At 39.7% G+C, this 144,179-nt stretch overlaps 1 protein-coding gene across 2 annotated transcripts; it reads left to right on the top strand.

Moving 5' to 3' along the window:
- The first annotated feature begins 40,078 nt into the window (after positions 1-40,078).
- Positions 40,079-121,127, top strand: SRSF12 (serine and arginine rich splicing factor 12). 2 transcript variants are annotated; one of them, XM_053710534.1, is made up of 5 exons: positions 40,079-40,280; positions 47,828-47,932; positions 61,670-61,773; positions 86,118-86,241; positions 119,951-121,127. In XM_053710534.1, the coding sequence occupies exons 1-5, from the start codon at positions 40,216-40,218 to the stop codon at positions 120,300-120,302; spliced, it is 750 nt and encodes a 249-aa protein (XP_053566509.1). In that variant the 5' UTR covers positions 40,079-40,215; the 3' UTR covers positions 120,303-121,127. The 2 variants fall into 2 exon arrangements, with proteins under 2 accessions (XP_053566509.1, XP_053566508.1); XM_053710533.1 differs by having other exon boundaries at positions 86,118-86,259; positions 119,951-120,529.
- Positions 121,128-144,179: the final 23,052 nt, after the last annotated feature.

The following is a 144,179-nucleotide window of genomic DNA, read 5'->3' as shown; positions in this document are numbered from 1 at the left end:
TGTAGGCTCTTGGAGCAGGATCTGTATTTACAATGTAGTGTGGTAATGAGATGTCTTGCTCAAAGAGTTTACAAATTTGTTAATCTCAGAAAATCTTACCTTAGATATTTACAGTTTAGTAATATAAAAATCCTTGAAGGAAATCTGCCATCAGCGCGTATACTGCTGGCCAGATGTGCATCAGTCTGATCTGAATTTATTTCAGATTCCCAGTTGCCTTTTCTTCATATGCATCAAGCAGAACAAACAGCTGCATCAGATGCTGCACCTTACAGTACAGTGTTTAATGAGGTTCCCAGCACCAGTGAGTTTGCAGCGTGAGGACATCTGCCATCAGTGCGTATACTGCTGGCCAGATGCGCATCAGTCTGATCTGATTTTATTTCGGATCACCAGTTACCTTTTCTTCATCTGGGTCAAGCAGGACAAACAGCTGCATCAGATTCTGCACCTTACAGTACAGTGTTTAATGAGAGTCCCAGCACCAGTTGGTTTGCAGCGTGAGGACATCTGCCATCAGCTCGAATACTGCTGGCCAGATGCGCATGAGTCTGATTTCAATTTTTTTCAGATCCCCAGTTGCCTTTTCTTCATCCGGGTCAAGCAGAAATAAACAGCTGCATCAGATGCAGCACCTTACAGTACAGTGTTTAATGAGGGTCCCAGTACGAGTAAGTGTGCAGCGTATAAATTGCAGACCCATACCGTGGGGTTTATATTCTAGGCCTTTACTAGAAGTCCTTGCTTTAGAGCATTTGCAGACTAATGATGCAGTAATTCTTACCATCCTTAAAGCTGGTTTAAAGCCTTTACTGCCAGCTGCAAGTCTTAGAAAGATATTTAGAGAAAGCACAGAAAGGCATTGGTGTGTCCTACAGTTTTGGCTATAATACTTATAATGTTATAATATGTTTTAAAAAATATATATAATTATATTTATTTTTAAATAAAGGTGTAAAGATAATATTGATTATTATTATGCAAGGTTTGTATGCTATGTTTTGTCTCAGAGTACTGGTGCCCATAGGAAGCTACAAAGTTTAAGCTATTACTTCTGTAATTTATCTGTATTATTTTACAGTGTATAAAAAGATGACTTAGCATTATTCAGTTACTGAGTTGGGGTGATCATGGTAACACTACCTGTAGTAATTGGTGTTCATACCTGCAGCTCCCACCGGATGCCATTTGTATTGTGTTGGAGGTAGTCACTGTTCTTCTCACCAGCACATATACAGAGCTGTAGTTGTAAAGCCAAGCTGTAATGTAATGTGCTAGCTGTGAAATAAAGATATTAGATAACTAATATTTACATGTCAGTGATTACTGAAGCTCAGCAGGATCAGTCTGGCAACTCTAGTAAAGTTAGCATCAGTTATGAGGGTGGTGGCTATGTGATGTCAGTTGGTTTTGTGACATAACTGCTGCATCATATAAGCCACTCCCCTAAGACTGTCACCATGACAACCAGGCATCATATTATACCACGACTGTCAGTTTAGCCTGGTATTAGTGTAGTTTTAACATAAAATGTTTAATTATGCATAATAAAACAACTTTGGAATATACTCATTCTTTATGTTGCCCCTTTTCATGTAATTAGCTCTGAAAATTGTACATTGATTTGGAACTGTATATGGTATTCTGTAGGATGGTAACAAATGTCTTGTAATTACAAGGTGTTTACTGTCCCTTTAATTTCTAACAAAACGCCCATTATAAATCCTGAGTTTCCAGTGCTTATATGATGGGAATAGATTATTAAAATATATGAACTGCTTTGGTCTGGTAATATCTACAGAGCTATGGCTGAGCCTCAGGATCATGTCATGTGATTACCTCTGGGGTTACCAGCCATACTAATTAGCATATGTAATTGTGCAGTGTAGCTAAGAAACTACAGGTGCTAGGTCTGCCATTACTTAATAGTAGATTCCCCACATTTACAAGTCTTTATGTCTGTATCAATTTTATATTAATTATAGTTGACCTGAACCATACAAATAGGGTGTCCAGTGTTTTAGCAGGCTGTTCAGTATAATATGTACAAAAATACTGGACACTTAAAGACCCCTGTCAGCTAAATGTAAAGGGCCTTCTAGGAATTTATGCATTGGAAATATGGCTCAAAAAGAAGTTACACTGTGCATTTTCTATTATGTGTTTTAGGCAAACATGGGGTTTGTTCAATCATTGCTGGGTGTTTACTTCTGGTAGCCAAAGGGGTCACATCACTACTATGTACATGTGTTACTGGCAACTAGGGGGATAAAATTACTGCTTAGTTGTGAAAAATATATGTGGTCGGGCCTAAGGTTGAGCATTTGTGGGGACAATGTGAGAGCCCAGCTACAACCCGTGTCCAGTCACCTATAGGTTGTCCGGTATTTTTATAGCACACATCTGGCAACCCTATACACTATGGAACTAAGGAGGGAGAGAGGAGAGGGGAAATTGGATCTAAGCGATCTGGGAGGAGGTGGGGGGTAGGTCTTTGAGGGGGAGCAGCTACACTACAGAATGTTTTTTTTCATTAGAATGCATAAAAAAAAATAATTATATGCAAAATGGGTACTGGCAGGCAGCTGCCAGTACCCAAGATGGCAGACAATAAGGTAGAGGGGGGAGGGTTAGAGAGCTGTTTGGGGGGGGGGTCAGGGAGGTTGGGGCCTAAGGGGGATCCTACACAGCAGAAAATATATTAAAAAAAAAAAAAAACTTTAATTTTAGTACTGTCAGACTATTTCTGAACAAAGGGGATCCCAGAAAAGCATTTACAGCCACTTGTGCCATAATTGCACAAGCTGTTAGTAAATAATTTCAGTGAGAAACCTAAAGTTTGTGAAGTTATTAAAAAATGCAACGATTTTTTTTATTTGATCCCATTTGGCGGTGAAATGGTGGCATGAAATATACCAAAATGGGCCTAGATCAATAATTTGGGTTGTCTACTAAAATAAAATATATACATGGCAAGGAATATTCAGGGATTCCTGACAGATATCAGGGTTCCAATGTAACTATCACTAATTTTAAAAAAATATATATTTGGAAATAGAAAAGTGCTACTTATATTTATGGCCCTATAACTTGCAAAAAAAGCAAAGAACATGTAAACATTGGGTATTTCTAAACTCAGGACAAAATTTTGAAACTATTTAGCATGGTTGTTTTTTGGTGGTTTTAGATGTGTAACAGATTTTGGGGGTCAAAGTTAGAAAAAGTGTGTTTTTTTCCATTTTTTCATATTTTATAAAAACAAATTATAGTAAATTATAAGATATGATGAAAATAATGGTATCTTTAGAAAGTCCATTTAATGGCGAGAAAAATGGTATATAATATGTGTGGGTACAGTAAATGAGTAAGAGGAAAATTACAGCTAAACACAAACACTGCAGAAATGTAAAAATAGCCTTGGTCCCAAACGGTCAGAAAATGGAAAATGGAAAAGTGCTGTGGTCCTTAAGGGGTTAACAGAGAATATCATGAGAGTAAATTGTAAACTTTTTTAATAATTGCCTGCTCTATCTGAATAAAAAAAAGAACATTTTTGGGTTTCATATCCTTTTAAACTGTCAGATACATCAAAATATACATATATGCATTTGTGATTGGCTGATGACTGTCACATTATATAGTGGGAGTGGAAACAAATATAACTTTAAAATTTGTCAGAAAAAAAAATCTACTACTCATGTGAAGTTCAAACTAAGTGCTTTTGCAATGTCTTTTTATCATACATTTGTTGATTATGCAAATCTACTGTATTTACTTACATTATTGTACTATACAATGTTAAATGCTTGAAATGAAGATTTTATATGTAAACACAGACAGCCCAACTCTCCCTGAAGTTCAGGGTGTCTCCCTGATTGTAATAGCGGCTCCCTGATGCCAGCGAATGGAATGCAATCTCCCTGAACTCCAAGTACCATGATCCAATGTGGCCCAAATCCGGAAAAGTGTTTCTTTAAGGAATGCCTTTAGTTTCTGGGACGTTATAGAACCATCAAAGCATGCATCAGTAACCAAAAAGCCCCCACTGATGTTAATAAAATAAAACACAAATACTACCTTATTTACTGCACGTAATTAAACTTTGTATTCTAAAATATTTAAGCATTCAACAAGCGTACAATCACTGGAAAATAGGTTTTTTGTATGTGGTTTAGCAATAAAGCTACTTTTTTTAATGTGACTTTAGTGGGAAGCTACTTTAATGATAAGTCTCTCTCTTATTTAGGGTTTCAAGGTGTCCAATATATAACTGGGAGGGAGGGGGGCGGCGCAGTAGCGGGTGAACCCACCTCCCTGAAATGAGTTTTTGCAGGTTGGGATGTCTATAAACATAGGGCAGGAAAATGTTCGAAGAGCAAATGAATAAGAGAGCCTGGGAGACTGTAAAAAAGTTTGGTAAAATAAGGGAGATCCCTGGAAATAAAGAAGGGTTGGCAACCCTGTGATAACAGGTAGCGTTCCAATCCTGTATCAAGGTCTTATATTGCAACTGGGAGTCAAAAAATATTCACAGCACTACATTTCACAATGTGGAAATATTTATAAAATATGTTGCATTATAACCATATAAATTTCAGATTGCTAAAATAAAATTTTACTTAAAGGAACAGTCTACACCAGAATTTTTATTGTTTTAAAAGATAGATAATCCCTTTATTACCCATTTCCCAGTTTTGCATAACCAACACAGTTATAATAATATACTTTTAACCTTTGTGATTATCTTGTATCTAAGCCTCTGCAAACTGCCCCTTTTTTCAGTTCTTTTGACAGACTTGCAGTCTAGCCAATCAGTGCTTGCTCCCAGATAACTTCTTGTGCACGAGCACAGTGTTATCTATATGAAATACGTGAACTAACACCCTCTAGTGGTGAAAAACTGTTAAAATGCAATCTGAAAGAGGTGAGCTTCAAGATCTAAGAAATTAGCATATGAACCTCCTAGTTTAAGCTTTCAACTAAGAATACCAAGAGCATACTTGCCAACTGTCCCGTTTTTGCCGGGACAGTCCCGGAATTTGGGACCGTGTCACGGCCATTTAAATGTCCCGGACTGTGCCGGCAAGAGTAGCAGGCTGCAGCGCTTTTTGAGTTAGCTAGCGCAATCGTGCCACTCTGAGGCCCTCCTCCTTTGAATTTTTAATTTTCCAATATCGAGCGGTCAGCAGCAGCGACAAGCAGAGGTGACGTCACCAGGCATCTCATGTGACCACCCTGCGTTGCCGCTCACTAGACTCAGTGTAAGTTCTCAACATGCGGCAGCAGGCAGGAGGGACACAGTACTGTCTGACAGAGCAGGTGAGATTGTAACTACTGTCGCACACACGCCCGGGGGCCTAATCCTCTGACTTGAGCCGATCTGGACCAGAGAGGTGAGACTCAGCCCTGCATAAATGAACCGGCTCAGCTCAGGCTGCAATAAAAAGTTTTAGCCAGCTCAGCTGCTGCTAATACCGACTGTAACACCAAAAATATTTAAAAAAAAATATTAATAACATTTTTTGTGACTTAGTTTTATTTGTCAGACTGAAACACCAATTAATTATTTAAAACAATATTAATAACATTTTTTGTGACTTAAGTTTTATTTGTCAGACTTAGTCTGTTATGCTAGGAAAAAAGGGTAATAAAATGACAAATTATAAACTAACTGTAACAACCAGCAGGTAGATAATTCGCAAATCTGAGGGGTAATTAAAAAAGAGGAAAGCTTCTTAATTTTTGAATTACCCTGACTGATATTAGCAAATGATCTGCCACTGTTATAATATACAGAGTTTATTTGTTATTATCTGTTGGTTCTGTAAGTACAGATGTAGTAAAGCTTCTGAAGCTTTACTACAATATATCTGTACTTACAGAACCAACAGATAATAACAAATAAACTCTGTATATTATAACAGTGGCAGATCATTTGCTAATAATATAGCCAGGGTAATTCAAAAATGAAGAAGCTTTACTGAAAAATATCTCTACCAGCAGATATAACAAATAAAATAACAGCTGAGTGGTAGATTATTTGCTAACAGTATTGAGATAGGCATTCCATGTCCCCCCCTACATAATATATAGCCCCCATGTGTCACCCAGCATATAATATATAGCCCCCATCCCCCCTTCATAATATTTTGCCCCTTAGTGCTAACCCTGCATAAATATCTGCCCCCCATGTGCCCCCTCTACATAATATCTGCCCCCCATGTGCCCCCTGCATGCTATCTGTTCCCCGTGTGCCCCATTGCACAATGCCTGGCCCCCATATGCCCCCCTGCATAATATCTGGTCCCTAATGTGCCCCTTGCAAAATGTTTGTCCCCTATGTACCCCCTGCATAATTGCTGGTCCCCATGATGTGCCACCTTCCTAATATCTGGTCCCCATGTGACGTGGCCCCTGCATATTATCTGGTCCCCATGTGTGTCCCCTGCACAATGTCTGGACCCAATGTTCCTCCTGCATAATATCTTATATCTTGTCCCCATATGCCCACCTCCACAGTGTCTGGCCCCTATGTGTCCCCCTGCATAACATATGGCCCACTTGAGCCTCGTATCACACAACTAAAAATCCCACACTCTGCAAAATGTCGGCACTTCCTGCAGCAGAGGGCAGGAAAATGTGTATAGCCAGAATGCCAGCTGTTTGTACAGGGTGTATATAACCAGTCTGCTGGTGATATAACTCCTTATTAGCTGATCTAGATTTCTCCCTGTAGTATGAATGTATATAGAAACAAATGCTACATATAATCAGTTGTCTCTTTATAACACACCGTGCTATAAATATTCATGTTATAGCTTTGCTTATTATGACCACCTCTTCTCTCAGGGCATTTTGACTGTGTTTCACCACTAGAGGGTGTTAGTTCATGTGTGTCATATAGATAACACTGTGCTCACGCACGTGGAGTTCCAGGGAGCCAGCTCTGATTGGCTAAAATTGATGTCTGTCAAAAGAACTGAAATAAGGGGGCAGTTTGCTGAAGCTTAGATACCAGGTATTTACAGAAGTAAAACGTGTATTTCTTTCATGTAATTAACAAGAGTCCATGAGCTAGTGACGTATGGGATATACATTCCTACCAGGAGGGGCAAAGTTTCCCAAACCTTAAAATGCCTATAAATACACCCCTCACCACACCCACAAATCAGTTTTACAAACTTTGCCTCCAAGGGAGGTGGTGAAGTAAGTTTGTGCTAGATTCTACGTTGATATGCGCTCCGCAGCAAGTTGGAGCCCGGTTTTCCTCTCAGCGTGCAGTGAATGTCAGAGGGATGTGAAGAGAGTATTGCCTATTGAATGCAGTGATCTCCTTCTACGGGGTCTATTTCATAAGGTTCTCTGTTATCGGTCGTAGAGATTCATCTCTTACCTCCCTTTTCAGATCGACGATATACTCTTATATTTACCATTTCCTCTACTGATTCTCGTTTCAGTACTGGTTTGGCTTTCTACAAACATGTAGATGAGTGTCCTGGGGTAAGTAAGTCTTATTTTCTGTGACACTCTAAGCTATGGTTGGGCACTTTATTTATAAAGTTCTAAATATATGTATTCAAACATTTATTTGCCTTGACTCAGAATGTTCAACTTTCCTTATTTTCAGACAGTCAGTTTCATATTTGGGATTATGCATTGAATTATCATATTTTTCTTACCTCAAAAATTTGACTTTTTTCCCTGTGGGCTGTTAGGCTCGCGGGGGCTAAAAATGCTTCATTTTATTGCGTCATTCTTGGCGCGGACTTTTTTGGCGCAAAAATTCTTTTCCGTTTCCGGCGTCATACGTGTCGCCGGAAGTTGCGTCATTTTTTGACGTTATTTTGCGCCAAAAATGTCGGCGTTCCGGATGTGGCGTCATTTTTGGCGCCAAAAGCATTTAGGCGCCAAATAATGTGGGCGTCTTATTTGGCGCTAAAAAATATGGGCGTCGCTTTTGTCTCCACATTATTTCAGTCTCATTTTTCATTTGCTTCTGGTTGCTAGAAGCTTGATATTTGGCATTCTTTCCCATTCCTGAAACTGTCTTATAAGGAATTTGATCTATTTTGCTTTATATGTTGTTTTTTCTCTTACATATTGCAAGATATCTCACGTTGCATCTGAGCCAGAAGATACTACAGGAAAATCACTGCCTGCTGGATCTACCAAAGCTAAGTGTATCTGCTGTAAACTTTTGGTAGCTATTCCTCCAGCTGTTGTTTGTAATAATTGTCATGACAAACTTGTTAAAGCAGATAATATTTCCTTTAGTAATGTACCATTGCCTGTTGCAGTTCCCTCAACATCTAAGGTGCAGAATGTTCCTGATAACATAAGAGATTTTGTTTCTGAATCCATAAAGAAGGCTTTGTCTGTTATTTCTCCTTCTAGTAAACGTAAAAAGTCTTTTAAATCTTCTCTCTCTACAGATGAATTTTTAAATGAACACCATCATTCTGATTCTTTGGACTCTTCTGGTTCAGAGGATTCTATCTCAGAGATTGATGCTGATAAATCTTCATATTTATTTAAGATGGAATTTATTCGCTCTTTACTTAAAGAAGTACTAATTGCTTTAGAAATAGAGGATTCTAGTCCTCTTGATACTAATTCTATACGTTTGGATAAGGTTTTTAAAGCTCCTGCGGTTATTCCAGAAGTTTTTCCTGTTCCTAATGCTATTTCTGCAGTAATTTCCAAAGAATGGGATAAATTGGGTAATTCATTTACTCCTTCTAAACGTTTTAAGCAATTATATCCTGTTCCGCCTGACAGGTTAGAATTTTGGGACAAAATCCCTAAAGTTGATGGGGCTATTTCTACCCTTGCTAAACGTACTACCATTCCTACGTCAGATGGTACCTCGTTTAAGGATCCTTTAGATAGAAAAATTGAATCTTTTCTAAGAAAAGCTTATCTGTGTTCAGGTAATCTTCTTAGACCTGCTATATCATTGGCTGATGTTGCTGCAGCTTCAACTTTTTGGTTGGAAACTCTAGCGCAACAAGTAACAAATCGTGATTCTCATGATATTATTATTCTTCTCCAGCATGCTAATAATTTTATCTGTGATGCCATTTTTGATATTATTAGAGTTGATGTTAGGTTTATGTCTCTGGCTATCTTAGCCAGAAGAGCTTTATGGCTTAAGACTTGGAATGCTGATATGGCTTCTAAATCAACTCTACTTTCCATTTCTTTCCAGGGAAACAAATTATTTGGTTCTCAGTTGGATTCTATTATTTCAACTGTTACTGGTGGGAAAGGAACTTTTTTACCACAGGATAAAAAATCTAAAGGTAAAAACAGGGCTAACAATCGTTTTCGTTCCTTTCGTTTCAACAAAGAACAAAAGCCTGATCCTTCGTCCTCAGGAGCAGTTTCAGTTTGGAAACCATCTCCAGTCTGGAATAAATCCAAGCCTGCTAGAAAGGCAAAGCCTGCTTCTAAGTTCACATGAAGGTACGGCCCTCATTCCAGTTCAGCTGGTAGGGGGCAGGTTACGTTTTTTCAAAGAAATTTGGATCAATTCTGTTCACAATCTTTGGATTCAGAACATTGTTTCAGAAGGGTACAGAATTGGTTTCAAGATGAGACCTCCTGCAAAGAGATTTTTTCTTTCCCGTGTCCCAGTAAATCCAGTGAAAGCTCAAGCATTTCTGAATTGTGTTTCAGATCTAGAGTTGGCTGGAGTAATTATGCCAGTTCCAGTTCCGGAACAGGGGATGGGGTTTTATTCAAATCTCTTCATTGTACCAAAGAAGGAGAATTCCTTCAGACCAGTTCTGGATCTAAAATTATTGAATCGTTATGTAAGGATACCAACGTTCAAGATGGTAACTGTAAGGACTATATTGCCTTTTGTTCAGCAAGGGAATTATATGTCCACAATAGATTTACAGGATGCATATCTGCATATTCCGATTCATCCAGATCATTATCAGTTCCTGAGATTCTCTTTTCTAGACAAGCATTACCAATTTGTGGCTCTACCGTTTGGCCTTGCTACAGCTCCAAGAATTTTCACAAAGATTCTCGGTGCCCTTCTGTCTGTAATCAGAGAACAGGGTATTGTGGTATTTCCTTATTTGGACGATATCTTGGTACTTGCTCAGTCTTTACATTTAGCAGAGTCTCATACGAATCGACTTGTGTTGTTTCTTCAAGATCATGGTTGGAGGATCAATTTACCAAAAAGTTCTTTGATTCCTCAAACAAGGGTAACCTTTCTGGGTTTCCAGATAGATTCAGTGTCCATGACTCTGTCTTTAACAGACAAGAGACGTCTAAAATTGATTACAGCTTGTCGAAACCTTCAGTCTCAATCATTCCCTTCGGTAGCCTTATGCATGGAAATTCTAGGTCTTATGACTGCTGCATCGGACGCGATCCCCTTTGCTCGTTTTCTCATGCGACCTCTTCAGCTCTGTATGCTGAACCAATGGTGCAGGGATTACACGAAGATATATCAATTAATATCTTTAAAACCGATTGTTCGACACTCTCTAACGTGGTGGACAGATCACCATCGTTTAATTCAGGGGGCTTCTTTTGTTCTTCCGACCTGGACTGTAATTTCAACAGATGCAAGTCTCACAGGTTGGGGAGCTGTGTGGGGATCTCTGACGGCACAAGGAGTTTGGGAATCTCAGGAGGTGAGATTATCGATCAATATTTTGGAACTCCGTGCAATTTTCAGAGCTCTTCAGTTTTGGCCTCTTCTGAAGAGAGAATCGTTCATTTGTTTTCAGACAGACAATGTCACAACTGTGGCATACATCAATCATCAAGGAGGGACTCACAGTCCTCTGGCTATGAAAGAAGTATCTCGAATTTTGGTTTGGGCGGAATCCAGCTCCTGTCTAATCTCTGCGGTTCATATCCCAGGTGTAGACAATTGGGAAGCGGATTATCTCAGTCGCCAAACGTTGCATCCGGGCGAATGGTCTCTTCACCCAGAGGTATTTCTTCAGATTGTTCAAATGTGGGGGCTCCCAGAGATAGATCTGATGGCCTCTCATCTAAACAAGAAACTTCCCAGGTATCTGTCCAGATCCCGGGATCCTCAGGCGGAGGCAGTGGATGCATTATCACTTCCTTGGAAGTATCATCCTGCCTATATCTTTCCGCCTCTAGTTCTTCTTCCAAGAGTAATCTCCAAGATTCTGAGGGAATGCTCGTTTGTTCTGCTAATAGCTCCGGCATGGCCTCACAGGTTTTGGTATGCGGATCTTGTCCGGATGGCATCTTGCCAACCATGGACTCTTCCGTTAAGACCAGACCTTCTGTCGCAAGGTCCTTTTTTCCATCCGGATCTGAAATCCTTAAATTTAAAGGTATGGAGATTGAACGCTTGATTCTTGGTCAAAGAGGTTTCTCTGACTCCGTGATTAATACTATGTTACAGGCTCGTAAATCTGTATCTCGAGAGATATATTATAGAGTCTGGAAGACTTATATTTCTTGGTGTCTTTCTCATCATTTTTCTTGGCATTCTTTTAGAATACCGAGAATTTTACAGTTTCTTCAGGATGGTTTAGATAAGGGTTTGTCCGCAAGTTCTTTGAAAGGACAAATCTCCGCTCTTTCTGTTCTTTTTCACAGAAAGATTGCTATTCTTCCTGATATTCATTGTTTTGTACAAGCTTTGGTTCGTATAAAACCTGTAATTAAGTCAATTTCTCCTCCTTGGAGTTTGAATTTGGTTCTGGGAGCTCTTCAAGCTCCTCCGTTTGAACCTATGCATTCATTGGACATTAAATTACTTTCTTGGAAAGTTTTGTTCCTTTTGGCCATCTCTTCTGCTAGAAGAGTTTCTGAATTATCTGCTCTTTCTTGTGAGTCTCCTTTTCTGATTTTTCATCAGGATAAGGCGGTGTTGCGAACTTCTTTTGAATTTTTACCTAAAGTTGTGAATTCCAACAACATTAGTAGAGAAATTGTGGTTCCTTCATTATGTCCTAATCCTAAGAATTCTAAGGAGAAATCGTTGCATTCTTTGGATGTTGTTAGAGCTTTGAAATATTATGTTGAAGCTACGAAATCTTTCCGTAAGACTTCTAGTCTATTTGTTATCTTTTCCGGTTCTAGGAAAGGCCAGAAAGCTTCTGCCATTTCTTTGGCATCTTGGTTGAAATCTTTAATTCATCTTGCCTATGTTGAGTCGGGTAAAATTCCGCCTCAGAGAATTACAGCTCATTCTACTAGGTCAGTATCTACTTCCTGGGCGTTTAGGAATGAAGCTTCGGTTGACCAGATCTGCAAAGCAGCAACTTGGTCCTCTTTGCATACTTTTACTAAATTCTACCATTTTGATGTATTTTCTTCTTCTGAAGCAGTTTTTGGTAGAAAAGTTCTTCAGGCAGCGGTTTCAGTTTGAATCTTCTGCTTATGTTTTTCGTTAAACTTTATTTTGGGTGTGGATTATTTTCAGCAGGAATTGGCTGTCTTTATTTTATCCCTCCCTCTCTAGTGACTCTTGTGTGGAAAGATCCACATCTTGGGTAGTCATTATCCCATACGTCACTAGCTCATGGACTCTTGTTAATTACATGAAAGAAAACATAATTTATGTAAGAACTTACCTGATAAATTCATTTCTTTCATATTAACAAGAGTCCATGAGGCCCACCCTTTTTTGTGGTGGTTATGATTTTTTTGTATAAAGCACAATTATTCCAATTCCTTATTTTATATGCTTCGCACTTTTTTTCTTATCACCCCACTTCTTGGCTATTCGTTAAACTGATTTGTGGGTGTGGTGAGGGGTGTATTTATAGGCATTTTAAGGTTTGGGAAACTTTGCCCCTCCTGGTAGGAATGTATATCCCATACGTCACTAGCTCATGGACTCTTGTTAATATGAAAGAAATGAATTTATCAGGTAAGTTCTTACATAAATTATGTTTTTTATAACTGTGTTGGTTATGCAAAACTAGGGAATTGGTAATAAAGGGATTATCTATCTTTTAAAACAATACAAGTTCTGGTGTACACAGAATTGGAATGTTTTCAACACAATGAGATAGCAGTAGAATATGATGCATGGGCCATTTATTTAATTAATTCCATTCTGTACATTCTACTTCTATTTTCATATTTTAATTTTATATATATATATATATATATATATATATATATTCTGCACCATAGAAAAATAGGTGGAGCTAAATTATGCTAATTATGTGGGTTTGGCAAAGTGGGTGGGGCTTTATGGCAGGGGGTGTGGTTAAACATTTCATGCAGGTAATTGATAGCTGCAAAGTGTCCCTGGAAATTTTTTTCAAATGTTGGCAACTATGCAAGAGAACAAAGCAAAATTGGTGATAAAAGTAAATTGGAAAATTGTTTAAAATTACATGCTCTATCTGAATCATGAAAGTTTATTTTGGCCTAGACTGTCCCTTTAAGGTACACATAAAAAAAAAAAACTTAAAGGCTATAATAGTTAAGAATGTGACAAGCTCTGATTCTAATATGTTAAAGCAACCCACAAAGGGATTAAATACACAGTAGAAGTACTGGTCCTGAGCAGAAACTGCCACTGATCCAATCAGCAGCGCTAGTCACGTGACTATGCAACTGGTGCTGTTAATTGGATCAGCAGCAATTTCCTTTGTGGGGGTTAAACACACAGTAGTGCAGGGTTGATAGTCTTAAAATAACAACTGTTATGGCCCTTTAAAGGGATTTTAAAAACACATTTTTTATAATTGCATCCTGTAGTGAAATATATTAAATAAATAGTCAAATACCTTGAGCTTTGGTTTCTCAGCTGTTTCACTGCTATTTTACTTAAAAAAATTCTCCTTTCCAAACCAACTAACCTGGGACTGGGTTGTCTCACTGATGCAAGCTCCTTTGAGCCCTCATGTACCCATGCATGCGCATTGAATTCCTAGTGTCTTACGCATGCATATTATCAGAAGCTTATCATCTCAGAAGCTCTTCCCTACGTCAGCATTCTTGATGCCACGTGTTTGGTGATTGCACACAGCAGGTGTAGCAATAAGCCGATCCCAACATCGTTCCAATATGCATAAGGTTGCCAGCTATCCTCTACAAAAATACTGGAAAATCTGTCAGTGACAGGGCACAAAAGTAGGTGAATGGTCACACAATGCCCCCCCCCCCACACACACACACAAAAGCTCTACCTTAGCCCCCACTCTTGATCCCATGATGTATATTTTTACAAATGAGCAGTAATTTTGCCCTTTGGCTGCCAGTAACATACAAATCACTAATTTTATCTCTTTGGCTGCCAGTAACATACATGATTTGACACCCTTGACGGAACTTAAACTTCTTTCTGCTCCTTATTTGAAATGCATTTATGCTTATGATGCTTTTTATACTTAGCTAACACTGAGGGACTTGGAAAACTGGACATTTAAGTGTCCGGTATTTTTGTTTAGATTTTATTGGACAGTTTGCTAAAATACTGGACTGTCCGGTTAAATAGTGGACACCTGGTTACGCATGCACTACTTCCTTGTGAAGACCTGCCAAATGTCTTCACTGTTGGCGGTGCGCATGCGTGAAACAGATTAAACTGCGTTGGGAGCGCACACCTCATATCCAAATAAGAAGGCATTCAGAGGAGTGTTTAAAAGGACAGTCTACACCAGGATTTGTATTGTTTAAAATATAGATAATCCCTTTATTACCCATTCCCTAGTTTTGCATAACCAACACAACACCGTTATATTAATATACTTATTGCCAATGTGATTACCTTGTATCTAAGCCTCTGCAGACTGCCCCTTATCTCAGTGCTTTTGACAGACATGCAGTTTAGCCAATCAGCGCAGACTCCTAAATAACTCCAAGGGATTGAGCACAATGTTATTTATATGCCACACATGAACTAGTACTGTCTAACTGTGAAAAACTTTCAAAATGCTCTGAGCTAAGTGGCGGTTTTAAATGGTTTAGAAATCAGTTTGTGCCTACCTAGGTTTAGCTTTTCAAAAATACCACCAAGGGAACAAGGCAAATTTAATTTGGAAAGTTGTTTAAAATTGCATGTCCTACCTGAATCATAAAAGTTTAATTTTGACTTTACTGTCCCTTTAACAGTGCTTTGAATAGCCCATATTATGACCTGACGTTTGATATGTCACTTTTGGGTGAGAAAAATATTTATATTTTAAATATCTTCGAAGCTTAATTTCAACAATAAAATAAGTGGAAACTATTTATAGGGATGTACTAAAAGGAATGACAAGGGTGAATGACAAAATGGAATGCCCATAGACTTTAATGGGATGTAAAATTAAAAGTGTTGAAGCAACAAAACTATGATACATATCAACTAGATATTTACCACATGTGTGCCCCAGGTACAGTAGCATATTCTGAAAGTGAGATTACTTCAGATTATAGCTGCTTTCTATGGAATGACAAGGGTGAATGACAAAATGGAATGCCCATAGACTATAATGGGATTACATTTAAAAGTGCTATAGAAACTAAACTATGATACATATCAAATAGATATTTACCAGATATGTTCCCCAGGTACAGTAGCATATTCTGAAAGTGAGATTACATCAGATTATAGCTGCTTTCTATGGAATGACAAGGGTGAATGACATAATGGAATGCCCATAGACTATAATGGGATTACATTTAAAAGTGCTATAGAAACTAAATAATGATACATATCAACTAGATATTTACCAGAAATGTTCCCCATGTACAGTAGCATATTCTGAAAGTGAGATTACATCAGATTATAGCTGCTTTCTATGGAATGACAAGGGTGAATCACAAAATGGAATGCCCATAGACTATAATGGGATTACATTTAAAAGTGCTATAGAAACTAAACTATGATACATATCAACTAGATATTTACCAGATATGTTCCCCAGGTACAGTAGCATATTCTGAAAGTGAGATTACATCAGATTATAGCTGCTTTCTATGGAATGACAAGGGTGAATGACAAAATGGAATGCCCATAGACTATAATGGGATTACATTTAAAAGTGCTATAGAAACTAAATAATGATACATATCAAATAGATATTTACCAGATATGTTCCCCAAGTACAGTAGCATATTCTGAAAGTGAGATTACTTCAGATTATAGCTGCTTTCTATGGAATGACAAGGGTGAATGACAAAATGGAATGCCCATAAACTATAATGGGATTACAATTAAAAGTGCTATAGAAACTAAATAATGATACATATCAAATAGATATTTACCAGATATGTTCCCCAGGTACAGTAGCATATTCTGAAAATGAAATTACATGAGATTATAGCTGCTTTCTATGGAATGACAAGGGTGAATGACAAAATGGAATGCCCATAGACTTTAATGGGATGTAAAATTAAAAGTGTTGAAGCAACAAAACTATGATACATATCAACTAGATATTTACCAGATATGTTCCCAAGGTACAGTAGCATATTCTGAAAGTGAGATTACTTCAGATTATAACTGCTTTCTATGGAATGACAAGGGTGAATGACATAATGGAATGCCCATAGACTATAATGGGATTAAATTTAAAAGTGCTATAGAAACTAAACTATGATACATATCAACTAGATATTTACCAGATATGTTCCCCATGTACAGTAGCATATTCTGAAAGTGAGATTACATCAGATTATAGCTGCTTTCTATGGAATGACAAGGGTGAATCACAAAATGGAATGCCCATAGACTATAATGGGATTACATTTAAAAGTGTTATAGAAACTAAACTATGATACATATCAACTAGATATTTACCAGATATGTTCCCCAGGTACAGTAGCATATTCTGAAAGTGAGATTACTTCAGATTATAGCTGCTTTCTATGGAATGACAAGGGTGAATGACAAAATGGAATGCCCATAGACTTTAATGGGATGTAAAATTAAAAGTGTTGAAGCAACAAAACTATGATACATATCAACTAGATATTTACCACATGTGTGCCCCAGGTACAGTAGCATATTCTGAAAGTGAGATTACTTCAGATTATAGCTGCTTTCTATGGAATGACAAGGGTGAATGACAAAATGGAATGCCCATAGACTATAATGGGATTACATTTAAAAGTGCTATAGAAACTAAACTATGATACATATCAAATAGATATTTACCAGATATGTTCCCCAGGTACAGTAGCATATTCTGAAAGTGAGATTACTTCAGATTATAGCTGCTTTCTATGGAATGACAAGGGTGAATGACATAATGGAATGCCCATAGACTATAATGGGATTAAATTTAAAAGTGCTATAGAAACTAAACTATGATACATATCAACTAGATATTTACCAGAAATGTTCCCCATGTACAGTAGCATATTCTGAAAGTGAGATTACATCAGATTATAGCTGCTTTCTATGGAATGACAAGGGTGAATCACAAAATGGAATGCCCATAGACTATAATAGGATTACATTTAAAAGTGCTATAGAAACTAAACTATGATACATATCAACTAGATATTTACCAGATATGTTCCCCAGGTACAGTAGCATATTCTGAAAGTGAGATTACATCAGATTATAGCTGCTTTCTATGGAATGACAAGGGTGAATGACAAAATGGAATGCCCATAGACTATAATGGGATTACATTTAAAAGTGCTATAGAAACTAAATAATGATACATATCAACTAGATATTTACCAGAAATGTTCCCCATGTACAGTAGCATATTCTGAAAGTGAGATTACATCAGATTATAGCTGCTTTCTATGGAATGACAAGGGTGAATCACAAAATGGAATGCCCATAGACTATAATGGGATTACATTTAAAAGTGCTATAGAAACTAAACTATGATACATATCAACTAGATATTTACCAGATATGTTCCCCAGGTACAGTAGCATATTCTGAAAGTGAGATTACATCAGATTATAGCTGCTTTCTATGGAATGACAAGGGTGAATGACAAAATGGAATGCCCATAGACTATAATGGGATTACATTTAAAAGTGCTATAGAAACTAAATAATGATACATATCAAATAGATATTTACCAGATATGTTCCCCAAGTACAGTAGCATATTCTGAAAGTGAGATTACTTCAGATTATAGCTGCTTTCTATGGAATGACAAGGGTGAATGACAAAATGGAATGCCCATAAACTATAATGGGATTACAATTAAAAGTGCTATAGAAACTAAATAATGATACATATCAAATAGATATTTACCAGATATGTTCCCCAGGTACAGTAGCATATTCTGAAAATGAAATTACATGAGATTATAGCTGCTTTCTATGGAATGACAAGGGTGAATGACAAAATGGAATGCCCATAGACTTTAATGGGATGTAAAATTAAAAGTGTTGAAGCAACAAAACTATGATACATATCAACTAGATATTTACCAGATATGTTCCCAAGGTACAGTAGCATATTCTGAAAGTGAGATTACTTCAGATTATAACTGCTTTCTATGGAATGACAAGGGTGAATGACATAATGGAATGCCCATAGACTATAATGGGATTAAATTTAAAAGTGCTATAGAAACTAAACTATGATACATATCAACTAGATATTTACCAGATATGTTCCCCATGTACAGTAGCATATTCTGAAAGTGAGATTACATCAGATTATAGCTGCTTTCTATGGAATGACAAGGGTGAATCACAAAATGGAATGCCCATAGACTATAATGGGATTACATTTAAAAGTGTTATAGAAACTAAACTATGATACATATCAACTAGATATTTACCAGATATGTTCCCCAGGTACAGTAGCATATTCTGAAAGTGAGATTACTTCAGATTATAGCTGCTTTCTATGGAATGACAAGGGTGAATGACAAAATGGAATGCCCATAGACTTTAATGGGATGTAAAATTAAAAGTGTTGAAGCAACAAAACTATGATACATATCAACTAGATATTTACCAGATATGTTCCCCATGTACAGTAGCATATTCTGAAAGTGAGATTACATCAGATTATAGCTGCTTTCTATGGAATGACAAGGGTGAATCACAAAATGGAATGCCCATAGACTATAATGGGATTACATTTAAAAGTGCTATAGAAACTAAACTATGATACATATCAACTAGATATTTACCAGATATGTTCCCCAGGTACAGTAGCATATTCTGAAAGTGAGATTACTTCAGATTATAGCTGCTTTCTATGGAATGACAAGGGTGAATGACAAAATGGAATGCCCATAGACTTTAATGGGATGTAAAATTAAAAGCGTTGAAGCAACAAAACTATGATACATATCAACTAGATATTTACCAGATATGTTCCCCATGTACAGTAGCATATTCTGAAAGTGAGATTACATCAGATTATAGCTGCTTTCTATGGAATGACAAGGGTGAATCACAAAATGGAATGCCCATAGACTATAATGGGATTACATTTAAAAGTGCTATAGAAACTAAACTATGATACATATCAACTAGATATTTACCAGATATGTTCCCCATGTACAGTAGCATATTCTGAAAGTGAGATTACTTCAGATTATAGCTGCTTTCTATGGAATGAGAAGGGTAAATGACAAAATGGAATGCCCATAGACTTTAATGGGATGTAAAATTAAAAGTGTTGAAGCAACAAAACTATGATACATATCAACTAGATATTTACCAGATATGTTCCCCAATGTACAGTAGCATATTCTGAAAGTGAGATTACATCAGATTATAGCTGCTTTCTATGGAATGACAAGGGTGAATGACATAATGGAATGCCCATAGACTATAATGGGATTACATTTAAAAGTGCTATAGAAACTAAACTATGATACATATCAACTAAATATTTACCAGATATGTTCCCCATGTACAGTAGCATATTCTGAAAGTGAGATGACATCAGATTATAGCTGCTTTCTATGGAATGACAAGGGTGAATGACATAATGGAATGCCCATAGACTATAATGGGATTAAATTTAAAAGTGCTATAGAAACTAAACTATGATACATATCAAATAGATATTTACCAGATATGTTCCCCAGGTACAGTAGCATATTCTGAAAGTGAGATTACTTCAGATTATAGCTGCTTTCTATGGAATGACAAGGGTGAATGACATAAAAAATGACCATAGACTATAATGGGATTAAATTTAAAAGTGCTATAGAAACTAAACTATGATACATATCAACTAGATATTTACCAGATATGTTCCCCATGTACAGTAGCATATTCTGAAAGTGAGATTACATCAGATTATAGCTGCTTTCTATGGAATGACAAGGGTGAATGACAAAATGGAATGCCCATAGACTATAATGGGATTACATTTAAAAGTGCTATAGAAACTAAACAATGATACATATCAAATAGATATTTACCAGATATGTTCCCCAGGTACAGTAGCATATTCTGAAAGTGAGATTACTTCAGATTATAGCTGCTTTCTATGGAATGACAAGGGTGAATGACATAATGGAATGCCCATAGACTATAATGGGATTAAATTTAAAAGTGCTATAGAAACAAAACTATGATACATATCAAATAGATATTTACCAGATATGTTCCCCATGTACAGTAGCATATTCTGAAAGTGAGATTACTTCAGATTATAGCTGCTTTCTATGGAATGACAAGGGTGAATGACATAATGGAATGCCCATAGACTATAATGGGATTACATTTAAAAGTGCTATAGAAACTAAACAATGATACATATCAAATAGATATTTACCAGATATGTTCCCCATGTACAGTAGCATATTCTGAAAGTGAGATTACTTCAGATTATAGCTGCTTTCTATGGAATGACAAGGGTGAATGACAAAATGGAATGCCCATAGACTTTAATGGGATGTAAAATTAAAAGTGTTGAAGCAACAAAACTATGATACATATCAGCTAGATATTTACCAGATATGTTCCCAAGGTACAGTAGCATATTCTGAAAGTGAGATTACTTCAGATTATAGCTGCTTTCTATGGAATGACAAGGGTGAATGACAAAATGGAATGCCCATAGACTATAATGGGAATCAAATTTAAAAGTGCTATATAAACTAAACTATGATACATATCAACTAGATATTTACCAGATATGTTCCCCATGTACAGTAGCATATTCTGAAAGTGAGATTACATCAGATTATAACTGCTTTCTATGGAATGACAAGGGTGAATGACAAAATGGAATGCCCATAGACTATAATGGGATTACATTTAAAAGTGCTATAGAAACTAAACTATGATACATATCAACTAGATATTTACCAGATATGTTCCCCAGGTACAGTAGCATATTCTGAAAGTGAGATTACTTCAGATTATAGCTGCTTTCTATGGAATGAGAAGGGTGAATGACAAAATGGAATGCCCATAGACTTTAATGGGATGTAAAAGTAAAAGTGTTGAAGCAACAAAACTATGATACATATCAACTAGATATTTACCAGATATGTTCCCCAGGTACAGTAGCATATTCTGAAAGTGAGATTACTTCAGATTATAGCTGCTTTCTATGGAATGACAAGGGTGAATGACATAATGGAATGCCCATAGACTATAATGGGATTACATTTAAAAGTGCTATAGAAACTAAACTATGATACATATCAACTAAATATTTACCAGATATGTTCCCCATGTACAGTAGCATATTCTGAAAGTGAGATTACATCAGATTATAGCTGCTTTCTATGGAATGACAAGGGTGAATGACATAATGGAATGCCCATAGACTATAATGGGATTACATTTAAAAGTGCAATAGAAACTAAAATATGATACATATCAAATAGATATTTATCAGATATGTTCCCCAAGTACAGTAGCATATTCTGAAAGTGAGATTACTTCAGATTATAGCTGCTTTCTATGGAATGACAAGGGTGAATGACATAATGGAATGCCCATAGACTATAATGGGATTAAATTTAAAAGTGCTATAGAAACTAAACTATGATACATATCAAATAGATATTTACCAGATATGTTCCCCAGGTACAGTAGCATATTGTGAAAGTGAGATTACTTCAGATTATAGCTGCTTTCTATGGAATGACAAGGATGAATGACAAAATGGAATGCCCATAGACTTTAATGGGATGTAAAATTAAAAGTGTTGAAGCAACAAAACTATGATACATATCAACTAGATATTTACCAGATATGTTCCCCATGTACAGTAGCATATTGTGAAAGTGAGATTACATCAGATTATAGCTGCTTTCTATGGAATGACAAGGGTGAATCACAAAATGGAATGCCCATAGACTATAATGGGATTACATTTAAAAGTGCTATAGAAACTAAACTATGATACATATCAACTAGATATTTACCAGATATGTTCCCCAGGTACAGTAGCATATTCTGAAAGTGAGATTACTTCAGATTATAGCTGCTTTCTATGGAATGAGAAGGGTGAATGACAAAATGGAATGCCCATAGACTTTAATGGGATGTAAAATTAAAAGTGTTGAAGCAACAAAACTATGATACATATCAACTAGATATTTACCAGATATGTTCCCCAATGTACAGTAGCATATTCTGAAAGTGAGATTACATCAGATTATAGCTGCTTTCTATGGAATGACAAGGGTGAATGACATAATGGAATGCCCATAGACTATAATGGGATTACATTTAAAAGTGCTATAGAAACTAAACTATGATACATATCAACTAAATATTTACCAGATATGTTCCCCATGTACAGTAGCATATTCTGAAAGTGAGATGACATCAGATTATAGCTGCTTTCTATGGAATGACAAGGGTGAATGACATAATGGAATGCCCATAGACTATAATGGGATTAAATTTAAAAGTGCTATAGAAACTAAACTATGATACATATCAAATAGATATTTACCAGATATGTTCCCCAGGTACAGTAGCATATTCTGAAAGTGAGATTACTTCAGATTATAGCTGCTTTCTATGGAATGACAAGGGTGAATGACATAAAAAATGACCATAGACTATAATGGGATTAAATTTAAAAGTGCTATAGAAACTAAACTATGATACATATCAACTAGATATTTACCAGATATGTTCCCCATGTACAGTAGCATATTCTGAAAGTGAGATTACTTCAGATTATAGCTGCTTTCTATGGAATGACAAGGGTGAATGACAAAATGGAATGCCCATAGACTTTAATGGGATGTAAAATTAAAAGTGTTGAAGCAACAAAACTATGATACATATTAATTAGATATTTACCAGATATGTTCCCCAATGTACAGTAGCATATTCTGAAAGTGAGATTACTTCAGATTATAGCTGCTTTCTATGGAATGACAAGGGGGAATGACATAATGGAATGCCCATAGACTATAATGGGATTACATTTAAAAGTGCTATAGAAACTAAACTATGATACATATCAACTAGATATTTACCAGATATGTTCCCCAGGTACAGTAGCATATTCCGAAAGTGAGATTACTTCAGATTATAGCTGCTTTCTATGGAATGACAAGGGTGAATGACATAATGGAATGCCCATAGACTATAATGGGATTAAATTTAAAAGTGCTATAGAAACTAAACTATGATACATATCAACTAGATATTTACCACATGTGTGCCCCAGGTACAGTAGCATATTCTGAAAGTGAGATTACATCAGATTATAGCTGCTTTCTATGGAATGACAAGGGTGAATGACAAAATGGAATGCCCATAGACTATAATGGGATTACATTTAAAAGTGCTATAGAAACTAAACAATGATACATATCAAATAGATATTTACCAGATATGTTCCCCAGGTACAGTAGCATATTCTGAAAGTGAGATTACTTCAGATTATAGCTGCTTTCTATGGAATGACAAGGGTGAATGACATAATGGAATGCCCATAGACTATAATGGGATTAAATTTAAAAGTGCTATAGAAACAAAACTATGATACATATCAAATAGATATTTACCAGATATGTTCCCCATGTACAGTAGCATATTCTGAAAGTGAGATTACTTCAGATTATAGCTGCTTTCTATGGAATTACAAGGGTGAATGACATAATGGAATGCCCATAGACTATAATGGGATTACATTTAAAAGTGCTATAGAAACTAAACAATGATACATATCAAATAGATATTTACCAGATATGTTCCCCATGTACAGTAGCATATTCTGAAAGTGAGATTACTTCAGATTATAGCTGCTTTCTATGGAATGACAAGGGTGAATGACAAAATGGAATGCCCATAGACTTTAATGGGATGTAAAATTAAAAGTGTTGAAGCAACAAAACTATGATACATATCAACTAGATATTTACCAGATATGTTCCCAAGGTACAGTAGCATATTCTGAAAGTGAGATTACTTCAGATTATAGCTGCTTTCTATGCAATGACAAGGGTGAATGACAAAATGGAATGCCCATAGACTATAATGGGATTAAATTTAAAAGTGCTATAGAAACTAAACTATGATACATATCAACTAGATATTTACCAGATATGTTCCCCATGTACAGTAGCATATTCTGAAAGTGAGATTACATCAGATTATAACTGCTTTCTATGGAATGACAAGGGTGAATGACAAAATGGAATGCCCATAGACTATAATGGGATTACATTTAAAAGTGCTATAGAAACTAAACTATGATACATATCAACTAGATATTTACCAGATATGTTCCCCAGGTACAGTAGCATATTCTGAAAGTGAGATTACTTCAGATTATAGCTGCTTTCTATGGAATGACAAGGGTGAATGATAAAATAGAATGCCCATAGACTATAATGGGATTACATTTAAAAGTGCAATAGAAACTAAAATATGATACATATCAAATAGATATTTATCAGATATGTTCCCCAGGTACAGTAGCATATTCTGAAAGTGTGATTACTTCAGATTATAGCTGCTTTCTATGGAATGACAAGGGTGAATGACATAATGGAATGCCCATAGACTATAATGGGATTAAATTTAAAAGTGCTATAGAAACTAAACTATGATACATATCAAATAGATATTTACCAGATATGTTCCCCATGTACAGTAGCATATTCTGAAAGTGAGATTACATCAGATTATAGCTGCTTTCTATGGAATGAGAAGGGTGAATGACAAAATGGAATGCCCATAGACTTTAATGGGATGTAAAATTAAAAGTGTTGAAGCAACAAAACTATGATACATATCAACTAGATATTTACCAGATATGTTCCCCAGGTACAGTAGCATATTCTGAAAGTGAGATTACTTCAGATTATAGCTGCTTTCTATGGAATGACAAGGGTGAATGACATAATGGAATGCCCATAGACTATAATGGGATTACATTTAAAAGTGCTATATAAACTAAACTATGATACATATCAACTAAATATTTACCAGATATGTTCCCCATGTACAGTAGCATATTCTGAAAGTGAGGATTACATCAGATTATAGCTGCTTTCTATGGAATGACAAGGGTGAATGACATAATGGAATGCCCATAGACTATAATGGGATTACATTTAAAAGTGCTATATAAACTAAACTATGATACATATCAAATAGATATTTACCAGATATGTTCCCCAGGTACAGTAGCATATTCTGAAAGTGAGATTACTTCAGATTATAGCTGCTTTCTATGGAATGACAAGGGTGAATGATAAAATAGAATGCCCATAGACTATAATGGGATTACATTTAAAAGTGCAATAGAAACTAAAATATGATACATATCAAATAGATATTTATCAGATATGTTCCCCAGGTACAGTAGCATATTCTGAAAGTGAGATTACTTCAGATTATAGCTGCTTTCTGTGGAATGACAAGGGTGAATGACATAATGGAATGCCCATAGACTATAATGGGATTAAATTTAAAAGTGCTATAGAAACTAAACTATGATACATATCAAATAGATATTTACCAGATATGTTCCCCAGGTACAGTAGCATATTGTGAAAGTGAGATTACTTCAGATTATATCTGTTTTCTATGGAATGACAAGGGTGAATGACAAAATGGAATGCCCATAGACTTTAATAGGATTACATTTAAAAGTGCTATAACATCAAAACTATGAGACATATCAAGTACATATATAAGAGATATGTTCCCCAGGTACAGTAGCATATTCTGAAAGTGAGATTACACAAGGTAATAGCTGCTTTCTATGGAATGACAAGGGTTAATGACAAAATGGAATGCCCATATACTTTAATGGGATTAAATTTAAAAGTGCTATAGCAACAAAAGTATGAGACATATCTATAAAATATTTACCAGATATGTTCCCCAGGTACAGTAGCATATTCTGAAAGTGAGAATATGTGAGATTATAGCTGCTTTATATGGAATGACAAGGGTTAATGAGAAAATGGAATGCCTATATACTTTAATGGGATGTAAAGTTTCAAGTGATATAGCAACAAATCTATGAGACATATCAAATAGATATTTACCAGATATGTTCCCCAGATACAGTAGCATATTCTGAAAGTGAGATAACGTGAGATTATTGCGGCTTTCTATGAAATGACAAGTGTGAATGACTACATGGAATGCCCCTAGTTTTTAATAGGATGTAATGGTTCAAATGCTATAGCAGCAAAACTATGACACATATTACATAGATATTATTATTATTTATTATTATTATTATCGGTTATTTGTAGAGCGCCAACAGATTCCGCAGCGCTATTAACAAAGACAGAGTACAACAAAACAATTATAGGGATCAAATGGGTAGAGGGCCCTGCCAAGAGTTTCACTGTTGTAGTCATCTCTTGAGAAGGTGATCAACAAACAGCTGGACTCTTATGCTTACATGCTAAGGGAGTTAAGGGGATAGCAATGGAGGAGAGGAACTGGTATAAAGAAAGGTTAGCGTAGGTCATATGCATCCCTGAACAGTAGAGTCTTTAGGGAGCACTTGAAGCTTTTAAAACTAGAAGAGAGTCTTAAGGAGCGAGGCAGAGAGTTCCACAAGATGGGAGCCAGTCTGGAGAAGTCCTGTAAATGGGAGTGTGATGAGGTGACAAGAGAGGAGGAGAGTAGGAGGTCGTGAGCAGAGCGAAGGGGATGGAGGGAGAGTATTTGGAGACAAGGTCTGAGATATAGGGGGGAGCAGTGCAGTTGATAGCTTTGTATGTCAGAGTGAGAATTTTGTGTTTAATCCTGGAGGCAAGAGGAAGTCAGTGATGGGATTGGCAGAGAGGTGAAGTAGATGAAGAGCGATGTGTAAGGAAGATGAGCCTGGCTGAGGCATTCTTTATGGATTTCAAAAAGAGTTAGGCGGCAGCTAGGGAGACCAGAGAGGACAGAATTGCAGTAGTCGAGGCGGGAAAGGAAGAGAGAGTGGATTAAAATCTTAGTTGTGTCTTGTGTAAGGAAATGTCTAATTTTAGAGATTTTTTAAGGTTGGGGCGGCAGGATTTAGCCAATGACTGAATGTGAGTAGTGAAAGAAGATCGGAGTCAAGTGCGACCACAAGACAGCAGGCATGCAGGGTAGGTGTCTTATCGTATTGTTTCTCCACTGTACTGTTATCCTTGTACCCATGGGCAGCACTGCGGAATCTGTCAGCGCTTTATAAATAAAGAATAATAATAATAATAGGGGTAATGATGGAGCTGTCAACAGTTAAAGAGATTAGGGGTGGAGATTTTGGAAGAAGGGGTGAAAATAAGGACCCCAGTTTTGGAGGGATTTAGTTTGAGGTAGTGAGAGGACTTCGGGTTAGCAAGGAAAGAGATAGGTCTGGTGCAGAGAAGTAGATTTGGGTGTCGTCGGCATACAAATGATATTGGAACCCGTGGGACTTGGGGAACCTAATGATGACGTGTAGATTGAGAAGAGAAGGGGACAGAGGATGGAGCCTTGCAGTACACCAACAGAAAGTGGGCAGAGGAAGCCCCAGAGAAGGCGACAATAAAGTTACGGTTAGACAGGTAGGAAGAGAACTACGAGAGGGCTGTGTCACAAATGCTGAAGGATTGGAGGGTTTGGAGCAAAAGAGGGTGGACAAAAGCTACGGACAGATCAAGGAGGATAAGCAAAGAGAAGTGGCCTTTTGATTTTGAAGTAAATAGGTCGATGGTAACCTTAACGATTGCTGTAACAATTGTTTGATTGCTCTGTGGAGTGATGGGGATGAAATCCAGATTGCAGTGGGTCAAGGAGGGAGTTTAATGTAAAGAAATGGGATAGGTGTGCATATACTAGCTTTTCGAGAAGCTTTGAGACAAGATGGAGTAGGGAAATAGGGCATTAGTTGGATGGGGAGGTTGGATCGAGAGAAGGTTTTCTGAGGAGAGGTGTGACCAGTGCATGTTTCAGAGATGAGGTAAATATACCGAGTGAGAGGTTGAAAATGTGTGTTAGTATAGGGGTAAGGGTAGAAGAGAGGGAGCGGAGTAGCTGTGAGGGGATAGGGTCGATAGGGTCAAGGGGACAGGTAGTGAGGTGAGAGCACAGTTTAAGTGCAGAGACTTCTTCCTCAGTTACAGGGGAGAAAGAGCTACATTTATGGCTATGTAGGTTGTGGTTGATTGCAAGCATTTGAGGAGGTGAGAGAATGGAAGTATGTTGAGAGCTGATTTAGTTTCTAATGGAGTTGATTTGCTATTGAAGTAGCTGGTAAATTCTTGAGCTGACAGAGAAGTTGTGTTAGGAGGTGGGGGTGGGCGGAGAAGAGTATTGAATGTGGAGAACAGACATTTTGGGTTTGAAGAAAGTAAAGATAAGAGTAGAGAAGTAATGTTGCTTATAGTGATTAATGGCAGAATAGTAGGAGTTCAAGATGAACTTGTAGTGAGCTGAACTCTGAGATTTTCTCCAGTGCCACTTAGCAGTATGGGAACATCTGCATAGGTACCGTGTCAAAGGAGTATGTCAGGGCTGAGGATGAGTGTGTGATTTCCAGCTATGGTAAGAGATTGTCAAGGACCGATGTAAGGGTGGAATTATAGTGGCAGATAGATTGATCAGGGCAGGAAAAGGAGGAGATGGATGAGAGGAGAGGTTTGAGGGAATTAACAGGCTGTTGCTGATCTAAAACATAATGCTTCTGTGAAGTTTGGTGTGAGGAGTAGACGGAGGGAGAGTTGTAGGGAGGGAGGTGATGTTGCAAGTGAGGAGATGGTGGTCAGTCAAGGGAGTGACCACCTTTATGAGTGGGAGAGTCAGTCCATTGTGACAAAAAAGAATGAGGGCAGGGGTGTCTGAGGAAATAAGGTAACCAGGCAGCCAAGTGATCTAGAAATTGAGTTGAGTAGCCAGAGGGTCGGTATATGACTGCAACACGTATAGAGAGAATAAGCAAATAATGTGGTTTTCGAATGAGGAAAATGTGAGGGAAGAGATTGGTTGAATTTGTTGAAAGGTGCAACGAGGGGAAAGTAAAATACCTACACTACCTCCTTGTCTATTACCAGACCTAGAAGTGTGGCTGAAGTGGAGACACCCATGTTACAGAGCAGCAGTGGATGCTGTGTCTAAGGGAGAGAGCCAGGTTTCTGTTAAAGCCAGAAGGTTGAGGGAGCGGGAGATAAAGAGGTCATGGATAGAAGTGAGATTGTTGCAAACAGAGGGAGATTTCCAGAGTGCAAAAGTGAAGGGGTTAGTGGCTTTAGATACAAGAAAAATGTGAGTAAGGTTACCAGAGTTTTGTTTTCTGAGTCTATGGAAGGGTACACATGGATGTGCATGGCTAGGAAGTTGCTGGGGACCAAGATTAGGGGAGATGTCACCAGCAGCTAGTATAAGATAGTATAAGTTATAATAGTGAGGTTATTTTGTATAATTTCTTAGTGAGGTAGATTGCATGATGTAGATGTAGGCGTTCTGTGGGAGTTGACTGGGCATTCCAGTTGAGTTTAGGGAAGACATGCAGTAGTTGTAGGCGGTCTGCGGGAGTTAGCCGGGCAATCCAGGGGAGTATAGCGAAGTCATGCCGTAGGTTTAGACGGTATTAGGGAGTTAGCTGGGCATTCAAGGGGAGTATAGTGAACACATGACGTATCTATAGGCCTTCTGTGGCAGTTAGCAAAGCGTTCAAGGGGATTAATCTGCACTTTGATTGGGATACATCACCAGCAGTGAACATATTCCAATCTCTGAAATCATGAAGGTTTATTTTGGATTTGACTGTCTCTTTAATTAACTTTCCAATTCACTTTTATCAAATTTGCTTTGTTCTCTTGTTATTCTTTGTTCAAAGCTAAAAGTAGGTAGGCACATATGCTAATTTCTAAGTCCTTGAAGGGCCCTCTTATTTTAGTGCATATTGACAGTTTTTCACAGTTACATACGGCTAGTTCATGTGTGCCAAATAGATAACTCCCGTGGAGTTATTTATGAGTCAGCACTGATTAGCTAAAATTCAAGTCTGTCAAAATAATTTGAATAAGGGGGAAGCCTGCAGAAGCTTAGATACAAGGTAATCAAAGAGATAAGATGTTTAATAATATAAAAGTGTCGGTTATGCAAAACTGGAGAATGGGTAATAAATGGAGTACTGTATCGATATTTTTAAACAACACAAATTCATGAGTAGACTGTCCCTTTAAGCCCTTAATGACAGCAAAAATACCTAATTTGGAAGCATATGTCTCTCATTTCAGCGGGAACACAATGCAATTTCTGCGTGCCTCAGGCAATGACAGCCACCATCAGTCACTTATGTTGGGCATCCTATTTTGTCATTCACTCTTATGAATCCATACAAAGCAGCAACAATACCACATAATCTTACTTTTAGATTATTCTACTTTACCTAGTAAAGATATTTGGTAAAAGTCTACTTGATCAGTCTATCTATTAAGTTTAAAACCCTTTAAAGTCTATGGGCATTCCATTTTGTCATTCACCCTTGTCATTCCATACAAAGCAGGTATAATCTGACGTAATCTCACTTTCAGAATATGCTACTATACCTGGGGAACATATCTGGTAAATATCTAGTTAATATGTATCATATTGTTGTTGCTATAGCACTTTTACATGTATTCCCATTATAGTCTATGGTCATTCTATCTTGTCATTCACCCTTGTCAATCCATAGAAAGCAGCTATAATCTCAAATAATCTAATTTTCAGAATATGCTACTGTACCTGGGTAACATAACTGGTAAATATCTAGTTGATATGTATCATAGTTTAGTTTCTATAGCACTTTTAAATTTAATCCCATTATAGTCTATGGGCATTCCATTATGTCATTCACCCTTGTCATTCCATAGAAAGCAGCTATAGTCTGATGTAATCTCACTTTCAGAATATGCTACTGTACATGGGGAACATATCTGGTAAATATTTAGTTGATATGTATCATAGTTTAGTTTCTATAGCACTTTTAAATTTAATCCCATTATAGTCTATGGGCATTCCATTATGTCATTCACCCTTGTCATTCCATAGAAAGCAGCTATAATCTGATGTAATCTCACTTTCAGAATATGCTACTGTACATGGGGAACATATCTGGTAAATATCTATTTGATCTGTCTGATATTTTTGTTGCTATAGCACTTTTAAATGGAATCCCATTATAGTCTATGGGCATTCCATTTTGTCATTCACCCTTGTCATTCCATAGAAAGCAGCTATAATCTCAAATAATCTAATTTTCAGAATATGCTACTGTACCTGGGGAACATATCTGGTAAATATCTATTTGATATGTATCATAGTTTAGTTTCTATAGCACTTTTAAATGTAATCCCATTATAGTCTATGGGCATTCCATTATGTCATTCACCCTTGTCATTCCATAGAAAGCAGCTATAATCTGATGTAATCTCACTTTCAGAATATGCTACTGTACATGGGGAACATATCTGGTAAATATCTAGTTGATATGTATCATAGTTTAGTTTCTATAGCACTTTTAAATTTAATCCCATTATAGTCTATGGGCATTCCATTATGTCATTCACCCTTGTCATTCCATAGAAAGCAGCTATAATCTGAAGTAATCTCACTTTCAGAATATGCTACTGTACCTGGGGAACATATCTGGTAAATATATAGTTGATATGTATCATAGTTTAGTTTCTATAGCACTTTTAAATTTAATCCCATTATAGTCTATGGGCATTCCATTATGTCATTCACCCTTGTCATTCCATAGAAATCAGCTATAATCTGATGTAATCTCACTTTTAGAATATGCTACTGTACCTGGGGAACATATCTGGCAAATATCTATTTGATATGTCTCATATTTTAGTTTCTATAGCACTTTGAAATGTAACCCCATTATAGTCTATGGGCATTCCATTTTGTCATTCACCCTTGTCATTCCATAGAAAGCAGCTATAATCTGATGTCATCTCACTTTCAGAATATGCTACTGTACATGGGGAACATATCTGGTAAATATCTAGTTAATATGTATCATAGTTTTGTTGATTCAACACTTTTAATTTTACATCCCATTAAAGTCTATGGGCATTCCATTTTGTCATTCACCCTTGTCATTCCATAGAAAACAGCTATAATCTGAAGTAATCTCACTTTCAGAATATGCTACTGTACCTGGGGAACATATCTGGTAAATATCTATTTGATATGTATCATAGTTTAGTTTCTATAGCACTTTTAAATGTAATCCCATTATAGTCTATGGGCATTCCATTATGTCATTCACCCTTGTCATTCCATAGAAAGCAGCTATAATCTGAAGTAATCTCACTTTCAGAATATGCTACTGTACCTGGGGAACATATCTGGTAAATATCTATTTGATATGTATCATAGTTTAGTTTCTATAGCACTTTTAAATGTAATCCCATTATAGTCTATGGGCATTCCATTATGTCATTCACCCTTGTCATTCCATAGAAAGCAGCTATAATCTGAAGTAATCTCACTTTCAGAATATGCTACTGTACCTGGGGAACATATCTGGTAAATATCTAGTTGATCTGTATCATAGTTTAGTTTCTATAGCACTTTTAAATTTAATCCCATTATAGTCTATGTGCATTCCATTATGTCATTCACCCTTGTCATTCCATAGAAAGCAGCTATAATCTGATGTAATCTCACTTTCAGAATATGCTACTGTACCTGGGGAACATATCTGGTAAATATCTATTTGATATGTATCATAGTTTAGTTTCTATAGCACTTTTAAATGTAATCCCATTATAGTCTATGGGCATTCCATTTTGTCATTCACCCTTGTCATTCCATAGATTGCAGCTATAATCTGAAGTAATCTCACTTTGAGAATATGCTACTGTACCTGGGGAACATATCTGGTAAATATCTATTTGATATGTATCATAGTTTAGTTTCTATAGCACTTTTAAATTTAATTCCATTATAGTCTATGGGCATTCCATTTTGTCATTCACCCTTGTCATTCCATAGAAAGCAGCTATAATCTCAAATAATCTAATTTTCAGAATATGCTACTGTACCTGGGGAACATAACTGGTAAATATCTAGTTGATATGTATCATAGTTTAGTTTCTATAGCACTTTTAAATTTAATCCCATTATAGTCTATGGGCATTCCATTATGTCATTCACCCTTGTCATTCCATAGAAAGCAGCTATAGTCTGATGTAATCTCACTTTCAGAATATGCTACTGTACATGGGGAACATATCTGGTAAATATTTAGTTGATATGTATCATAGTTTAGTTTCTATAGCACTTATAAATTTAATCCCATTATAGTCTATGGGCATTCCATTATGTCATTCACCCTTGTCATTCCATAGAAAGCAGCTATAATCTGATGTAATCTCACTTTCAGAATATGCTACTGTACATGGGGAACATATCTGGTAAATATCTATTTGATCTGTCTGATATTTTTGTTGCTATAGCACTTTTAAATGGAATCCCATTATAGTCTATGGGCATTCCATTTTGTCATTCACCCTTGTCATTCCATAGAAAGCAGCTATAATCTCAAATAATCTAATTTTCAGAATATGCTACTGTACCTGGGGAACATATCTGGTAAATATCTATTTGATATGTATCATAGTTTAGTTTCTATAGCACTTTTAAATGTAATCCCATTATAGTCTATGGGCATTCCATTATGTCATTCACCCTTGTCATTCCATAGAAAGCAGCTCTAATCTGATGTAATCTCACTTTCAGAATATGCTACTGTACATGGGGAACATATCTGGTAAATATCTAGTTGATATGTATCATAGTTTAGTTTCTATAGCACTTTTAAATTTAATCCCATTATAGTCTATGGGCATTCCATTATGTCATTCACCCTTGTCATTCCATAGAAAGCAGCTATAATCTGAAGTAATCTCACTTTCAGAATATGCTACTGTACCTGGGGAACATATCTGGTAAATATATAGTTGATATGTATCATAGTTTAGTTTCTATAGCACTTTTAAATTTAATCCCATTATAGTCTATGGGCATTCCATTATGTCATTCACCCTTGTCATTCCATAGAAATCAGCTATAATCTGATGTAATCTCACTTTTAGAATATGCTACTGTACCTGGGGAACATATCTGGCAAATATCTATTTGATATGTCTCATATTTTAGTTTCTATAGCACTTTGAAATGTAACCCCATTATAGTCTATGGGCATTCCATTTTGTCATTCACCCTTGTCATTCCATAGAAAGCAGCTATAATCTGATGTCATCTCACTTTCAGAATATGCTACTGTACATGGGGAACATATCTGGTAAATATCTAGTTAATATGTATCATAGTTTTGTTGATTAAACACTTTTAATTTTACATCCCATTAAAGTCTATGGGCATTCCATTTTGTCATTCACCCTTGTCATTCCATAGAAAACAGCTATAATCTGAAGTAATCTCACTTTCAGAATATGCTACTGTACCTGGGGAACATAACTGGTAAATATCTAGTTGATATGTATCATAGTTTAGTTTCTATAGCACTTTTAAATTTAATCCCATTATAGTCTATGGGCATTCCATTATGTCATTCACCCTTGTCATTCCATAGAAAGCAGCTATAGTCTGATGTAATCTCACTTTCAGAATATGCTACTGTACATGGGGAACATATCTGGTAAATATTTAGTTGATATGTATCATAGTTTAGTTTCTATAGCACTTATAAATTTAATCCCATTATAGTCTATGGGCATTCCATTATGTCATTCACCCTTGTCATTCCATAGAAATCAGCTATAATCTGATGTAATCTCACTTTCAGAATATGCTACTGTACATGGGGAACATATCTGGTAAATATCTAGTTAATATGTATCATAGTTTTGTTGATTAAACACTTTTAATTTTACATCCCATTAAAGTCTATGGGCATTCCATTTTGTCATTCACCCTTGTCATTCCATAGAAAACAGCTATAATCTGAAGTAATCTCACTTTCAGAATATGCTACTGTACCTGGGGAACATATCTGGTAAATATCTATTTGATATGTATCATAGTTTAGTTTCTATAGCACTTTTAAATGTAATCCCATTATAGTCTATGGGCATTCCATTATGTCATTCACCCTTGTCATTCCATAGAAAGCAGCTATAATCTGAAGTAATCTCACTTTCAGAATATGCTACTGTACCTGGGGAACATATCTGGTAAATATCTAGTTGATCTGTATCATAGTTTAGTTTCTATAGCACTTTTAAATTTAATCCCATTATAGTCTATGTGCATTCCATTATGTCATTCACCCTTGTCATTCCATAGAAAGCAGCTATAATCTGATGTAATCTCACTTTCAGAATATGCTACTGTACCTGGGGAACATATCTGGTAAATATCTATTTGATATGTATCATAGTTTAGTTTCTATAGCACTTTTAAATGTAATCCCATTATAGTCTATGGGCATTCCATTTTGTCATTCACCCTTGTCATTCCATAGATTGCAGCTATAATCTGAAGTAATCTCACTTTGAGAATATGCTACTGTACCTGGGGAACATATCTGGTAAATATCTATTTGATATGTATCATAGTTTAGTTTCTATAGCACTTTTAAATTTAATTCCATTATAGTCTATGGGCATATCATTATGTCATTCACCCTTGTCATTCCATAGAAAGCAGCTATAATCTGAAGTAATCTCACTTTCAGAATATGCTACTGTACCTGGGGAACATATCTGGTAAATATCTATTTGATATGTATCATAGTTTAGTTTTTATAGCACTTTTAATTTTACATCCCATTAAAGTCTATGGGCATTCCATTTTGTCATTCACCCTTGTCATTCCATAGAAAGCAGCTATAATCTGAAGTAATCTCACTTTCAGAATATGCTTCTGTACCTGGGGAAAATATCTGGTAAATATCTATTTGATATGTATCATAGTTTAGTTTCTATAGCACTTTTAAATGTAATCCCATTATAGTCTATGGGCATTCCATTTTGTCATTGACCCTTGTCATTCCATAGAAAGCAGCTATAATCTGATGTAATCTCACTTTCAGAATATGGTACTGTACCTGGGGAACATATCTGGTAAATATCTAGTTGATATGTATCATAGTTTAGTTTCTATAGCACTTTTAAATGTAATCCCATTATAGTCTATGGGCATTCCATTTTGTCATTCACCCTTGTCATTCCATAGAAAGCAGCTATAATCTGATGTAATCTCACTTTCAAAATATGCTACTGTACCTGGGGAACATATCTGGTAAATATCTATTTGATATGTATCATAGTTTAGTTTCTATAGCACTTTTAAATTTAATCCCATTATAGTATATGGGCATTCCATTATGTCATTCACCCTTGTCATTCCATAGAAAGCATCTATAATCTGAAGTAATCTCACTTTCAGAATATGCTACTGTACCTGGGGAACATATCTGGTAAATATCTATTTGATATGCATCATAGTTTAGTTTCTATAGCACTTTTAAATGTAATCCCATTATAGTCTATGGGCATTCCATTTTGTCATTCACCCTTGTCATTCCATAGAAAGCAGCTATAAGTAATCTCACTTTCAGAATATGCTACTGTACCTGGGGAACATATCTGGTAAATATCTATTTGATATGTATCATAGTTTAGTTTCTATAGCACTTTTAAATTTAATCCCATTATAGTCTATGGACATTCCATTATGTCATTCACCCTTGTCATTCTATAGAAATCAGCTATAATCTGATGTAATCTCACTTTCAGAATATGCTACTGTACCTGGGGAACATATCTGGTAAATATCTATTTGATATGTCTCATATTTTAGTTTCTATAGCACTTTGAAATGTAACCCCATTATAGTCTATGGGCATTCCATTTTGTCATTCACCCTTGTCATTCCATAGAAAGCAGCTATAATCTGATGTCATCTCACTTTCAGAATATGCTACTGTACATGGGGAACATATCTGGTAAATATCTAGTTAATATGTATCATAGTTTTGTTGATTCAACACTTTTAATTTTACATCCCATTAAAGTCTATGGGCATTCCATTTTGTCATTCACCCTTGTCATTCCATAGAAAACAGCTATAATCTGAAGTAATCTCACTTTCAGAATATGCTACTGTACCTGGGGAACATATCTGGTAAATATCTAGTTAATATGTATCATAGTTTAGTTTTTATAGCACTTTTAAAAATTGAATCCCATTATAGTCTATGGACATTCCATTATGTCATTCACCCTTGTCATTCCATAGAAAGCAGCTATAATCTGAAGTAATCTCACTTTCAGAATATGCTACTGTACCTGGGGAACATATCTGGTAAATATCTAGTTGATCTGTATCATAGTTTAGTTTCTATAGCACTTTTAAATTTAATCCCATTATAGTCTATGTGCATTCCATTATGTCATTCACCCTTGTCATTCCATAGAAAGCAGCTATAATCTGATGTAATCTCACTTTCAGAATATGCTACTGTACCTGGGGAACATATCTGGTAAATATCTATTTGATATGTATCATAGTTTAGTTTCTATAGCACTTTTAAATGTAATCCCATTATAGTCTATGGGCATTCCATTATGTCATTCACCCTTGTCATTCCATAGAAAGCAGCTATAATCTGATGTAATCTCACTTTCAGAATATGCTACTGTACCTGGGGAACATATCTGGTAAATATCTAGTTAATATGTATCATAGTTTAGTTTTTATAGCACTTTTAAAAATTGAATCCCATTATAGTCTATGGACATTCCATTATGTCATTCACCCTTGTCATTCCATAGAAAGCAGCTATAATCTGAAGTAATCTCACTTTCAGAATATGCTACTGTACCTGGGGAACATATCTGGTAAATATCTAGTTGATCTGTATCATAGTTTAGTTTCTATAGCACTTTTAAATTTAATCCCATTATAGTCTATGTGCATTCCATTATGTCATTCACCCTTGTCATTCCATAGAAAGCAGCTATAATCTGATGTAATCTCACTTTCAGAATATGCTACTGTACCTGGGGAACATGTCTGGTAAATATCTATTTGATATGTATCATAGTTTAGTTTCTATAGCACTTTTAAATGTAATCCCATTATAGTCTATGGGCATTCCATTATGTCATTCACCCTTGTCATTCCATAGAAAGCAGCTATAATCTGATGTAATCTCACTTTCAGAATATGCTACTGTACCTGGGGAACATATCTGGTAAATATCTATTTGATATGTATCATAGTTTAGTTTCTATAGCACTTTTACATTTAATCCCATTATAGTCTATGGGCATTCCATTATGTCATTCACCCTTGTCATTCCATAGAAAGCAGCTATAATCTGAAGTAATCTCACTTTCAGAATATGCTACTGTACCTGGGGAACATATCTGGTAAATATCTATTTGATATGTATCATAGTTTAGTTTTTATAGCACTTTTAAATGTAATCCCATTATAGTCTATGGGCATTCCATTTTGTCATTCACCCTTGAAATTCCATAGAAAGCAGCTATAATCTGAAGTAATCTCACTTTCAGAATATGCTACTGTACCTGGGGAACATATCTGGTAAATATCTATTTGATATGTATCATAGTTTAGTTTCTATAGCACTTTTAAATGTAATCCCATTATAGTCTATGGGCATTCCATTTACTCATTCACCCTTGTCATTCCATAGAAAGCAGCTATAATCTGATGTAATCTCACTTTCAGAATATGCTACTGTACCTGGGGAACATATCTGCTAAATATCTAGTTGATATGTATCATAGTTTAGTTTCTATAGCACTTTTAAATGTAATCCCATTATAGTCTATGGGCATTCCATTTTGTCATTCACCCTTGTCATTCCATAGAAAGCAGCTATAATCTGACGTAATCTCACTTTCAGAATATGATACTGTACCTGGGGAACATATCTGGTAAATATCTATTTGATATGTATCATAGTTTAGTTTTTATAGCACTTTTAAATGTAATCCCATTATAGTCTATGGGCATTCCATTTTGTCATTCACCCTTGAAATTCCATAGAAAGCAGCTATAATCTGAAGTAATCTCACTTTCAGAATATGCTACTGTACCTGGGGAACATATCTGGTAAATATCTATTTGATATGTATCATAGTTTAGTTTCTATAGCACTTTTAAATGTAATCCCATTATAGTCTATGGGCATTCCATTTACTCATTCACCCTTGTCATTCCATAGAAAGCAGCTATAATCTGATGTAATCTCACTTTCAGAATATGCTACTGTACCTGGGGAACATATCTGCTAAATATCTAGTTGATATGTATCATAGTTTAGTTTCTATAGCACTTTTAAATGTAATCCCATTATAGTCTATGGGCATTCCATTTTGTCATTCACCCTTGTCATTCCATAGAAAGCAGCTATAATCTGACGTAATCTCACTTTCAGAATATGATACTGTACCTGGGGAACATATCTGGTAAATATCTAGTTGATATGTATCATAGTTTTGTTGCTTCAACACTTTTAATTTTACATCCCATTAAAGTCTATGGGCATTCCATTTTGTCATTCACCCTTGTCATTCCTTTTAGTACATCCCCTATTTATAGTATATATTTATTAAAATCTGCGTATTTGAAAAGAGTTTTGAGAAACAGTTTTATAACCCTTTAAAGAAAAATGGGAGCTTTGCCAAAACCAAATATGGCTACCGGGCCCTCATCTCACACCCACAGTCGCCTCCCTGAGGCCAGACGCACCGCCCTCTTACACCTCTGCTATGCTAACAGGCAACCAGTAGTACGGTCCCTCCTGGATACAACGTTCGTTTGTTGGCAGGTATACGCGGGATTCAGACTGAAACCACATCACAAAGTCCTGTCTGAGATTCACGGCTGTCCGGCTCCTGCCGCGTCATGTCTAGATATTCGCGGCCACCCAACTCTTCCCTCTTCGTTAGGAATGTGGCTGATGCCACCAGGTAAGGGTATAACCGCAAGCGCTAGTCTAGTGTATGCGCACGTTAGGCTTGAGGCCTGTATTCTGCCTGCGTGTATTTATGGAGCCCGTTCTTTCAATAGTATTAGCTTAAGGCCTCTGGGAAAAGAGTGCAGTCTATTTTTATTCATCATTTTAAACAAATCGTCCAGCCCAGTTAACCTCTAGCTTACCATGAGCAATCGTTTTATTGTAACCAAGGGAATAGCGTGTATCTATTGTGTTGCTATCATTTCTCTAGGGAAACTTGAAACAGCGCGTGCTTTTATATGGACGGTCTTCTAGCTCCAATTTTTATTTGTAAAACATTTTTTGGACCATATATCAGCTTATTATATTCAGTTCACGGCATTATCTCGCTGTCCCCTCTAAATACAATTACATGTGCAGCCGAAATAAAGTTGTTTGCCTGTGCACAAAATAAAAAGTGCAGGCGATTTTTTTTTAATTATTATTATTAATAGGAGAAACAGAACTCTGTTAGGCCTCACATCACATCATGCCACTGCAAGAATCAGATCAGGCGGCATTGTATATTTTCTATTAGACATACTCATTAGACCTAGATCATACCTGTGATCCTTCATATCTTTGCCACATCCCGATATCTTACTTCTGGTCCCATAAGCTGCACACATCAGACCCCAATGCACTGTTACTCTTGTAGAAACATATATCCATACTACTCTTCAGATCATACCTGTGGCCCAGCACCCCTGTGTAGGCCAAATGCAGAATACTTAATATCAGACATCTAGCTAGTCCTTACTGTTGAAGTTGAGTGCTGGGCCTGGCTTGTATACAGCTAAGATGGGTGATATGAAAAGTTGATTATAAGTGATTTATTATGCAGTCACCATATTTTATTATTAATGTTCTAACACTAGCATTTATTTTCAATTATGTGCTGAATGACCAAGGTATCATATTCCATAGTACATTGTCCCTTTAAAGGGACAGTAAACACCTTGTAACTTTTGTTCTTGCAGTAAACTAACATATAATACAAAAAAGAAGACAGGATAGGTCCAAAAGAAAGGACATACAAATGAAAAGGGGTCTCAATCCTCACAACAATATGAGGGAAGAAAGGAAAAAATTAAAACGTAACCTTTATTAAATTAAAAAAATAAAGAGAAATGTAAAACCACATTAAAAACACTTAAAAAAAAAAAAAAAACATACAGGGACATGAGAGGTCCAATTCACAGTATTGTATTAATTCACGCAGAGAACACCTATACATACAAAGACAAGGCCTAATACTGTACCAGAAAGGTTCAAAGGAGGTAATTATCCCCATTTATATAGTGCAACGCAAAACAAAAAAGAGCCCTAATGTATAGTCTACCGGTGACTATAATAGGCCTTTGATAAAGCAGGAAGCGAAACGTGCATCAGGCGATTTGTGACTTGATTAGGTCCTGGCCAGGGGCCTTTGGTGCTGTATTGCAGCTTTACTTGATTTGCTGTATATGTTTTTCCCTATACTAGATGCTTTTGTAGTACCAGATTAGGACAGGAATACCCAGCGTTTTTAAATAATTGTGTAGGAGCAACACGTGAGATTAGCAGTTCGCCAATCCCTTTTTTTGTGGTTCTCCTTAGGAAGATATTAGTCACCGGTAAACTATACATTAGGGCTCTCTTTTGTTTTGTGTTGCTCTATATAATGGGGATAATTACCTCCTTTGAACCTTTCTGGTATTCGGCCTTGTATTTGTATGTATAGGTGTTCTCTGCGTGAATTAATACAATACTGTGAATTGGACCTTTCATGTTATTTATTTATTTTTTTAAGTGGTTTTAATGTGGTTTTAAATTTCTCTTTATTTTTTTGATCTAATAAATGTTAGGTTTTAAAGGGCCAGTAAACCTAGAAAATAATGTTATATAATTCTGCACATAGTGCAGAATTATATAACATTATATTAGTGCTAGCTTTAGGTAACCTATTGCTGCTGGAATTTTTATTAAAAAAAGAGGGTTTTTCAGACCCGCCCTCTGTTGCTCTACTGAGCGGGTCTGGTTTTCCCTCTGAGCGCATCTGGGCAGCTGTCTAGTCACAGCCCGGCCGATAGCACCATTACACTCAATGTAGCTCGTTCCTGCTCTGTCTGACAGCTGGAGCGAGCTACATTGAGTGTAATGGCACGATCGGGCCGGGCTGTGACTAGACAGCTGCCCAGATGCGCTCAGAGGGAAAACCAGACCCGCTCAGTAGAGCAACAGAGGGCGGGTCTGAAAAACCCTCTTTTTTTTTTTTTAATAAAAATTCCAGCGGCAATATTATATTACATAAAGCTGGCACTAATATAATATGTAATTCTGCGCTATGTGCAGAATTATATAACATTATTTTCTATGTTTACTGCTCCTTTCATTTTTTCCCTCATTTTGTTGTGAGGATTGAGAAGTCAATTGGGGATAGATATCTTTCAGGGTTAGGCTTGTGAAGCCTGCCATGTACACATCCTGTTGTCCGAATTGGGGAACTTAATTTTTTTTAGACTTAATTTAGATTAAAATGGAGAAAAACTGTTTTACAACACACAAACAATTTGTCATTTTACAGGGACATTATAGTGCAATAGAATGCACTAATACCCTAGAGCATTTTAATGCTTCACTCCCCAAGGCAGAACATACAGTGATGTGAGATGTCATCGCAGAAAATGCAGCATGTCTGCAGAAAGAACAGGACACATGCAGGAACGGTTAGCGCTTGAACTTTGTAGTGCTGCTCCACATTAAACAGTTCTCTTCAAACAGAGCTGTGCTCTGGCTGCACTGTATACATTTTCCTTAACACAGTGCATCCAGGGCAAAGTGCTGTTTGAAGTGAACAGTCAAATATGCAGTAGCGCTGCAAAGCAGCAGCGCATTGCTTGTTAATGGGATCCAGTGATTTTTTTCAAATCCGCCCCTTAGCCTTTCCCAGTCTGCAAAGCTGTTTATTCTGAATGTAAGCGCAATGCATCTTTTTATTACTACATTTCTATGTTAGACCAAGAGACAAGGAAAAAGATTTATTAAAGAGACATTTTTAAATGTATTTTTTTTTTTGTATGCAGCTAATTTGCAATGCAATTTTCAACTACTGCACTATATTATAAAAAATTTAAAATTGCTTTATTCTTCAGTTAACCAACGCAATTAAACTGGTGCCTTAGAGTAGCTGTCTAATTTAAAATTGAATTTTATTTAAAAATGACCTGCAGAAAAATTTTCACTAAAAAAATTTCATCGCAGAAAGTAAAGAAAAGTTCTGCCTCTGGGGCTTCACTACTGCCTGTGTCTTATTGGTGTGTTTACATTTTTAAATGAGTTCTAGGAAACAAAGGGTGCAAATTATGACTTATTCTATATCCCTAATATGGCTAGGACTTGCCCCCCCAAAAACTGATCTCCCTAAGGGTTAATGACAAAACATAGAGTATATAGAATGGGGAGCAGCGCTAAGAATAGCATTTGGGGATTCGACTACAGGATATGAAGTATTATGTGGGACCAAATAAGGATCCGGATCTTATCTAACACTGGATGTAGATCTCTAACTCTGTATTTATTCTAACACTGAAGTGTATTAACCACCCTATTCACATTAGCTTATTTAGACCTAGTTATTTGGGCCCACATAATACTTCATATCCTGTAGTTAAATCTCCAATTGCTATTCTTAGCTCTGCTCCCCATTCTATGTACTTTAAATGTGTTAGTTAAAAAAAATTCTGGTGTGCTATGCACTTTTACACCTGAGCCAATCATTGAACGCTGCATGCATAAGATGCTTCTGATTGGCTCATTGCCATGGATATCTCATGAGCAGACCACACCACCATTTGAAAGAGCAGGCAATTTGCTTTCAAATGAGGGTTTGTAGTTGCTAAGGGAGTTGAGTTCTTCCCCTATCCAGCTACCTGTGCATCGTGGTACAGCCCCTTTGTGACATCAACGGCCTAGTAGTGCGGGGGATTGCCAAAACAGTTTTGATCGGCATTTAACCTGTATGACAAATGCGGTTAATGAGTTGTGTCCCTTTTTAAAGGGACAGTAAAAGAACTTGAGAATTCAGTATAAAATCTTTTATAATGCAGCAAACTATATTTTGTTTTGATTTGGCTGATATGTTATTTTATAGCAAGACATCAGAAATGTCTTGTAATTACAAGGTGTTTACTGTCGCTTTTTAAAGGGACAGTGTACAATAAAATTGGTTTCCTTTTAATGTGTTTTCAATGACTTATTATACCAGCTGCAGAATATAAAATATATGGGTAATGTATATTTAGATTTATTTTTGTATATGAAATAGCTGTTTCTATTTGTCACAATTGAATGGGCTGATATTACTGGGAGAATAGACCTCATTAGCTAATCTATATTATGAGCAAAAAAAAAACTACTTATCTCAATATACAGAGTGATGCCAGTATTTAGAAAGAAAATCAACATTTTAGCACATCTGTTCAACCCCCCACTGTGATTTTATTTATAAACCTTCTTGTTTACATAGGTTTTCTTTAAAGGGACATGAAACCCAGATTTTTTTTTTTTCTTTCATGATCTAGAAAGAGCATGCAAATTTAAACAACTTTTCCAATTTTACTTTTGCTTCATTCACTTGATATCCTTTGTTGAAAAGCATATATAAATAGACTCAGTAGCTGCTGATTGGTGGCTGCACATAGATGCCTCCATGTGATGGGCTCAACCATTTGCATTGCTTGCTATTTCTTCAACAAAGGTCTGACGAATGAAGCAAATTAAATAGAAGTAAATTGGAATGTTTAAAATTGTATTCTCTGTCTGCATTATGAGAGAAATATTTTGGGTTTCATGTTCCTTTAACTATTTAAAGGGATTTAAGTTTTTATTTTTTTGTTGTTACAAAACAGTGGGCTATACTTAGAAATCATTGAAATATGGTTTCATAATTTTAAAAGGATTTTAACTTTTTTTTTTTTTTTTTTTTTTTTTTTTAAATTAAACTTAATTTGTGTAGTGCCCATTACTTCCTCTCATGGCCCCTCAAGGAGACTTGGGTCTCTATTTTTATTTTTTTTATTTTTTTTCTGTTAGGATACACCATAAAATAGCTCCAGACAGTTTATTGCCCATGATCAATAGAGAGGACTTCTGCTGCAAAAGTCATGTGACATTAGAACTTAAAAAATCTCAGATAAGCAAGCAGACATTATAAAACCTAAGTTCTAATTTTTGCACGAAAATATTTTTTTTTATTTTTTGCTTTTGTAACACATTCTGTCTTAATGCTTAGTATTATTTAAAGGGTAAGTCTACACCAGAATATTTGTTTTAGAAAGATAGATAATCCCTTTATTACCCATTCCCTAGTTTTGCATAACCAAGTCATATTAATACACTTTTTTTTTTTTATCTATTTTTTAATATTAAAGAAGCACCTTTTTAAGTATTGAAATTGTCAGTATACACAGGGAAAATGCATTCAAAAGCAGCTATTTCAAATGACAATCAAGGTAAAGGAACTTAACTGTAAACAATTTAACACTCCAGCAGCTAAAATGGATCATTGGGAGCACATTAAAGGAGAGAATAAATCACAGTACACTTTCCCTTTTTAAAGGAACTCAAGTCAAAATTAATCATGATTCAGATAGCACACAATTTTAAATACCACTCCAATTCCCTTCCCTTATAAAATCGTGCACCTTTTTATGTGCACAGTTTGAGGCACCAGCTCCTACTGAGCATGTGTAAGATTCACAATATATATAGGTATATACGTTTTGTGATTGGCTGATATCTGTCACATGGTGGAAGGGGAAGGAAAACACAACTAACTTTGAAATTTGTCACAAAAAATCTTCTACTCCATTTGAAATTCACACTAAATGTTTTTGCATTATCTTTGTTTTGAATTTGTTGAATATGCAATTCTACTGTATTTAATGGCTTTTTTTTTTTTTTTTTTTTTTTTTTTTTTATAAAGTAGACGTGGTATCCAAAACCTCCAAAGGCTGTGTGCCCTTCGGCTATTTTTCGGACCCAAATTTATACTTGTGAAACGACAACACTGTGCAAATCCAGATGTAAGTCTCTTGCTGTTTCACATGTATAAATTGGACTCCGAAAATAGCTTAATGGCACAAAGGGCCTCCACATTCAGAGGTATCCACAACCTCAGATGAACAAGTCTACTTTTTAAGTATGTTGCAGATTGTCTAAATCTGCTTTGTGAGTGCTCAGATTAATGCAGGAGCTCATTTACATCTTTATATGACCAACACAAAAAAGACTGTGTAATCAATCACACACACACTCTTATAGATATATAAATACACACAAACACTTAAAGGGACAGTATACACTCATTTTCATATAACTGCATGTAATACACTACTATAAAAAATAAGATGCACAGATACTGATATAAAAATCCTGTATAAAACTGTTTAAAAACTTACTTAGAAGCTGTCAGTTTAGCTCTGTTGAAAAGGTAGCTGGAAAGCCCACTGCAAGTGGGAAACAAGACACCCCCTCCCCCTTTTTTTGCATATGAAAAGACCCTTTACACAAACAGGAGCAAGCTGAAGAAGGTAGCCGACAGTATTCTCATAAAACTTTGGGGCTTGGTTAGGAGTCTGAAAATCAGAGCAATGTTATTTTAAAAATAAGCAAAACTAAGTTTAAAAACAAAAACAAAAAAAACTTTATGGGCTATAATAAATAGATCATCTACAAAACATTTATGCAAAAAATAAATAACTCTATAATGTCCCTTTAAAGGGACATTATACATTTGTTTTTTTCTTTGCATAAATGTTTTGTAGATCTATTTATATAGCCCATAAAGTTTTTTTTTTTTTTTTTTTTTTTTTTTTTTTGTTTTTTTTTAAATGTATAGTTTTGCTTATTTTTAAATTACATTGCTCTGATTTTCAGACTCCTAGCCAAGCCCCAAAGTTTTAAATTACCGACGTATACCTACTCAAGCTTGCTTCTGTTTGTGTTAAGGGTCTTTTCATATGCAAAGGGAGGGGGGAGTGTCTGATGGTTCCCACTTGCAGTGGGTGTTTCAGTAACCTTTTAAACAGAGCTAAACTGGAAGTTTCTAAGTAAGTTTTTAAACGGTTTTATACTGTATTTTTATATCAGTATCTGTGCATATTCTTTATAGTAGTGTCTATTACTTGCAGTGCTATGAAAATTGGTGTATACTGTCCCTTTAAGTAATTTGGGGTATTTAGGCACATAGTAGTCTGCACTGGAACATCTCCTTATCAGAGCTTGAAAATTCCCAGGAGCCAGGCAGCCATGGTACTAGAATTTTTTTTACTTTTTATTTATAAGGATTATACTTTTTGTAAATTTGTGGCTGGCTCATAAGTTTTTAACAAATTTAAGCCCTTAGTTAAATGACACTTTTTGCTGCATGCCTGTACAAGAACATATGTACTAAGAGTGTGTGTTACAGACTACAAATAAAATAAACTGCAAAACATAAGACCACACTGTCAACTTTGTCTCTCTGCCTTACACATTCAGGCCGGAGGATTTGCGCCGTGAGTTTGGTCGGTATGGCCCAATAGTAGACGTTTACATTCCACTTGACTTCTACCATCGTCGCCCCCGAGGATTTGCTTACATACAATATCCTTTATTTGTTTGTGTTGATGTTCAACAGTGTGCAAGTGCCTGCACCCTAACAGAATGTGTGTTTATTTCTCTATCTCAGAAGATGTAAAGCAATCCACAGTAGCTGGCAAGCGCCCCAAGGTTTGAATGAGCCTGGTTAGATAGGACCAAGAGTAAAGCCCAAAGACACCTTTGAAGTTGCAGCTTCAATGAATAAAGAGGGAGGGTGGAAACAGATAAAAAAGCTGGAAGAGGGGAAGTACTTGCCAAGTGCTAAAGACAAAGCCTGCACCAAGCTGAGTGTTCAAATTTCCAACCTTTAAATCCAAAGCCAAGTCCGATTTGGTTGATCCCTGTTCAAGGTCACCTTGCAAGCCCCAAAGAGTAAAGGTCAAGGTTCAAGATCAAGTCAAATGAGGTAATTGCAAGAGTCTCCTTTTGTATCCTACCACTCATGTTTAAAATGCTGTTGATCATTTTAGACCATTAAAAAATATATAATTTAAAGGGCTTGTTTAAAGCAGCTGCTGCCAAGAGTTTGGAACTGGCTTTGTTTATTATATTGGTGATTATGTGATATTATAGCTGCAGAGTTAAAGGGACAGTAAAATAAAAATTAAATTGTCCTGTGTCCTGATTCAGGCAGAGAATGCTATTTTTAACCTCTAAACACATGTAGGGTGTTCCATTCCGTCCTAACAGCCCTGGGCTTTAATGTTGTTAGGAAGGCATGGAACGTCCTACCTTATTTGGTGTCCGGCAGCCTCCCCCTTTTACATAATCATTCAGACTGGGGAGCGTGTATAGCATCATAGGCAGTCCCCCATGATCTGATCCCAGCCTTCACGTAATTGCATCAATCAAATGATTTTTCTTTTTTACGGCAAATGTTTACATCAGACATTTGTTCTGATGCTAAAAACTTTAATGCCGACATGAAGGGGTTAAACAACTTAACAGTTTACTTCTATTAAATTTGCTTTGTGTTTTTGGTATCCTATGAAGAGTATACCTAGGGGCAGCAATGCACTACAGCAAGTTAGATGGTGGCTGCACTTATATGCCTCTTGTCATTGGCTCATTTGATGTTCTCAGGTAGCTCCCAGTGGTGCATTTCTACTCTGGTGCTGACTTTTTAAGAAGATATGAAAAGAACAAAGCAAGTTTGATAATGGAATTAAATTGCATGCATATCTGAATCATTAAAGTTTAGTTTTTACCTTTCTGTCCCTTTTACAGGGACATATTAATGTAATAATAAATGTGTTATAACATTTTATTGCTGCATACATGCTTTCTTCTAGTGGGTTTTATAAACACAAAGTCCACTCAGAGCTACAATTTGTGATCACTTGCTGTACAGTGGTCAGGAGTGGTATGTGACTTTATTATTTATTGATTGGCTTAGAATGTGCTTCCTCCAGAGTAGTAATGCATTGTAGCTTCTGTGCTGACCTTTACACTATGTATTATCCCTTTTGGGGGGAATTAAATGTATTTAGAGGTAAGTATTCATGCAATGATAAAATTATCTGTGTTAAAGGGGATAGAGTAGTGCAATAACATTCATTAAGTCAAAAATATGTCTCTTTACATAAAAAAAACCCAAGGCAAGGTGAGTGGAAGAGTCAGGTGTCTTGGCATTTGTCATGTTTGCAAAATATATTTTTTCTTTTTCTAAAGGTGAAAATATTTAGTTGGATAACGTCCGTGCTGACCACTCCAATGGACCTAAATGATGATATCTCCATCTTATATTTTATGATGTCCTTGAAGATAACACACCTTTTTAGAACTATGTTCACTCAAAGTTTTACAAACGTATTGTAAAAGCGGCTCCTCCTACCCAAGTGTGTGTTAAAGTTTGTGGGAATAGAACTTTTATGGCGTTTTTATTTTTTTTAAAAAGGCAGTTTATCTGTTGACATGCTGGGAGCTTTAAATTTTAATGGAGCTGAAGTTTTTGCTGATGAAACTGCACTTTCTGGTGTGACGGCCTTCAATACATTTTAGGTGATTTCTACAGTACTTTGTCTATGAGTACCTTTAGTGTTTGTTATCCACAAGGACAAAAATAGTGTAGCTTGCAAGACAAGGAGGAGGTCTCCTCATTTGGGATACTATGGAGTTGTTGGCCCACCAGAATCCCACTGAAGATTTGACATAAAGCTGAGACAGGCTGTGACCCCCCCTTCTTAAAGGGAAGTTATATATTTACCAACTGTTTTGCTAACTTGCTGGTGCATTTTACATGAATCATGGGGGTTAACAGTTCCCCAAAAAACAGGGAGTCATGGCCTCTAGACTGTCTTCTTGCTTATTAAAGGGACGGTAAACACCTTGAGATTTTTATATAAAATTTTTAGTTATATATAATGAAACCATTTTTGCTTTATTTTTATTATTTTGCCCCTTTTTTTATGTAGCTATGAAAATTGAGCAATTTGTATTTTTTTGTGGCTAACCACACTACATAATAATTGTATTTAACGGATAATAAAAACTGATACTTTAAATTAACCTTATGACCATGGCTATCCTTGTCTGTGGACTAAAGCCCAGATTGGCTCCTCTAAATAAGGCAAATGGTGGGTGGGGTTTGGCTGTTAAAATAATTTCAATAAAAAGGATGTTTGTTTTAAATATGTTTAGACTTGGCTAATATGTTCTATAGCAACACAACAGAAATGTTTGTAAGTGCAAGGTGTTTACAGTCCCTTTTTTAATTTATTATCTATCAAATACTACTGATATATTGGCAGCTTCTTAACCTCTTAGATGCACATGATGGGATGGCACTTCCTCGTCACTTCATATATTCTGCAGTATGGATGACGAACACAGGTTCATCATCCAGGGGGTTCCCCTCCTGATCTGGATCCTGGGGTTTCCCCTCATTGCTGATGGTGAAAGACTGTAGCTCCTTTCTTCATCAATGTCTCTTCCCTGTAGGCCTTGTGATGTCCCAACCCGCACCCATCGTGACGTAGCAGAGCAGGGCTGCCAAAGCTTGCAGTGAGAGACGGCTAATCAGTTGGCTTGGGAAGTGGGCTTTGGAAGCTCCATGCCACTTACGATATTTGAAAGAGGAGGGCTCTTTCAAACGAGTGATAAGTAACAGGTGATTGCCATATAGACAGCAATTACCTGAATTGGCATTGAATTGCCCATTTTAGCTAGAGGGGCAAGTGGCCCCTTCATTTGGCAGGAAAAAGTCTACCCTTTCAAATGAGGGGTCACTAGCCCCTGTAAGTTGCAGGTGATCACCAGAAAAATTTCAAATACATACAGAAGCATTTAAATGTTGTTTCTCCAGAGGGGCTCAATTAGAGCTTCCTCCCCTAATCTCTCCTTGTGTGGACTAGAGGGTAAAGTTGCTCCTCATTTGAAATAAGGGGTCACTTGCCCCCCTAGGATGCAGTTGATCAGCATTGAAAACGGTGGTCACATGCCCACTAGAAACAAAGGGATTTCATGTTTTGACTAGATGGCTATAAGACTGCTCAAGTGAATGAGGGTTGCACTCGCCTCTAATTTTCAGACGGTCACCAGCATCAAGTAAACTGTGTTTGAGGAGGGGGAACTCCACCATCCCCCCCCCATAAACCAAGTGTGAAGCGCCAGTTTGAAAGAGGGGAGCCCCTTTTTCCAGAATGGGGTCTCACACCTGTCATTACTAGGTGATATTGCCATTGTTATGCCAATCAGTTACCCAATTTACTGTATGGGGCATAGTGACCACAAAGGTGCCACTATCCCCTAAAGACAACATTAACACAATACCCCTTTTAATAGCTGGGGATTTGCCATAGAATGAGCAATTGTATACTTGATGCCATTTACAGTCATCTGAGCTACAAAAGGAACCGTTGCACCCCCAACATATGCACTACCACAAAGCAAGTGATTTTTTTTTTTTTTTTTTTTTTTTTTTTTAAAGGAGCGGTCATGCTTCCCATAGTTATCTGCTGGCCACCTTAACAATGAAAACGTCAGAACCGTTGGCATATGGAACAATATCTGGGGTGGTGGCGAATCCCCTATGTTGGCCCCCCCACAATACATACATAAACTTGATACCCCTTATTTGAAAGTAGCAATCATTATTTTTTTTATTTTTCAAATCAGCGGGCCTGTGTCTACCTGCTGATTGTCACAATGTCAAATACCATTCAACTTTGGTTATATTTTTGGTTTCTAGTGCTTTTTAAGAGGCCTTTATTACCCCCTTATCATGACTTATCATAATACCCTGCGTTTGAAAGAGGGAGCTTTCACAATTTGGATAAAGGGTCAGCAATGAAGTGATTATTATAACAAGAATGATAACCTGGCAGTAACCACTTGCCCCATTAATAAAAAAATCGGTCTGGGAGGTGTGCTAAGCTGCGTAGGTAGTCCCCAATGATCTGATCGCTTGATTTGATTTTTCCAGCAAGTGCTTATATCGGAACTTTTGTTCTTATCAAAGCACTTGCAAACTCCCCCACCCCCTGGCATGAAGGGGTTAAACCACCCATCTGCTAATTCCACATTTTGTGTAATTTGTTTAAATTTTTTGTGATATTTGTATGGATAGATATTTTATACCTACTCATTTTCTGCATAAATTACAAGATGGGGAATAGTTAACATTTTTTTTATTTTATTTTTTTCTGATTTTCAATTAATTTTACTTGAACCATAAAGTATATAACCATACATTTTCCTGTTTTGGGAAGATGAACTGTTGCTAAATGTGGGACAGTAAACTTTGTGTTTGAAATATTTTAGGAAATAATGACTCCCATGCTATTTACTATGTGCACCACATCGAATAACGCACACACAAAAAAAAATTGCATTTAACATGGTGGCATTTTCTTGTTTCTGCAAACTAGAGTTTTCTAAATGCTTGATCTGCTAAAAAAAAATAAGTTTGTCAACCTTTGCACTAACCACTAAGATAATTATTTTCTTTTACTGAGACCACATTTCATATATTCTTGGGGTATGGTAGACATAGTTAAAGTCAGCTCTACAGCAGCAATGCACTACTAGGACCTAGCTGAACACATCTGGATTTCCAATAATCAGAGAAATATAAGCTTATCCAACAATCAACTGCAATCTCGCAGTAATGCATTGCTGCTCAGGATCTGACTTTAAAAGGGACTAAACACATTTCATGCACTTCCCTTGCTGCTCACGTGTAAACACATCAGCACTGGAATGCACTGAAAGTTAGATTTTGATATGGTTAACTCAAGACTAGATATACAGTATAAAGAAATTTAGAATTTGTACCGTAGGTAGTTTTCTGATGTTGCAGTTCTTTCTCATTACACATGTTAGTCTGTAAGAGGGTGTGTATTAGTGTGGGTTTTTTTTGTTGTTTTTTTTGTCCTTGCTACTAAACTTTCAATATATGAAGAATAAAAGGGTAAACCTGAAATGGCGTATTTTCTTTATAAATGGAAAGAGTCCACAGCTGCATTTATTACTTTTGGGAAATAAGAACCTGGCCACCAGGAGGCAAAGACACCCCAGCCAAAGGCTTAAATACTCCTCCCACTTCCCTCATCCCCTAGTTATTCTTTGCCTTTCGTCCCAGGAGGTTGGCAGAGAAGTGTCAGAAGTTTTCTCTTATGGAAGGTAGTACTCTTCGACATGGGACGGGAGTTTTAAGTAGTCCTGTCAGTCTCTCAGTGAGGGCTTGGATGAAAGTTAGAGTTCAGAGATGCATGGAGAGTCTTTCTGCGAAACGATCCCGACTCAGATTAACAACTCCACAAGCAATTGCGTAGGCGAACTTCGCTGATTTCTTCTCTCAAGTCCATGGCGGAGGCGATGCTACTATCGGTCACACTTGAAGGGCCGTGTTCCTGTTTCACAGCGTAGATTCCGGTAAGATCATTTCATTTTACTTCATGAATTTACTGTAACTAAACTGTTCCTCGAACTTACATGGAAAAATACAGGGTCTCAGTGGGACTCCTTTTTAGTATCTTGGAATCGAGTGTTAATATCTCCTGAAGGGGATTTTTGAACGGGGGGCTTAATCATGTATATGTGATTCAATCTGCTTATGTGTAGTATTAACTGGGCTCATGACTTTGGAACATAATGGCCTTTGGAAGTGACGCCACTTGGTTGGGCGTGCTTTTTTTTTTTTTTTTTGACTGTACGGTTCACCTGGTCTCCCATTTCCGCATTCCTGACTGTGGCAACGTAGATCTCTAGTCCGCTGGTGTCTGGTTCATAGGAGGTGGTGAGTGCCCTAGCCATGGGTGTCGTTTAAATTGTTTTCTATAGTCCATCTTTTGGTATTCTTTCTCCAGCTATGGAGGATTCTGATGAGATTGTTCAACTTTCTGATTTAGATTCTTCGTCCTTTGAAGAATGCGAATTGGCCCCGTTGACTCAGGTCACTCGGTTATGTTCTGTAGGACGTTCTAGAGCACCTTGTTGCTCGGGGATTCAAGGGACAGCTAAGCCATCTGCCTCGGGGGCCCTGTCCTCCGAGAGGCAAGTTCCCTACCGCTCCTTACTACTACACATGCGGGTAACCCCTCCTCCTCCCCGGAGGTTGTAGCACGTTTTCAATTTCACATACTTTTGGTGATGGTTCGTCTACAAAGTCCAGATGTTTATTTGTGATTGTGTTAGTGCCCTATTGTCCCAGATCTCCCGGCCATGGGAGGGCATGTGCAGTTCCCTGCGGGGGTAACTGTTCATGAGTTGTGCCTTTTTGTTACAGGCTGGCTCGCCTTCGTGTTCTACTGAGACACGTTTTTGAATTGTTAGGGGACCTTATCCTTAACGACTACGAGACTCCTCAGTCTTTTACTTCGAATGGTTCACCTCATTAGACATGAGGGGATGACGTAATCTCCTTTTTTAGTCTTGTTGAGATCTTTCCCAGTTTTGTGGAAGAACAGGGTTTCCGTTAGGCTGGTCCTGCGGGTATTTCTGTTCTTCCTAGGCGTTAACCTTCAGGTTGCCTCATTTAATTTTATCCGGTTAGGATGAATTTTTATTTTTTTATTTTTACTATTAGGTTTCCTTTGGGGACTTGCTCTCAAATTGATACTGTTTACTTCTGCGGAAGTTCGGGACACGTTTGTCCCATGTTTGTGTTTTTTTTTTTTTTTTTTTTTAATTCCTCCTTCCGAGGGTGGATTTGGGCACCTTGACAGCTATGACCCTGGTTGCAGACTGGTCCTGCTTGGGTTCAGATCTATCTCGCGGCATATTCAGACACATGGAGCCTGTTCTACCTGGCTGGTCAGGTTGAGGCGCCAAGTGCTCACATTTTTAGTTGTTTTTCTTATTTTATTTTACAAGTTTCAGCTATGTTTTCTTAAAGGGACACTGAACCCAATTTTTTTCTTTAGTGATTCAGAGCATGACATTTTAAGCAACTTTCTAATTTACTCCTATTAAATTTTCTTTATTCTCTTGATATCTTTATTTGAAATGCAAGTTTAGATGCCGGCCCATGTTTGAACAACCTAGGTTGTCCTTGCTGATTGGTAGATAAATTCATCCACCAAAGTGCTGTCCAGAGCCTGAACCAAGAAAAAAAATCTTAGATGCCTTTTTCAACTAAAGATAGCAAGAGAACGAAGAAATTGATAATAGGAGTAAATTAGAAAGTTGCTTAAAATTGCATGCTCTATCTGAACCACAAAAGAAAAAAATTGGTTTCAGTGTCCCTTTAAGCAGACTTGCGGGTTCGTGCGGCTCACGGGATTGTTTCAGTCCTTAATAGCCGTCTATCTGGTGACTGGGTCAGTGAATTTCCGCTGCGTCACTCTGTGTTGCTTCCGATATCTTCGGGACCTAGAGTATTTCTTCCCAAGTGGTTGGAAGGTGGAGGTTTTTAGTGCCTCTTTTCTGCCATTCTTGCCTTTCGGAGGCTCTGGGAATTGTCCTTCTTGGGACTTGTTCCTTTAGTTCTCTTTTCCATTGAGACCTTTTTGGACTGTCCGTTTCTCCTTGTGGATCGGGTCACCTTCTGGGGACCTGGATTTTCCTTCGGGAGTTGGTGGTTCCCTTTTAGGGACATTAGACAGTGTGGTGTCTCTGGGCTCCGTTTAGGGGTCCCTTCCTGGAGTTGGGAATGCTTTGCATCTCCTCCTTGGGTAGAAGTGGTCCTAGTGGCCTTTCTACTCCGATGGTTCAGGTGTTGCCGTCTATTGTGGCATCGCTACCCTTGTTTTCTGTCCTCTGATTTCGTATCTGAGGTGATATGGAGACTTGCTATGTGCTGTTCGGGTGACTTGTCCTCACTGTTCCCCTTGTTCTTGGAGTTTGTGGTGGTGTTTGGTTATATGGCCTTGTGAGGCTTTAGCTCTTTGAGTGGGCTCCTGCAAGGGGTGGTCTCTTCCCTCTGGGTCAGGACTTGCAAGGGATTCTTGCTCTTGTTATCCGGAATAATCTGGGTTTTACCCTGTGGGTCTGTTTTCTATATCAAACAGGATATTTAAGTTCCTGGAATGTTTATTATAATTTGTGGGACTCTGGCCTTCCTGTCCTGGTTTTTCTGGTTGTTGAGTGTTTCACTTGGCGTTGTCACTTGTGGATCCCGCTGTGGGTTGTTACCAGACCTTTATGATCATAGGGCTGGTTCGGGGTGCTCGTTTCCAGGGTACTTGGGCTTTGCCTTTGTTCTGACTGTTCTGTTTTAAAACTTGGCCAGATTTCTGGAGAGCCTGGGACTCTTTGGGGCTTGCTTGTGCTGGACAATGCGGTTCCCTTGGGACAGCCAACTGATGTAACCTTTAATAGCACTTTAAGAAACGGCATCTGTACTCGACTCTTTTGCATAGTGAACTTCAAGTTTTGTTGATTCTGGGATAGATAATCAAAAATGTTTTATCAAATCTTCCCCCCCGAGTACAAAGACCAGGTAGTCAATATATCGACCATAATTTATGATGTTTTTCCCTGAAGGGGTTATCACCAAAGACCCAGGACAGCTCCCACCAACCAAGATAAAGGTTGGCATATGTTGGGGCAGATTTTGCCCCCATGGCTGTCCCCTGTCTTTGGCAATAATAACCTCCCTCAAACATGAAAAAATTGTGGGTTAATAAAAATTCAATAGATTTCAATATGAATTCCTTGTTATTTTCATCATAATCAGTATACAATTCCAAGCATGATAATATAAGTGAGGATATAGAGTACTGAATAAAACGTATATATGCATCATATATTTTGCATCCTGTATTTTTCATTCTCTTTTTGTGTCTATTAATCACATATTTTGAAGTCAAGGGTTCTACTTTTGATCATATATATAAACTTGTGGATGTGTCTTTAAGATCCCACATGCATTTAGTTATTTCAAATTTATAGTATATAAGAATAAGAAACTAAGTAAGATCACACAAAAAAGATAGTGACATAAGGTAAACCTTTCATTTATATACATATTGAGGTTGTGTTTATTAAAGCCCCATATGCATTTAGTGATAACATTGTTACAACTTATAAGAGTAAAATTAAATTGAACTTCAAAAATGTGATATCCAAATATGTTAATTTCCTAGTGATACACAACAGATAGGAGTGTGTTTACACCCTTTATTAAAGGGACACTGTAGCCAAAAAAAATTGTTTTGTGATTCAGATAGAGCATGCAATTTTAATCAACTTTCTAATTTACTCCTATTATCAAATTGTCTTCATTTTCTTGTTATGTTTATTTGAAAAGCAAGAATGTAAGTTTAGATGCCGGCCCATTTTAGGTGAACAACCTTGGTTGTCCTTGCTGATTGGACAGCACCTTAAAACAAGTGCTGTCCATGGTTCTGAACCCACAATTTGCTGGCTCCTTAGCTGAGATGCCTTCTTTTCAAATAAAGATTGCAAGAGAATGAAGAAAAATTGATAATAGAAGTAAATTAGAAAGTTGCTTACAATTACATGCTCTATCTGAATCATGAAATAATTTTTTTTTGGCTACAGTGTCCCTTTAAGGGGGTGTGTCAATAGGAAGTTAAGGGTCATTGACAAAGTGAATAACTAACGAAACGCGTTTGAACTCTATTCCTTGACAGAATTTTTTTCCTTTTATTAAAAAGGAAGATCCAATGGCACTACTTGCAAATTAAAAACTTCCTATAGCTCAGATTTGATGATAGAATGGGGTAATTTTGAATATACAAGGAGCTAAAGGGTGCTGTGTATAAGACAAACTTGGAAAAAAAACTTTAGAGATCAGTGATATTATACACTGCGGTTCAAATAATATTAAACAGTAAGACCAAGTATTATCAAGGAACTCAACAAACATATCTGGTCAGCCACACTTAAAACTTTCAAGTTGTGATAGGTATTCAACAGATACTTATTTGTCCCTCTAGGCAACCACGTTAACTCTATTAAAAGTTATATTTGAAACTCCTATTTCGACCTGTCCATTTCTTATGAGATTGGCAATTGTGTAAAAGCTGTAAATTACAGTTAGAGATCTCATTGAAGATCACACTATTTTCTCATTGAACTTCCTGAGTGCTATATGTATATACTTCCATTAGGAGGTTATTTACCCCTAATAAAAAAACAAATTCTCCATATTTTCCTTTTATGTGTATCTTGAATAAAGAGCTTTTTTTTTTTTAAGGCTACTTGTGTTTGTCCACTCACCCAGACCTATTTTGCTGTGTGCGAGCATATGGATGACGTGGAATGTGTATTGGGGGTTTGGTGAAGTTCCCCGTGAACCCTGAGCACTGGACCGGAAACCAAGTGCAAACATGCAGTTCCCCTAGTGTGCGCTGAGGAGAAGACGCGGTGAGACAAGCTATTCAGCGCAAAGCACAGGTGAGAGTGAGATCGTTCTACTGCTGAGCACTTACCGAGGATTTGTACCACTGATGTAACCTGATGGTGGGTTTTCCGTGCCTAGCAAGCGGAAGGTTTTCAGTTGTACAGCTGTAGCTCTCTTGCGCCTTGAATGTTTGTTCGTAAGCTGGCTTTTATTAAGGGGTTCTTTCCGTGTTCGTCAGTGGCGTGGCCTTGAGTTCTCTTGGTTTGGCCTACGGCTTCCTGTCTTATGGGCAGGTGCTTTATCAATGCCGTCTTCTTCATTATTTTTTTTTTTTTTTAGGGGGCTAGTTGTCCTTTTGGAGGTATGTTTCCTATTTTGGGCTTCTCCTGTGTATGGGAGGTTGGAATCAATGTTTTATATGGTTTAGGGAACAGTCTGCTCTTTGAGTTGTTCGTTTCCATCTGGGGAGACTTTGGTTGGGTGGTTTTGCTAGATCTCATTGGGTCTAAAACCTGTTAGACTGTCTCTAAGGAGGAGCTTTTGGGTTGGAACCCGAGCTCTGTTGGAGTGGCTGTGTCCATTCTTCCGCCATCTTGGGGGCTGGTCTTGGGGTCTCTTGTTCCCCTGCTTTCATATCTGCCGTTGCTTGGGCTGGTCCGGCTATGTGTTGGGTCTGTTGCCCATCCTCAGGTCTTGGTGGTGCCAGTGGGCCTTTTTTGAGGTTCTGTGCTTCTCCCCTTTTTGACGATCTGTGAGTAGGTCTGGCAGCTTGTATTGCCTGGAGTGTGCCCTCTGTCTTGGTGGTTTGGCACTCTGATATATTGTTTGGCCGCTCCTTCCTTATGGATAGTATTTTCCTCTGTGTCTTCCTACGGATGGCAGCGTGTTACTGGACTCTGATGTTTACCTTCTGGGTTTGCTCAGTATTTAGAGTTCTGACGGTTTGAGGAATTCGTCTTCAGCTGTCTTTTTTTGGTGCTGATGCACAATGTTTGGGAGATGTCTTTGTGGGTTTGGCTTACTTTTAAAGGGGTTTTTCCCTTTATGGCAGGGGTGTCCAAACTTTGCTCTCCAGAGGTTTTGGAACTACATTTCCCATGATGCTCAGCTAGATAAAATGCTGGCTGAGCATCATCGGAAATGTAGTTCAAAAACCTCTGGAGAGCAAAGTTTGGACACCCCTGCTTTATGGGAACTTGCTGTACCTTTTGGGTATCACTGTAGTTCCTCCTTGTCCTCTCCCTTTTGGGGACTTTGGCTGTTACTACTGGTGCTAGTAAGGGTTGTGTGGGGACCGACTGCTGGGCGACTGTCTCTCCTGGAGGAGTGTTGGCTCAGTGAGTCTGCTTTTGCAGTCTCTAGTTAGGCCTTGGACTATCTGCGGGTCAGTGTCCTTGGGGCCTTTTTTCCTTTCTCGTTTCCCGGTCAAAGCAGGGTTTGGTTGGGGGTGTGTTTTTTTTTTTTTTTTGTTTTTTTTCAGGCCTGGTGCCCTCAGAATGAGCCGCCTATTGTACCCTCCCGTTTTCGCATTGTGTCCTCTATATAGCTTGGGTATTTTCCCAAAAGTAATGAATGCAACTGTGGACTCTTTCCATTTATGAAGAATAACTTAAATTATGCTTATTTTTTATTCTTTTGGCACCTTTTCACCCTGGTATTTCTTCTCTGTTCCTTGTTCCTCAGCAGAGTGACTGGGGGATGAGGCAAGTTGGAGTATTTAAGCCTTTGGCTGGGGTATCTTTGCCTCCTCCTGGTGGCCGGGTTCTTATTTCCCAAAAGGTAATGAATGCAGCTGTGGACTCTTCATCTGAAGAAAAGAACATTATCAGGTAAGCATAATTTAAGGTTTTTTTTTTTATTTTTACTATTGATAAACATGGCTCTAGTATTTTTGGTATTAGAGTGCATCAGCAAAGAACTAATGTGCCAGTGAAAGCACCATTTAATTTAGCAATGCTTTACAACTGTATTTAATGTACTATAGTAGAGTATTATTCTTTCATTCTTGTTTGACATGAAACGCCTCTTTTGTGTGGGAGTTTTGTTGTTTGTTTTTTTTGCTATACCATAGAGGCCAAAAAGCAAATGTAACCCAGGTTTTCATAATGCAGCACATTGCTTAAATGGACAGTCAACACCATAATAATTGTTGTTTAAAAAGATAGATAAACCCTTTTATTACACATTCCCTAATTTTGCATAACCAACAGTTAAATTAATATATACTTTTTACCTTGTATCTAAACCTATGCAGATTTGCCCCCTTATTTCAGTTCTTTTAATAGACTTGCCAATCAGTGCTGACTCCGAAGTAACTTTACATGCCTGAGCTCAATGTTATCTATGACACACACACTTCTAGTGGTGAAAAACTGTAAAAATGCATTCAGATTAGAGTCAGCCTTTAAGGTCTAATATAGCTCTGTGTAATCTGTTGGTGCTCTACAAATAACCGATAATAATAATAAAATTATCATATGAGCGTACCTAGGTTTAACTTTCAACTAAGAATACCAAGATAACAAAGCAAAAATGTTGATAAGAGTAAATTGAAAAGATGTTTAAAATTACATGCACTATTTGAATCATGAAAGCTTTTTTTTTTTTTTTTTTTTTTTTTTTGGGGGGGACTTGACTGTCCATTTTTTAAATTTAAAATTTAATTTAAACCTACATACTACATGCACTTCTTAAATAAATAGCAGAAGATCTTTAATTTCTAATTAAGATAATTAGTGAGGATATGATACTCTGGTATTATCAAAATGTGTTTGTTTTGTCACTGAAAAAAGGAATTTGAGTTTATGGAAAGGGCACTGCTGCTTTAAATGGGCCCTATTTTATTTTTTTCCTTACTTTTTGCTTATCTGTTAAGCAGTCAGTGATTTTACGAATTTTGCTTCAGTACCTAGTACATAAAAAAAAAATAAAAAAAAAATGGTTCATTAAATCCATTATACAGTTTAACAGTCTCCTTAACGGACAGTCAGGTTTGAAGATGTTCGTGATGCCGAAGATGCCCTTTACAACCTCAATAGAAAATGGGTTTGTGGTCGACAGATTGAAATACAGTTTGCTCAGGGTGACAGAAAAAGTAAGTAAATTATCATCCTCCTTTGCATGTATAAAAATAGATTTTCTTTATTTCTTACTCTTCATTCATTACTAGTTTTATATCTATTTACTTCCTCATTGAAGTATACTTGAATGCATACTTTGTTATTTTTATTTTTTTTAATAGCTTAACCCCTTAAGTGTGAAAGATGACACATGGTTGTCAATGTACACAATGTATTTAGTGAGGCTGAGGACCGTGTCATCCAGGGTGGGGCTGCTTTCAGGGCTCATTGCAGCCTCCCTGCACTTGCCCCTGCATCCCTGGTGGTCTAGTGCTCAGTCGTTATGGGGTTGGGGGACCAGGGATGCCAGGCAGGACCAGAGGGCTTAAGGGAGCTGGAACCAGGGGTTGGTACTTAAACCCGCTTTCTCTACTCAGTTAACAGCGACTGTGTCCTGGGCTGTTACTGCACATGCCTTGCCAACAGCAGCAAATGAGACATTACAGAAATTACTTATAGAGGTCACCACAGGCTTGCAATCACAGGGACATGGTGTCTCTGATTGCATGCTTGTCACTGGAGTCTCTCCGTTACATGATACACATTGAGATTAGTGTGTATTCCATGCTGCTGCTGGATGCCTGCATGTGAGGCTATCCAGCAGCAGTGCAGTGACAGTCAAATATGTAGAGAGGGAGGGACAGGGATGGACAAATTGCTATTTAAAAAAAATAATGTTTTAAATTGTTTGAGTTTACTAGTCTTAAAGCCCGTCCATCCAGTTATCCCTCTAATCCCTCCTATCCCTCTATCTTAATTTCTCTTGTAAGGTGTATCCAGTCCACGGATCATCCATTACTTGTGGAATATTCTCCTTCCCAACAGGAAGTTGCAAGAGGATCACCCACAGCAGAGCTGCTATATAGCTACTCCCCTAACTGCCATATCCAGTCATTCTCTTGCAACTCTCGACAAGCATGGAGGTAGTAAGAGAGAAGTGGTGAAACGTAGTTGTTTTTTCTTCAATCAAAAGTTTATTTTTAAATGGTACCGGAGTTGTACTAGTTGTACTATTGTCCCAGGCAGAAATAGAAGAAGAATCTGCCTGTGATTTCTATGATCTTAGCAGGTTGTAACCAAGATCCATTGCTGTTCTCACACATAACTGAAGAGAGAGGTAACTTCAGCTGGGGAATGGCGTGCAGGTTATCCTGCTATGAGGTATGTGCAGCTAAAAAAAATTTCTAGAGATGAAAATGCTAGAAAATGCTGCCGATACCAGATTTAAGTAAGGTAAGCCTGATTACAGTGATTTAATAGCGACTGGTATCATGCTTACTTTCAGAGGTAAAACTCTTATAAATTTGCAATATAAAATGTTTGCTGGAAATGTTTAAGCTTTTTTCTCCAACATAGGTGTGTCCGGTCCACGGCGTCATCCTTACTTGTGGGATATTCTCTTCCCCAACAGGAAATGGCAAAGAGCCCAGCAAAGCTGGTCACATGATCCCTCCTAGGCTCCGCCTACCCCAGTCATTCTCTTTGCCGTTGTACAGGCAACATCTCCACGGAGATGGCTTAGAGTTTTTTAGTGTTTAACTGTAGTTTTTATTATTCAATCAAGAGTTTGTTATTTTAAAATAGTGCTGGTATGTACTATTTACTCAGAAACAGAAAAGAGATGAAGATTTCTGTTTGTATGAGGAAAATGATTTTAGCAACCGTTACTAAAATCCATGGCTGTTCCACACAGGACTGTTGAGAGCAATTAACTTCAGTTGGGGGAACAGTGAGCAGTCTCTTGCTGCTTGAGGTATGACACATTCTAACAAGACGATGTAATGCTGGAAGCTGTCATTTTCCCTATGGGATCCGGTAAGCCATGTTTATTCAGAAAGTAAATAAGGGCTTCACAAGGGCTTATTAAGACTGTAGACTTTTTCTGGGCTAAATCGATTCATTATTAACACATATTTAGCCTTGAGGAATCATTTAATCTGGGTATTTTGATAAGATTATATCGGCAGGCACTGTTTTAGACACCTTATTCTTTAGGGGCTTTCCCAAATCATAGGCAGAGCCTCATTTTCGCGCCGGTGTTGCGCACTTGTTTTTGAGAGGCATGACATGCAGTCGCATGTGTGAGGAGCTCTGATACATAGAAAAGACTTTCTGAAGGCGTCATTTGGTATCGTATTCCCCTTTGGGCTTGGTTGGGTCTCAGCAAAGCAGATACCAGGGACTGTAAAGGGGTTAAAGTTAAAAACGGCTCCGGTTCCGTTATTTTAAGGGTTAAAGCTTCCAAATTTGGTGTGCAATACTTTTAAGGCTTTAAGACACTGTGGTGAAATTTTGGTGAATTTTGAACAATTCCTTCATATTTTTTCGCAATTGCAGTAATAAAGTGTGTTCAGTTTAAAATTTAAAGTGACAGTAACGGTTTTATTTTAAAACGTTTTTTGTACTTTGTTATCAAGTTTATGCCTGTTTAACATGTCTGAACTACCAGATAGACTGTGTTCTGAATGTGGGGAAGCCAGAGTTCCTTCTCATTTAAATAAATGTGATTTATGTGACAATGACAATGATGCCCAAGATGATTCCTCAAGTGAGGGGAGTAAGCATGGTACTGCATCATTCCCTCCTTCGTCTACACGAGTCTTGCCCACTCAGGAGGCCCCTAGTACATCTAGCGCGCCAATACTCCTTACTATGCAACAATTAACGGCTGTAATGGATAATTCTGTCAAAAACATTTTAGCCAAAATGCACACTTATCAGCGTAAGCGCGACTGCTCTGTTTTAGATACTGAAGAGCATGACGACGCTGATAATAATGGTTCTGAAGGGCCCCTAAACCAGTCTGATGGGGCTAGGGAGGTTTTGTCTGAGGGAGAAATTACTGATTCAGGGAACATTTCTCAACAAGCTGAACCTGATGTGATTACGTTTAAATTTAAGTTGGAACATCTCCGCATTCTGCTTAAGGAGGTATTATCCACTCTGGATGATTGTGACAAGTTGGTCATCCCAGAGAAACTATGTAAAATGGACAAGTTCCTAGAGGTCCCGGGGCTCCCAGAAGCTTTTCCTATACCCAAGCGGGTGGCGGACATTGTAAATAAAGAATGGGAAAGGCCCGGTATTCCTTTCGTCCCTCCCCCCATATTTAAAAAATTGTTTCCTATGGTCGACCCCAGAAAGGACTTATGGCAGACAGTCCCCAAGGTCGAGGGAGCGGTTTCCACTTTAAACAAACGCACCACTATACCCATAGAAGATAGTTGTGCTTTCAAAGATCCTATGGATAAAAAATTAGAGGTTTACTTAAAAAGATGTTTGTTCAGCAGGGTTACCTTCTACAACCAATTTCATGCATTGTCCCTGTCGCTACAGCCGCGTGTTTCTGGTTCGATGAGCTGGTAAAGGCGGTCGATAGTGATTCTCCTCCTTATGAGGAGATTATGGACAGAATCAATGCTCTCAAATTGGCTAATTCTTTCACCTTAGACGCCACTTTGCAATTGGCTAGGTTAGCGGCTAAGAATTCTGGGTTTGCTATTGTGGCGCGCAGAGCGCTTTGGTTGAAATCTTGGTCAGCTGATGCGTCTTCCAAGAACAAGCTACTTAACATTCCTTTCAAGGGGAAAACGCTGTTTGGCCCTGACTTGAAAGAGATTATCTCTGATATCACTGGGGGTAAGGGCCACGCCCTTCCTCAGGATCGGCCTTTCAAGGCCAAAAATAAACCTAATTTTCGTCCCTTTCGTAGAAACGGACCAGCCCAAAGTGCTACGTCCTCTAAGCAAGAGGGTAATACTTCTCAAGCCAAGCCAGCTTGGAGACCAATGCAAGGCTGGAACAAGGGAAAGCAGGCCAAGAAACCTGCCACTGCTACCAAGACAGCATGAAATGTTGGCCCCCGATCCGGGACCGGATCTGGTGGGGGGCAGACTCTCTCTCTTCGCTCAGGCTTGGGCAAGAGATGTTCTGGATCCTTGGGCGCTAGAAATAGTCTCCCAAGGTTATTTTCTGGAGTTCAAGGGGCTTCCCCCAAGGGGGAGGTTCCACAGGTCTCAGTTGTCTTCAGACCACATAAAAAGACAGGCATTCTTACATTGTGTAGAAGACCTGTTAAAAATGGGAGTGATTCATCCTGTTCCATTAGGAGAACAAGGGATGGGGTTCTACTCCAATCTGTTCATAGTTCCCAAAAAAGAGGGAACGTTCAGACCAATCTTAGATCTCAAGATCTTAAACAAGTTTCTCAAGGTTCCATCGTTCAAGATGGAAACCATTCGAACAATTCTTCCTTCCATCCAGGAAGGTCAATTCATGACCACGGTGGATTTAAAGGATGCGTATCTACATATTCCTATCCACAAGGAACATCATCGGTTCCTAAGGTTCGCATTCCTGGACAAGCATTACCAGTTCGTGGCGCTTCCTTTCGGATTAGCCACTGCTCCAAGGATTTTCACAAAGGTACTAGGGTCCCTTCTAGCTGTGCTAAGACCAAGGGGCATTGCCGTAGTACCTTACTTGGACGACATTCTGATTCAAGCGTCGTCCCTTCCTCAAGCAAAGGCTCACACGGACATTGTCCTGGCCTTTCTCAGATCTCACGGATGGAAAGTGAACGTGGAAAAGAGTTCTCTATCTCCGTCAACAAGGGTTCCCTTCTTGGGAACAATAATAGACTCCTTAGAAATGAGGATTTTTCTGACAGAAGCCAGAAAAACAAAACTTCTAGACTCTTGTCGGATACTTCATTCCGTTCCTCTTCCTTCCATAGCGCAGTGCATGGAAGTGATAGGTTTGATGGTAGCGGCAATGGACATAGTTCCTTTTGCGCGCATTCATCTAAGACCATTACAACTGTGCATGCTCAGTCAGTGGAATGGGGACTATACAGACTTGTCTCCGAAGATACAAGTAAATCAGAGGACCAGAGACTCACTCCGTTGGTGGCTGTCCCTGGACAACCTGTCACAAGGGATGACCTTCCGCAGACCAGAGTGGGTCATTGTCACGACCGACGCCAGTCTGATGGGCTGGGGCGCGGTCTGGGGATCCCTGAAAGCTCAGGGTCTTTGGTCTCGGGAAGAATCTCTTCTACCGATAAATATTCTGGAACTGAGAGCGATATTCAATGCTCTCAAGGCTTGGCCTCAGCTAGCGAGGGCCAAGTTCATACGGTTTCAATCAGACAACATGACAACTGTTGCGTACATCAACCATCAGGGGGGAACAAGGAGTTCCCTAGCGATGGAAGAAGTGACCAAAATCATTCTATGGGCGGAGTCTCACTCCTGCCACCTGTCTGCTATCCACATCCCAGGAGTGGAAAATTGGGAAGCGGATTTTCTGAGTCGTCAGACATTGCATCCGGGGGAGTGGGAACTCCATCCGGAAATCTTTGCCCAAGTCACTCAACTGTGGGGCATTCCAGACATGGATCTGATGGCCTCTCGTCAGAACTTCAAAGTTCCTTGCTACGGGTCCAGATCCAGGGATCCCAAGGCGGCTCTAGTGGATGCACTAGTAGCACCTTGGACCTTCAAACTAGCTTATGTGTTCCTGCCGTTTCCTCTCATCCCCAGGCTGGTAGCCAGGATCAATCAGGAGAGGGCGTCGGTGATCTTGATAGCTCCTGCGTGGCCACGCAGGACTTGGTATGCAGATCTGGTGAATATGTCATCGGCTCCACCATGGAGGCTACCTTTGAGACGAGACCTTCTTGTTCAGGGTCCGTTCGAACATCCGAATCTGGTCTCACTCCAGCTGACTGCTTGGAGATTGAACGCTTGATCTTATCGAAGCGAGGGTTCTCAGATTCTGTTATCGATACTCTTGTTCAGGCCAGAAAGCCTGTAACTAGAAAGATTTACCACAAAATTTGGAAAAAATATATCTGTTGGTGTGAATCTAAAGGATTCCCTTGGGACAAGGTTAAGATTCCTAAGATTCTATCCTTCCTTCAAGAAGGATTGGAAAAAGGATTATCTGCAAGTTCCCTGAAGGGACAGATTTCTGCCTTGTCTGTGTTACTTCACAAAAAGCTGGCAGCTGTGCCAGATGTTCAAGCCTTTGTTCAGGCTCTGGTCAGAATCAAGCCTGTTTACAAACCTTTGACTCCTCCTTGGAGTCTCAACTTAGTTCTTTCAGTTCTTCAGGGGGTTCCGTTTGAACCCTTACATTCCGTTGATATTAAGTTATTATCTTGGAAAGTTTTGTTTTTGGTTGCAATTTCTTCTGCTCGAAGAGTTTCAGAATTATCTGCTCTGCAGTGTTCTCCTCCTTATCTGGTGTTCCATGCAGATAAGGTGGTTTTACGTACTAAACCTGGTTTTCTTCCAAAAGTTGTTTCTAACAAAAACATTAACCAGGAGATTATCGTACCTTCTCTGTGTCCGAAACCAGTTTCGAAGAAGGAACGTTTGTTGCACAACTTGGATGTTGTTAGCGCTCTAAAATTCTATTTAGATGCTACAAAGGATTTTAGACAAACATCTTCCTTGTTTGTGGTTTGTTCCGGTAAAAGGAGAGGTCAAAAAGCAACTTCTACCTCTCTCTCTTTTTGGATTAAAAGCATCATCAGATTGGCTTACGAGACTGCCGGACGGCAGCCTCCCGAAAGAATCACAGCTCATTCCACTAGGGCTGTGGCTTCCACATGGGCCTTCAAGAACGAGGCTTCTGTTGATCAGATATGTAGGGCAGCGACTTGGTCTTCACTGCACACTTTTACCAAATTTTACAAGTTTGATACTTTTGCTTCTTCTGAGGCTATTTTTGGGAGAAAGGTTTTGCAAGCCGTGGTGCCTTCCATTTAGGTGACCTGATTTGCTCCCTCCCTTCATCCGTGTCCTAAAGCTTTGGTATTGGTTCCCACAAGTAAGGATGACGCCGTGGACCGGACACACCTATGTTGGAGAAAACAGAATTTATGTTTACCTGATAAATTACTTTCTCCAACGGTGTGTCCGGTCCACGGCCCGCCCTGGTTTTTTAATCAGGTCTGATAATTTATTTTCTTTAACTACAGTCACCACGGTATCATATGGTTTCTCCTATGCAAATATTCCTCCTTAACGTCGGTCGAATGACTGGGGTAGGCGGAGCCTAGGAGGGATCATGTGACCAGCTTTGCTGGGCTCTTTGCCATTTCCTGTTGGGGAAGAGAATATCCCACAAGTAAGGATGACGCCGTGGACCGGACACACCGTTGGAGAAAGTAATTTATCAGGTAAACATAAATTCTGTTTTTATATAATTTGGTGATAAAACTTTATTGGGGCCTAGTTTTTCCACATGGCTGGCTTAAATTTGCCTAGAAACAGTTTCCTGAGGCTTTCCACTGTTTTAACATGAGTGGGAGGGGCCTATTTTAGCTCTTTATTGCGCAGTAACTTTTACAGACTGAGTCATCCAGCTTCCTCCAGGAGTCCCCTGAATGCTGTAGGACCTCTCTGAAGGGCTCTTAGGCTTTCCAAAATCGTTTGTTGGGGAAGGTAGGGCACCAGCAGAGCTGGGGCAGTTTGTTGTGACTGTTAAAAAAACATCTATCGTTTTTTTTTTTATCAGTTTTTTTTTTAACCAAGGGGTTAATCATCCATTTGCAAGTTGGTGCATTGCTCTGTTAGCTTATTATACACACTGTAAAAATGTGTTTCTCTTAAAGGTACAGTACCGTTTTTATTTTTTGCTTGTTAACTTGATTTAAAGTGTTTTCCAAGCTTGCTGGTCTCATTGCTAGTCTGTACAAACATGTCTGACATAGAGAAAACTCCTTGTTCATTATGTTTAGAAGCCATGGTGGAACCCCCTCTTAGAATGTGTACCTAATGTACTGATTTCACTTTAAGTAATAAAGACCATATTCTGTCTTTAAAAAAAATGTATCACCAGAGGAATCTGACGAGGGGGAAGTTATGCCGACTAACTCGCCCCACGTGTCAGACCCTTTGACTCCCGCTCATGGGACTCACGCTCTAATGGCGCCAAGTACATCCAGTGCGCCCATAGCGTTTACTTTACAAGACATGGCGGCGGTCATGGATAATACACTGTCGGCGGTATTATCCAGACTACCTGGGTTTAGAGGAAAGCAAGACAGCTCTGGAGTTAGAAGAAATACAGAGCATACGGACGCTTTAAGAGCTATGTCTGATAATCCCTCACAATATGCAGAAGCTGAGGAAGGAGAGCTTCTTTCTGTGGGTGATGTTTCTGACTCAGGGAAGAGGATTCAACCTGATTCTGATATGTCTACATTTAAATTTAAGCTTGAACACCTCCGCGTATTGCTCAGGGAGGTTTTAGCTGCTCTGAATGACTGTGATACAATTGCAGTGCCAGAGAAATTGTGTAGATTGGATAAATACTATGCAGTGCCGGTGTGCACTGATGTTTTTCCAATACCTAAAAGGTTTACAGAAATTATTTCTAAGGAATGGGATAGACCAGGTGTGCCGTTCTCTCCCCTCCTATTTTTAAGAAAATGTTTCCAATAGATGCCACCACACGGGACTTATGGCAGACAGTCCCTAAGGTGGAGGGAGCAGTTTCTACCCTAGCTAAGCGTACTACTATCCCTGTCGAGGACAGTTGTGCTTTCTCAGATCCAATGGATAAAAAGTTAGAGGGTTACCTTAAGAAAATGTTTATTCAACAAGGTTTTATTCTACAGCCCCTTGCATGCATTGCCCCAGTCACTGCTGCTGCGGCTTTCTGGTTTGAGTCTCTGGAAGAGGCTTTACAGGTAGAGACCCCATTGGATGACATACTTGACGAGCTTAGAGCACTTAAGCTAGCCAATTCTTTTGTTTCTGATGCCTTTGTTCATTTGACTAAACTAATGGCTAAGAATTCTGGTTTTGCTATTCAAGCGCGCAGGGCGCTATGGCTTAAATCATGGTCAGCTGACATTACTTCAAAGTCTAAGCTGCTTAACATTCCCTTCAAGGGGCAAACCCTATTCGGGCCTGGTTTGAAGGAGATCATTTCTGATATCACTGGAGGAAAAGGTCATGCCCTTCCTCAGGATAGGTCCAAGTCAAGGGCCAAACAGACTAATTTTCGTGCCTTTCGAAACTTCAAGGCGAGTGCGGCATCAACTTCCTCTAATACAAAACAAGAGGAAACCTTTGCTCAGTCCAAGTCGGTCTGGAAACCCAACCAGACCTGGAACAAAGGCAAGCAGGCCAAGAAACCTGCTGTTGCCTCTAAGACAGCATGAAAGATCGGCCCCCTATCCGGTAACGGATCTAGTAGGGGGCAGACTTTTGCTCTTTGCCCAGGCTTGGGCAAGAGATGTCCAGGATCCCTGGGCATTGGAAATTATATCCCAGGGATATCTTCTGGACTTCAAAGCTTCCCCCCCAAAAGGGAGATTTCACCTTTCACAATTATCTGCAAACCAGATAAAGAGAGAGGCATTCTTACACTGTGTTTAAGACCTCCTAGTTATGGGAGTGATCCATCCAGTTCCAAAAGAGGGACAGGGATTTTACTCAAATCTGTTTGTGGTTCCCAAAAAAGAGGCAACCTTCAGACCAATTTTAGATTTCAAGATCTTAAACAGATTCCTCAGAGTCCCATCATTCAAGATGGAGACTATTCGTACCATCCTACCTATGATCCAGGAGGGTCAATATATGATTACAGTGGATTTAAAGGATGCTTATCTTCACATTCCGATACACAAAGATCATCATTGGTTTCTCAGGTTTGCCTTTCTAGACAGGCATTACCAGTTTGTAGCTCTTCCCTTTGGATTAGCTACAGCCCCAAGAATCTTTACGAAGGTTCTGGGGTCACTTCTGGCGGTCCTAAGACCGCGGGGCATAGCAGTGGCCCCTTATTTAGACGACATCCTGATACAGGCGTCAAATTTCAAAATTGCCAAGTCTCATACGGACATAGTTCTGGCATTTCTGTGGTCGCATGGGTGGAAGGTGAACGAAGAAAAGAGTTCTCTATCCCCCCCACAAGAGTCTCCTTTCTGGGAACTCTAATAGATTCTGTAGAAATGAGGATTTACCTGACAGAGTCCAGGTTATCAAAACTTCTAAATTCCTGCTGTGTTCTTCGTTCCATTTCTCGCCCTTCGGTGGCTCAGTGTATGGAAGTAATCGGCTTAATGGTAGCGGCAATGGACATAGTGCCATTTGCACGCCTACATCTCAGACCGCTGCAACTATGCATGCTCAGTCAGTGGAATGGGGATTACACAGATTTGTCCCCTCTACTAAATGTGGATCAAGAGACCAGGGATTCTCTTCTCTGGTGGCTATCTCGGGTCAATCTGTCCAAAGGTATGACATATATATCCAGATTGGACAATTGTAACGACAGATGCCAGCCTTCTAGGCTGGGGGGCAGTCTGGAACCCCCTGAAGGCTCAGGGATCGTGGACTCAGGAGGAGACACTCCTTCCAATAAACATTCTGGAACTGAGAGCGATATTCAATGCTCTTCAGGCTTGGCCTCAGCTAGCGACAATGAGGTTCCTCAGATTTCAGTCGTACAACATCACGACACTGGCTTACATCAACCATCAAGGGGGAACCAGGAGTTCCCTAGCGATGTTAGAAGTCTCAAAGATAATTCGCTGGGCAGAGATTCACTCTTGCCACCTATCGGCTATCCATATCCCAGGTGTAGAGAACTGGGAGGCGGATTTTCTAAGTCGTCAGACTTTTCATCCGGGGGAGTGGGAACTCCATCCGGAGGTGTTTGCTCAATTGGTTCATTGTTGGGGCAAACCAGAACTGGATCTCATGGCGTCTCGCCAGAACGCCAAACTTCCTTGTTACGGATCCAGGTCCAGGGATCCCAAGGCGACGCTGATAGATGCTCTAGCAGCACCTTGGTCTTTCAACCTGGCTTATGTGTTTCCACAGTTTCCTCTGCTCCCTCGTCTGATTGCCAAAATCAAGTAGGAGAGAGCATCAGTGATCTTGATAGCGCCTGCGTGGCCACGCAGGACTTGGTATGCAGATCTGGTGGACATGTCATCCTTTCCACCATGGACTCTGCCGCTGAGACAGGACCTTCTACTTCAAGGTCCTTTCAACCATCCAAATCTACTTTCTCTGAGACTGACTGCCTGGAGATTGAACGCTTGATTTTATCAAAGCGTGGCTTCTCCAAGTCAGTCATTGATACCTTTAATTCAGGCACGAAAGCCTGTCACCAGGAAAATTTAACATAAGATATGGCGTAAATATCTTTATTGGTGTGAATCCAAGGGTTACTCATGGAGTAAGGTCAGGATTCCCAAGATATTATCTTTTCTCCAAGAAGGATTGGAAAAAGGATTGTCAGCTAGTTCCTTAAAGGGACAGATTTCTGCTCTGTCTATTCTTTTGCACAAGCGTCTGGTGGATGTTCCAGACGTTCAGGCTTTTGTTAGAATCAAGCCTGTATTTAAACCTGTTGCTCCGCCATGGAGCTTAAATTTGGTTCTTAAGGTTCTTCAAGGGGTTCCGTTTGAACCTCTTCATTCCACAGATATCAAACTTTTATCTTGGAAAGTTCTTTTTTTGGTAGCTATTTCCTCGTCTCGTAGAGTTTCAGAGTTATCTGCCTTACAATGTGATTCTCCTTATCTGATCTTCTATGCAGATAAGGTAGTTCTGCGTACCAAACCTGGGTTTTTACCTAAGGTGGTATCTAATAAGAATAACAATCAGGAGATTGTTGTTCTATCATTGTGTCCTAATCCTTCTTCAAAAAAGGAACGTCTATTACACAATCTTGACGTGGTTCGTGCTTTAAAGTATTATTTACAAGCTACTAAGGATTTTCGTCAAACATCTGCTTTGTTTGTTGTCTACTCTGGACAGAGGAGAGGCCAAAAGGCTTCGGCAACCTCTCTTTCGTTTTGGCTAAGAAGCATAATCCGCTTAGCTTATGAGACTGCTGGCCAGCAGCCTCCTGAAAGGATTACAGCTCATTCTACTAGAGCTGTGGCTTCCACATGGGCTTTTAAAAATGAGGCTTCTGTTGAACAGATTTGCAAGGCGGCGACTTGGTCTTCGCTTCATACCTTTTCAAAATTCTATAAATTTGATACTTTTGCTTCTTCTGAGGCTATTTTTGGGAGAGAGGTTTTACAGGCAGTGGTACCTGCCTTGTCCCTCCCTTCATCCGTGTACTTTAGCTTTGGTATTGGTATCCCACAAGTAATGGATGATCCGTGGACTGGATACACCTTACAAGAGAAAACATAATTTATGCTTACCTGATAAATTTATTTCTCTTGTGGTGTATCCAGTCCACGGCCCGCCCTGTCATTTTAAGGCAGGTATTTTTTAACTTTAAACTACAGTCACCACTGCACCCTATGGTTTCTCCTTTCTCTGCTTATCTTCGGTCGAATAACTGGATATGGCAGTTAGGGGAGGAGCTATATAGCAGCTCTGCTGTGGGTGATCCTCTTGCAACTTCCTGTTGGGAAGGAGAATATCCCACAAGTAATGGATGATCCGTGGACTGGATACACCACAAGAGAAATACATTTTTCAGGTAAGCATAAATTGTTTTTTCTGCTATGTAGGATCCCCCTAACCATCCAACCTCCCTATTCTCCCCCCCCCCCCAACTATTGCCGCCATCCTAGGTACTTAAGTAGCTGCCCCATCCCTCCCTGTTTTCCCTTTTTCCTTCCATATGGCAGGGAGAGTCCACAACTTCATTCCTTAATGTTGGGAAATACTACACCTGGCCACCACCTCAGCCACCTCACACCTCAGCCAAAGGCTTAAATATCCCTCCAACTTCCCCTATCCCCCCAGTCATTCTTTGCCTTTCATCGCTATAGGCGGTGGCAGAGAAGTGTCAGAAGATTTGGATAGTCTTGTAATGGGTATGTTCCTTTTAAAGGGACAGTAAACTTTAAAAATGTTATATAATTCTGCACATAGTGCAGAATTATATAACATTATTTAGGTGCTATAGCCATAAAACGCATTTTTTACCTTTTTTTAATTTGCTAAAAATATGTTGCTTTTACAGACCCGCTCTCTGCTGAGCTTGTCTGTTATTTTTAGTCAGCGCATCGGGCCAGCTGTATAGTCACAGCTCGGCCCGACCGCGCCATAAGACTAAGTGCAGCTCGCTCCTGTAACATTATTTTTAAGGTTTACTGTCCCTTTAAGAAAGGACTGGAGTTTTAAGTAATCACGTCAACCTCTCAGTGAGAGTATTGATGAAAGTTAGTCTGGAGATGCAGGGAAACTTTTTTTTCTGCGAACCCATCCAGACTGTCACCAACAGCTTCTGAGCAATCCGTGTTAACGAGTTTCACTGATTGCTGTTACACACTCAAGTCCATGTCAGAAGCGCTGCTACAAGACTGTCACACTTGAGAGGCTGTGCCTGTTCCACTGCATGGATCCTGGAGTGTAAGATCTTTTTTTATATATACCCTTTAAAATGCTATACAGGGTCACATTGTGGCTCCTTTATACCTTGATAAGATCAAGGGATAATCTCTCCTTCAGGGAGATTATTTGAACAGCTTGGGGCTTTATATCTGCTTAATGTGAGGTTTTTGTTAGGTTTTTTTGAGCTCACACTTGGGCTTGGAACAAATGGTTTTCACTTTCGTATTTGAAGTGTTGTGCAGCTCATAATAGTTTAGCGCCCTTTTTCATAGCAGGGGAAGTCCTGTCTTACGCACCACGTGATCAGGTGCAGTCTCTTTCATTTCCTAAGATCCTGCTGCAGACAACATTCCTGAAGAAAGTGTGTTCACTGTTGGCTGTCTGGGTCTAGGAGGTAGTGAGTGCCCCAGCCATTGGGAGTATTAAGGTGCCGTTTTTTAAATAAAAGCATTTTTTTTGTTTGTCCTTCTGTGGGTATATACAAAGCTATGGAGGACTCTGATACTACATTAGATGGTTACGCTCCTACTGTACTGATTAATAATTCCTGTTTATATTGTGAGGAGGCTGCGGTTTGCCCGCCTGCTCAATTTTGTTCCATTTGCCTAAACACTGTTCTAAAGTCTAAGAAGGGAGACAAGCCTGTTAATACTCATAGTGCTATTGGCCCCTCTGAGCCGTCTACCTCTTAGGAATCTGGGTCTACATGCAGTTCCCCACGGCTCAACTAATCCTCCATCTGGAGGGGGCCTTTTCCATCTAAAGGGGAGGAAAGTCCACGGCTTCATTCATTACTTGTGGGAAATAAGAACCTGGCCACCAGGAGGAGGCAGACACCCCAGCCAAAGGCTCAAACACCTCCCCCTCATCCCCTAGTCATTCTTTGCCTTTCGTTACAGGAGGTTAGCAGAAAAGTGTCGGAAAATTCAGAGTAGTCTCTTATGGAGGGTAGTACTCTTCAGAATGGGACTGGAGTTTTAAGTAGTCCTGTCAACCTCTGTGAGAGCATGGATGAAAGTTTGAGTCCGGAGATTCAGGGAGAGTCTGTCTGCGAAACCATCCTGACTCATTTTAACAGCTCCATAAGAAATTGGCATTGACCAGTTTCGCTGCCTGCTTCCTACACTCAAGTCCATGTCAGGAGCGATGCTACTACACTGTCACACTTGAGGCAGTGTTCCTGTTCCACGGCGTAGATTCTGGTAAGATCATTTCGTTTTTATACACATAATGAGAATGCAGAAGACAGGGTCACAGTGTGATGCCTCTCATCTTTATATAATCAAGGGTTAACATCCCTTGTAAGGGGATTATTGAACAGGAGGTTTATACATAATGTTTATTGTCATTGCTGTGATATGTGTGAGATGAGGCTCTGGCAATGGGTGAACTTTAGTTTCCTTTCGGGAGTATTTGCATGGCTGTTTTGGCACTCTTTCTCGCTAGTGCAGGAGCGGCCCTGCAAGGCATTCCTTCTGACCGGGTGTGGCCTAATCTACCACCTTGCTTGACTGGTGTGCAGGAGACTAAACGGTTTCTGTGGTCCTATGAGGTGGTGAGTGCCCCAGCCATTGGAGGTTATAAGGGTGCCATTGTTTATATTTTAACTAGTCCATAATAAAGCCGCAAGCTATGAAGGACTCTCACTCTTTAACAAAGTCTAGTACCTGTGTTTATTGTGAGGAGGTTATGGTATATCCGCCTGCTCAACTATGTTGCATTGCCTTGATAATGTCTCAACTTCTTGAAATATAATGTTTAGTACTACTGAGCCGTCCACCTCTGAAGGCTCCGCATCCTGTGAGGTGCGTCCCCTGCATTCATCTCGGAGTACACATGCAGTGCCCCAGGGCATGTCTATTTCTCCTTCGGGGGAAATCTGTTGGCCATCAGACTTTGCGGATCATCTGCAAACGGCGGTCTCTAAGGTGATTAGTTCCTTACCTGCTAAGCGCAAGCGTAGGGTAAAATATGGCGATCCGGCCCAGGAGTCATATATACTCCTATGGATATCTTGGAAAGGTCATCCGCTGACTAGGACGGCTCCGACTCTTCAGAGGACGTTCCTTTTGGGTCGGAATCCATGTCATCTAAAGCTCCGTCTGCAGAGGAGCCTGACTTTAGATTTAGAATGGAAAATTTGCTCTTTTTGCTGAGGTAGGTGCTTGCTACTCTCGAGGTTCCGGAACCGAAACTACCAGAGGAACCTTGATTCCTAAGCTTGATAAAGTGTATGAGGACAGGGTGGTACCTCATACCTTCCCGGTTCCTGTTAAGATGGCTAACATTATTAAGAATGAATGGGAGAGATTAGGTTATTCCTTTTCCCTTTCTTCTTTTAGGAAACTGTTCCCCATTCCGGACTCTCAGCTCGAGCTATGGGGAACCGTTCCTAAGGTGGATGGTGCTATCTCTATGCTCGCAAAGCGGATTATATATAGTTTGTCGTTCAAAGAGCACATAGAAAAAGTTAGAAAACATATTAAAGAAAATGTTTCCAACACACAGGGTTTGTTTTTCAGCCGGCAGCGGTGGTAGTGGCGGTTGCCAGAGCTGCAACATATTGGTGCAAATCTCTGTCTGATATGGTCGAGAGGGGCTCTCCCCTCGATGAAATACAAGAGAGAATTAAGGCCTTGAGGGTATCTAATTCTTTTATTTGTGATGCCAATATGCAAATTATTCGCCTGAATGTTAAGGGTTCACGGTTTTCTGTACTATCCCGCAGGGCTCTATGGCTAAAGTTGTGGTCTGCAGACATAACCTCTAAGTACAGACTTATCCCTTTCAGGGAAAGATCCTGTTCGGTCCAGGAATGGACTCTATCATATCCACGGTGTCGGGAGGCAAGGGTGCTTTCCTACTGCAGGATAAGAAGGTTAAGCCTAAGGGATCTACTTTTCGTCCCATTCGTGCAGACAAGGCCCAATGCCAGCAGCCCGCCGTGAAAGCGGATCAGTCCAAAGGTGCTTGGAAGCTAGCTTAGTCTTGGAATAAGTCCAAGCAGAACAAGAAGCCCGCCGAAACAAAGTTGGCATGAAGGGGTCGGCCCCCGACTGGTCTGCAGACCAAGTAGGGGACAGATTATCTCTCTTCTCAGAGGCCTGGTTGCAGGATGTTCAGGACCCTTGGGTTCTGGAGGTTGTCGCCCAAGAATACAGGATAGGGTTCAGAACTCATCCGCCCAGGGGCAGATTCCTCCTGTCAAATCTGTCTTTCAGACCAGAAAAGTGAGAAGCCTTTCTAGAATGTGTGAGGGATCTCTTCTTAATGAGTTATTGTACCAGTACCCCCAGCAGAAAGCGGTCTAGGGTACTATTCGAACCTTTTTGTGGTCCCAAAGAAGCAGGGCATGTTCCGCCTGATTCTAGACCTAAAATGTTTAAACAAATTTTTGACTGTTCCATCGTTCAAAATAGAAACTATCAGATGTATTTTGCCCCTAGTTCAAGAGGGTCATTTCATGACAATATACTTCAAGGATGCCTACCTTCATGTGCCAATCCACAGGGATCACTTCAGGTTCCTGAGATTTGCGTTTCTGGACTAACATTTCCAGTTTGTGGTCCTTCTCTTTGGTATGGTGACGGCCCAGAGTCTTCACAAAGGTTCTGGGGTCGCTGCTTGCAGTAGCCAGATCCAGAGGCATTGTTGTGACGCCCTATCTGGACGACATCCAAGTCCAGGCGCCGTTGTTTAGTCTCGCAGAGGATCAGTCGAGGGCCCTTCTTTTGCTCCAATCTCATGGTTGGAAGATAAACTCAGGAAAGAGCTCCCTGATTCCCAGCAACAGGGTGGAGTTCCTGGGAACGATAATAGATTCTATATCCATAAGGATATTTCTCACAGATCAGCGATGCTGAAAGATTTGTCCGCCTGTCTTGCCCTTCAGTCCTACTCCAGTCCCTCTGTGGCTCAGAGTATGGAGGTGATCTGGCTCATGGTATCCAGCATAGATGTCATTCCCTTCTCCAGGTTCGATCTCAGACCTCTTCAGTTGTGCATGTTGAGACAGTGGAACGGTGATCATACAGACCTATGTTAGCAGATTTCTCTGGACAAGGGACTCCCTCTCTTGGTGGATCCGTCCGGAACAACTGTCCCAAGGGACATCCTTCCTGAGACCGTCCTGGGAGATTGTAACCATGGATGTGAGTCTGGCAGGATGGGGAGCTGTTTGGGGTGCCAGGATGACACAGGGAAAATGGTCTCGAGAGGAGTCTCTCTCCTCCTGATCCATATTCTGGAACTTCGAGCGATCTACAATGCTCTGAAGGCGTGGCCTCTTCTGTAGTCGTTCAGCTTGATCAGATTCCAGCCAGACATTACCTTAGTGGCTTACATCAACCATCAGGGGGGATGAGAAGCTCCCTAGCTATAAAGGAGGTTTCTTGGATATTGAAATGGGCTGCTCGCTCTCAGCAGTCCACATTCTGGGTGTGGACAACTGGTAACCGATTTTTCTCTGCAAGCAATCCTTCCATCCGGGGGAATGGTCTCTCCACCCCAAGGTGTTTGCAGAGATTTGTCACAAATGGTTACTCTAGAGATCTCATAACGTCCAGATACGGGTCGCGGTCCAGGGATCCCCAGGCAGAGCTGATAGATGCCTTGGCAGTACCTTGCGGTTTCAACCTAGCTTACATTTTTCTACTGTTGCAACTTCTACCTCGTGTTGTGGCCCGCATCAAGCAGAAGCAAGCTTTGGCTATTCTAATTTCTCCGTCGTGGCCACGGAGGACGTGGTTTGCGGATCTGGTGAGAATATCGTCTCCTCCATGGAGGTTACCCTGTCGCAGGGATCTGTTGGTACAGGGTCCTTTTCAACATCAAAATCTAGATTCTCTGAGGCTGACTTTGTGGAGATTGAACGCTTAGTCTTGGCCCAGAGGGGGTTTCCTGAAAGAGTGATTGCCACTCGTTCAGGCCAGGAAGCCGGTCACTCGTCACATCTATCAATAAGGTGTGGAGGACTTTTCCTGGTGTGAGAAGCATGGCTATCCTTGGCACAAGGTTAAGATATCCAGGATTGTCTTTTCTCCAGGGTGGCACACAGAGTATCTGAGTTGGCGGTTTTTGCGAGAGGTTTTACAGGCTGTGGTGCCCTCAGATTAGGGTCTGCCTCTTGCCCTCCCATTTTCATTCAGTGTCCTCTAGAGCTTGGGTATTTGTTCCCACAAGTAATGAATGGAGCCGTGGACTCTCCTCCCCTTTAGATGGAGAATTTAAGTTATGCTTACCTGATAATTTAATTTCCATCGTGGGGAGGAGAGTCTACGGTCCCGCCCGTTGCTCTGGTGGGCGGACCTAAATTTAGTTTGTTCTTCTGGCATCATTTATACCCTGATATTTCTCCTACTGTTCCTTGTTCCCTCGGCAGAATGACTGGGGGATGAGGGAAGTGGGGGCCTTTGGTTGGAGTGTCTTTGCTTCCTCCTGGTGGCCAGGTTCTTATTTCCCACAAGTAATGAATGAAGCCGTACACTCTTCTCCCCACAATGGAAATTAAATTATCAGGTAAGCATAATTTTTATATTTTTCCAGCGGATTTTACCGCGCAGTTACTATTAGCGGTGTCAGCGGTCCTGAGTGCCTTACTTTGCTCTAACAAATACAAGACAAAGGTTAAACATAGTTCTCCTGATCTAGAGACATCTAAATAGTTGCCGGATTTAGCTACTTTGTCCCAGCTATCCGTGGATGAGTTAACCTCTAGCTTCAGAGGGTGAACTTTCCGAGTCAGAGACTTCAGTTTCTAAACCTCCTTCAGCAGAGGAACCCTCCTTTTTTATGATTAAAAATTGAGCATATGCGTTTTTTTATTATCGGAGGTTCCGTCTATGCTAGAGTTGTCAGAGGCTACACTCCCTGAGGAACCTAAGATCTCTAAATTAGACATGGTTTATGAAAATAGGAAGGTCCCTCTGACTTTTCCTGTGCCAGTTTAGATGGGGAACATTATTAGTAACAAATGGGAAAAAGTAGGAACTTTGGATAAGAAAATTGAAACTTTTCTGAGGAAGATGTTTCAATGTACGGGGTTTTTATTTCAACTGGCGGAAGCTGTAGCCACGGTTGCTGGAGCAGCTACCTATTGCTGCGACACTGTCGGAGCTCATTGAGGTGGAGACTCCCCTTGAGGATATTCAGAAGAGAATTAAAGCACTGAGAATGGCTAACTCTTTTTAATCTGTGACGTGAATATGCAGATTATTTGCATAAATGCAAAGGTTCCTGCTTTGCGGTTCCAGCCCGTCAGGCTCTGGTTGAAGTCTTGGTCTGCGGATATAATTCATGTCCCGATTCACAGGGAACATTTTCAGTTCCTGAGGTTTTGCTTTTTTGGACCTGCACTCAATTCATAGCTCTTCCGTTTGGCTTAGCTACTGCTCCAAGGATATTTGCGAAGTTTCTAGACATTGCCAGAACATGAGGTATTGCCTTACTTGGACGATATCTTGGTACATGGCACCATCTTTTCGTCTAGCGGAAGAACATTCTTAGAACCCTTCTCAATCTTCGATCACATGGATGAAAGATAAACTTGGAAAAGAGTTCTTACACAAGGTACAAGGGTGAATTTCCTGGGGTCAATAATAGACTCCATATCCATGAGACTATTCCTCACAGATCAGAGACGTTGCAAGCTAACTTCTGCATGTCTTGCCCTCCAGGCCTCCTTGAGACCATCAGTGGCTCAGTGTATGGAGGTTATTGGACTCATGGTGTCTTGTATGGACATAATTCCTTTTGCCAGATTCCATCTCAGACCCTTACATCTATGCATGCTAAGACAATGGAACGGCGACCATTCAGATCTGTCTCAAGATCATGCTGGACAACCTGTCGAGACTTGCTCTCTTGGGGGCTTTGTCCAGATCATCTATCCCAAGGCACGTGCTTCTTGAGACCGTCCTGGGAGATTGTGACTACGGACGCAAGCCTTTCTGGCTGGGGAGCCATTTGGGGTGCCAAGGTGGCACAAGGTCTGTGGACTCAGGAGTTGTCCTCCCTTCCGATCAATATTTTGGAAATCTTCAATGCCTTGGAGGCTTGGCCCCTTCTGGGTTCGTCCCAGTTTATCAGATTCCAATCCGACAATATAACCTCGGTTGCCTACATCAACCATCGGGGGGGACGAGAAGTTCCTTGGTGATGAGAGAAGTATCTCAAATACTAAAGTGGGCGGAGACTCACGGATGTTCATTGTCAGCGATCCACATTCTGGGTGTGGACAACTGGGAAGCGGACTTCGTCAGCATGCAATCCTTTTACCCAGGGGAAGGGTCTCCACCTCAAGGTGTTTGCAGAGATATGCGGTGAGTGGGGGACACCAGAGAGATCTCATGGCATCCCGCCTCAATACCAAACTACCCAGGTAGTTCCATGGAGGTTCAGACTCGTATCTTTTTTTTTTTTTTTTTTCTTCCCCTAATTACCGCTTCTCCCTCTTGTGGTGGCTCTCATCAAGCAGGAGCGAGAATCGGTGATCGTGGCCACGGACGTGGTTTGCGGATCTGGTTGGGATGTCCTCATCTCAGTGGAGGTTACTTTGTCGCAGAGATCTGCTGATACAGGGTCCCTTCGTTCATCAAAATCTAGATTCTCTGAGGCTGACTGCATGGAGATTGAACGCTTAGCCTTAGCCAAGAGAGGATTTTCTGAGTTATTGACACTAGCTCAAGCTCGTAAGCCAGTTACTTGTATCTACCATAAAGTGTGGAGGACTTGCTTGTACTAGTGGTGAAGAGCGTAGTTTTTCCTTGCATAAGGTTGTTAGAATTTTATCTTTTCTCCAGGATGGACTGGAGAAGGGTTTATCTGCTAGTTCCCTGAAGGGACAAATAATAATGGGGCTCTGCCTTGTTCTTAGTGTTTTGCAGCAAGCTCAGTTTGAGCCTATGCATACAGTTGACATTAAATCTTGGAAGGTTCTTAAGATTTCTGCTTTGCAATGTAACCCCCCCCCCCCCAATCTGGTTTTTCATGCTAAGGCAGTTTTATGCACTAACTTAGGGTTCCTCCCTATGGTGGTGTCAGATTGTAACATTATTCAAGAGATTACTAAGGCTACTAAGGAATTCAGACAATCTTCTTCGTTTGTCATCTATACAGGGAAGCGTAAGGGGCAGAAGGCTACTACGACTTTATCTTTCTGGTTGAGGGGTTTCATCCGCTTAGTTTGAGACAGCAGGACTACAGCCTCCTGAGGTTACAGCTCATTCCACTAGAGCAGTCGCTTCCTCCTAGGCTTTTAAGAAAGAAGCCTCAATGGATCAGATATGTAAGGCGCGAACCTGGTCCTCCTTACACACTTTTTTCTAAATTTTACAAGTTTGATGTGTTTGCTTTGGCTGAAGCAGCGTTCGGGAGAAAAGTTTTGCAGGCTGTGGTGCCCTCAGAATAGACTCAGTCAATTCTTTTTTTTTTTTCCTGCTCCCTCCCATTATTCATTGTGTTCTCTGGAGCTTGGGTATAGTTTTCCAAACAGTAAGGAATGAAGTTGTGGACTCTCTCTGCCTTATGGAAGAAAAACATAATTTATGCTTACCAGATAAATTCCTTTCCTTCCTGGCATGGAGAGTCAACAACCCCACCCGTAATTTATGTTTTTGTTGGGTGGCTCTGTTTTTTATTTTCTGGCACCACCTGATGTTTCTCCTACTTTACCTTGTTCCCTGAGCAGAATGACTTGAGGATAGGGAAAGTGGGAGGGATATTTAAGCCTTTGGCTGGCATGTCTTGGCCTCCTCCTGGTGGCCAGGTGTTTAATTTCCCAACAGTAAGGAATTATGTCATACTCTCCCTGCCAGGAAGGAAAGGAATTTATCTGGTAAGCATAAACTGTTTTTTGTCTGTAGCATAGGGCACTCCCTTCCCTCTCCCCTTTCGCTGCTGAACCGCCCACCCACCGGCACCAGCAGAAGATTGTTACAGATGGTGACACACAGTACCTCTAGTTAAATGCACTAGGTTATCTGAATTCTACAAATATATACTTTTGTGTAGCCATTATGGGTTTGGTGATCACTATAGTATAGCAAGTTTTAGTGTTAAACTGATAATTCCAACCTTGAAGTATTTTTGGTCTATCTACTATTCGTTAATTGGAAACCTAGAAAAAAAGTCTAAAATCAGAGCAGCCTAATGCATATTTTGTAAAAATGGTTCTAAAAATAAAATGCAATTAAAATTCCTATTTTATTTATCATGCAGAGGGTACCGCTAGAAAGCATTGTTTCTGTTAAACAGTATATAAATGTGTGTGCTTAAAGGGACAGTCAACACCAGAATTTTTGTTGTTTTATAAGATAGATAATCCCTTAATTACCAATTCCCCAGTTTTGCATAACCAACAGTTATATTAATACACATTTTTACCTCTGTGATTACCTTGTATCTAAGCCTCAGTAGACTGTCCCCTTATTTCAGTTCTTTTGACAGACTTGCATTCTTAGCCAATCAGTTCTGGCTCCATGGTAAATTTACGTGCATGAGTTCAATGTTATCTATATGAAACACGTGAACTAATGCCCTCTAGTGGTGAAAATCTATCAAAATGCGTTTAGATTAGAGGCGGCGGCCTTCAAGGTCTAAGAAATTAGCATATGAACCTTCTAGGTTTAGCTTTCAGCTAAGAATACCAAAAGAACAAAGCAAATTGGTGATTAAAGTAAATTGTAAAGTTGTTTAAAATTACATTCCCTATTTGAAACACAAGTTTTTTTTGGACTTGACTGTCCCTTTAACAAGGGGATGATTATGGTGAAACTAGGTAAAATTGCCTATTTTATTTAAGAAAATAAACTGGGAAAAACCTATTATCTTAACAAGTTAAGCCCTAGAAACTCAAGACCCACTGTTTTAAAAGGTGATCACCTGCACCTTTTTAAATGGTATATTTTGTTGTTCGATAAGCATATTTTTTTAAAAATATATATATAAAATGCACTTTTACTACAACATTATAACAGGCTATCAAAAAGGCTAGTTTTAAAGTAAAAATAAAACCCCATATACACTTTAATAGCCAGGGTATCATTGTGGTTATAGATGTCCATTTATTTTAATAAATACTTAAAGGGACATGATAAACAGATGTTGAAACTGATGCAGCTTAGCTATAAAAAGCTTACTAGAAAATATCACCTGATCTCCATGTGAAGAAAGTAAGATATTTTACCTCAAAATATCCTAATTATTCACACCCCATTGTAAAGGACTTTAAGCAGCCAATCAGTATGCCTGTCCCAGGACTTGCAAGGGAGCGTGCCTCGTTATTTCCCTCTTCAGTTTAATGAAGTTTACTATGAAATCTCATGAGATCACAGTAAAACAGTTCATGATCTCATCCCTGCTGATTGGCTGCTGTTCATATTTTTTTTTACCTTCAGCTAGCTGGGCAGTAACTGAAAGATAACTTTTTACAGAAAACTTACTCTGTGATGAGCTGGGGACATTTTGAGGTTATATATCTTCCTGTTCTACATAGATATGTTCAGGTGATATTTTTCTGTCAGCTTTTTACTGTTGTGCTGCATCACTTTCAGGTGATTTAGCATATAAGTATTCTGTCCCTTTAAGGAAGTCCCTATGTGCAGACCAGTTAACATAACTATACCGAAAGGCACTTATTTATGAGGATAACCCCTTCTTTTTACTATAGAGTTTAGAGGGAAAAACCTTGTTTGTTTAATTTAAAAATAGATTTTTTTAAAAAATCTATTTTTTGCAAGTTTTTAGTCATAAAATATTCATAAAATAATGGTAGTTTTAAATCTGCTGGGTCTCCTGAAAAAATATATGAAAAATAGCCTACGGTAGGGATTAAATGTGAGCAGCATCCAAAAACTACAAAACGGCTCAGCAGTTAAAGTAGTTTTAATAAGTCTAAACGTGATTGCCCCCAAAATAACTAAGTTAGCATTTCAAACAGCAAAATTATATATATTTTTTTTAAAAAAATGTAATACTCTGTTCCATAGCTCCCGGGCAAATGAAAACTAAGGAACGTCGTAACTCCTCTCCAAATGATCGCAGAAGGTCTAGAAGTCGTAGTAGAAGGAGAACACGTAGCCGAAGCTCCTCTTGGGATCGTGGCAGAAGAAGGTCTGGCAGCTTAAAAGGGTAACTTGTATCTGCATGTTTGTAGTCAGTCATGCAGCTGTGTTATGTAATGTTTAAACATACATTATCCTAATTTGTGTTCCATGCCCTATAGGCAATAATTGATATAAATAATTATATCAGTGTTAAGTGTATCCTGTCAAGGGTTATTCCAGTGCAAACTACTTTGATGCCTCAGGAAATTTTGCAGTCTTACACTAAGCTCCTACACGAGTATTAAAAGGTTGCCTTGCACATTGTTCTGGGGCTATGAAGCCATATGGTAGTTTGTACTTGAATGTCCCTTTAATGGCTTGCATGAGTTTAATATATCAATTCTGTAAATCTTTCACATGAACATGGAAAGCAATTATGATTTCTCCAACATTGGTGTGTCCGGTCCACGGCGTCATCCTTATTTGTGGGAATATCTCTTCCCCAACAGGAAATGGCAAAGAGTCCCAGCAAAGCTGGCCATATAGTCCCTCCTAGGCTCCGCCCACCCCAGTCATTCTCTTTGCCGTTGCACAGGCAACATCTCCACGGAGATGGTTAAGAGTTTTTTGGTGTTTAAATGTAGTTTTTATTCTTCTATCAAGTGTTTGTTATTTTAAAATAGTGCTGGTATGTACTAAAATCGATTGCTGTTTCCACATAGGACTGTTGAGATGAAGTAACTTCAGTTGGGGGAAGCAGTTAGCAGACTTTTCTGCTTAAGGTATGACTAGCCATATTTCTAACAAGACGATGTAATGCTGGAAGGCTGTCATTTCCCCTCATGGGGACCGGTAAGCCATTTTCTTAGTCAAACAAACAGAATAAAGGGCTTATTATGGGCTAAAAAACTGGTAGACATTTTTATGGGCTAAATCGATTGCTTTATTTGGGCATTTTATCCATATTTATGCTGACAATTTGCATTTATGAACTTGGGGAACGTTTATTAAACGGCAGGCACTGTGTTAGACACCTTTTCCAGTCAGGGGGCCTTCCTAGTTGTAGACTGAGCCTCATTTTCGCGCCATTACTGCGCAGTTGTTTTTTGAGAGCAGGGCATGCAGATGCATGTGTGAGGATCTAAAAATTGCTGGAAAAGCTTCTAGAAGGCGTCAATTGGTATCGTATTCCCCACTGGGCTTGGTTGGGTCTCAGCAAAGACTATAGCTGGGACTGTATAGGGGTTAAATTTATAAACGGCTCCGGTTCCGTTATTTTAAGGGTTAAAGCTCTGAAATTTGGTGTGCAATACTATTAATGCTTTAAGACACTGTGGTGAAATTTTGGTAATTTTTGAACAATGCCTTCATACTTTTTCACATATTCAGTAATAAAGTGTTTTCTGTTTAAAATTTAAAGAGACAGTAACGGTTTTGTTTTAAAACGTTTTTTGTGCTTTGTTGACAAGTTTAAGCCTGTTTAACATGTCTGTACCTTCAGATAACCTATGTTCTATATGTATGAAAGCCAATGTGTCTCCCCATTTAAATTTATGTGATAATTGTGCCATATCGTCCAAACAAAGTAAGGACAGTACTGCCACAGATAATGAAATTGCCCAAGATGATTCCTCAGATGAGGGGAGTAAACATGATACTACATCATCTCCTACTGTGTCTACGCCAGTTTTGCCCATGCAGGAGGCCCCTAGTACATCTAGTGCGCCAATACTTATTACCATGCAACAATTAACGGCTGTAATGGATAACTCCATAGCAAATATTTTATCCAAAATGCCTACTTATCAGAGAAAACGCGATTGCTCTGTTTTAAACACTGAAGAGCAGGAGGGCGCTGATGATAATTGTTCTGTCATACCCTCACACCAATCTGAAGGGGCCATGAGGGAGGTTTTGTCAGATGGAGAAATTTCAGATTCAGGAAAAATTTCTCAACAAGCTGAACCTGATGTTGTGACATTTAAATTTAAATTAGAACATCTCTGCGCACTGCTTAAGGAGGTGTTATCTACTCTGGATGATTGTGACAACTTGGTCATTCCAGAGAAATTATGCAAGATGGACAAGTTCCTAGAGGTTCCGGTGCACCCCGACGCTTTTCCTATACCCAAGCGGGTGGCGGACATAGTAAATAAGGAGTGGGAAAAGCCCGGCATACATTTTGTTCCCCCCCCTATATTTAAGAAATTATTTCCTATGGTCGACCCCAGAAAGGACTTATGGCAGACAGTCCCTAAGGTCGAGGGGACAGTTTCTACTCTAAACAAACGCACTACTATTCCTATCGAAGATAGTTGTGCTTTCAAAGATCCTATGGATAAAAAATTGGAAGGTTTGCTTAAAAAGATTTTTGTACAGCAAGGTTACCTTCTACAACCCATTTCGTGCATTGTTCCTGTCACTACAGCAGCGTGGTTCTGGTTCGAGGAACTAGAAAAGTCGCTCAGTAGAGAGACTCCATATGAGGAGGTTATGGACAGAGTTCACACACTTAAATTGGCTAACTCTTTTATTTTAGATGCCGCTTTGCAATTAAGATTAGCGGCGAAAAATTCAGGGTTTGCTATCGTGGCGCGCAGAGCGCTTTGGCTAAAGTCTTGGTCAGCGGATGTGTCATCCAAGACAAAATTGCTTAACATCCCTTTCAAAGGTAAAACTCTATTTGGACCAGAATTGAAAGAGATTATTTCAGACATCACTGGGGGAAAGGGCCACGCCCTTCCACAAGATAGGTCTTTCAAGGCTAAAAATAAGTCTAATTTTCGTTCCTTTCGCAATTTCAGGAACGGACCGGCCTCTAATTCTGCATCCTCTAAGCAAGAGGGTAATGCCTCACAACCCAAACCAGCCTGGAAACCGATGCAAGGCTGGAACAAGGGTAAGCAGGCCAAGAAGCCTGCCGCTGCTAACAAAACAGCATGAAGGAGTAGCCCCCGATCCGGGACCGGATTTAGTGGGGGGCAGACTCTCTCTCTTTGCTCAGGCTTGGGCAAGATATGTTCAGGATCCCTGGGCGCTAGAAAGTTTCTCAAGGTTATCTCCTGGAATTCAAGGAACTACCCCCGAGGGGAAGGTTCCACATGTCTCACTTATCCTCAAACCAAATAAAGAGACAGGCATTCTTACATTGTGTAGAAGACCTGTTAAAGATGGGAGTGATACACCCAGTTCCAATAAAGGAACAAGGAATGGGATTTTATTCCAATCTGTTCGTAGTTCCCAAAAAAGAGGGAACTTTCAGACCAATTTTGGATTTGAAGATCCTAAACAAATTTCTCAGGGTACCATCATTCAAGATGGAAACCATTCGAACGATTCTACCCACTATCCAGGAAAGTCAATTTATGACTACCGTGGATCTAAAGGATGCGTACCTACATATTCCTATCCACAAAGAACATCATCAGTTCCTAAGGTTCGCTTTTCTGGACAAGCATTACCAGTTTGTGGCCCTCCCATTCGGGTTAGCCACTGCTCCAAGGATTTTCACAAAGGTGCTAGGGTCCCTTCTAGCGGTTCTAAGACCGAGGGGCATTGCAGTAGTACCTTACTTGGACGACATTCTAATACAAGCGTCGTCCCTGTCAAAAGCAAAGGCTCATACAGACATCGTTCTGGCCTTTCTCAGATCACACGGATGGAAGGTGAACATAGAAAAAAGTTCTCTGTCTCCGTCGACAAGAGTTCCCTTCTTGGGAACAATAATAGATTCCTTTGAAATGAGGATTTTTCTGACAGAGGTCAGAAAATCAAAACTTCTAAGCTCTTGTCAAGCTCTTCATTCTGTTCCTCGTCTTTCCATAGCGCAGTGCATGGAAGTAGTAGGGTTGATGGTTGCAGCAATGGACATAGTTCCTTTTGCACGAATTCATCTAAGACCATTACAACTGTGCATGCTCAAACAGTGGAATGGGGATTATACAGACTTGTCTCCAATGATTCAAGTAGATCAGAAGACCAGAGATTCACTCCGTTGGTGGCTGACCCTGGACCATCTGTCCCAGGGAATGAGCTTCCGCAGACCAGAGTGGGTCATTGTCACGACCGACGCCAGTCTAGTGGGCTGGGGCGCGGTCTGGGAATCCCTGAAAGCTCAGGGTCTATGGTCTCGGGAAGAGTCTCTTCTCCCGATAAACATTCTGGAACTGAGAGCGATATTCAATGCTCTCAGGGCTTGGCCTCAACTAGCAAAGGCCAGATTCATAAGGTTCCAATCAGACAACATGACGACCGTTGCGTATATCAATCATCAGGGGGGAACAAGGAGTTCCCTGGCGATGAAAGAAGTGACCAAAATAATTCAATGGGCGGAGGATCACTCCTGCCACCTGTCTGCGATCCACATCCCAGGTGTGGAAAACTGGGAGGCGGATTTTCTGAGTCGTCAGACATTCCATCCGGGGGAGTGGGAACTCCACCCGGAGATCTTTGCCCAAATAACCCAATTATGGGGCATTCCAGACATGGATCTGATGGCTTCTCGTCAGAACTTCAAGGTTCCTTGCTACGGGTCCAGATCCAGGGATCCCAAGGCGACTCTAGTAGATGCACTAGTAGCACCTTGGACCTTCAACCTAGCTTATGTATTTCCACAGTTTCCTCTTATTCCCAGGCTGGTAGCCAGTATCAATCAGGAGAGGGCCTCGGTGATCTTGATAGCTCCTGCGTGGCCATGCAGGACTTGGTATGCAGACCTGGTGAATATGTCATCGGTTCCACCATGGAAGCTACCTTTGAGACAGGACCTTCTTGTTCAGGGTCCATTCGAACATCCAAATCTGGTCTCCCTCCAGCTGACGGCTTGGAGATTGAACGCTTGATTCTATCGAAGCGTGGGTTTTCAGATTCTGTGATAGATACTCTGGTTCAGGCCAGAAAACCGGTAACTAGAAAGATTTACCATAAAATATGGAAAAGATATCTGTTGGTGTGAATCCAAAGGATTCCCATGGAATAAGATAAAGATTCCTAGGATTCTCTCCTTTCTACAAGAAGGTTTGGAGAAAGGATTATCTGCAAGTTTTCTAAAGGGACAGATCTCTGCTTTATCTGTCTTACTACACAAAAGACTGGCAGCTGTGCCAGATGTTCAAGCATTTGTCCAGGCTCTGGTTAGGATCAAGCCTGTTTACAGACCTTTGACTCCTCCCTGGAGTCTAAATCTAGTTCTTTCAGTTCTTCAAGGGGTTCCGTTTGAACCTTTACATTCCATAGATATTAAGTTACTATCTTGGAAAGTTTTGTTTTTGGTTGCAATTTCTTCTGCTTAGAAGAGTTTCAGAGTTATCTGCTCTGCAGTGTTCTCCTCCCTATTAACCAGGAGATAGTTGTACCTTCTTTATGTCTGAATCCAGTTTCAAAGAAGGAACGTTTGTTACACAATTTGGACGTAGTCCGTGCTCTAAAATTCTATTTAGAGGCTACAAAAGATTTCAGACAAACTTCTTCCTTGTTTGTTGTTTATTCTGGTAAAAGGAGAGGTCAAAAAGCGACTTCTACCTCTCTTTCCTTTTGGCTTAAAAGCATCATCCGATTGGCTTATGAGACTGCCGGACGGCAGCCTCCTGAAAGAATCGCAGCTCACTCCACTAGGGCTGTGGCTTCCACATGGGCCTTCAAGAACGAGGCTTCTGTTGATCAGATATGTAAGGCAGCGACTTGGTCTTCACTGCACACTTTTGCCAAATTTTACAAATTTGATACTTTTGCTTCTTCGGAGGCTATTTTTGGGAGAAAGGTTTTGCAAGCTGTGGTGCCTTCCGTTTAGGTAACCTGATTTGCTCCCTCCCTTCATCCGTGTCCTAAAGCTTTGGTATTGGTTCCCACAAGTAAGGATGACGCCGTGGACCCGACACACCAATGTTGGAGAAAACAGAATTTATGCTTACCTGATAAATTACTTTCTCCAACGGTGTGTCCGGTCCACGGCCCGCCCTGGTTTTTTAATCAGGTCTGATGAATTATTTTCTCTAACTACAGTCACCACGGTACCATATGGTTTCTCCTATATATATTTCCTCCTGTCCGTCGGTCGAATGACTGGGGTGGGCGGAGCCTAGGAGGGACTATATGGCCAGCTTTGCTGGGACTCTTTGCCATTTCCTGTTGGGGAAGAGATATTCCCACAAGTAAGGATGACGCCGTGGACCGGACACACCGTTGGAGAAAGTAATTTATCAGGTAAGCATAAATTCTGTTTTTATATCAATCATAATCAATACATATGTTTAATAGTATCTAATGCAACACAACTTGCATAAAGTACTTTCCCACTACTAAATGAGATGCCTGTGTCGTTAACCTTTTTAGTGGTAAACCATTCCAGCAAATATATAATGTGCTTTACTATTGGTGGCTGCACAAATTAACCTGTAAAAGAATTGGTGGAAAACTAATTCATAGCCTTAAAGTGGCATGGAGCCCAACATTTTGTCTTTGATTCAGAGCATACAATTTTAAACAACTTTCTAATTTGGTTTATTCTCTTGGTATTTTTTGTTGAAAAGCATACATAGGTATAGGAGCAGAAATGCACTACTACTGGGAGGTGGCTGCACATAAATGCCTCTTGGCATTGGCTCACAAGGTGTGTTCAATAAGCTCCCAGTAGGGCATTGCTGCTCCTTCAACAAGATACCAAGCGAATAAAATAACTTTTGATAATAGAAGTGCATTGGAAAGTTGTTTAAAACTGTATGCTTTGTCTGAATCATGAAAGAAAAAAATGTGGGTTTCATGTTCCTTTAAATAAAGAGTAGGCAGTGTGTGATCTAGTGTGATGGATCCCATGCCAGTGGAAACGATGTACAAAATAGGTAGAAATGTAAAATTGCTTTATACATTACACGCTATCAGATGTGATTACTGTACTGCTTGCATTAAATTAACAATTTAATTTTTTTTCATAAGGTGGTGAGAGTTCACAATCCATTACGCATGGGATTAAAATCCTGGCCACTAGAAGGAGGCAAAGATTCCCAAAACTTTCCAGAGCATGTGATCCCTCCCACTTCACTGGTATATTAATCTTTGACTCGCAGGAAGAAGGTTTAGATTTAAGGTGCTCCAGATTCTTCATTGAGAGGGGTCCTCAGACTGATTTTCCCCTTCTGAGAGCCGTTAGTGAGAGGCAGAGGGGAGATTGGAGTATGGGGCAGTTAGTGACACAATTACTCACAGTGAGGAGTTATTCACAGGCCTGCCACAGTTGTTGCAGGGACTGGTCCCTTAGCCGCCTCCTGTTTGGTCATCAAAATACTTCTCACTTATCTTCTGCAGTAAAATGTGCTTAGCACTGTGTGTGCTGTCTACTGAAAGCTGGTAAGCACAGAGGACTGGGCGCTCACATAGTCCACAGGCAATTAGCAGGTACCTTCTAAAATGTGACATTAAACCAACACTTTTATTTCATCTTTAATAAGTTGAAACTAAGCACTTAACATGTACAATAGGTGTCCTTAATCACTTTTTTTGTTTTTTTTTTTTGCATTCACAATATTAAAGGGACAGTCTAGTCAAAATGATTCAGATAGAGCATGCAATTTTAAGCAACTGATTGGTGGCTACATTTAGACACAGAAGATTCAAAAAGAAGTGCAGCCACTCCTCCCCTGTGCAAGCTGTTGTAAGGTAACTGCCAAACCTTATGTAGAACAAATCCAAAACAGAAGTCTGGAGCACTATCTAGGTTTTATATAAAATAATACCTTTATTTTAACAAGACTGGGTCCAATAAAATACGTTTCAAGTCAACAACTTTAATCATGTACATGATAAAGGGTGTTGACCCGAAAAAATTATATATATATATATATATATATATATATATATATATATTTATATATATATATATATATATATATATATATATATATATATATATATATATATATATATATATATATATATATATATATATATATATATATATATATATATATATATATATATATATATATATATAATCACTCACTTACAAGCTCTCAGCTAAGATTTAAAAGCAATAATGGAAAGGTTTTCATAGGATGTGTACCCGGTCCAGTATGAGAGTGCAGTTCCCTTCCGTGTTTTGTATATGTCTAGGGTTTACATATTCCTGTACACCCTTCCCTTGTTCAGTTTGTTTGGATTTGAAAGCTTGCATTGTGTGGCTGTTTTAGGGTCCCAGGTATTGGAAAGGACCTTGACGAGGTACCTGGGCTTGTCCCATTTGGCCAGATGCGGTGACTAACCTTTCCAGTTTTGCTTTTAAATCTTAGCTGAGAGCTTTTAAGATAATGCTGGGTTTCTCTGTGTGTTGTATTAATTTGTTTTGTAATTTTCCCTATGGTTCTTGCACCCAGACCTGACTGGGGTTAACTGCCTGTGACTCTGGGAACAGCGCAGCTTCCTGTGAGTGCCAGTGGCACCCAGAGCTGAGCATGTTGCAGGGTCATGGGATGTGTACCCGGTCCAGTATGAGAGTGTAGTTCCCTTCCGTGTTTTGTGTGTGTAATATATAGTGTGTATATGTGTGTGTGTATATGTATATATATATGTATATATATATATATATATATATATATATATATATATATATATATATATATATATATATATATATATATATATATATATATATATATAATGTATAATATAATATAATCTGTGTGTATATATTATCCCAGTCTTGTTGAAATAAAGGTGTGTGTTGGTTTTTTATTTTACTAATAAAGGTATAACAGGATGTGGAGATATTAAGGTCGTCTTCCCCCTTTAATGTGTGTGGGGCTTTATCTTGGGGTAGTGCTCCTTCCATTAGACTATAGTGTGTAGACATAGTTCTATATAGTCTTCCGGCTTGTCACCATCTAGATTCCCAGATGGTCAACTGGCATGAGACTACTGGTTTGAATCCCCAACTGTTCAGGAGGCTTATAATGTGGGTTTAGTCGAAGGGTATTAATGGTGGGATGTAGGAGTAGCCCCTGATTTGGTCTGTGATTAAGTGGCCCTGTGAAGAGGTGGACTCTAAGTCAGATATCGTCTTGATTAGTAATCATGCCCATGTGTTAGGGTAAGAATCAGGGAGGCCTGATAAGTGAAGGTGATGGGGGAAGGGTGAGGCGCTACCAAATGATGTCTAATTCTATCCTAGGTAAAAAGGCATTCTATTATCTGATAATGGAGAGGTTTTTGCGGTAATGGGGTGGGGGGGGGGGTCGTCTAGATTAAGACTCGTAGGGAGATTTTGAAGGGTAATGAGGCCTGCTCTATATCTCTCCATTTACTTTGGGATTTTGTCACCCCCCCATTGGAGAAATGTGGGTGAGCATAGCTGCCTCATAATACCTTTATGGATGGGGAGGCTACCCCTCCCATATTGACTGGGATATTTTAAGGACTTGTGGTCTATCCATGAGGGTTTGCCATGCCATACGTTTTTGGGTACCCTAAGCGGGAGACATTGGAATAATTATGTTAATTTGGGCAAAAAACTCATTTTTAAGGGCTTTAATTCGTCCTAACCAAGAGTCGAAGTTCTATTTTTGTTTTAGAGATCTTAATTTAGTTAAATGGGCGATAATTTTCATGAATGGTTTGGGAAATAAAAGGTCTTTTATATAAAGCCTGGACAGTGCTGCTGACTTCTGTTTTGGATTTGATCTACATTTAAGACACAAATCGGAAATTGCTACCCAAGTCCTGAACCAAAAATGGGCCGGCTTCTAATCGTTAATTTTTGCTTTTTTAAATACAGATACCAAGAAAACAAAGAAAAATGTATAATTGGAGTAAATTAGAAAGTTGCTTAAAATTGCATGCTCTATCTGAATCATGAAGGTTTAGTTTTGACTAGACTAATTTTAATGGATATGAAACCCAAAAAATGTATTTTGTAATGCAGACAGAGCATGCCTTTTAAACAAAAAAAAAAAAAGTTTCCAATATATTTTTAATATCATATTTGCTTAGTTCTCATGATATTCTTAGAGATATATAGGTAAGCATCTGGAGCTCTATATGGCAGGGAATAGTGCTGCCATCTAGTGCTCTTGCAAATGGATAACTTTCTTGCAAAACTTTTGCCATGTAGTGCTCCAGAAAAGGGCCGGCTCTTAAGTATATGTCCCTGCTTTCCAACAAGATACCAAGAGAGCGAAGAAAAATTGATAATGGAACTAAATTAGAAAGTTGTTTAAAAGTGCATGCTCTGTCTGAATCACGAAAGAAACATTTGGGATTTCAAATACCTTTTAAAGTTTGTATATACAGCCCTGGCCAAAAGTTTTGAGTGACACAAATTGTAATTTTCAGTCTGCTGCTTCAGTGGTTTTTAAATCTTTGTTGAATGTTACTATGGTATACTGAAGTATAATTACAAACATTTCATAAGTGTCAAAGGTTTTATTGACAATTATATTAAGTTTATGCAACGAGTCAATATTTGCAGTGTTGACCCTTCTTTTTCAAGACCTCTGCATCCTGACTGATTGCAGCCAATCTTTGCATAATCAATTATTGTAGTTTGTAAGAATTTTTTGTTTTTGTTTATCCGCCCCTTAAGATTGACTACAAGTTCTCAATGGGATTAAGGTCTGGGGAGTCTCCTGGCCATGGACCCAACATTTCGATGTTTTGTTCCCCAAGTCGCTTAGTTATCACTTTTGCCTTATGACAAAGTGCTCCATCATGCTGGGAAATGCATTGTTAGTCACCAAACTATTCTTGGATGATTGAGAGAAGTTGCTCTTGGAGGATGTTTTTGTACCATTCTTTTTCTTGTTAAGTGTGTTCAGTCCACGGGTCATCCATTACTTATGGGATATATTCTCCTTCCCTACAGGAAGTTGCAAGAGGATCACCCAAGCAGAGCTGCTATATAGCTCCTCCCCTCACATGTCATATCCAGTCATTCTCTTGCAACCCTCAACAAAGGAGGTCGCGAGAGGAGCTGGAGTTTTTACTTAATTATTCTTCAATCAAAAGTTTGTTATTTTAAATGGCACCGGAGTGTGCTGTTTTTCTATCTCAGGCAGTATTTGGAGGAAGAAACTGCCTGCGTTTTCTATGATCTTACCAGGCGTAACTAAGATCCACTGGCTGTTCTCGACATTCTGAGAAGTGGGGTAACTTCAGAAAATGGGAATAGCATGCGGGGTCTCCCGCAAATGAGGTATGTGCAGTGCAATATTTTCTGGGAATGGAATTGACTAAGAAAACACTGCTGTTACCCGTATGATGTAAGTACAGCCTTAAATGCAGTAGTAGTGACATGGTATCAGGCTGATAAATGTATGCACAGTAGAGTTATTTTCTAGGGACTAGAATTTGACTGAAAAAATACTGTTAATACTGATATAATGTGTGAGCCTTAACTGCAGTAGAAGCGACTGGTAGCAGGCTTAGTAATAACTTTACACAGCATCTGAAATGTTGTTTTTTAAAACGTTTACTGGCATGTTAATCGTTTTGTGAGGTACTTTGGTGATAAATCTTTTTGGGCATGATTTTTTTCCACACGGCTAACGTATATTTCTCATAGAAACCGTTATATCAGGTCTCCCACTGTTGTAATAGGAGTGGGAGGGACCTTTTTTAGCGCCTTGTTGCGCAGTTAAAATTCTAGCACAGTCTTCCTGCTTCTTCCTCTTTGATCCAGGACGTCTCCAGAGAGCTCAGGGATCTTCAAAATTCGTTTTTGAGGGAGGTAATCGGTCACAGCAGACCTGTGACAGTGTGTTTGACTGTGATAAAAGCGTTAAATCTTAATTTGATATCCGTTTTTTGGGTACTGAGGGGTTAATCATCCTTTTGCTAATGGGTTCAATCCTCTGCTAATTAATACATTTAAAGAATTGTTGACTATAACTGAACTAGTTCTTTGTTATTCAATTGTTTTTTAAAAAAGCGCTGCAGCGTTTTTTATATTGCTTGTAAACTTATTGAAGTAATTTCAAGCTTGCTAGCTTCATTGCTAGTCTTTTTAAACATGTCTGATACAGAGGAATCTGCTTGTTCATTATGTTTAAAAGCCGATGTGGAGCCCAATAGAAATGTGTACCAATTGTATTGATATTACTTTGAATAAAAGTCAATCTGTACCGATAAAGAAATTATCACCAGACAACGAGGGGTAAGTTATGCTGTCTAACTCTCCTCACGTGTCAGTACCTTCGTCTCCCGCTCGGGAGGTGCGTAAGATTGAGGCGCCAAGTACATCAAGGCCCTTACAAATCACTTTACATGATATGGCTAATGTTATGAAAGAAGTATTATACAATATGCCCGAGTTAAGAGGCAAGCGCGACAGCTCTGGGTTAAGGACAGATCGCGCCGATGACACGAGAGCCATGTCTGATACTGCGTCACAATTTGCAGAACATGAGGACGGAGAGCTTCATTCTGTGGGTGACTGTTCTGATTCGGGGAGACCGGATTCAGAAATTTAAAATTTTAAATTTAAGCTTGAGAACCTCCGCGTGTTGCTAGGGGAGGTGTTAGCGGCTCTGAATGATTGTGACACGGTGGCAATCCCAGAGAAATTATGTAGGCTGGATAAATACTATGCGGTACCGGTGTGTACTGACTTTTTTCCTATACCAAAGAGGCTTACAGAGATTATTAGCAAGGAGTGGGATAGACCCGGTGTGCCTTTTTTCCCCTCCTCCGATATTTAGAAAAATGTTCCCTATAGACGCCACCACACGAGACTTATGGCAGACGGTCCCTAAGGTGGAGGGAGCAGTTTCTACTTTAGCCAAGCGTACCACTATCCCGGTGGAGGATAGCTGTGCTTTCTCAGATCCAATGGATAAAAAATTAGAGGGTTACCTTAAGAAAATGTTTGTTCAACAAGGTTTTATATTACAGCCTCTTGCATGCATTGCGCCTGTCACTGCTGCAGCGGCATTCTGGTTTGAGTCTCTGGAAGAGGCGATTCGCACAGCACCATTGGATGAATCTTTGAGCAAGATTAGAACCCTTAAGCTGGCTAATGCGTTTGTTTCGGATGCCGTAGTGCATTTAACCAAACTTACGGCTAAGAATTCCGGATTCGCCATACAGGCGCGCAGAGCGCTATGGCTTAAATCATGGTCAGCAGATGTAACTTCTAAGTCTAAACTACTAAACATTCTTTTCAAAGGGCAGACCTTATTCGGGCCCGGCTTGAAGGAAATTATTGCTGACATTACTGGAGGTAAGGGCCACACCCTTCCTCAGGACAGGGCCAAATCAAAGGCCAAACAGTCTAATTTTCGTGCCTTTTGTAATTTCAAGGCAGGAGCAGCATCAACTTCCTCTGCTCCAAAACAGGAAGGAACTACTGCTCGTTACAGACAGGGTTGGAAAGGCAACCAGTCATGGAACAAGGGCAAGCAGGCCAGAAAGCCTACTTCCGCTCCTAAGACAGCATGAAGACAGGGCCCCCTTTCCGGAGACGGATCTAGTGGGGGGCAGACTTTCTCTCTTTGCCCAGGCTTGGGCAAGAGATGTACAGGATCCCTGGACGTTAGAGATTATATCTCAGGGATACCTTCTGGATTTCAAAACTTCTCCTCCACAAGGGAGGTTTCATCTGTCAAGGTTATCAACAAACCTAGTAAAGAAAGAGGCATTTCTACAATGTGTACAAGACCTCTTAGTGATTCCGCGAACGGAACAGGGGCAAGGGTTTTATTCAAATCTGTTTGTGGTTCCCAAGAAAGAGGGAACTTTCAGACCAATCTTAGACTTAAAAATCTTAAACAAATTCCTAAGGGTTCCGTCGTTCAAGATGGAAACCATTCGGACCATCCTACCCATGATCCAAGAGGGTCAATATATGACCACAGTGGACTTAAAGGATGCCTACCTTCACATACCGATTCACAAAGATCATTATCGGTACCTAAGGTTTGCCTTTCTAGACAGGCATTACCAGTTTGTAGCTCTTCCCTTCGGGTTAGCTACAGCCCCGAGAAAGGTTTTGGGCTCACTTCTGGCGGTACTAAGACCACGAGGCATAGCGGTGGCTCCGTACCTAGACGACATTCTGATACAAGCGTCAAGTTTTCAAAATGCAAAGTCTCATACAGAGATAGTTCTAGCATTTCTGAGGTCGCATGGGTGGAAAGTGAACGTGGAGAAGAGTTCTCTGTTACCACTCACAAGGGTCACTTTTCTAGGGACTCTTATAGATTCTGTAGAGATGAAGATTTACCTGACTGAGTCCAGGTTATCAAAGATTCTCAATGCTTGCCGTGTCCTTCACTCCATTCCAAGCCCATCAGTAGCTCAGTGCATGGAAGTAATCGGCTTAATGGTCGCGGCAATGGACATAGTGCCATTTGCGCGCCTACATCTCAGACCGCTGCAACTATGCATGCTAAGTCAATGGAACAGGGATTACTCAGATCTGTCCCCTTTGCTAAATCTGGACCAGGAAACCAAAGATTCTCTTCTCTTGTGGTTGTCACGGGTTCATCTGTCCAAAGGAATGACTTTTCGCAGACCAGATTGGACGATTGTAACAGATGCCAGCCTACTAGGCATGGGAGCAGTCTGGAACTCCCTGAAGGCTCAGGGATCGTGGACTCAGGAGGAGAGACTCCTCCCGATAAACATTCTAGAATTAAGAGCAATATTCAATGCTCTCCTAACTTGGCAACACTGAGGTTCATCAGATTTCAGTCGGACAACATCACGACTGTGGCTTACATCAATCATCAAGGGGGAACCAGGAGTTCCCTAGCGATGTTGGAAGTCTCGAAGATAATTCGCTGAGCAGAGTCTCACTCTTGCCACCTGTCAGCGATCTACATCCCAGGCGTGGAGAACTGGGAGGCGGATTTTCTAAGTCGACAGACCTTTCATCTGGGGGAGTGGGAACTTCACCCGGAGGTATTTGCTCAACTGATTCGTCGTTGGGGCAAACCGGATCTGGATCTCATGGCATCTCGCCAGAACGCCAAGCTTCCTTGTTACGGGTCCAGGGACCCGGGTGCGGTGCTGGTAGATGCACTAGCAGCCCCTTGGGTTTTCAACATAGCTTATGTGTTTCCACCTTTTCCGTTGCTACTTCGACTGATTGCCAGGATCAAACAGGAGAGAGCATCAGTGATTCTGATAGCGCCTGCGTGGCCACGCAGGACCTGGTATGCAGACCTAGTGGACATGTCGTCCTGTCCACCATGGTCTCTACCCCTGAGGCAGGACGACCTAATCCAGGGTCCTTTCAACCATCCAAACCTAATTTCTCTGAGGCTTGGAAATTGAACGCTTGATTCTATCAAAGCGTGGGTTTTCGGATTTGGTTATTGATACATTAATACAGGCTCGGAAACCTGTTACCAGAAAAATTTACCACAAGATATGGCGTAAATATTTATATTGGTGTGAATCCAAGAGTTACTCATGGAGTAAGGTTAGGATTCCTAGGATATTGTCTTTTCTACACGAGGGTTTAGAAAAGGGCTTATCCGCTAGTTCGCTAAAGGGACAGATTTCTGCTCTGTCCTTTTACACAAGCGTCTGGCAGAGAATCCAGACGTCCAGGCTTTTTGTCAGGCTTTGGCTAGGATTAAGCCTGTGTTTAAAACTGTTGCTCCTCCGTGGAGCTTAAACTTGGTTCTTAAAGTTCTTCAGGGTGTTCCGTTTGAACCCCTTCATTCCATTGATATTAAGCTTTAATCTTGGAAAGTTCTGTTTTTGATGGCTATTTCCTCGGCTCGAAGAGTCTCTGAGTTATCTGCCTTACATTGTGATTCTCCTTATCTGATCTTTCATTCAGACAAGGTAGTCCTGCGTACTAAACCTGGGTTTTTACCTAAGGTTGTTTCTAACAGGAATATCAATCAAGAGATTGTTGTTCCATCCTTATGTCCTAATCCTTCTTCAAAGAAGGAACGTCTTTTGCATAATCTAGACGTGGTCCGTGCCCTGAAGTTCTACTTACAGGCAACTAAAGATTTTTGACAAACTTCTTCTCTGTTTGTCGTTTACTCTGGACAGAGGAGAGGTCAAAAGGCTTCGGCTACCTCTCTCTCTTTTTGGCTTCGTAGCATAATACGCTTAGCCTATGAGACTGCTGGACAGCAGCCTCCTGAAAGAATTACAGCTCATTCCACTAGAGCTGTGGCTTCCACATGGGCCTTTAAGAATGAGGCCTCTGTTGAACAGATTTGCAAGGCTGCAACTTGGTCTTCACTTCATACTTTTTCCAAATTTGACACTTTTGCTTCTTCGGAGGCTGTTTTTGGGAGAAAGGTCCTACAGGCAGTGGTTCCTTCTGTTTAATGTTCCTGCCTTGTCCCTCCCATCATCCGTGTACTTTAGCTTTGGTATTGGTATCCCATAAGTAATGGATGACCCGTGGACTGAACACACTTAACAAGAGAAAACAAAATTTATGCTTACCTGATAAATTTATTTCTCTTGTAGTGTGTTCAGTCCACGGCCCGCCCTGTCTTTTTGAGGCAGGTTCTAACTTTTAAATTATAACTCCAGTCACCACTGCACCCTATAGTTTCTCCTTTCTCGTCTTGTTTCGGTCGAATGACTGGATATGACATGTGAGGGGAGGAGCTATATAGCAGCTCTGCTTGGGTGATCCTCTTGCAACTTCCTGTTGGGAAGGAGAATATATCCCATAAGTAATGAATGACCCGTGGACTGAACACACTACAAGAGAAATAAATTTATCAGGTAAGCATAAATTTGTTTTTTTCATAGATGTGTTCTTAGCCAAGGGAGTGGGCTCACTCACAATTTTGCCTGATAAGCAACCCCACACATGAATGGTCTCAGATTGCTTTACTATTGGCATGACACAGGATTGATGGTAGTGCTCACCTTTTCTTCTCTGGACAAGGTTTTCTCCAACATAGGTGTGTCCGGTCCACGGCGTCATCCTTACTTGTGGGGATATTCTCTTCCCCAACAGGAAATGGCAAAGAGCCCAGCAAAGCTGGTCACATGATCCCTCCTAGGCTCCGCCTTCCCCAGTCATTCTCTTTGCCGTTGCACAGGCAACATCTCCACGGAGATGGCTCAGATTTTTTTGGTGTTTAAATGTAGTTTTTATTCTTCTATCAAGAGTTTGTTATTTTAAAATAGTGCTGGTATGTACTATTTACTCTGAAACAGAAAAGAGATGAAGATTTCTGTTTGTAAGAGGAAAATGATTTTAGCAACTGTTACTAAAATCGATGGCTGTTTCCACACAGGACTGTTGAGAGGAATTAACTTCAGTTGGGGGAAACAGTGAGCAGACTTTGGCTGCTTGAGGTATGACACATTTCTAACAAGACTTGGTAATGCTGGAAGCTGTCATTTTCCCTATGGGATCCGGTAAGCCATTTTCTTAATTTTCAATATAAGAATAAAAGGGCTTCACAAGGGCTTTAAAGACTGGTAGACATTTTTCTGGGCCAAAACGATTACTATATAAGCATATTTAATGGTTTATAACTTTGGAGAGTTTATTTTAATCTTGGCAATTTTGTTAAAAAAACGGCAGGCACTGTATTGGACACCTTTTTCACTGGGGGCCTTTTCTAGTCATAGGCAGAGCCTCATTTTCACGCCACTAATGCGCAGTTGTTTTTGAGAAGCAAGGCATGCAGATGCATGTGTGAGGAGCTCAGATCCACTGAAAAAGCTTATTGAAGGCGTCATTTGGTATCGTATTCCCCTCTGGGCTTGGTTGGGTCTCAGCAAAGCAGATACCAGGGACTGTATAGGGGTTAAATGTAAAAACGGCTCCGGTTCCGTTATTTTAAGAGTTAAAGCTTTCAAATTTGGCGTGCAATACTTTTAAGGCTTTATGACACTGTGGTGAAATTTTGGTGAATTTTGAACATTTCCTTCATACTTTTGCGTATATAAAGTAAAAAAGTGTGTTCAGTTTAAAATTTAAAGAGACAGTAACGGTTTTATTTTAAAACGTTTTTTGTGCTTTGTTATCAAGTTTATGCCTATTAACATGTCTGAACTATCAGATAGATGATGTTCTGTATGTTCGGAAGCCAAGGTTCCTATCCATTTAAATATATGTGATGAATGTGACAAACAAAGTAGGGACAATGATGCCACTGATAATAATGTTGCCCAAAATGATTCCTTAAGTGAGGGGAGTAAGCATGGTACTGCATCATCCCCTTCTATGTCTTCACCAGTCTTGCCCACTCAGGAGGCCCCTAGTGCATCTAGTGCGCCAATCCTCCTTACTATGCAACAATTAACGGCTGTAATGGATAATTCTATTAAAAACATTTTAGCCAAAATGCCCACTTATCAGCGAAAGCGCGACTGCTCTGTTTTAGATACTGAAGAGCATGAGGACGCTGATGATAATGGTTCTGACATGCCCTTACACCAGTCTGAAGGGGCTAGGGAGGTTTTGTCTGAGGGAGAAATTTCAGATTCAGGAAAAATTTCTCAACAAGCTGAACCTGACGTTATTACATTTAAATTTAAATTGGAACATCTCCGCGCTCTGCTTAAGGAGGTGTTATCTACTCTGGATGATTGTGACAATTTGGTCATTCCAGAGAAATTATGTAAGATGGACAGGTTCCTAGAGGTCCCGGTGCCCCCCGAAGCTTTTCCTATACCCAAGCGGGTGGCGGACATTGTAAATAAAGAATGGGAAAGGCCCGGCATACCTTTTTGTCCCTCCCCCTATATTTAAGAAATTATTTCCTATGGTCGACCCCAGGAAGGACTTATGGCAGACAGTCCCCAAGGTCGAGGGAGCGGTTTCTACTCTAAACAAACGCACCACTATCCCTATAGAAGATAGTTGTGCTTTCAAAGATCCTATGGATAAAAAATTAGAGGGTTTGCTTAAAAAGATTTGTTCAGCAAGGTTACCTTCTACAACCAATTTCATGCATTGTTCCTGTCACTACAGCAGCGTGTTTCTGGTTCGAGGAACTAGAAAAGTCGCTCAATCAAGCATCCTCTTATGAGGAGGTTATGGGCAGAGTTCAAGCACTTAAGTTGGCTAACTCTTTTACCTTAGACGCCACTTTGCAGTTAGCTAGATTAGCGGCGAAAAATTCAGGTTTTGCTATTGTGGCGCGCAGAGCGCTTTGGCTGAAGTCTTGGTCGGCGGATGTGTCCTCCAAGAACAGATTGCTTAACATCCCTTTCAAGGGGAAAACGCTGTTTGGCCCTGACTTGAAAGAGATTATTTCAGACATCACTGGGGGAAAGGGCCACGCCCTTCCTCAGGATCGGTCTTTTAAGGCTAAAAATAAAACAAATTTTCGTCCCTTTCGCAGAAACGGACCAGCCTCAAATTCTACATCCTCTAAGCAAGAGGGTAATTCTTCTCAAACCAAGCCAGCCTGGAGACCGATGCAAGGCTGGAATAAAGGTAAGCAGGCCAAGAAGCCCGCTACAGCTACCAAGACAGCATGAGATGCTGGCCCCCGATCCGGGACCGGATCTGGTGGGGGGCAGACTCTCTCTCTTCGCTCAGGCTTGGGCAAGAGATGTTCAGGATCCTTGGGTGCTAGAAATAGTTTCTCAAGGTTATCTCCTGGAATTCAAGGAACTACCCCCAAGGGGAAGGTTCCACAGGTCTCAATTGTCTTCAGACCAAATAAAAAGACAGGCATTCTTACATTGTGTAGAAGACCTGTTAAAAATGGGAGTGATTCATCCTGTTACATTAGGAGAACAAGTGATGGTATTTTACTCCAATCTGTTCATAGTTCCCAAAAAAGAGGGAACATTCAGGCCAATTTTGGATCTCAAGATCCTAAACAAATTTCTCAAGGTCCCATCGTTCAAGATGGAAACCATTCGGACAATTCTTCCTACCATCCAGGAAGGTCAATTCATGACCACGGTGGATTTAAAGGATGCGTATCTACATATTCCTATCCACAAGGAACATCATCGGTTCCTAAGATTCGCCTTTCTGGACAAGCATTACCAGTTTGTGGCACTCCCATTCGGACTAGCCACTGCTCCAAGAATTTTCACAAAGGTACTAGGGTCCCTTCTAGCGGTGCTAAGGCCAAGGGGCATTGCAGTAGTACCCTACTTGGACGACATACTGATTCAAGCGTCGTCTCTGCCACAAGCAAAGGCTCATACGGACATTGTCCTAGCCTTTCTCAGATCTCACGGGTGGAAAGTGAACGTAGAAAAAAGTTCTCTATTCCCGTCAACAAGGGTTCCCTTCTTGGGAACAATAATAGACTCCTTGGAAATGAAGATTTTTCTGACAGAAGCCAGAAAATCAAAACTTCTAAGCTCTTGTCAAGTACTTCAGTCTGTTCTTCTTCCTTCCATAGCGCAGTGCATGGAAGTAATAGGTCTGATGGTTGCGGCAATGGACATAGTTCCTTTTGCGCGAATTCATCTAAGACCATTACAACTGTGCATGCTCAGACAGTGGAATGGGGATTATACAGATCTGTCCCCGACGATCCAAGTAGATCAGAGGACCAGAGATTCACTCCGTTGGTGGCTGACCCTGGACAACCTGTCCCAAGGGATGAGCTTCAGAAGACCAGAGTGGGTCATTGTAACGACCGACGCCAGCCTGGTGGGCTGGGGCGCGGTCTGGAAACACCTGAAAGCTCAGGGTCTATGGTCTCGGGAAGAATCTCTTCTCCCGATAAACATTCTGGAACTGAGAGCGATATTCAATGCTCTCAAGGCTTGGCCTCAGCTAGCAAAGGCCAAATTCATAAGGTTTCAATCAGACAACATGACTGTTGCATATATCAACCATCAGGGGGGAACAAGGAGTACCCTGGCGATGGAAGAAGTGACCAAAGTAATTCACTGGGCGGAGCTTCACTCCTGCCACTTGTCTGCAATCCACATCCCAGGAGTGGAAAATTGGGAAGCGGATTTTCTGAGTCGTCAGACATTTCATCCGGGGGAGTGGGAACTCCATCCGGAAATCTTTGCCCAAATAACTCAATTATGGGGCATTCCAGGCATGGATCTGATGGCGTCTCGTCAGAACTTCAAAGTTCCTTGCTACGGGTCCAGATCCAGGGATCCCAAGGCGACTCTAGTAGATGCACTAGTAGCGCCCTGGACCTTCAACCTAGCTTATGTGTTCCCACCGTTTCCTCTCATTCCCAGGCTGGTAGCCAGGATAAATCAGGAGAGGGCTTCGGTGATCTTGATAGCTCCTGCGTGGCCACGCAGAACTTGGTATGCAGACCTGGTGAATATGTCATCGGCTCCACCATGGAAGCTACCTTTGAGACGGGACCTTCTTGTTCAAGGTCCGTTCGAACATCCGAATCTGGCATCACTCCAACTGACTGCTTGGAGATTGAACGCTTGATTTTATCAAAGCGTGGGTTCTCAGATTCTGTCATTGATACTCTTATTCAGGCTAGAAAGCCTGTAACTAGAAAAATTTACCATAAAATATGGAAAAAATATATCTGTTGGTGCGAATCTAAAGGATTCCCATGGAACAGGGTAAAAGTTCCTAGGATTCTATCCTTTCTACAAGAGGGTCTGGAGAAAGGATTATCTGCAAGTTCTTAGAAGGGACAGATTTCTGCTTTACCTGTTTTACTTCACAAAAAGCTGGCGGCTGTGCCAGATGTTCAAGCGTTTGTTCAGGCTCTGGTTAGAATCAAGCCTGTTTACAGACCTTTGACTCCTCCCTGGAGTCTTAATCTAGTTCTTTCAGTTCTTCAAGGGGTTCCGTTTGAACCCTTACATTCCGTAGATATTAAGTTATTATCTTGGAAAGTTTTGTTTTTGGTTGCAATTTCTTCTGCTAGAAGAGTTTCAGAGTTATCTGCTCTGCAGTGTTCTCCTCCTTATCTGGTGTTCCATGCAGATAAGGTGGTTTTGCGTACTAAACCTGGTTTTCTTCCGAAAGTTGTTTCTAACAAAAATATTAACCAGGAGATAGTTGTGCCTTCTTTGTGTCCGAATCCAGTTTCAAAGAAGGAACGTTTGTTGCACAATTTGGATGTAGTTAGTGCTCTAAAGTTCTATTTAGAGGCTACAAAGGATTTTAGACAAACCTCTTCCTTGTTTGTTGTTTATTCTGGTAAAAGGAGAGGTCAAAAAGCAACTTCTACCTCTCTCTCTTTTTGGCTTAAAAGCATCATCAGATTGGCTTATGAGACTGCCGGACGGCAGCCTCCTGAAAGAATCACAGCTCATTCCACTAGGGCTGTGGCTTCCACATGGGCCTTCAAGAACGAGGCTTCTGTTGATCAGATATGTAAGGCAGCGACTTGGTCTTCACTGCACACTTTTGCCAAATTTTACAAATTTGATACTTTTGCTTCTTCTGAGGCTATTTTTGGGAGAAAGGTTTTGCAAGCCGTGGTGCCTTCCATCTAGGTGACCTGATTTGCTCCCTCCCATCATCCGTGTCCTAAAGCTTTGGTATTGGTTCCCACAAGTAAGGATGACGCCGTGGACCGGACACACCTATGTTGGAGAAAACAGAATTTATGTTTACCTGATAAATTACTTTCTCCAACGGTGTGTCGGGTCCACGGCCCGCCCTGGTTTTTTTAATCAGGTCTGATGATTTATTTTCTCTAACTACAGTCACCACGGTATCATATGATTTCTCCTATGCAAATATTCCTCCTTTACGTCGGTCGAATGACTGGGGAAGGCGGAGCCTAGGAGGGATCATGTGACCAGCTTTGCTGGGCTCTTTGCCATTTCCTGTTGGGGAAGAGAATATCCCCACAAGTAAGGATGACGCCGTGGACCGGACACACCGTTGGAGAAAGTAATTTATCAGGTAAACATAAATTCAGTTTTTTCCGGATGCCCCAAACAATCGGAAAGGGAATTCATCAGAGAAAATTACTTTACCCCAGTCCTCAGCAGACCAATCCCTGTACCTTTTGCAGAATATCAGTCTATCCCTGATGTCTTTTTTTCTGGAGAGAAGTGGCTTCTTTGCCGCCCTGCTTGACACCAGGGCATCCTCCAAAAGTCTTCGCCTCACTGTGTGCGCAGATGCACTCACACCTGCCTGCTGCTATTCCTGAGCAAGCTCTGCACTGGTGGTGCCCTGATCCCGCAGCTGAATCAACTTTAGGAGACGGGCTTGGTGCTTGCTGGACTTTCTTGGGTGCACTAAAACCTTTGTCACAACAATTGAACCTCTCTCCTTGAATTTCTTGATGATCCGATAAATGGTTGATTTAGATGCAGTCTTAGAAGCAGCAATATCCTTGCCTGTGAATCCCTTTTTGTTCAAAGCAATGATGACTGCTCATGTTTCCTTGCAGGTTACCATGGTTAACAGAGGAAGAACAATGATTTCAAGCACCACCCGCCTTTTTTTAAAGCTTTCAGTCTGTTGTTCGAACTCAATCAGCATGACATAGTGGTCTTCAGCCTTGTACTCGTCAACACTGACACCTGTGTTAATGAGATAATCACTGACATGTTAGCTGGTCCTTTTGTGGCAAGGCTAAAATGCAGTGGAAATTGTTTTTTTTTGGGGACTAAGTTCATTTTCATGGCAAAGAGGGACTTTGCAATTAATTGCAATTGATCTGATCACTCTTCACAGCATTCTGGAGTATATGCAAATTGCCATAATAAAAACTGAGGCAGCAGAGTTTGTGAAAATTAATGTCATTCTCAAAACGTTTTACCAGGGACTGTATAGGCAAACCCTCCATGACACTCATTACAGCAAGCCTATCACAAAGGGTAACCTAGATTCAGTATGTGGGAGAGCGCACAGTCAATGCGCATGTGCACTGTGATGCTGCTGATGCATTTATCCTACATCACTGGCTTCAGTAGTAAAATCTGCCCCCATCTCTCCCAGCAGACAAATGTGTGAATGTAATTGACCACCTGGCTAAAAAATTTGCCAATATTAAGTTAAAATTAGCTCATTTAGTTTTCAATGTTTATCATTAAATAGATTTGTTAAATTATGCAATTTTGTTCTTTTGATAGCAAAAATTGATGTAATAGTAAGTATTATACTGCTCCCACTTGGCTACTTCTTAATGCCAACCCCTGGCTGGCAAACTTTCTCTGGAGAATATTGAAAATTAATATGTAGGTTATTATAGCTCTTTGGTTAATTTGAGGAGAAGCCTCGCCCAACATTTCTGGAGGTTGTAAGAAATCGGACGTCATGGCAGTGATGCTAGAAAGTTTTGGGTATAATTAAATAACAATTTTAATATTTTCAAAAACTTTATTTGGATTGTGCTTAGATGAATATAGCCTTATGATTAGATTAATTTAAATGTGTATAAAAATGTTAAGGTTCCTGGCCCTTTAATTATTGCAGACATTCTCACACTAGACCTTTTTTATGTGTTTTTATTTGTTACTGGACACTATTAGGGTATTAGGGGGCAGTATGGATTTCTGTTTTGTGTACACACTTAATTAAGAAATTTTAACACTTTTATTTTTGCTTAAATTTATAATTCTCACTATTTTCCAGTGTAAACTATTAGATTCTACTCAGTCCTCTCAACTAAGCCGGTGTTATTTCAGTGACAATGCTTATTCAGTATGCAGCCCTTATTTCATAATGGCTGTATTCGCGCTCCTGTCTATCCCTTTTTTTATAAGTTTTATTCATACAGTTTATAGCGTGCTGGCTGCATAACAGGAGGAGAAGCCGATCCACGCTACTGTGACATGCTCCTGTTCTGGGGTAGCGCTCTTTGTTTTTCTCATCTGCACAATATGGGTTTTGGCTAAGCATCAGTGTTTTTGTTTTTTTGTTTCCTTCCGCATAAAAGCCGCCTTTTTCAGAGCCCCAAGACTGACATACTGTAGTGCCTACTCCATAGCCTTTCAGGAGGGGTAAGATTTTGCTTAATTTTCAGGAGTCTGGGTTTGTTTTAGTGCATATTCTATTGTGTACTTTTATATCAACAGAGGTTCTTATTGGATCCCCCCCCCCCCCCCTTATTATTGAGCTTTAACTTTTAAGTCCCTGCATATTTCCATTTGTCCCTGCGTCCTATTATACTGTGCTTTTTGTAGTGAAAATACGGTCTACTTTATTATCTACAATAATGCAGCATACAGGAACTGTCCCCATTAATTTACAACCTTTAGAGAGATCACTTATTCAAATGTATTTTTTGTAAATTCCTCTTATTTAAGATAGCACCTCCTTTAAAAGAGTTCAAAGATGTTCAATGTACCTTATGCATACAGGGCTCAAAAGAAAATATATTAAATAATTGGGTTTAACTATCAACCGGTCTGTTAGGACTCCAGAAAATTGTCCTGTTCCTGAGGCGATAACTGAAGTGATCCAAAACAAGTCTTCCATTTAATTCAACTTCGCATTCAAAAAGATGTTATCTTTACCTACTGCTACCTAATGCTAGTATGGATCTTTGGGAAACTGTATCAAACGTAGATGGCACCATTTCTACCCTTCCGAAAGATACTACTGTCACTTTAGAAGATAGTACTTGTTTTAAAAACCCAAAGGATGGAAAACCTTTCTATCGGGTTATTTGTTCAAACCAGTTATTACTATTGCTTGCGTGGCAGCAGCTTTGACTCTTTGGTGTGATAATTTATCCAAATGGATATTTTGTGATTCTGTTGATTTTCAACATCGCCTGAAACTTATTAGGTTAGCAAATGCTTTAATCTTTGATGCTATTGTTGGTTATCAGAATCAATGCCAAAAACATTGCGTTATCTGTTTTGACAAGTAGAGAATTGTAACTCAAATATATTGGTTGGCTGACATGGTTTTTAAAGTTTTAGTCTGTTAGCTCTTACTTTTCGAGGGAAGATTTAATTTGGACCTGGTCTAGATGCTATCATATCTACTTTGACTGGAGGTTAACAATCTTATCCCTCAAGACAAGAAATCTAAGGGAAAGAATAGACTTAATCGTTTTTGTTCCTTTCGTCAATCAAAGGTCCTTTTTCTTCACAAGGGCAAGATTCTTCTGGGAAATCTAATTCTACCTGGAATAAGGCTAAACACTCTAAGCTTTTTTCCTCTAAGTCTGCATGAAGGTGGGCCCCAATCCAGATCCTCTTTTGTTAGGCAGGAGATTGTGCCTTCTTCAGAAGGCTTGGTCTCAATCTGTGCTGGATCATATCAAGACCCCCTAGAGGAAGGTTTCTTCTGTCTCATGTTCCCAAGGAGCATGTAAAGGCTCCAGCCTTTTTTTCATTGTGTTCGGGATCTAGAACTGATGAGTAAGTTCCTGTTCCAATACCAGAACAAGGCCAGGATTTTTATTCCAATCCTTTCATAGGCAACTTTCAGGTCAATTCTGGATTTGAAATCTCTAAAGAAATTTATCAGGGTTCCTACTCGCTTTCAAATTGGACACCATTCAGACTAGTCTTCCCCTTGTTAAACAAGGGCAGTATCCAACATAGATTTCAAGGATGAGTACCTTCATATCCCTATCCACAAGGATTATCAGTTCCTTAGTTTTGCCTTCCTGGGTAAACATTTTGAGTTTGTTGTACTTCCATTTGGTCTGACTACTGCGCTCAGAATTTTTAAAAGTTCTGGGAACGCTCTTGTCTGTAATACGAACTCAAGGTATTTTGGTGGCTCAATACCTGGACAATGTCTTGGTACAGGTTTCATCTTTTTACCTTTTAGTAATATCTCATACCAACAAACTTTTGTTAGCAATCATGGCTGAAGAATCAATATTCCAAAGAGCTCTTTCTCAAACCAGTCTTTTCTTTCTTAAAAGGAAATTAATCCCAAACATTTTCTTTCATGATTCAGATGGAGAATACAATTTTGAAAAAGTTTCCAATTTACTTCTATTATCAAATGTATTTCATTCTCATGTTCTTTGTTGAGGAGATACCTAGGTAGATAGCATGCACATTCCTGAAGTCCTACATGTCAGGAAATAGTGCTGCCATCTTGTGCTCCAGCTAATGTATAACAATGTTGCAAAACTGCTGCTATATAGTTCTGCAGACACGTGCACACTCTTGAGCTTACATTTCTGCTTTTCAAATAAGGATAACAAGAAAATGAAGAAAATATAATAGAAGTAAATTAAAAAGTTGTTTCAAATGTTATTTTCTATCTGAATCCTGAAGGAAAAAATTGTGTTATGTCCCTTTAAGTTGGTGAGAGTCCACCTGGCAACCAGGAGGAGGCAAAGACACCCTTCAGCAAGAGCTTTAATATCCCTCCTCCTGTTTCCATATCAGTATTTCTTTCTAATGACACAGTGAGTCCACGGATCATCATCAATTACTGTTGGGAATATTACTCCTGGTCAGCAGGAGGAGGCAAAGAGCACCACAGCAGAGCTTTTAAGTATCACTTCCCGCAAACCCTAGTCATTCTCTTTGCCTTCAGTGCAAGGAGGAGGTAAAATTTTAGTGTCTGACTTCAATCAAGATTTTATTATTTTGAAAATCAGAGCAGGCTAGCTCTGATCTTTCCTTTCAAGACGTTAGCCTCTTCAGTAGGGCAGTGGTGACTTTAAAGCAGTTAGGAAAATGCAGCAAGGCCCACCCTACAAGTTCCTAACACTCTGCTGCCCTAGTACAGAAAGCCAGAATAAGTTTATTCTGATCTTTCTTTTTTTCTACAGGCCTATGTGGGGAGCGGAGTCCTCTCAAGCTAGGTGGTAAGCTGTCCTGTCGGACGGCTAGATTCAGGTAAGTGCCATTTATCTTCCTGGTTGGGTGTTTAAAAGAGGCACTTTGGGATTCCTGCAAAGTTTTTATGGGGACATTAATGTGGCACTTAATGTGACTTTGGCGAGAGACTTTTTCCCTTTATTAGAGATGAAGGGGTTAATTGATTGCAGATGACAATCTGAGGGGTCAGTTTTTCAGTCATATTTTTTTGTTAAGATATTCTGCTGGTGTCTACCCCAGCAGAGAACTGAACTATGTCATGTTTATCCCAGGTTTGAAGCTGTCCTAAGAGATCTATACAGAGGAGGCTGATGCCTGTTATGTTTGGGGTCACTATGCGATTTTCTATACTCTGTCCTGCTTAAAGGGACACTGTACCCAAAAATTTTCTTTTGTGATTCAGAAAGAGCATGCAATTTTAAGCAACTTTCTAATTTACTCCTATTAATTTTTCTTCGTTCTCTTGCTATCATTTGAAAAAGAAGGCATCTAAGCTTTTTTTTTTTTGTTTCAGACCTCTGGACAGCACTTTTTTATTGGTGGATGGATTTATCCACCAATCAGCAAGGACAACCCAGGTTGTTCACCAAAAATGGGCCGGTATCTAAACTTACATTCTTGCATTTCAAATAAAGATACCAAGAGAATGAAGAAAATTTGATAATAGGAGTAAATTAGAAAGTTGCTTAAAATTTCATGCTCAATCTGAATCACGAAATAATTTTTGGGTACCCTTTGGTGTCCCTTTAATGGTATTGCGAGTGAAAGCTATTCGGTTGTTACTGATCTCGCTTTAGTCTTTGGAGGTTGTGTGTGTGCATTTCAGAAATGGGAGAGCGTAACGTAATCAGTGGTCAAACTAGTCGGTTTTTACCAACCTCGCTTTAGGTCCTGGGCAGGCAATCTGGAGCTTAGCTAGTTTCATATTCATAGAGCGGGAGTATGAGCGCCATTAGTCTGTTGCTCACTGACTCCTTGTTCCGTATCGGAGCGGCACCATTTTTGGCTGCTTCCGTAGTGATCATGTGACCCGGCTCCTCCGACGTGAGAAGGGAGCGGCAGTCTTGTTTAAGAGTCTCATTGTACTTGAGACTATTCTGTTCTGTGGATAGCATTTGTTCATAGCTGCAGTTGAGATTTCTACAGTCAATGTCATAAAAGAACATATAATCAGCTATTTTTCAAACCTGAGTACTTATGTTTATTAAGCCGGCTGCACACTATGACTACTTTTCTACATGTAACACAGTGATCATGTGAGTTCAGACAGGATGCATTAATCTGTTTTTAATTCATTGTTAATAAATAAATATATATATATTATAGTGTGTAGCCTAAACACAGGGCAATTTACAGTGATAGCACTTATTTGTCTTTTTGTTTGAAATGTACATTAAAGATTATAGTATTTTTATTTTGAGATAGCTTCATGTCTCTCAGGTTCATGCAGTTCAGGCATTGCCACAGCTTTCTCCTCAAAGTCCTAATCCTTTTATGGCGTTGCATGCAGTGCCCTGTGGTTCCTCAATCTCCTGGAGAAATTGTTTGCCTGCAGAATTTGCTACATTGGTATCTGGCGGTATCTGTGGTATCATCTGCTTTTCCTTACTAAGGGAAATCGCAAGAGGAATATTTGAGAATCTGTTGGTAAGGTTTCTGTTCTGCCTACTGCCTCACAGGTGGTTCTTCCTCATATGTCTGAAGTGGATATGTTAGTAGCCTCTGAGGGTGAAATCTCAAATTCGGACAGTATAATTCCTTTATTTGATACTGTAGTATCCTTCAGTTTTAAGCTTAACACCTTCGTGTATTGTTTAAGGAGGTTTTGGCTACAATGGAACGACTGTTACATTGGCGTTGTCAATCCTAAGAATCTAGTAAACTTAATAAATACTATGATTACTCTGGAAGTTTTTTCTTGTCCCAGACAATGCTAGATTTTTCTCGGGAATTGAGGAGCCTACGGCCTCTCCACCCTGAATGCACCTGATCTCGTATGATTTCGGAAGCTAAGCAGGGTCAGGCTTGGTTAGTACTTGGAAGTAAAGCATGGTGCCTTAAGTAGTAGGGACCATTCCTGCTCTGGCTAGGAGCTCTTCAATCCCTGGGAAGTATAGCTGTTCTTCTCATGATACATGGGCTCATTTTCTAATATGACTCAATCCTCAGGGGAGGGTAGTTACTCCTTTACGGATCCTTGGATAAGAAGCTGGAGGTTTATGGTTCATTTAGAGCAATGTTTGTCTAATTAGACTTGCTGTACTAGCCCGCCGAGCTTGGGTCTGAAATCCATCTGGATCAGCTGAGAAGCCTACCTGTGGCTTGGTGGTACAGCCTAGGCTTTAGTTCTGCGATTGCAGTTTCAAATGCTTCCTCTAAATCCACGCTTCTGATGTTTTCCTTTCAAGGATGGTCCTTGTCTGGATTTGATCTGATTCCTCTGACCTTAAGGGTTTAAAGGATTTTTCTACTATTCTTCTAGAGAATAAGACTAAAGGAAAGTTTTCCTTTTCTTCCTTCGACAGATTTCTCCCCAGGTATCTGCATTCTGGGTATGTTGAGACATTCCTTGAACTGGGTTCTGGACATTCCTCTCAAAGTTTCGGTTCCAGCCTGGAAATAGGATCTAGGAATTTTCCTAAAAAAATTCAGGTTCTGACCTAAGTAGTGTCCATTCTCCATGGTTCTAGAGGTTCTGTACATAAGAACATAGACCTGAAGGATGTATGTTTCTGTGCCCATGAGTTAATCTTCTCAAGTTTCTTACTTTTGCACATCCAAGAAGGATTTTAGGTCCTGGGATAGTGCAAGGGTGTTTTTCTGGACAATATTGGTTCCGGTGTCACCCATCTTTCAAGTAGTCCTTTTTCTCGAGATCTGGTCCAATTTTCTTTCCCATGGATGGGAAATGGTCTGAATCTCCTAGCTCCATCTACTAGGGTGGTTTACTGGGGACCTTTGTAGATTCTCTATCTAGGAAATCGAGGATTTTTCCTGTGCTCATTTCTCTCCGGCCACCAGCATGTTGTAGTGGTCCAGTAGATAAGTTAACTCTTACACCCAGTTGGGTGGAGGTTAAGATTTTGCTGCAGTTGAATTTTCCTCTCAGTATGACATTGGCCGGATGGTTCCATACACCTCTTTCCCTTGGCTCCACAATATGAAGAATTCCAGGATCTGTCTCGGTGGATAGATCTAGATCAGTCATCAAGTCTCTCTTGAGGTTTCTCAGGAGCATATGTATCAGGGCGTGCCTTCTGGAGACATTCCTGGGTGACGTGTCCATGGACGCCTTCCTGCTGGGCTGGTGGATAGTTCTGGGACTCGTTAACAGTGCAGGGATCCTGGATCGTTAGGAGTCAACTCTCCTCATTGCTGTGTAAGAGGTGGCTCGGATCTTTCTGTGGGCGGAGGCTCACAGAGGTTGTCTATCATCCACATCCCAGGGACAATTGGGAGTGAATTTTCTGAGCAGACATATTTTTCATTCCGGGGAGTGGGAACTCCATCCAGAAGTGTTCTCAGGGTTATCGACCAAATGGGGGATCTGATGGCATCTCGTCGGGACCCTCAAGCCTTTCTGATCGATGCTCTGGCAGTTCCTTGGAACTTCAGGTTGGCATGTCTGTTTCCTCTGTTTGCTCTCTTGCTGTGAGTAGTCGCTTGGATCAAGCAGGAGAGAGCATCAGGGATTCTTAGAGCTCCTGCATGGCCTCGCAGATCTAGTGGAAATGTCCCTACCTTGTGGAGACTATCTCTCAGGAAGGACTTTCTGCTTCAGGTGCCCTTCCTTCACCTGAATATTGTTTCTAGAAAGCTGTCTGCTTGGAGATTGAACTCTTGACAAGCGTGGATTTTCAGAATCGGTTATTGAGACCATGGTTTAGGCTCGTAAGCCTGTTACTAGAGGGATTTCCTTAAGATATGGTGTAAATAGCTTTAATGTGAGTTTACAGGAGGATTCCAAGGATTATATCCTTTCCTCAGGATGGCCTTGAGAAGGGGTTATCTGTCAGTACCCTCTAGGGTCAGATTTTTGCTCTTTCAATCTGCTACGCAACCGTCAGGTGGGCGTGCCAGAGGTACAATATTTTGTTAAGCATTGGTCAGAATCAGGCCTGTGTTTACATCAGTTGCTCCATCTGGGAGTCTTAACCTTGTTCTTAAAGTTTTACAACAGGCTCCGTTCGAGCAGAAGATAATAACTTAATATCTACAGAATGCATAGGCTCAGAGTTCTGAACTCTGTTTGCAGTGGGATTCTCCTTATCTTATTTTTCATTCAGATAAGGCAGTTCTCCGTACCCAGTTTGGGCTAGCGCTGCTGTAGCTTGGTGGTTAGCTTCCGTTTTGTGTGCAGGAGGTCATGGGATTGAATCCACCTGGAGGGTTGGATTTCATGTTACGTTTCGGACTGGAATATTAATCACGAGATTGGTTTCCTTATTTCTATCCTAATCCTTTTTCTAATAAGGAACGTTTATTATACAACTTAGTCGTTGTGCGTAATATTAAGTTCTATTTCCAGGATTCAAGGACTTTAGTCGGTCCTTTGCTTTGTTTGTTTGCTTTCTGGTAAAGTTAAAGTCAGAAAGCTGCTGCCATTTTTCTTCTTTCTGGTTAAGAAGTATTTGTTGTTTAGCTTATGAGACTGCTTGATAGCAGCCTCCTGAGAGATTTACAACTCATTCCACCAGGGCGGTGTCTTTTTCTTGGGCTTCCAAGAATGAGGTCTTTGTTGGAAAGATTTGTAAGGCTTCGATGGTCTTCCTTGTTCTTTTGTTGTAAATTCTATAAAATGTGATACTTTTGCCTCGACTGAGGTTTCTTTTGGGAGAAAGGTTCTTCAGGCAGTGGTACCTTCTGTTTAGGTTACCTGTCTTGCCCTCCCATATCATCTGTGTCCTCTAGCTTGGGTATTGGTTCCCAACAGTAATTGATGATGATCTGTGGACTCACCATGTCGAGAAATAAATTTATCAGGTAAGCATAATTTTTTTTTTTTTTCTTTGCCTAGTCAAGGAGGCAGGTGAAGATGGTGGTTCTCTCCAGACCGCAGTGTCTGAAAAATAGGTGCCTGTCTTTTCCACCCTAAATTACTTATGAACTCCACTGCTTGTTTATTAGTTACCATGCGTAATGGATCATGGACTCTCACTGCCTTATGAAAAAAAACATTTATGCTTGCCTGATACGTTTTCCTCACTGCTTTGTCCTTTCTTTGCCATTATGTACAACTAGTAAACCTGTGAGGTGGGAGGAAGTGTTCTTGAAAGTTTTTGTAATCTTTGCCTTCTCATAGTGGCCTGGAGTTGAATCCCACACTATGCATAGTGTACTCTTGCCACCATGAAAGAAATTAATATATTGGGTAAACATAAATTTTGGGTTTTTGTAACGCAAAACTCCAAATTTTAAAGCGGCAGTATACTGGAAATGTTTTGTTTAAAAAATAATCACCTTATTACCCATTCCTCATTTTTGCTTAACCAACACATATTAATATACTTTTTTAAACTCTCTTATGTTGTATCTAAGCCTCTGCAGACTGCGCCTTTATGTCGGTGCTTTTTACAGATTTGCATTTTAGCCAATAAGGACTGCTTCATAAATAACTTCACAGGAGTGACAATGTTATCTATATGGCACACGAGAACTAGCACTGTCTGGCTGTAAAAAGATGAGAAAAGAGGCGCCCTGCATAGGATTAGAAACTGGCAGAAAATTTGAGGTTTTAATGTTATAAAGTATATTAATATAACAATGTTGATTGTGCAAAGCTGGGGAATGGGTAGACTATTCTTTTAAGGAGCATTAACATTGTTTCTTTGAACGCAAGTCCATTACACTTGCATTCTTGTGCTCAAAAGTAATCGGGCCCCTAGACTTTTTTTATTAAAAGAAGCATGAACAGTCCAGTGCTCTTTTTATAATTAACTTTTCTGTGGCCACAAAGTCTGAGTTTAAATGAGGAGTTGCTGTAGAGTATAGCAGTAAATTAGATTTACTTACAGCCTCTCTGGAGGCGTGGAAATATAATAATTTGCAGAGGTGAATTATACGCAGAATTAATGCACATTGCATTATCTTACAATGTTTACACATTTCTAGGATGTTTATTTTTTTTAAAAGCTATAATTATGACAAAATATTGTATTTACATTCTTATGCTGTCTTTTCAGGTCAAAACACAGGAGGCATTCTTACAGCCATTCAAAGTCCCGCTCAAGGACACCTCCGAGACGTTCAAGAACACCACAAAAGCATTCATTGTCCAAAGGACGCTCCAAATCGCCCGAGAAGTCTCCTTCTCGTTCCCCACCTAAGCAGTCTAGCTCTGGGCGAAAGTCTCGATCTGGTCAGAGGCGGTCAGGCTCTACATCAAAATCTCCATCAAAATCTCCCCACAAAAAGAATTCCAACTCTGTGTCACAAAAGGAAGCAGCTAGACGTTCCCGCTCTCGCTCGAGGTCGAGATCCTGGTGTTACAAGGGCAAAAACAGCAGTCGGCAGTCTGGATCTGATGATGATTAGGATCACTCTAAAACGCATTGCTATAGAGAGGAACGCTGAGCATTCGTACACTATGCGTTGCACATCTCTAATCTGCCAAGGAGCTGGTCATATCATTCAGGCTTCCTAGTGTATCTTAATGTATAAGATAGCATATAAATGACATTTTTGAGAAATTTAAGTGGGGCATATGTTTTTAATAAAGCTCAAATTGAATAAACAGAAAACATCAGTATTCTTTACTCCTATGGCCCCTAGTGTGTGTGTGTTTTTTTTGTTTGTTTTTTTTTCCCCCCCATACAAATGCAATTCTATATTTTTTATGTTTAGACAGTGTTTTGTTGCTAATCAATGTGAAAGGGGTAGTAAAGAATGGTTACTTGGATATGTGAACTTTTTATATAGCAAAAAAAGGTTTTGTTAACTCTGTTAATGAATTATTTGTAGCAACCTTTGTCATGTAGTATAGGTATATGCCTTTTGATACAAATGACGGATGCCTATTACCTAAATATTTTCAGAAACATTAAATGATAATTTGCCATTCAATATATGCAAGATTTTGTAAGTGGTTTGGTGTTTTAATGCACCTGCGGAATTTTGTTTTCATTATCCATTTTTTTTTTTTTTTTTTTTCAAATATTCTTTAGCTGAAAATATGGTTTAGCATGAAATTAATTGTATTTGTGTTTGCAGTGCTTAAGAATGTATTGCTTGTGTACTTTAGATGCAATAGTATAATTCCTTGTGCTTTAAAATTTGTCCCCAAGTACTGTCTGAAATGGTAGTGTTGGAGACTAGTTACATATTTTGTTTAACAATTTTAATAAATGAAAGAAAAGCTAATTGAAGACCTTTGTTTTTTTGGGGGGTTAACTTCCACAAAATGTGCATTTTATAAAAATTGTTCATAATGGTGTATATAAAAGTGTCTCTTTAAAGGGACAATCAACACCAGAATTTGTGTTGCTTAAAAAAGATAGATAATCCCCTTTTCTCCTGTTAAGTGTAGTCAGTCCACGGGTCATCATTACTTCTGGGATATTAACTCCTCCCCAACAGGAAGTGCAAGAGGATCACCCAAGCAGAGCTGCTATATAGCTCCTCCCCTCTACGTCACACCCAGTCATTCTCTTGCACCCAACTAATTGATAGGATGTGTGAGAGGACTGTGGTGATTATACTTAGTTTTTATATCTTCAATCAAAAGTTTGTTATTTTAAAACAGCACCGGAGTGTGTTGTTCCTTCTCAGGTAGAATTTGAAGAAGAATCTACCTGAGTTTTTGGATGATTTTAGACGGCGTAGCTAAGATTCATTTTGCTGTTCTCGGCCATTCTGAGGAGTGAGGTAAACTTCAGATCAGGGGACAGCGGGCAGGTTCACCTGCAAAGAGTTATGTTGCAGTATATTATTTTCTGAGGAATGGAATTGACTGAGAAAATACTGCCAATACCGATATAATGTAAGTTCAGCCTTAAATGCAGTAGTAGCAACTGGTATCAGGCTGTTATGTATATATGTTTACACTTCAGTATTCTGGGGAATGGCACTTCACTGGGATAATACTATATGCATATAACTTTTAGCCTAACTTGCAGTGGGAACGTCTAGCAGCAGGCTGTTTAATGACATTTCATATTATTTGATTTTAAACGTTTTGCTGGCATGTTAAATCGTTTAATTATCTGAGGTACTGGGTGAAAAATTGTTTTGGGCACTGTTTTTCCACTTGGCTGTCGTTTATTTTAATTTAAGACAGTTTACTGAACTTCCCTCACTGCTGTGTGTGAGGGGGAGGGGCCTATTTTGGCGCTTTTGCTACGCATCAGAAATTCAGTCACAAGTCTGTTTCTCTCCCTGCATGATCCGGATCGTCTCTACAGAGCTCAAGGGTCTTCAAAAATTATTTGGAGGGAGGTAATCACTCACAGCAGACCTGTGAGATTGTGCTTTGACTGTGATAAAAAAACGTTTACATTTTTTTCTGCTATTAAGGGTTAGTTATCCATTGCTAATGGGGGCAATCCTTTGCTAAATTTATGCCTTTACCGGGAAAAATTTAGTTTTTATAATTTCTCCGCTTCATTGTTATTCAACTGTCAGTTTTTTTTCTGTGCTTCTTAAAGGCACAGTGCATTTTTCATATTACTTGTAAATTGAGTTGAAAAGTATTTCCAAGCTTGCTAGTTTAATTGCTAGTTTGTTAAACATGTCTGACTCAGAGGAATATCTCTGTGCTATATGTGCAAAAGCCAAGGTGGAGCCCAATAGAAATTTATGTACTAATTGCATTGATGCTACTTTAAATAAAAGTCAATCTGTACAAATTGAACATCATTCACCAAACAACGAGGGGGAAGTTATGCCGACTAACTTGCCTCACGTGTCAGTACCTGCATCTCCCGCTCGGGAGGTGCGTGATATTGTAACGCCGAGTACTTCAGGGCGGCCATTACAAATCACACTACAGGACATGGCTAATGTTATGACTGAAGTTTTGTCTAATTTACCAGAACTTAGAGGTAAGCGAGATCACTCTGGGGTGAGAACAGAGTGCGCTGATAATAATAGGGCCATGTCAGATACTGCGTCACAATTTGCAGAACATGAGGACGGAGAGCTTCAATCTGCAGGTGACGGATCTGATCCAAATAGAGTGGATTCAGACATTTCAAATTTTAAGTTTAAACTAGAAAACCTCAGTGTACTGCTAGGGGAGGTATTAGCGGCTCTGAATGATTGTAACACCGTTGCAATCCCAGAGAAATTATGTAGGCTGGATAGATACTATGCAGTACCAGCGAGTACTGACGTATTTCCTATACCTAAGAGGCTTACAGAGATAATTACTAAGGAGTGGGATAGGCCCGGTGTACCCTTTTCCCCCCTCCTGTATTTAGAAAAATGTTTCCAATAGACGCCACCACACGGGACTTATGGCAGATGGTCCCTAAGGTGGAGGGAGCGGTTTCTACTCTGGCTAAGCGTACCACTATTCCGGGGGAGGATAGCTGTGCCTTTTCAGATCCAATGGATAAAAAATTAGAGGGTTACCTTAAGAAAATGTTTGTTCAACAAGGTTTTATATTGCAACCCCTTGCATGTATTGCGTCTGTCACGGCTGCGGCCGCATTTTGGTCCGAGTCTCTGGAAGAGACTCTTGACTCGATAACTATAGATGAGATTTCAAATAAGCTTAAAACCCTTAAGCTAGCTAATTCATTTATTTCAGATGCCGTAGTACATTTAACTAAACTTACGGCTAAGAATTCCGGATTCGCCATTCAGGCACGTAGAGCACTGTGGCTAAAATCCTGGTCAGCTGATGTTACTTCTAAATCTAAATTACTTAACATACCTTTCAAAGGGCAGACCTTATTCGGGCCCGGTTTGAAAGAAATTATCGCTGACATTACAGGAGGTAAAGGCCATGCCCTGCCTCAAGACAGAGCCAAACCTAGGGCTAGACAGTCTAATTTTCGTGCCTTTCGTAACTTCAAGGCAGGAGCAGCATCAACTTCCTCTGCACCAAAACAGGAAGGAGCTGTTGCTCGCTACAGACAAGGCTGGAAACCTAACCAGTCCTGGAACAAGGGCAAGCAGGCCAGAAAACCTGCTGCTGCCCCTAAGACAGCATGAATTGAGGGCCCCCGATCTGGGAACGGATCTAGTGGGGGGCAGACTTTCTCTCTTCGCCCAGGCTTGGGCAAGAGATGTCCAGGATCCCTGGGCGTTAGAGATCATATCTCAGGGATATCTTCTGGACTTCAAAATCTCTCCCCCAAAAGGGAGATTTCATCTTTCAAGGTTGTCAACAAACCAAATAAAGAAAGAGGCGTTTCTACGCTGTGTACAAGATCTTTTGCTAATGGGAGTAATCCACCCGGTTCCGCGGTCGGAGCACGGACAGGGGTTTTACTCAAATCTGTTTGTGGTTCCCAAGAAAGAAGGAACCTTCAGACCAATCTTGGATTTAAAGATCTTAAACAAATTCCTAAGAGTTCCATCGTTCAAAATGGAAACTATTCGGACAATCTTACCCATGATCCAAAAGGGTCAGTACATGACCACAGTGGATTTAAAGGACGCTTACCTTCACATACCGATTCACAAAGATCATTACCGGTATCTAAGGTTTGCCTTCCTAGACAGGCATTACCAGTTTGTAGCTCTTCCATTCGGATTGGCTACGGCTCCAAGAATCTTCACAAAGGTTCTGGGCGCTCTTCTGGCGGTACTAAGACCGCGAGGAATTTCGGTGGCTCCGTACCTAGACGACATTCTGATACAAGCGTCAAGCTTTCAAACTGCCAAGTCTCATACAGAGTTAGTACTGGCATTTCTAAGGTCGCATGGGTGGAAGGTGAACGAAGAGAAAAGTTCTCTTTCCACTCGCAAGAGTTCCCTTCTTGGGGACTCTTATAGATTCTGTAGAAATGAAGATCTACCTGACAGAAGACAGGTTAACAAAGCTTCAAAATGCTTGCCGTGTCCTTCATTCCATTCAACACCCGTCAGTGGCTCAATGCATGGAGGTAATCGGCTTAATGGTAGCGGCAATGGACATAGTACCCTTTGCACGCCTACATCTCAGACTGCTGCAATTGTGCATGCTAAGTCAGTGGAATGGGGATTACTCAGATTTGTCCCCTACTCTGAATCTGGATCAAGAGACCAGAAATTCTCTTCTATGGTGGCTTTCTCGGCCACATCTGTCCAGGGGGATGCCATTCAGCAGACCAGATTGGACAATTGTAACAACAGACGCCAGCCTACTAGGTTGGGGCGCTGTCTGGAATTCCCTGAAGGCTCAGGGATCATGGACTCAGGAGGAGAGTCTCCTTCCAATAAACATTCTGGAATTGAGAGCAGTTCTCAATGCCCTTCTGGCTTGGCCTCAGTTAACAACTCGGGGGTTCATCAGGTTTCAGTCGGACAACATCACGACTGTATCTTACATCAACCATCAAGGAGGGACAAGAAGCTCCCTAGCGATGATGGAAGTATCAAAGATAATTCGCTGGGCAGAGTCTCACTCTTGCCACCTGTCAGCGATCCACATTCCTGGAGTGGAGAACTGGGAGGCGGATTTCCTAAGTCGTCAGACTTTTCATCCGGGGGAGTGGGAACTTCATCCGGAGGTCTTTGCCCAAATACTTCGACTTTGGGGCAAACCAGAGATAGATCTCATGGCGTCTCGCCAGAACGCCAAGCTTCCTCGTTACGGGTCCAGATCCAGGGATCCGGGAGCGGTTCTGATAGATGCTTTGACAGCACCTTGGACCTTCGGGATGGCTTATGTGTTTCCACCCTTCCCGATGCTTCCTCGATTGATTGCCAGGATCAAACAGGAGAGAGCATCGTGATTCTAATAGCGCCTGCGTGGCCACGCAGGACCTGGTATGCAGATCTAGTGGACATGTCATCCTGTCCACCTTGGTCTCTGCCTCTGAGACAGGACCTTCTAATTCAAGCTTTCTCTGAAGCTGACTGCATAGAGATTGAACGCTTGATTTTATCAAAGCGTGGATTTTCGGAGTCAGTAATTGATACCTTAATACAAGCTAGGAAACCTGTTACCAGAAAGATTTACCATAAAATATGGCGTAAATACTTACATTGGTGCGAATCCAAGAGTTACTCATGGAGTAAGGTTAGGATTCCTAGGATATTGTCTTTTCTACAAGAGGGTTTAGAAAAGGGTTTATCTGCTAGTTCCTTAAAGGGACAGATCTCAGCTCTGTCCATTCTTTTACACAAACGTCTGTCAGAAGTTCCAGACGTTCAGGCTTTTTGCCAGGCTTTGGCCAGGATTAAGCCTGTGTTTAAAACTGTTGCTCCACCATGGAGCTTAAATTTAGTTCTTAACGTTTTACAGGGTGTTCCGTTTGAACCCCTTCATTCCATTGATATTAAATTGTTATCGTGGAAAGTTCTGTTTTTAATGGCTATTTCCTCGGCTCGTAGAGTCTCTGAGTTATCAGCCTTACATTGTGATTCTCTGTATCTGATTTTTCATTCAGATAAGGTAGTTCTGTGTACTAAACCTGGGTTCTTGCCTAAGGTTGTCACTAACAAGAATATCAATCAAGAGATTGTTGTTCCATCATTGTGTCCTAACCCTTCTTCAAAGAAGGAACGACTTCTACACAATCTGGATGTAGTTCGTGCCCTGAAATTTTATTTACAGGCAACTAAAGATTTTCGCCAAACTTCTTCCCTGTTTGTCGTTTATTCTGGACAGAGGAGAGGTCAAAAAGCTTCTGCTACCTCTCTCTCTTTTTGGCTTCGTAGCATAATACGTTTAGCCTATGAGACTGCTGGACAGCAGCCTCCTGAAAGAATTAGAGCTCATTCTACTAGAGCTGTGGCTTCCACTTGGGCCTTTAAGAATGAGGCATCTGTTGAACAGATTTGCAAGGCTGCAACTTGGTCTTCTCTTCATACTTTTTACAAATTTGACACTTTTGCTTCTTCGGAGGCTGTTTTTGGGAGAAAGGTTCTTCAGGCAGTGGTCCCTTCCGTATAAAGATCCTGCCTGTCCCTCCCGTCATCCGTGTACTTTAGCTTTGGTATTGGTATCCCAGAAGTAATGATGACCCGTGGACTGACTTCACTTAACAGGAGAAAACATAATTTATGCTTACCTGATAAATTCCTTTCTCCTGTAGTGTAGTCAGTCCACGGCCCGCCCTGTTTTTTATGGCAGGTCTAAATTTTTAAATTATACTCCAGTCACCACTGCACCCTATAGTTTCTCCTTTCTCGTTTGGTTCTCGGTCGAATGACTGGGTGTGACGTAGAGGGGAGGAGCTATATAGCAGCTCTGCTTGGGTGATCCTCTTGCACTTCCTGTTGGGGAGGAGTTAATATCCCAGAAGTAATGATGACCCGTGGACTGACTACACTACAGGAGAAAGGAATTTATCAGGTAAGCATAAATTATGTTATTACCCATTCCCTCGTTTTGCATAACTATCACTGTTACATTAATATACTTTTTACCTCTGTGATTAACTTGTATCTAAGCATCTTCTGACAGTCCCCTGATCACATGACATTTTATTTATTATCTATTGACTTTCATTTTAGCCAATTAGTGCAGTCTCTGCCACAATCCATGGGCGTGATCAGTTATCTATATGGCTCACATGAACTATCGCTCTCCTATTGTGAAAAGCAAATAAAAAAGCATGCGATAAGAGGCGGCCTTCAAGGGCTTAGAAATTATCATATGCGCCTGGTTTAGCTTTCAACTAAGAATACCAAGAGAACAAAGCAAAATTGGTGATAAAAGTAAATTTGAAAGTTGTTTTAAAATTTCATGCCCTATTTGAAACATGAAAGTTTTTTGTTTTTTTTGGACTTGACTGTCTCTTTAAATTTAATTTGAAATACTTAAATAGGAACACCCTTTCTGTATTTTTTTTGGATGCCTTTTAATAAAAAAAAAAATACATATTGTAGATAAGGTGTTCAGCTTCAGTCCATGTACAGTGGGAATCCTCCCACACTTTTTAGACTCTTTAAAGCAGTGATTTTTAACCTTTTTTTTTTTTGCTGTGGCACACTTTTTTGCATTAAAAAAAAAAATCTTGCGGCACACCACCATCCCATAATTTTACAAAATAACACATTGTAGCTTAATACAGCGTGTGTGTATATAATATATATATATATATTTATATCACACGCACACTGTACTGTGCTGTCATGCCTCCTACAAACTATACATGACATATTGACATTCATTCACAAACAATCATAATGAATGTCAATATGTCATGGTTGTAAATGATGCCTGATGTCACATACCTCCCAATATTTTAAAATATGAAAGAGGGACACCACCGCACTGGGAAAAGTACCCCCCCCCCCCCCCCCCCCCATCAGTCATCTCACTTAAAATAAAAAAACGGCCCAGAATAAAAAACAAGCAAAATTTAAAAAATATGTCACATTGTTGTCAGTCTGCCACGGCACACTGGTTGAAAAACACTGCTTTAAAGGACCGTTAAATACAGTCCATAAGACCATGCAAAAGCACTTAGTCTAGATTTTAAATGAGTAGTAGATTTTGTTTGACAAATTTCAAAATTAGTTCCATTTTCTATCCTTGCACAGGTGACACCCATCAACCAATACCAAAATGCACATACATATACTATGAAATCTTGCACATGCTCAGGAGCTGGTACCTCTGTATGTGTATAAAGATTGTGCATAATTTATAATAGAAGCAATGTGGAAAGTTATTTACATCAATAACATCACAAGTGACATCAATGGCATCACTGACGACTTCGTCCTACAGATGGGAGAAATTTTCTAAACCAGTGACATCAATGGCAGTAGTAGTGACGTAACCCATTATTCTTTAAAGTAATTCAATTTTCTAAAAGTATAACCAGCAACCTCCTTCCACTTTTTAAACCTATTGTCTTGGCCCTCCCTAGTAATAATTACTGGTAAACAACACTCCTCCAAGGGGTCTTGACAGAAATGCCCACTTCCCTAGTTACCTGTATGAAAGTAACCCTCAAGCACCACTTCTTCCTCAACCTAGTTCTGTGCACCAAGGAACTTTTCCAACTTATTTCAACATTTATGCACCCAATAAGTCTCTGGCTCCTGCCACTAGTTTGGTGTGTGTGGTGGTAAGCTTCTCCAGTCAGAGTTGCTATGTGGGGGGCTGCCATATACTATGATGTGACATTGGGGGAGTTTTTCATATGAGGGCTGCTGCTCTGAGTGCATGCATCTGTGCTTTACATTTATCCTTGATGTGGGCCTATTTCTGTTGCGCCTAAAGCTCTTCAATGCTATAGAGCAGTGATGGCTAACCTTGGCACCCCAATGTTTTGGAACTACATTTCCCATGATGCTCAGCTAGACTTCTGAGCTCCTAAGTATCATGGGAAATGTAGTGCCAAGTTTAGCCATCACTGCTCTATAGCATAGAAGAGTTTTAGGTGCAACAGAAATAGGCCCACATCAAGGTTAAATATAAAGCACAGATGCATGCACTCAGAGCAGCAGCCCTCATATGCCATCACTGTTATAGGGACTCCCCATGTTTGTGCGAAATACATCTGGAAGTTTGATGCTATACACTGTGCGGCTACTTTATTAGGTACAGCCCTGCTTTGCACACAAATGGTTTGTTCCACTATGTTGCATGTTACATGGCCACAGTTTTGGTATGAATACAGCAGAACAACCTTCCTATCAGTTAAAGGGACAGTCTATACCAGAATTTTTATTGTTTTAAAAGATATATAATCCCTTTATTACCCATTCCCCAGTTTTGCATAATTAACAGTTATAATATACTTTTAACCTTTGTGATTATCTTGTATCTAAGCCTCTGCAAACTGCCCATTTATTTCAGTTCTTTTGACAGACTTACAGTCTAGCCAATCAGTGCCTGCTCCCATATAACTTCACGTGTACGAGCACAGTAAGTGTTATCTATATGAAATACGTGAACTTACACCCTCTAGTGGTGAAAAACTGTTAAAATGCATTATGAAAAGAGGTGGTCTTCAAGGTCTAATAAATTAGCATATGAACCTCCTAGGTTAAGCTTTCGACTAAGAATACCAAGAGAACAAAGCAAAATTAGTGATAAAAGTACATTGGAAAATTGTTTAAAATGACATGCTCTATCTGAATCATGAAAGTTTATTTTGGCCTAGACTGTCCCTTTAAGCATACAAACTGCAGCAAGAATAGGGAAGAACAGTAATATAAGGACTTTGAACGTAGCATGATAGTAGGTGCTGGATGAAGCATATCTGAAATGGCAGTACTTCTAAACTTCATGTACCGCAGTGTGTATCGAGAATGGTGCAATGAACAAAAAAAAAACATAGCCGCAGTCCTGCGGATGAAGGCTTCTTGAGAGAGGTCAGAGGATGGCTAGACTTGTGCAAGCAAAAACACCACAATTTTGTGGATCACATCAGAATTCAACCTTGGTGCTGAGGAAAACATTGCAGCGCACCACTAGGCACACCTTGTCGCGGATGGGCTACAATGTTGGGTGCTGTTATCAGAAGAACAAGATAGCAACCCTTCTTTGGGCACAAAACCAGCACTGGACCATCGAAGACTGGAGAAAGGTTGCTTGGTCTGATGAGAAGTTCCTAGTGCGTGATGTTGATGGCAGGCTCTGAATTTGACGAAAACAGCATGAATTCATGGACCCGTCATGTCTATGAAAAACTGTGCAATAATGTGGTGGCGGCGGCGGCGGCAGTGTTATGGTGTGGGGAATGGTTTCCTGGCACGCGTTGGATCCATTGACTCACGTCTGAATGTCACAGCGTATGTAAATAGTTACTGACAAAGTGCATCCGTTCATGTTTACAGTTTATCCTCAAGCAAATGGTTACTTCTAGCAGGATAATGTGCCGATGCACAAAGCTTGCATTACTATGAGAGAGTTCCTGCAACATGACAATTACTTTTTTCCTTGCTGCAGTGGCCCGCTAAGTCCCGAATCTCAATCCTATTGAAATCTTTGGGATAAGTTGGAAAGGGCTATTCACTGCAGGCCTACACCTCTGTTGAATCTCCAGGAGTTGCTTGACACACAATTACCTCTACAACGTTTTTGGCATCTTGTTGAATCCATGCCTAGACACATTCAAGCTGTTTTGAAGGTTAAAGGAGGCTCAATATGCTACTTGGTAGCTGTAACTAATTAAAGGGACACTGAACCCAAATTTTTTCTTTCGTGATTCAGATAGAGCATGCAATTTTTAAGTAACTTTCTAATTTACTCTAATCAATTTTTCTTTGTTCTCTTGCTATCTTTATTTGAAAAAGAATGCATCTAAGCTTTTTTTTTTGTTCAATACTCTGGACAGTACTTTTTTATTGGTGGATGAATTTATCCACCAATCAGCAAGAACAACCCAGGTTGTTCACCAAATATGAGCCGGCATCTAAACTCACGTTCTTGCATTTCAAATAAAGATACCAAGAGAATGAAGAACATTTGATAATAGGAGTAAATTAGAAAGTTGCTTAAAATTGCATGCTCTATCTGAATCATAAACAAAAAGTCAAAGAGAAACCCTTATTACTCTACCAGCAATCCAGAAATACAATAATCCAATGTGTGTAGGAGCGTATGTGTGTATTAGCAATGCAAACAAACAAGTGGCTGAGAAATCAATTAGCCGCAAACAACTGCACACAAGCAGGCAGGCTGAAAGTAAGTCAATAAACAAACAGCTGATAAGGCACACAGAAACCAGCGATATGCTTCACTCACCAGTGTACCAAGGAGTGGGGGTGCTTCAGGCAGTATCAATGCCTATGTCCTCTTGGAAGGCTCCGTACAGGAAATAATTCACTCTGGGGAAAGAAACAAAGCGGGACGAAGCGGTGAACTCCTCAACTTATCCAGACTCACCTCACGTGACCTAAATACTAGGATCAGAGAACATTTGTCTTCATTTAACACCAAAAGAGCATCAACCCCTATAGATCAACACTTCAGGGTTTTTCATGATAATAATCTTCAGGGCTTTACCTGGTGTGCTATTGAGAAGGTCAATAGACCTACCAGAGGAGGAGATGTTGACATACTTCTCGATAGACGTGAAGCTTTCTGGATTTTCACAATGGGCACCCGGGTGCCAGATGGATTAAATTCCAGATACGATGTCTTAAATCTCTGGGAGTAATTATATCAGTTTGAGAGATTTATCGCTGTGCTTGCTATATTATATATAGCCCCATTTGTTTATTTATTTATTGATCTCATCAATGTTTAGTTGCCTTCCACTTCCATATTTATCCCCTTGTAGTTTCATTATTACCATCATTATGACCTCTCACATCTCTTACCTTACCTCATGATAATATACCCCACATACTAAGTTTGGAATATCTATATGTTTGCTCTTATGCATATCAGTGGTAACAATCAGCACACACTTGGGTATATTTGTCCATGCATGGACAGAGCTATAATACGACTAATTGTTATTTTTATGCATAACAGCAAACTACTTCCTAAACATCAATACTTTATTTATCTTTATTTTTATTTCATAGCTATTATTTTTCTTAATTTACTTTGTTTTACATTTAATAATTTGACTTCCACTTATTTAATATTTTATGTTATATTTCCCTATTGAGCTTTTTAGGGTTACATATTACACCCTCAGAGATTACTACTATGCATAGGGCTTTTACCATGTTTTTTATATACTTAGTATTAGTAAGCCACATTTAGCAGGGCGGCTTTAAAGCCCATTCTAGCAGCATAGAATAATAACCCCAGCCACTACTCTAGGTGGAATTTAGCATTAATTTATAACTACTATACTCAATAAAAGTGTATGTAGGTGTAGTATATTATACATTATATTATTTCATATATTACCCTGTTTTTATTGTTTTCATTGCTTGTATTGTGGACACAGAATTTTTTGTATACTGGAAATAGAGATTGGTCTATATTTGTGCAAGGACCCCAGTGGATATCTGCCCCTTTAATTAGATGTGTGCAGTGTTCTGCTCCCTTTAATCAATTTAACTTAGGTTTTTCTTCAAAGCCTCCTTTTGTATGCCTATAACGTGTGTATATGTATATATATTTTTGCTCGGACGTAATGTTATTGTCCGTTTTGTATCACTGACACTTTTTTATTCATTATTCACTAGTAGGCAGTCTATTCCTTTTATATTGTATATACGTGCTGAATTACTCTTAGGCTTTAATGTATTAAACAGGTGTGCTCAGTTTTGGTCTGAGGGCGGGTTTCTCTTTTAGCAAATCACATTTGTTTGAATCTCTTTTAAACAGGTGTGGGGCTCAACACTGTAGGCTATGACTACGGATTATTTCCGAAACATGTAAGCCATACAGTGCTGCGCCCTCAGCACCTTTCACATCGTTTGCTGTGTATCTTCATGTTTTAAAAAACGAATAAAGAATAAAGGATTGTTTTAATGCAGCTGGGATCGTCTTTCTTTGAACTATCTGAATCATGAAATACAAAATTTGGGTTCAGTGTCCCTTTAAGTTGCAGCACAACGTATGTTCCTGTGAAAATTTGCAGGCCTGTGCAGTTTGAAATTTCTTATGGAGCATTAACTTGCATAGCTTTAAGCCACAGTCCTATGATTATTAAGGAGACAACTGCTCGGTTTGTAACATTTTTATTTGGGCTGTGAATGTTACTTTTTTTTTATTATTATATCCTCCTAGCTTATCTCAGCCATCTTGATTATTTTACTTCAGGACTTAATATGCACAGTAGCTAGGTTTTCCCCTTCTGTCCCAGTGAACACATACCTTGTAAAATGTATTTTAATAAAGTGCTTTTATAAATGTGAGATTTTTAGTTCCTGTTAGTAATGGAAGTGAAGAACACTGTTATATTCCACACAACCATTGTCTGCACACTCTAGTGGCCTGTTTATAACTGTCCCTAATTAGCCACAGCAGAGAAGGTAACCTAAGTTACAACAATACAGCGCCCATTGTTTTATAGACACTAAAACTTGACACTCATTTTGTCAATATTTAAACAGGTAATAAAACGTTAAAATAATACATCTGCATGTTATTCTCGGACTAATCTTTTATTTGAATGCATCATTCTATCTAGCTTTTATTTATTGTTTAAAGGGCCATGATGCACAAATGTTGAAACACTTGAAAGTGATGCAGCATAGCTGTAAAAATCTGACTAGACAAAATCACCTGAACATCTCTATTTAAAAAAGAATAGATATGTTACCTTAAATATTTACACCCCATTGTAAATTACTTTAAGCAGCAAATCAGTAAGTCTGTCCCGGGACCGGCAAGGGAATAAGCCTCATGCACACGTGTTATTTCCCTATTCAGTTTAAGGAAGTTTACTATGAAATCTCATGAGAGGTACAGTAAAAGAGTTCATGACCTCAGCACTGTTGATGCTGATTGTTTTTTATCTACAGCTAGACAGCAGCTGAAGTATAACTTTTTACACAGGACTTACTCCGGTGATCTGAGGAAATTGTGAGGTAAAATATCTTCCTTTTTTACATAGAGATGCTCAGGTGATATTTTCATGTCAGCTTTTTTTAGTTATGGTGCATCACTTTGAACTGATTTAGTATATGAGTATTATGTCCCTTTAATGTCTGCAAATACATAAGGTATAGGCTACTTGCATTTTGTTAAAAATGATTACCGAGTTGACTTCAGCGCTATAAAAGTTGGCAGTGCCACACAAATAAATAGTAACAACAATTATAATAATTACGTATAAATAAAGTTGTATACTAAGCCCACCAAAGGAAGGACTCTTGTAATAAACACTGAACCAACATTAATATAGAGCTAAAAAAAACAGCAAACACCTTGTCAATTAAGCATGCAAAGATTACAGAATTGACAAAAACACTTTTTCAGTTGAGACAACAAATATTATGTATCTCCTATGGGCCTAGCAGGATTTAAAATGTTGTTGGTATGATAAAGAAGCAATACCGCTAGTGTCCACAAGAGGTCCTCAAACTCAGAGTAGTCTTAGAAACGACTATGTAGTAAATCCTCAGTTTTAAGTTATAATTACAACAACTTATTTTGAAGATAATAAACATCCTGTGTTTTTCATAATTTTTCTTATAGAGAAAAGAAAAAAATAACTTTAACCCCTTAACGACCGATGATGTGTCAGGCAGTCCTACAAAAAGCGGCCACCAAGGACGTGTCTGACACGTCCTCGGGTAATCAATACTGGAAGCAATCAAGATCGCTTCTAGCCGCTCAAACAGTATTGCAGCGATGCCTCGATGTTGAGGCATCCTGCAATACTGTTCCTGACGGCCGGGCTCCATTTTGATCGCTCCCATGGAGTCTTGAGAAAGGCCTTGAAGGGGCCGAAACGCGTTGACTACTAGCTGGTAAGCTCATTTTCAATTCTTTAATCAAAGTCTGGACGTACTACACTATTTTTATACTTTTACAGGACACTGTATCTGGGACCAAAGTGGACAACAGAGAAGAGAGACCACTAGAATCCAACAAGATTCTCATCACCGGATTTCTCACCACCAGGAAACAAGTTTGATTATTATTTTTTCACTCCAAGTTGTTTTTTACCTACATTGGGATAAACTGACTCACTTCCATTGACTTTGGATTTAATCACCGTTCAGTAACTTGTTTACCTTTTTTTAAATCTTTTTTTACCTGTTTTTTCACTTGTCTCAATTGATTTCTTCACAATTTTGCAATCAAATAGATTTGCATTCACTTTTCCCCTTTTTTCTGCACGTGCATTTTTAACACAGGTTTAATACACTTTCTTTCATGTAATTAGCAAGAGTCCATGAGCTAGTGACGTATGGGATATACATTCCTACCAGGAGGGGCAAAGTTTCCCAAACCTCAAAATGCCTATAAATACACCCCTCACCACACCCACAAATCAGTTTTACAAACTTTGCCTCCTATGGAGGTGGTGAAGTAAGTTTGTGCTAGATTCTACGTTGATATGCGCTCCGCAACAGGTTGGAGCCCGGTTTTCCTCTCAGCGTGCAGTGAATGTCAGAGGGATGTGAGGAGAGTATTGCCTATTTGAATGCAATGATCTCCTTCTACGGGGTCTATTTCATAGGTTCTCTGTTATCGGTCGTAGAGATTCATCTCTTACCTCCCTTTTCAGATCGACGAGATACTCTTATACTTTTTCCCTGTGGGCTGTTAGGCTTGCGGGGGCTGAAAATGCTTAATTTTATTGCGTCATTCTTGGCGCAGACTTTTTTGGCGCAAAAAATCTTTTCTGTTTCCGGCGTCATACGTGTCGCCGGAAGTTGCGTCATTTTTTGACGTTCTTTTGCGCCAAAAATGTCGGCGTTCCGGATGTGGCGTCATTTTTGGCGCCAAAAGCATTTAGGCGCCAAATAATGTGGGCGTCTTATTTGGCGCTAAAAAAATATGGGCGTCGCTTTTGTCTCCACATTATTTAAGTCTCATTTTTCATTGCTTCTGGTTGCTAGAAGCTTGTTCTTTGGCATTTTTTCCCATTCCTGAAACTGTCATTTAAGGAATTTGATCAATTTTGCTTTATATGTTGTTTTTTCTCTTACATATTGCAAGATGTCTCATGTTGCATCTGAGTCAGAAGATACTTCAGGAAAATCGCTGCCTGGTGCTGGAACTACCAAAGCTAAGTGTATCTGCTGTAAACTTTTGGTAGCTGTTCCTCCAGCTGTTGTTTGTATCAAATGTCATGACAAACTTGTTAATGCAGAAAATATTTCCTTTAGTAAAATACCATTACCTGTTGCAGTTCCATCAACATCTAATGTTCAGAGTGTTCCTAATAACATAAGAGATTTTGTTTCTGAATCTATTAAGAAGGCTATGTCTGTTATTCCTCCTTCTAGTAAACATAAAAAGTCTTTTAAAACTTCTCTTTATCCAGATGAATTTTTAAATGAACATCATCATTCTGATTCTAATGATTCTTCTGGTTCAGAGGATTCTGTTTCAGAGGTTGATGCTGATAAATCTTCATATTTATTTAAAATGGAATTTATTCGTTCTTTACTTAAAGAAGTCCTAATTGCATTAGAAATTGAGGATTCTGGTCCTCTTGATACTAAATCTAAACTTTTAGACAAGGTCTTTAAATCTCCTGTAGTTATTCCAGAAGTTTTTCCTGTTCCTGGTGCTATTTCTGAAGTAATTTCCAGGGAATGGAATAAATTTGGTAATTCATTTACTCCTTCTAAACGTTTTAAGCAATTATATCCTGTGCCGTCTGACAGATTAGAGTTTTGGGACAAAATCCCTAAAGTTGATGGGGCTATCTCTACCCTTGCTAAACGTACTACTATTCCTACGGCAGATGGTACTTCCTTTAAGGATCCTTTAGATAGGAAAATTTAATCCTTTCTAAGAAAAGCTTATTTATGTTCAGGTAATCTTCTTAGACCTGCTATATCTTTGGCGGATGTTGCTGCAGCTTCAACTTTTTGGTTGGAAACTTTAGCGCAACAAGTAACAGATCATGATTCTAATAACATTATTATTCTTCTTCAACATGCTAATAATTTTATCTGTGATGCCATTTTTGATATTATCAGAGTTGATGTCAGGTTTATGTCTCTAGCTATTTTATCTAGAAGAGCTTTATGGCTTAAAACTTGGAATGCTGATATGTCTTCTAAATCGACTCTACTTTCCCTTTCTTTCCAGGGTAATAAATTATTTGGTTCTCAGTTGGATTCTATTATCTCAACTGTTACTGGTGGGAAAGGAACTTTTTTACCACAGGATAAAAAATCTAAGGGTAAAAACAGGGCTAATAATCATTTTCGTTCCTTTCGTTTCAACAAAGAACAAAAGCCTGATCCTTCATCCTCAGGAGCAGTTTCAGTTTGGAAACCATCTCCAGTCTGGTATAAATCCAAGCCTTCTAGAAAAGCAAAGCCAGTTTCTAAGTCCACATGAAGGTGCGGCCCTCATTCCAGCTCAGTTGGTAGGGGGCAAATTACGTTTTTTCAAAGAAATTTGGATCAATTCTGTTCACAATCTTTGGATTCAGAACATTATTTCAGAAGGGTACAGAATTGGTTTCAAGATGAGACCTCCTGCAAAGAGATTTTTTCTTTCCCGTGTCCCAGTAAACCCAGCGAAAGCTCAAGCATTTCTGAAATGTGTTTCAGATCTAGAGTTGGCTGGAGTAATTATGCCAGTTCCAGTTCTGGAACAGGGGCTGGGGTTTTATTCAAATCTCTTCATTGTACCAAAGAAGGAGAATTCCTTCAGACCAGTTCTGGATCTAAAAATATTGAATCGTTATGTAAGGATACCAACATTCAAAATGGTAACTGTAAGGACTATCCTGCCTTTTGTTCAGCAAGGGCATTATATGTCTACAATAGATTTACAAGATGCATATCTGCATATTCCGATTCATCTAGCTCACTATCAGTTTCTGAGATTCTCTTTCCTAGACAAGCATTACCAGTTTGTGGCTCTGCCGTTTGGCCTAGCAACAGCTCCAAGAATTTTTACAAAGGTTCTCGGTGCCCTTCTATCTGTAATCAGAGAACAGGGTATTGTGGTATTTCCTTATTTGGACGATATCTTGGTACTTGCTCAGTCTTCACATTTAGCAGAATTTCATACGAATCGACTTTTGCTGTTTCTTCAAAATCATGGTTGGAGGATCAATTCACTAAAAAGTTCATTGATTCCTCAGACAAGGGTAACCTTTCTGGGTTTCCAGATAGATTCAGTGTCCATGACTCTGTCTTTGACAGACAAGAGACGTCTAAAATTGATTTCAGCTTGTCGAAACCTTCAGTCACAATCATTCCCTTCGGTAGCCTTATGCATGGAAATTCTAGGTCTTATGACTGCTGCATCGGACGCGATCCCCTTTGCTCGTTTTCACATTCGACCTCTTCAGCTCTGTATGCTGAACCAATGGTGCAGGGATTACACAAAGATATCTCAATTAATATCTTTAAAACCGATTGTACGACACTCTCTGACGTGGTGGACAGATCACCATCGTTTAGTTCAGGGGGCTTCTTTTGTTCTTCCGACCTGGACTGTAATTTCAACAGATGCAAGTCTTACAGGTTGGGGAGCTGTGTGGGGGTCTCTGACAGCACAAGGGGTTTGGGAATCTCAGGAGGTGAGATTACCGATCAATATTTTGGAACTCCGTGCAATTTTCAGAGCTCTTCAGTCTTGGCCTCTTCTGAAGAGAGAATCGTTCATTTGTTTTCAGACAGACAATGTCACAACTGTGGCATACATCAATCATCAAGGAGGGACTCACAGTCCTCTGGCTATGAAAGAAGTATCTTGAATTCTGGTTTGGGCGGAATCCAGCTCCTGTCTAATCTCTGCGGTTCATATTCCAGGAATAGACAATTGGGAAGCAGATTATCTCAGTCGCCAAACGTTGCATCCGGGCGAATGGTCTCTTCACCCAGAGGTATTTCTTCAGATTGTTCAAATGTGGGAACTTCCAGAAATAGATCTGATGGCTTCTCATCTAAACAAGAAACTTCCCAGGTATCTGTCCAGATCCCGGGATCCTCAGGTGGAGGCAGTGGATGCATTATCACTTCCTTGGAAGTATCATCCTGCCTATATCTTTCCGCCTCTAGTTCTTCTTCCAAGAGTAATCTCCAAGATTCTGAAGGAATGCTCGTTTGTTCTGCTGGTAGCTCCAGCATGGCCTCACAGGTTTTGGTATGCGGATCTTGTCCGGATGGCCTCTTGCCAACCGTGGACTCTTCCGTTAAGACCAGACCTTCTGTCGCAAGGTCCTTTTTTCCATCAGGATCTCAAATCCTTAAATTTAAAGGTATGGAGATTGAATGCTTGATTCTTGGTCAAAGAGTTTTCTCTGACTCTGTGATTAATACTATGTTACAGGCTTCGTAAATCTGTATCTAGAGAGATATATTATAGAGTCTGGAAGACTTATATTTCTTGGTGTCTTTCTCATCATTTTTCCTGGCATTCTTTTAGAATTCCGAGAATTTTACAGTTTCTTCAGGATGGTTTAGATAAAGGTTTGTCCGCAAGTTCCTTGAAAGGTCAAATCTCTGCTCTTTCTGTTCTTTTTCACAGAAAGATTGCTAATCTTCCTGATATTCATTGTTTTGTGCAAGCCTTGGTTCGTATAAAACCTGTCATTAAGTCAATTTCTCCTCCTTGGAGTTTGAATTTGGTTCTGGGGGCTCTTCAAGCTCCTCCGTTTGAACCTATGCATTCATTGGACATTAAATTACTTTCTGCCAGAAGAGTCTGTGAATTGTCTGCTCTTTCTTGTGAGTCTCCTTTTCTGATTTTTCATCAGGATAAGGCAGTGTTGCGAACTTCTTTTGAATTTTTACCTAAGGTTGTGAATTCCAACAACATTAGTAGAGAAATTGTAGTTCCTTCATTATGCCCTAATCCTAAGAATTCTACAGAGAAATCATTGCATTCTTTGGATGTTGTTAGAGCTTTGAAATATTATGTTGAAGCTACTAAGACTTTCCGAAAGACTTCTTGTCTATTTGTCATCTTTTCCGGTTCTAGAAAAGGACAGAAAGCCTCTGCCATTTCTTTGGCATCTTGGTTGAAATCTTTAATTCATCATGCCTATGTTGAGTCGGGTAAAACTCCGCCTCAGAGGATTACAGCTCATTCTACTAGGTCAGTTTCTACTTCCTGGGCGTTTAGGAATGAAGCTTCGGTTGATCAGATTTGCAAAGCAGCAACTTGGTCTTCTTTGCATACTTTTACTAAATTCTACCATTTTGATGTGTTTTCTTCTTCTGAAGCAGTTTTTGGTAGAAAAGTACTTCAGGCAGCTGTTTCAGTTTGAATCTTCTGCTTATGTTTTCATTTAAACTTTATTTTGGGTGTGGATTATTTTCAGCAGGAATTGGCTGTCTTTATTTTATCCCTCCCTCTCTAGTGACTCTTGCGCGGAAAGATCCACATCTTGGGTAGTCATTATCCCATACGTCACTAGCTCATGGACTCTTGCTAATTACATGAAAGAAAACATAATTTATGTAAGAACTTACCTGATAAATTCATTTCTTTCATATTAGCAAGAGTCCATGAGGCCCACCCTTTTTTGTGGTGGTTATGATTTTTTTGTATAAAGCACAATTATTCCAATTCCTTATTTTTTATGCTTTCGCACTTTTTTCTTATCACCCCACTTCTTGGCTATTCGTTAAACTGATTTGTGGGTGTGGTGAGGGGTGTATTTATAGGCATTTTGAGGTTTGGGAAACTTTGCCCCTCCTGGTAGGAATGTATATCCCATACGTCACTAGCTCATGGACTCTTGCTAATATGAAAGAAATGAATTTATCAGGTAAGTTCTTACATAAATTATGTTTTTAGATCTGAAGTTTAACACAAATTTGGATCTGTAATTTTTGAATTTTTTACATAGTTTGGAGAAGTTACATATTGCCCGCAGCTCCACATCCAGCTTACAACAAGCTAGTATAAGAACACCAGCTTGTTCCTATACACGCTGTGTAGGTCCTGATCACCTCTCCAATTGTATTTACATAATCTAGTGGGAGGTAGCAGGCCAAGTTCAAGCATTCAACTATTCATCATCACCACTATAACCATCTAGTTTATGGGTCAACACCTCATATAACAATTGTAAGAGTATTTTTAAGTGATTGTAGATGATTTTGTTCATTGTGGATCCACAATTTACAGGGAGTGCAGAATTATTAGGCAAATGAGTATTTTGACCACATCATCCTCTTTATGCATGTTGTCTTACTCCAAGCTGTATAGGCTCAAAAGCCTTCTACCAATTAAGCATATTAGGTGATGTGCATCTCTGTAATGAGAAGGGGTGTGGTCTAATGACATAAACACCCTATATCAGGTGTGCATAATTATTAGGCAACTTCCTTTCCTTTGGCAAAATGGGTCAAAAGAAGGACTTGACAGGCTCAGAAAAGTCAAAAATAGTGAGATATCTTGCAGAGGGATGCAGCACTCTTAAAATTGCAAAGCTTCTGAAGCGTGATCATCGAACAATCAAGCGTTTCATTCAAAATAGTAAACAGGGTCGCAAGAAGCGTGTGGAAAAACCAAGGCGCAAAATAACTGCCCATGAACTGTGAAAAGTCAAGCGTGCAGCTGCCAAGATGCCACTTGCCACCAGTTTGGCCATATTTCAGAGCTGCAACATCACTGGAGTGCCCAAAAGCACAAGGTGTGCAATACTCAGAGACATGGCCAAGGTAAGAAAGGCTGAAAGACGACCACCACTGAACAAGACACACAAGCTGAAATGTCAAGACTGGGCCAAGAAATATCTCAAGACTGATTTTTCTAAGGTTTTATGGACTGATGAAATGTGAGTGAGTCTTGATGGGCCAGATGGATGGGCCCGTGGCTGGATTGGTAAAGGGCAAAGAGCTCCAGTCCGACTCAGACGCCAGCAAGGTGGAGGTGGAGTACTGGTTTGGGCTGGTATTATCAAAGATGAGCTTGTGGGGCCTTTTCGGGTTGAGGATGGAGTCAAGCTCAACTCCCAGTCCTACTGCCAGTTTCTGGAAGACACCTTCTTCAAGCAGTGGTACAGGAAGAAGTCTGCATCCTTCAAGAAAAACATGATTTTCATGCAGGACAATGCTCCATCACACGCGCCCAAGTACTCCACAGTGTGGCTGGCAAGAAAGGGTATAAAAGAAGTAAATCTAATGACATGGCCTCCTTGTTCACCTGATCTGAACCCCATTGAGAACCTGTGGTCCATCGTCAAATGTGAGATTTACAAGGAGGGAAAACAGTACACCTCTCTGAACAGTGTCTGGGAGGCTGTGCTTGCTGCTGCACGCAATGTTGATGGTGAACAGATCAAAACACTGACAGAATCCATGGATGGCAGGCTTTTGAGTGTCCTTGCAAAGAAAGGTGGCTATATTGGTCACTGATTTGTTTTTGTTTTGTTTTTGAATGTCAGAAATGTATATTTGTGAATGTTGAGATGTTATATTGGTTTCACTGGTAAAAATAAATAATTGAAATAGGTATATATTTGTTTTTTGTTAAGTTGCCTAATAATTATGCACAGTAATAGTCACCTGCCCACACAGATATCCCCCTAAAATAGCTATAACTAAAAACAAACTAAAAACTACTTCCAAAACTATTCAGCTTTGATATTAATGAGTTTTTTGGGTTCATTGAGAACATGGTTGTTGTTCAATAATAAAATTAATCCTCAAAAATTCAACTTGCCTAATAATTCTGTACTCCCTGTATATTTTATTTTATTGTATGTAATAAATGTTGTTTCAATTGTAACCCTTGTATCACCCTTATTAACCGGAATTAACACATTTTAAGGGTTCATTAAGTCACACATCAGTGACCAATACTGAATAGACACAATTACCTCGCCGATTTGAGGCGCTCTGAACACACCCCATACATATTTACTAATCTATAGGCTGGCTAGGTAGCCTTTGTTCAGAGCCATAGGTAGTAGGGTTCTAGGCGCTTGATCTACACTCCAGTTTTTACGCTTCTAGCCGCTCAAACAGTATTGCTGCGATGCCATAATGTTGAGGCATCTTGCAATACTGTTCCTGACTGCCGTGCTCCGTTTTGATCGCGCCCACAGAGTGTTCACTTCCGGTTTTGCTCCATGTGGAGCCCAGCAGTCAGGCAGAGCATTGGAAGCCACCGGGTAGGCTTCTGATGCTCTGACAGAGTGCTGAGTGCTGAGTTTATAAAATAAACCCCATATAGCCCCCCCACCCATGTTGCTTCAAAGATGGTGCTGCCCGTGCATCATGGGGCTTCTGGAGGTGTCCCTAGCCTGCCCTCATCATAGGGGCAGGCTAGGGTAATCCAATCTGAGCTTGCCCCTATAATTAAATGTATAATAATAAAGTATCCAATTTGTCTGATTATGTCAATATTAGTAAACCAGTGTGGATCTCCCTCTCCTCACTTGTGTTTTAGTGAGAGAGAGAGATTTAACTTATATTATTGTTAAAAATTGTGAGACCTAAAGGTTCTTTTCAAAGCCATTAACCCCTAGCTTGCCAGAGATCACTATTTTTTGCTCTCTGTGCATTTTCCTTCCTATGGCATGGAGAGTCCATGACGTCATTCAAATTACTAGTGGGATATTCAACTCCTAGCCAGCAGGAGGAGGCAAAGAGTACCCCAGCAAAGCTGTTAAGTGTAACTTCCCTTACCCATAAACCCCAGTCATTCTCTTTGTCAATGAAGAATGTGCGAAGATGGTGTCTGAAGATATTTAATCATTTTAATGGGTACTTTTCCCTGCAAGCAAGGAATGGGGTCTAGCTGTGTCCACGCCAATCTCTTTAGTAAGAGTAATGGTGGCTTTT

Source organism: Bombina bombina, chromosome 4 (genome assembly GCF_027579735.1).
Source record: "Bombina bombina isolate aBomBom1 chromosome 4, aBomBom1.pri, whole genome shotgun sequence".
NCBI classification, from domain to species: Eukaryota; Metazoa; Chordata; class Amphibia; order Anura; family Bombinatoridae; genus Bombina; species Bombina bombina.
This window is presented reverse-complemented; position numbering and strand designations above follow the sequence as displayed.

Coding starts and splice junctions, on each gene's coding strand:
- SRSF12 (XM_053710533.1), top strand. CDS start 40,216: ATGTCTAGATATTCGCGGCCACCCAACTCTTCCCTCTTCGTTAGGAAT. Junction 47,933..61,669: donor CGAGGATTTGCTTACATACA/ATATCCTTTATT, acceptor ACGGACAGTCAG/GTTTGAAGATGTTCGTGATG. Junction 86,260..119,950: donor AGGTCTGGCAGCTTAAAAGG/GTAACTTGTATC, acceptor CTGTCTTTTCAG/GTCAAAACACAGGAGGCATT.